Genomic DNA, 144,179 nt, shown 5'->3' with positions numbered 1-144,179 from the left:
CTTTATTCACCATTGATCATTTACTTTGGACCATGGATCATATATTCCTTTACTTCCCCAGCGTATGACCTGTGAGAAATATAAGGGGTATTTATAGATATAGTGTGACTAACCAACGTCAAAAATGAATCCACATGAATTACCAGGACATCATGTAGCTTGGTCTCCAGCTCCTTCACTTGCATAATGGAATCTCTCAAGGCTCTGTAGCAGGTCCTAGAGTTGCTAGGCTGGTGACTCACACCTGTAATCCTACATTCCTAGAAGGTTGAGGATCATGATTCAAAACCAGCCAAGGCAGACAAATCCAAGAGATTCTTATTGCCAGTTAACCAGAAAGAAAAAAGGTTCTGGGGTGGCTCAGGTTTGGGGGGGTGTTGAAGTGTAAATATGGCTCAAGTTATGGAGCTCCAGCCATGAATGAAAAAGTTAAATGAGAGAATGAGGCCCCCTGAGTTAAGCTCTGGTACCAGCACACACACACACACACACACACACACACACACACACACACACACACACACACACACACACACACACACACACATCCTAGAATTATGGTCATATGTTTCTCCTAGCTTTGCACAAGTAAGATAGTTCTATCGAAATCAGTCCAACTTTTGTCATCATTTTCCTCTCGTGACAGTGGAGAGAATAGTAGCAAGTGATGACACATTTTGGGGGGTAGTAGTGACATACCTGTGGTTAGCCATTGACAGTGATCACAAAGTAGGACATATCTGTAACAACACAGCCACATCATGACACATAATACAGGACCAGAGGTTGTGTCACAGCATCAACCTGACACTTTCTTCACTCCTAATTTTATTTTTATATTTACTATTTTTCCTAAAAGAAGGCCTCTAAAATTTGATTTATTCCTGAAAGGAATGAGGTGTAATCAAAATTTAAATTCACGTCTGTTTGATTTCATAACCAGCCTTATTATGGTTTAGATTTAAACAATTAGTTAAAAATTAATCATTAATTTCTATTATATTTTTATTTTCTTTAGGTAGTTACAATGCAACACAGCACTTTAGAAATACAGTGCCATTCCCTGCCCTCCGCCCCCGCTTTTTTGTTGGTCGTAGAGCTTGAACTCTGGGCCTGGGCGTTGTCCCTCAGCTCTTTAGCTCAAGGCTAGCACTCTACCACATGAGCCACAGTGCCACTTCTGATTTTCTGGTGGTTTATTGAAGATAAGAGTTTCACTGACTTTCGTGCCTGAACCACGATCCTCAGATCTCAGCCTCCCGACTAGTTAGGCTTACAGGTGTGAGCCACCAGCGCCTGCAAGTGAAGCATCATTTACTCATAATGACTATGAGCCAGTGACTGCAAGCAGACTCATTAATACCCCCCCTCAAAGAAAACTTGCAGTCCCTAATGCAGCTAGCACAAAGTTTATGAAGGCAAAAGCCACATCGAGGCAGATGTCACATGGATATGGGACTAGCAAAGTGTGTTTTCAGAAGCAAATCAAGTTATCCAGGGGTAACAATCAGGATCGATCAAAGGCCATTTATCTAGGGGGAACAATAAAGGATGAGCAAGGACAAGTATTCTCTGGAACACATTTTTTTTCTGAAGCTAAGCAACCTATAACACATCTACAATTTAACAACCCACAACACAGCTGTAGTTCAAAGAGAGTCCTATGTCACCTCTACAGTTCTCGATGAAAATGTCCTAACACCTATTAACACATCAAGATGGTGGTGAGGAAAAGATAGTATTATTTTGACAAAGTATCCATATTTCACCAGCTGAAGCTGTTTTTCATTTTTCTCTGATTATTCTTGAATTATGGGTAGTGGTTCTAACTGGCAACATCTTTGACATCTTGGTGGATGAGAGACTTTCTAAAAACTCTTACAGTGAATTCTGACCCCTATCCCTAAGTGATAGGCATGCCTGAATTCCTAGAGGCAGGGACACGGACTTGGACAATCGGTTACTAGACCTGCCAGACCTGTACCACGAACTCATGAGACTCTTTGAACTCTCAAGTTCCCCATGACCCTGTCCCTGACCATGAACTTATTTAGGTCCCAGCACCTCAGCCATCATTTTGTGCCATGCCTCATGTCTCTTTGCCCTCCTCAAGTCACCATGGCATCCTTCTCAACTCTGCATTATAGTTGATCTGGTTTTTTAAAATTGTTATTCTGCTCTTTCTTTACTACCTACATGCCTCAGTGTTTTAAAACAGTACTAAGTATATTTGAGGCTGTGAATTTCTTGGGAACATGTGTCTCTCACAGTTGCTTGCTTTTTAATACAGACTCCTGATTGGACCTTTCAGACTGTGACTTCTCTCTATCTTGTGATCAAATTCCTGTATAACATTCTAAGGCTACTATTTACTTTCCTAAGGAAGGACTTTAAGTTGGTTCCTTTTGTTCCTAAGTGGGTTTTGGTTATCTCAAATGTATTAAATTTTAAACCTATTTGGCATTTAAAACTTCACTCACATTTGTTATTTTCTTTTTTAAAAAATACAGATTTTTATTGTAAAGATACTGTACAGAGAGGTTACAGTTACATGAGTAAGGTAATGAGTACATTTCTTATCGAGCATTGTTCCCTCGTCCTTTGTTTTTTCCTTACTGTCCCTCCCCTCCCCAAGTCCCCAACTCTCTCCCCACCATAGTTATAAAGTTCATTTTCAACATAGTGTCTTTTACATCTCATTGTTACAGTTGGTCAACCTGTATCATTTCAGCTTTTTGTTATTTTCCTTCCCCTCCCCAAATTAAAAAAATGTATATACAAGATGCAGGGCACCAGAATCAAATACAGTAAAAACAGGGGTTATACCATGGAGGAAGAAAATTCAAGAGAAATAAAAAAATCACATAGTGTATTATAAGTACATTAAAAACAACAGCAAGAAAGATAAAACCTCTTATATCCCTATCTTGGGATTCATTTTGCTTAGTGTCATCTTATATGGTCATATGCACATAGCTTTTGACATTTGTCGTTTTCTGCAGAACATTTTCTCAATGTTTTGTCCCTGTTCAGAAATTATCTTAATATTACTCACTTCCTGGATGAAACTCTAGTTCCTACTATGGAGAAAAAATAAGGGCAACTGCCATCTAATCTTCTCTCCCCCTCAACAGTTTGACTTCACAAGTTCTCATTTGTCTTCTCTATTAAAAAAAAAGAAAGATAACTTTCCAAGGCATCTCTGATGCCATCTCTCCCTTTCTGACACATTACTATTTAATTTAGTATTTTCCATTGCTCCTACTTCTTGAATTTCTCTCCTCTGCCTAGATTGTACTATATAACACTCACTTGAAATAATTAAGCAACTGTCAATGCCATCCACTAGAATGGAAGGTATAACATGGACATGAAAGATGTCTATCTTTCCATTTCTAAATAGAGATTGAGGATTATATGGAGAACTTCAAAAAATGTTCCAAGTACAAAATTTCAGGTAACCTCCCAGAAATATGTTTTAGTATGCAATGGAAATTTCTTCAAGGTAAGGGTGGTTATCCCTGCCTTTTTTAAGTTTACATTTAAATAACATAAGCTAAATAATTAGAGGAGGATTGGAGCTGGTGTGCAGCTTCTTTGAGGGAGATTGTTGATGACTATTCAGCTAAAGCACAGAAAGCCTTTAGGGGAGGATAGTAGGGGTGACAACGGGAGCAGCACTATCAGATATCCCATTCTTCAAAGGATAAGTTTGTGTCTACATCATTTTTGAGGGAGTTAATAACTGCAAGACTATTCAAGATTCATTTGGTCTAGGGGTGACAACTTGGGCTTGTTTTCTGCTAACACTGATAAGTTTTCTTTGGCTACATCATGGTCTTCATAAAAATTATACCAGCACATAAAAATTCTGAAGATCTATACTAATGTAAGCTGTGAGTCTTAAGAACCATTAGGAGATTTGACAATTCAAATTTCATTATGGAAAATGTTGGCTCAATCTGATAATTTATATTTGTTTGTTTGTTATGCCAGTACTAAGGTTTGAACTCAGAACTTGAGTTTTTTGCTCAAGGCTGGTGCTCTACCATTTGAGCCACAGCTTCACTTCTGTTTTTTTGTGGTTAATTAGAGATAAGAATCTGTGGAGGAGCCGGGCGCTGGTGGCTCACGCCTGTAATCCTAGCTACTCAGGAGGCTGAGATCTGAGGAACGCGGTTCAAAGCCAGCCTGGGCAGGAGAGACCGTGAGACTCCTATCTCCAATAAACCACCAGAAAACCGGAAGTGGCGCTGTAGCACAAGTAGTAGAGCGCTCGCCTTGAGCTGAAGAGCTGAGGGACAGCGCCCAGGCCCAGAGTGCAAGGCCCATGACCGACAAAAAAAAAAAAAAAAAAGAATCTGTGGAGGGGAAGAGGAAAAACAAGTCGTTTAAATAAGGATACAGGTGGACCCATTGCAACAATGAGAAGTACAAGTTATGTCGAAAGCGAACTTTACAACTTTGTTGGGGGGGGGGGCGGGGAGGATTGGGTGGGGGGCGGGGGGAGGATGGGAAGGGATTGGAAGGGGAAAAAAAGGAGGAGGCTAAATGCTTGATAAGAAATGTACTCATTATCTTGCCCATGTAATTGTAACCCCTCTGTACAGTATTTTCACAATAAAAAAATTTAAAAATTTAAAAATTTAAAAAATCGTAAAAAAATTAAAATAAAAAGAATCTCACAGACTTTCCTACTTGGGCTAGATCTTAGACTCTTTATTTTTTTTAATTAATTTACTTTAGTGTTATAGAGTTCAAGTACAGAGGGATTACAATTTCTTAAGTCAGCTATTCAGTACATTTCCCTTTTTTCTATTTTTTTTAAAATTTAATTTTATTGTCAAGGTGATATACAGAGGGGTTATAGTTACATACAAAAGATAGTGAGTACATTTCTTGTGGAGCATTGTTACCCCTCCCTCATTTATCTCCCACTTTCCCTCCTCTGAAAGGTTCCTCCCCACCCAAGTTGTAAAGTTCATTTCCAACATACTGTCTTGTGAGTATCACTGTTGCATTGGCTCGCATTTTGAGTAGCTAGGAATACAGCTGTGATATACCAACACCTAAATGGAGGTATTCAATAGATACTGATATCTAAACTTACAATTTCTCATTTACTTTTTTTTATTAAAATTGTGATCTCCTAACCTCACAAGTGTTGAAATTGATACTCCATATTCATGTAGATAGGCATGACATATTTTCATTTCTAGAGCTCTGTCTACATCACACATTATTTCCAAACAATACTTGAATCTAATCATTTGTAATATGCAGAAGCAATAACCTGAATACTATTAGAGACATAAAATTCAGGTAACACTTTACTATTATTACCTTTTAGCACCTCTTAGTACAATGCAGTTTGCTCAGGAATTCTTGTCATTGGGCCAATCAACAACTCTAACCTACTTGATTACCTAACTTGCAGTTGTGTCCCTACTATAAAACTCATTGTCTATTGCAGCAAGCCCAAAATCTTCATTAGTATTTCTTAGAATCTTGCTCAAACCACATATGCTGAGCGTCAGGCCTTCTTCCTAGAGTTGTAATAACTTTTCTTTTAGTTTTTAATCAGCTAGGGGAAAATAAAAAGCTAAAACTGATTCTATAGTTTATTGTCATACTAAAAATCCCTTTTCTCTGTATCTTTAAACATTTATTGGTTGCACACTCCTTACTATCATTACAGAAGAAAATTCCAAGTGAACAGAGATTGCAAAAGTTCAAAGGCAGATGAATAAGCACATCAATGAGGACACTTACAGTGAGCCACACACACAGAAGTCACTGCCATTGTTCCATCTCTATTCTCTATAGCAGTCTGATTGTCAAAGTAAGCACTGGAATCTTTGTTGGGTTGCCTTCAGCCTTGAAAACTCACTTTGTCTATGAACACTACAAGCAAAATTATATGGTTTGTTAAAGAGTACAGGTACAAGTACAGGAATATACCATAGCTAATGACTAGTGCAGAAATAACCCATAACCAATAGCTAATCAGTAGAGGGATATAAAAGTGTGATTTCATTGGCCTGGGTAATCCTGACAAGTAAGTTTCCACATAGTTTTCCAGAGTTTGGCTGTATCATAGCAGTGATCAATTATCTACGACAATAGTTGACTTGATAACAAATCACTTGTCAGTGGCCCTCCCTCTTCTGAGTGCTTTCTTCCTTACCTACCCATGTTCTTTGCATCTGTCAGAAGTCTATTTGACTCAGAGGTCTTTGGCTCAGAGTTTGATTTGAAGGGTACTTCGACTAAGATAGAATAACTTAAGACTTTCAGAATGTCTCTTCTAATAGAAAACAGATATGAAAATAGTTACAAGAGTAAAGTCACAGAGGAACTTGAGGGAAAACAATTCCATCTGATCAAATTAGACATGGCGTCAAATTACAATGTGTCATTTGAAGTAAGTTGAGAATATTCCTGGTTAGATAAAATAGTAGTAGCAGCTCAACTATTTCTGAATTTGATTCTCATGAAAGTTTTATAAGTGCTTTGAAAAATTTTATACGGTGCTTTCTTATATTCTAATTTTTATAAATGAAAAAATGGGCATTTGGAGAAATAATTCAATCTGTATGAAGTTGTTCTGCCTCCAAATGGAAGGTTTAAGATTTAACCCCAGTAAATACGTCCTGACAATCAAAGTTCTTTATGGCATTAAAAGAAAATAACCTTTTAAGGCAGAGAGAGGTAGGCCTGAATTTTCTCATGAATTAGCTGAACAGAAATTAAAATCTAAGTCTATTATCTCAACTGAAATTCAAATAATTATTCTGAAGGTCTTGGTATAAGGTTTTATTGAAATGTAACCTGTAATATATTTTGTTCAATGCTTGTCATTAAGTATGCATTAAAAATGAGCAACTCTTTTGTGACAATAACAATGATCATTGGGGACATGTGAAAACCTCATGTGTTACATCTAAAAATGTCTTCTCAGCCCCTGATGGGATAGTTTAGTTCTGGAGTATAATTTTAAATGATGGAAAATGAGGTTGCAATAGAAACTTAGAAACCAGTATTTAGACATGTATGTCTGTTTCAAGTGGTTGACTATGTTCTGCAGAAACAAACCATCAAGGATTTTAAGCAAGAATGAAGGCATGTTAGGCATGCATTTTGGGATTAAGTAGAATGGGGTTGACATAAGATGGCAAACTAGAATCACTAAGAGGCCTGCAGAATTTTCAGGAAGCCTTTGGGTTCTGATGTAGAATTTTACCCATACTTATTGTATTCTAACACTTGCAATTATCCACAAAATTATTAAATGTGAGAGAGAGGGGGAGGTAAAGAGGAAGAAAGGCAGAAAGAGAGAGAAAAGGGAATGAAGGAGGGAGAAAGAAAGAAAGAAAGAAAGAAAGAAAGAAAGAAAGAAAGAAAGAAAGAAAGAAAGAAAGAAAGAAAGAAAGAAAGAAAGAAAGAAAGAAAGAAAGAGAACGTGAGAGGGAGGGAAGGAGGGAGAAATGGAGAGAGAATGGGAGGGAGGCAGGAAGGAAGGAAGGAAGGAAGGAAGGAAGGAAGGAAGGAAGGAAGGAAACTGGAAAAAGAGAGGAAGAAAGAAGGAAAGAAAGAAAGACTTGGAAAAAATTATAATCAGTGAAGTAAGTCAGGCCCAAAGAAACTTACGTCCCATGGTTTCCTTTATTTGCAATAACTAGTCTGAGTCAAGCAGAAAAAGACAGATAAGTTGATGTTAGGGAAGTGAACCCTAAGATATGTATTCAAATGTTTTATTTTTTCTTTCAGGTGATTGTTTCTAACACATTTATAAGATTATTTCTCTGTTGCTTTGTATGTCGCTCCCCCATGGTATAACCCCTGTTATACCATGTTTCACTTTATTTGAGGTTGGTATAATTTGTGGAGGGGAAGGAAAAAGAACAAATCGTTTAAATAAGGATACAGGTGGATCCATTGGAACAATGAGATGTACAAGTTGTTATGTGGAAAAACGAACTTTACAACTTTGGTGGGGGGCATATTGAGTGGGGGAGTGGGGGAGGACGAGAAGGGATGGGAAGAGGAAACAAAGGAGGAGGGTAAAATGCTTGATAAGAAATGTACTCATCTTGCCCAAGTAATTGTAACCCCTCTGTACAGTATTTTCATAATAAAAAAGAAAGAAAGCGGGAACAGAAGGAAGAAACCAAAACAGGAAATAATTGGGCTGAATTATCATAAAAAGGAATACATTATCACCAAAAACTTTGAAAGCATTCCAGGAATTCTAGTCAAGTCACATTATTTCCTCTGAGGGAATCAGTGCTATGACAGCCAGTCTCCAAGTTGCAATCTGATGATCTACATCTCCTTGAACTCATAATCTTAGGTAGCCAACCTGCCTCCCACATCAAATCAGTACTGTAGATATCGGACTAAAAAAATACCAATGGATAAGGTAGTCTGTGAATAGCTTTCATCTTGATTTCCTAAATCACTCAACCGTGTGTACACCCAAACAGCTCCATGCAAAAGTCATTATAGAGAGAAAGAGAGGCTTCAAGTAGACAATCAAAGCCAGATTGTCCTTCCTTCAGATGACTAGTCCAGGTTGACTTCAGACTGCACTGCATGAGAGACTGAGCAAGGATAGACCAACCTAGCCCTTTGGACTACTTGATCCACAGAAACTATGAGAAGGAATAAGGTAACTATTGTTGTTTAAAGCTATAAAGTTTGGGCATAAATTATATGCAGCAAAAACTAAAGCACTAATATTTTTCGAGTCTTTCCTATATGCTAGGAATTCTATAGGTAATTTTATACTGTCCTAGAATTCTAAGATTTTCAATTCTAGATATTGAAATCTTGCTCATTTCTATGCCTACTTTTTTGAGAGAGAAAGAAAGAGAGGGAGAAAGAGAGAGATGACCACTTGACAGAATTTTGAAACGTTAAAGACAATCCATTATAAGTGGCAATGGTCTTTAAACCATCTGATTCTAGTCTACTGTTTCTTTAAGCTATGATTAAAGAAACAGATTGGGGAGAATCTGGAATGCAGAAGTGATGGATAAAATGCAATAGCAAAGATGCCACAAAATACTATCCTCTTAGAGTGTGAGCTAGGATGAAAAGAATGGGCTAAGCCTAGGAGAAGAGGAAAAGATTGAGCAAAAAGAAAGAAAGAAAGAAAAGGAGAAATAAGAATTAATGAGAAATGTGAAGCAAAATGGATTTTCGCTGAAAGGCAGTTGAGACAGTGCCAACTAGTAATTCACTAATGATAGTACTCAAATGTCCAGCTCCATTTTGTAAAGCTTTGAAATACTCAGACGTCACTGCTGTGGTGGTACATTAATCAGGAAAGAAAACAAGATACCAATGAATTAGTTAATACCTTGACAAAAACTAAATTTTATGTCTGTTCCAAAGTAAGTTTATCACATTTAGGAGCTGAGCTTTTATTCAAACTTTAGGTAAAAAGATCTTCCCAGCCTTTCTTTACAAAAAATTCTTATTCATGTTACTTATAAACCTCCAGGGATTCATAAATATTCACATATACAAATTGAGTGCTGATAGAGTGATAGAATTACATGCATGAGTCAACACCTTGGAATTTATTTCCATAACCTTCATTTAGTAAACCCAAGAACAGTTTGTTTTCTCATTTTCATAGTCTGACTTTGTAACTGTGATTGATTAATTCCTTATATGAGAATCTTTGTTTACAACCAGTAACAAAAGTATTTGTAGCATTAAAATGGAAATTATAGGATTGAAAAATAAAATTTTCTTATATAGAGAATTATACGGTGACCTATGGTTGTGTCTCTGAATAGAAACTTTGTTTAAAAGTGGGGAGACTGTCTGTCTTTAGTCAGTAAATATATAAGATAAAGCTATCTTCTGTCAATATGGTAATAAGAGGACACCAAGGTGAGGAGATATTTTGTCTTTTTTTGAAGACTGGTCATTATTCATTTTTCAAAAAGCTATCTTTATGCCAACAGAATAAAAATGATAATTTGTGTCCTGATTTCCAAACAATTTATTTGAGAGGTGATTATTTTGGGATACCTTTGGAAAAAATGACTGTGAACCTTGGAATTAACATAATGAATCAACTTTATCTTCGTTTCCCTTTAAATATATGCCCACAGTTCTAAATTTCATTGTTAACTAACTTAAAAAAGTTATCATTACGAAATTCCTGGCTCTGAGAAAACATTCAGTCAGGAAAGTTATGTAAGACATAATACCAGTGGAAGCAAAATTTTCCCAATGGGGACTTATTGTTGAAACTACATATACAGTGAGAAAAATATAAAAATATGAATTTTTAAATTCTTAGCACAATGAAAAGTTGGTAACAGAACTAATAGAAACTTAATTTCTAATTAGTCTAATCTGCATTTGGTAAGATGATGTAGTTAATAAAAGAAACTCCCAGATCTGGGAATGTGGCTTAGAGGTAGGATGCTTGCCTTGCATGCATAAAGCCCTGGGTTTGATTCCTCAGTATCACATAAACAGAAAAATTCAGAAGTGGCACTGTGGCTCAAGTGCTCGCTAGCCTTGAGCAGAAGGAGCACAGATACAGTGCCCAGACCCTAAGTTCAAGCCCAGGTCTGGCAAAAAGTAAAAATTAAAATAAAATAAAAATAAATTCCCATATATCAGAGGCTCCATTTGAGAGAAATTTTCCTTCACTGATGTCAAAGCCTGATTGAAAAATAACTTCCTACCAAATGATTCAAAGATTCATATTTTTTATCCTGTGGCTTTAACAATTTCATTAAGTTGTTTTCAAAAACATTGTTTTCTTTGTAAACATTTGGGTAAATGCCCAAAAGTGGGATTGCTGACCACACTAAAGCTACCAGCACAACTATGTTTATTGCAGCATTATTTACCATAGCTAAGATATGGAACCAACCCAGATGCCCCTCAGTAGATGAATGGATCAAGAAAATGTGGTATATATACACAATGGAATTCTATGCCTCCATCAGAAAGAATGATATTGCACCATTTGTTAGGAAATGGAAAAACTTGGAAAAAATTATATTAAGTGAAGTAAGCCAGGCACAAAGAAACATAAGTCCATGGTTTCCCTTATTTGTAATATCTAGTATATGTGTGAGTCAAGCGGAAAAGGTCACATAATGTGATGTCAAGAAAATGAACCCTTAGATATGTATTTTAATGATTTTTTCTTTCATGCATGTGTTTCTAACGCATTTATAAGATTATCTCTTTGTTGCTTTGTATGTCCCTCCCCCACAGTATAACCCCTGCTTTCACTATATTTGATGTCAGTATAACTTGTGGAGGAGATGGGGAAAAACCAGTTGTTTAAGGATACAGGTGGGCCTGTTGCAACAATGAGAAGTACAAGTTTCATTTCCAAAACGAGCTTTACAACGTCGGTGCGGGGGGGGGGAGGGGAGGGAAGGAGAAGGATTGGGATTGGGGGGGAGAGGGGAGGCTGGGAAGGGATGTGAAGGGTAATCAAAGGAGGAGGCTGCAATGCTTGGTAAGAAATGTATGCATTATCCTGCCCATGTAATTGTAACTCCTCTGTACAGTATGTTCACAAATAAAATTAAATTAAATTAAAAAAAAAAACATTGTTTTCATTTTTGTCAAACCTGAAGGGAAAGGGACAGAGACAACTACACAAGGTACCTGTTATGGACTGGCCCTAAAGGACTATGCATTTTCTTTGCTTTCATTCTATTGACTGGAGTCACTTTGCAGTAACTTTAAGATACTGTCAGCAATAAATACGGTCTAGCTGGATGCCTAGAAAGAACAGAAAAATTTGATGTCAACAGCTAGAATTTTCTACCATCATAGCCAAATATTTTGTACGTTTTTATGTCAATCTGATATCAAAAAGAAAATGTCAATTTTCAATATTTTGTAAGAATAAACAAAAAATATAATTTTTCATTTCTTTTTTTTCAGTACTGCAATTTGCGCTCATGGTTTTGCCCTGCAAGTGTTGTACCATTTGAGCCATTCCCCAAGTTGTTTTTGTTTCAGTTATTTTTCTAAAGAGGTCCTCTGGTCTATGCCTGGACTATTCTAGACCACAGCCCTCTTGTTTATCTTTCCCACTTAAACTTGGAATGAGTCATTACACCCAGTTTTTAATTGATTGAGATGGAGTGTCTCCAACTTTTTACTCAGGCTGACCTTGAACCACAGCCCTCCCAATATTTACCTCCTCAGTAGATTGGATTACAGGCATGAGACACCTGGCTTCTCCTCCATCATTAATTTTTCAAAGATGTCAAATTTGTCCATTTACACTTCAGGGAAACAAACATAACAATGTTGCTAGGCTTTTTGCTATATAAGCAATTCAAAATATATGTGTATTTTTGTTTGTTTGGCATTGACATATGAACCTGAAATCTTTACCTTTAAAAAGTTCACATATTCTATTTTGTCATTATTGACCTAAGTAGAAATAAAAAAGAGGTTTATGTTGCCAAATTATCACACGATGTGGCCTAAAGCTCTCCCCTCAATCATGACAGTGCCAAACTTGACAGGATCATTCTCTTGTCCCTGTCCTTAAAAATATTCTTGTAGCTTCTCTTCCCCTTATATATCTCAAAGTAAATCTCTGTGCTATAATTAAAAGGAGCAGTATACTCTGGTAATGGAAATCATGGGAGTGTTCTTGAGACAATTTGTTTCTCAGCTCATGTTTACCATAAGAGCTGTTTTTAGTACAGGGATTCTCAAGGGAAATCAAGAGAACTTGCTGAGAATTTCCAGGACAAGTGCAAGGTGCAGGTATGACATGGATATGACAACTGCAATTTCCAGAGCAACTTTCGGCCCCTAAACCAGAAACATCTGTCAATTACACCCCCACCCCTTTCATCTAATTTCAACTCAGTCATCAAAGTAGTTAAACTGGGAATGCTCTATTTCATGAAGGTGTCAGTATTGTGGTAATTTATTGAGAGATGAAAGAATATTCAATATATATTATGTTAAATGGTTCTTTGTCTACTAAGTGATTTGAATAACAGAAGGTGGTCTTTGAATTCACCATTGTTATTTGATTTTTTTCCCTTAAGTTTGCTGCTGGGCATTTTATCCCAGCAAACATATAGCAATTTGCTTTACCTTAGGAAATTTTCGTATTTCTTTAACTATCCTGCATTTTATTGGCAATAAAGGAATTTTTTAAACTGAAAACAGAGGAAACTCTTTATTGAATATTTAGCAACCTCCACAAGAAAGAATGTTCTCACCACCAAAAATAGGATCAATGTATGAATTCATAGATATCCTAAAGATTGTATTCCTACTTTCTTCAGAGCGTTTTTTAATCATAAGAGTACACTAAATTTTGTCAAAGGCTTTTTTTTCTGTAACAACTGAAATGATCATGGGATTTGAGCTTTGATTCTGTTTAGATGGTAAATTACAATTAAAATTACAGATGATAAATTACAATTGAAACCACGCTTGCACTCCTGGAATAAAGCCAACTTGATCCAAAAGTGAGAGAATTTTTGTTTTTTTTTTTTTGTATATTTTTTGTTTGCGTTTTGTTTTTGTTTTTTATTTTTCCAGCACTAGAACTTGAACTCGCCTTTTGCTCTCACTCAGCTTTTTCGTTCATGGATGACCTTCCACCACTGGAATCACACTGCTAGTTCAACTTGGTTGCTGGTTAATTGGAGGTAAAATCTTACTCTTCTGCCTAGCTTTAAACTATGATCCTTAGATCTCAGCTTCCTGAGTGACAGGGTTATAGGTGTGAGCCACTGATACTCAACTGATCTATTAATATGTTGATGAGTTCTGTTTGTAAGTATTTGTTTAGAATATTTGGACCTATCTTCAGTACAGAAAGTGGTCTATAAGTTCATTTCTTCTAGTCACCCTATCTGGCTTTGGAATTAGTATAATATGGGTTCCATAGAATGAGTTTGGTAGTTTTTCTTTTTTCATCTATTTCACCAATAGGTACAGGAGTACTAATGGTAATTCTTCTTTAGAAGTCTGGTAGATTTTGGCAGTAAATCCATCAGTTCTTGGGCTTTTCTTTGTTAGACTGCTTATTAAGGCTTTAATCTAATCATTTGTTTTAAGTCTATTTAAGTGGTTACTTCCTATTGGCTCAATTTTGGTAGGTCAATGTATCTAGAAATGTACCCATATTTTAGGTTTTCCAATTTGCTTGAATATCGATTTTTCAAAGAATTTCTTCATGATTGTATTAATTTCATTGGTATTTTTGTGCTGCGTATGTTTTTATCACTACTTTTATTTATTTGGATTTATCTTTCCTTTTAGTCAAATTAGGTAAGGATTTATCTTTTATAGCTTTTCAAACAATTATTTTTTTAAATTGTGAACATACTGTACAGAGGGGTTACAATTACATGGGGAAGATAATGAGTACATTTCTTATCAAGCATTGCAGCCTCCTTCTTTGTTTACCCTTCACATCCCTTTCCAGCCTCACCACTCCCCTCCACCCAATTCTCCCCACCACCAACAAAGTTGTTAAGTTCGTTTATACATGACAACTTGTACTTCTCATTGTTGCAACGGGTCCATCTGTATCCTTAAACAACTTGTTATTTCCCTTCTCCTCCACAAATTATACCGACATCAAATATAGTGAAAGCAGGGATGATACTGTGGGGGAGGGACATACAAAGCAACAAAGAGATAATCTTATAAATGCGTGAGAAACAAACCCATGAAATAAAAACAAAATTGAAATACATATCTAATGGTTCGTTTTCCTAACATCACATTACCTGACCTTTTTTGCTTGACTCATACATATACTAGATATTTCAAATAAGGGAAACCATGGGACCTATGTTTCTTTGGGCTTGGCTTACTTTACTAAGTATAATGTTTTCCAAGCCTTTCCATTTCCTAACAAATGAGGCAATGTCATTCTTTTTGATGGAGGCATAGAATTCCATTGTGTATATATACCACATTTTCTTGATTCATTCATCTACTGAGGGACATCTGGGTTGGTTCCATATCTTAGCTATGGTAAATAATGCTGAAATAAACATAGTTGTGCTGGTAGCTTTAGTGTGGTCTACTTTGTAAACATTTGGGCAAAGGCCCAAAAGTGGGATTGCTGGATCATAGGGGAGCTCTATATAAAGTCTTTTCAGGAACCTCCTTACTGCTTTCCAATGTGGTTGAAAAAGTTGACACTCCCACCAACAATGAAGTAAGGTTCCCATCTGTCAACATCCCCTCCAACATCTGTTGTTATTACAGTTCTTGGTTTTTGCCATTCTAACTGGGGTGAGGTGGTATCTCAATGTTGTTTTGATTTGCATTTCTTTTATGGCTAGGGAGGTTGAGCATTTCTTCATGTGTCCATTGGCCATCCTTCTTTCTTCTTCAGAGAAGTTTCTCTTCAAGTCATTAGCCCACTTATTTATTGGGCAGTTGTTTCTTTGAGGATTTGTTGTTGGGGGATTTAATTTATTGAGTTCCAAGTATATTTTAGATATGAGACCCTTGTCCCTTGTATGGCTAGTGAAGATCTTCTGCCAATCCATGGGCTTTCTATTGATATTGCTAGCTGTCCTTTGCCATGCAGAAGCGCTGCAACTTCATGCAATCCCACTTGTCCAACCATTCTTTGATTTGTTGTGTTTCCGGGTCTCTATTAAGAAAATATTGGCCTACCCCAAGGAGACCTATGGTTTCTCCTATTCCATCTTGTAATGGTTTCATTGTGTCTGCTTTGACTCTGAGGTCTTTGATCCATTTGGAGTTGATTGTGGTGCAGGGTGATATATAAGGTTCTAGCTTTAGTTTTCTACAAGTAGTTAACTAATTTTGCCAGCATCATTTACTGAAGAGGCAGTCTTTCTTCCATTCTATATTTTTAGCTCCCTTATCAAAGATCAGATGGCTATAGGTCTGTAGGTTCATTTCTGGGTTTTCAATTCTATTCCATTGGTCCTGAGGTCTGTTCTTATGCCAATACCAAGCTGTTTTGATTACTATGGCTTTATAGTAGAGTTTGAAATTTGGTATTGATATTCCTCCAGCAGAGTTCTTTCCATTGAAGAGTGTGTTTGCTATTCGGGGTCTTTTATTGTTCCTTATGAATTTTTGGATTGCCTCTTCTATTTCCTTGAAGAATGAGGTTGGAATTTTGATAGGTATCGCGTTGAATTTGTAGATAGCCTTGGGAAGTATTGCCATTTTCACGATGTTAATCTTTCCAATCCAGGAGCATGGGAGATTTTGTCGTTTTCTAAGTTCTGTTTGATTTCCTTTTTCAAATTTTAATAGTTTTCGTCTTAGAAGTCCTTCATTTCTTTCGTTAAGCTAATTCGTAGGTATTTTATTTTTTGTGGGGCTATTAGTAATGGAGTTGCATTCCTAATTTCAGCCACACTTTTCTCATTGTGGGCATACAGAAACGCCATTGATTTTGGGGGCTAATTTTATATCCTGCTAAATTGCCAAAGTTTGCCAAAGTTTTGAATCAGCTTGAGAAATTTGGGAGAAAAGTCTATGGGATCCTTTAAATACAAGATCATGCCATCTGCAAAGAGGGAGAGTTTTACTTCTTCTTTCCCTATTTGGATCTCCTTTATGTTTGCATCTTGTCTTATTGCTGTAGCTAGGCATTCTAATACTAGATTGAAGAGAAGTGGAGAGAGTGGACATCCTTGTCTTTTTCCTGAGTTAAGAGGAAATGACTAGTTTTCACCATTAAGTATAATGCCGGCTGTATGTTTTTCATATACAGACTTTATTGTATTGAGGAATGTTCTATGGATTCCTAATTTTTCCAAAACCTTCATCATAAAGGGGTGTTGGATCTTGTTGAATGTTTTTTGTGCATCTATTGAGATAACCATGTGGTTCTTATCCTTGCTCCTCTTGATGTGATGAATAATATACATTGATTTGCGTATATTGAACCAGCTTTGCATCCCTGATTATCATCCCTCTTTGATCATGGTGTATGATGTTTTGGATGAATTGTTGAAGTCAATTGGCCAAATTTCGTTGAGAAGTTTTACATCAATGTTCATCAAAGAAATAGGTATATAGTGCTCTGTCTTTGATGAGTCCCTACCTGGTTTTGGGATGAGGGTTATGATGGCTTCATAGAATGTGTTCGGTAGTGAGCTTTCTTTTGTGATTTCATTGAAGAGTTGGAGGAATATTGGCGTGAGCTCTGCTTTGAAGGCCTTGTAGAATTGCGCTGTAAAACCAACTGGTTCTGGACATTTCTTAGATGGAAGGGCTCTTACTGCTCTTTCTATTTCAATGCTTGATATGGGCCTATTAAGATGGTTTAACTCATCCAAGTTTGGTTTTGGCATGTCAATATTTCCTAGAAAAAGGGCCAATTCTGCCAAGTTCTCAAACTTATTAGCATAAAGTTTTGAGAAGTATTCCCTTATAATGTTCTGAATCTTGGTTGTTTCCGTGGTGATGTTTCCATTCTCGTATCTGAGTTTATTTATTTGGGTGTGTTCTCTTCTTTTTTTGATAAGATTTGCTAAGGGTCTGTAAATTTTGTTAATTTTTTCGAACAACCAACGCTTTGTTTAGTTAATTCATTCTATAGTATTTTTGGAATCTAATTCATTTAATTCTGATTTAATTTTAATTATTTCTTTCCCTCTACTGGATTTGGGTTTATCTTGCTGCTCTTTTTCAAGGCGGTTTAGATGTGCCATTAAATTGTTGGTTTCAAATCTCTTCAATTTGTTGATGTAGGAGCTCAGAGCTGTAAAATTGCCTGTGAGTACTGCCTTTGCTGTGTCCCAGAGGAGCTGGTAATTTGTGTGTTCATTTTTGTTGAATAGCATGAACATTTGAATTTCCTTTCTAATCTCTTCCATGACTCACTTGTGATTCAGCAGTGTGTTGTTCAGCCTCCATGTGTTACCGGACTTTCTTTGGTGGCTTTTGATGTTGAGTTCTAATTTTATTCCCTTGTGGTAAGAGAGAATGCAAGGTATAACTTCAACATTTCTGTATTTGGACAACCTTCTTTGTGGCCTGAAATGTGGTCTATTTTAGAAAATGTTCCATGTGCTGCTGAGCAGAACGTGTATTCTGATGCTATTGGGTCAAATATTTGGTAGATGTCTGTTAAATCTAGTTGATCTATGCAGCTGTTTAGATCTGCGGTTTCTCTGTTGAGTTTTTGCCGAATTGATCTATCTAGTGGGGAGAGTGGTGTGTTAAAATCCCCAACAATTAATGTCTTTGGATCTGTGAGGGATTTGAAGGAAAATAATGTTTCTTGGATAAATGTTTGTGCTCCGTTGTTTGGCGAATAGATATTTAGAATTGTAATATCCTCCTGAAGGAGAGATCCCTTCATTAGTATGTAAAGACCTTCTTTATCTCTTCTCACAAATTTTAATTTGAAGTCTATTTTATATGTTATTAGGATTGCAACTCCTGCCTGTTTATGGGGGCCCTTTGCTTGGTAGATTTTGTTCCAGCCTTTAACATTGAAAATGTGTTTGTTTTTACGGGCAAGATGTGACTCCTGAAGGCAGCAGATAGAAGGATCCTGTTTTTTAATCCAACTAGACAGTCTATGTCGCTTAATTGGAGAGTTAAGTCCGTTAATGTTAAGAGATGGTACTAAGAGGTATTTGGGAGTTTCTGCCATGTTATACCTTCTTAGGGGCTGTGATAACTGGGTTCTTCCTATGGTTCTTGGATTCACAGTTTGAGTGCAATTTCTTGGCCTACATTGTGGTCTTGTTGGTTTTCTATGTGTAGGACATCTTTAAGAATCTTTTGTAGGGCTGGTTTCGTGGAGATATATTATTTCAATTTTTCTTTGCTATGGAAGATTTTATTTGGCCTCCAGTTATGAAGGAGAGTTTAGCTGGGTACAGTATTCTTGGTTCAGAGTTCTTTGTTTTTAAGGCATGGCATATATCATTCCAGGCTCTTCTTGCTTTGATTGTCTCTGCTGAGAAATCTGAGGTGATTCTAATTGGTTTCCCTTTATAGGTGATTAATCTTTTCTCCTTGACAGCCTTAAGGATCTTTTCCTTGGTCTGAGTTGTTCCTGTGTGGATTATAATGTGATGGTGGGATGTCCTGTTCTGGTCTCGTCTATCTGGAGTTCTAAAACCTTCTTGTATCTGAAAAGGCCTATCTTTTTGCATATTTGGGACATTCTCTGATAGGATGCTGTTACACAAATTTTCTAGACCATTAACTTCTGTTTCTAGGTGTTCCTCTACACGATTATCCTTAGATTAGGCCTTCTGAGTCTTCCAAGTTTTGGACAGATCTATCATATTAATTGAACTAGTCTTGGAAGGTTGTATGTTCTTTCTCTATAATATCTAAAGTGTCTTCAATCCCCGAGATTCTATCTTCTGCATGGATTAACCTGCTGTCAAGACTCTGTACTTTGTTTTTTGTTCTTTTCCTTCTAATTGGTCAGCTTTGATGGCTTCAAATTCTTTGTTGAAGCTTTGTTTTAGATCTTGTATGAACTTCTTTACTTCCTTATTTTGTTGCTCAGTGTTTATTCTCAAGTCACTTAGTTGATTGTTTACGTTTTCCTTGGACTCCCATTCCTTCTCTTGGGTTCCATTCAGCATTCCCTTTGTGGTATCCCTGACTTCCTTCAGCTCTTTGTTAATGGATCCCATGAATGCCTTTAGTGATATTTGTGCATTCTCATCCTGCTCTCTCAATTCCTGTATTACTCTTTGCTTAGCTTCCTCCCATTCACACCATTCCTGTAGTTCTCTTTGAGTGTTCTCAGCCTTTTCATGCCATTCTTGCTTTTCTCTTTGAGTATTCTCAAGCTGCTCATGCAAATCCTGTATCAGTTTTTGAGTAGCTTCCTCTCACTCATGATATTCCTGTATATTCCTGTGGATTGCCTCTTCTCTCTCCCTATCATGCTCATACAGAGTCCTATTTAGGTTTTCAATCTTTTCCTGCATTGACCTTTTGTTTGCCTACTCTCTCTCCCTATCACGCTCATACAGAGTCCTTTGTATGTTTTCAATCTTTTTATTTATCATGTTTTCCAACAGTTTTGTAGAGCTATTTGGAAACTCTCCTCTGGATTATTCATTATGTGTTCTGTCCCCTGATAATCATGAGTGGGAATTGTGACACCTGCAGTTGCCTTTTATCTTGTGGTTTTCCGGCTTACTCTGCCCATTTGGGATGAAAATAACACCAGTTTTTTGCTGGACCACTAAATTAAGGCAAGCATCAACCAAAGTCTGAATTTGCACACTCAATAGTCTGCAGATACAGTCTAGTTCAACAGATATATCTATTCAACATTAAACAACTATATATTAATTAATGGGCTCCGAACCGTAAAGAATTTGGAAAACCATAAATTATTAGGGTTAGGGAGAGATGTGGGTAAAAAATAGGAAGCGAATGATGTGGGAAGGCACAGGGAGAGTTAACTAAGTCCTAATCTCAAAGCAGGAAATAGGTTGGATAGGATGAAAGCAGACAGAGAGAAAAGAAGAAGAAAGAGAAAGGGAAAAAAAGAAACCAGAAAAAATAGAAAAGTAAAAATTAAAAATATATATTTTTTTAATATTATTTTATTTTATTTGAGAACATACTGTACAGAGGGGCTACAATTACATGGGCAGGATAATGCATACATTTCTTACCAAGCATTGCAGCCTCCTCCTTTGTTTACCCTTCACCTCACTTCCCAGCCTCTCCCCTCCCCCCACCCAATTATACCCCCCTCCCCCCCCCACCGACATTGTAAAGCTGATTTTGACATGACATTTTGTACTTCTCATTGTTGCAACAGGTCCACCTGAATCCTTAAACGACTTGTTTGCCCCCATCTCCTCCACATGTTATACTGACATCAAATATAGTGAAAGCGGGGGTTACACTGTGGGGGAGGGACATAGAAAGCAACAAAGAAATAATCTTATAAATGCGTTAGAAACATATGCATGAAAGAAACCAAAACATTAAAATGACAAGGGTCTCATATCTAAAATATATTTGGAACTCAAAAAATTAAACCACCCAACAACAAATCCTCAAAGAAACAACTGCCAAATAAATAAGTGGGCGAAAGACTTAAAGAGAAGCCTCTCTGTAGAAGAAAGAAGGATGGCCAATAGACACATGAAGAAATGTTCAACATCCCTAGCCATAAAAGAAATGCAAATCAAAACAACATGGAGATATCACCTCACTCCTGTTAGAACAGCAAAAAACAAAGAACTCTAACAACAACAGATGCTGGAGGGGATGTGGACAGAAAGGAACCTTACTTCATTGTTGGTGGGAATGTAAACTTGTTCAACCACTTTGGAAAGCAGTATGGAGGTTCCTCAAAAGACTTCACATAGATCTCCCCTATGATCCAGCAATCCCACTTTTGGGCAGTTACCCAAATGTTTACAAACAAGACCACACTAAAGCTACCAGCACAACTATGTTTATTGCAGCATTATTTACCATAGCTAAGATATGGAACCAACCCAGATGCCCCTCAGTAGATAAATGGATCAAGAAAATGTGGTATATATACACAATGGAATTCTATGCCTCCATCAGAAAGAATGACATTTCCCCATTTGTTAGGAAATGGAAAGGCTTGGAAAAAATTATATTAAGTGAAGTAAGCCAGGCCCAAAGAAGCATAGGTCCCATGGTTTCCCTTATTTGCAATATCTAGTATAGGTATGAGTCAAGCAGAAAAGGTCAGATAATGTGATGTTAGGAAAAATTAAAAATATTATGCAGAACGAATGCAAACTATTCAGAGAAGAACGTGAATATAATGAGAGAAGGGAGGGGGATATAAAGGAGATGTGAAAAATTTAAAAATAAAAATCCTTAATATATTATATCGGTATAAAGTGGTAGTACTGCTATTAAGGAATTTGAGTCTCAGAGGTTTTGAATTGAGTAGTAAATTTATGGATTAAGTGTGTACACCATGGTGGATAGGGTCTCATAGTCAACTATGGGTTTATCTGAGGATGTGCGGAACAACAATTAAGTCAAATAAAGAAGAATGAAAGAGAAGAAAAGGTGAAAAGGGTAAGAAAGAAAGAAAAAAGATCAGAAGTTAAGTAGAGCTGAACAAAAAACAAAAAGAATTTTTTTTAAAAAAGAAAGAAAAAAAGGAAAGAAAAACGCACACACATATGTACTCCTAAAATAACAATTATAATAAGAAAAAAGGTTGCTAGAATTTTTTTTCAAAAATGGTAAAAATTTAAAATTAAAAAAAGTTTTAGAAAGGAAAATTTTTTTTTTTTTTATAAAAGGTACAAAAAAAAAGAAGAAAAAAAAAGTTCTTTGATTTTTTTGGAAAGATTGGGAAAAGTCCTGTATCTTCCTTGTGGCTGTAAGCACCCTCTTGTTGGAGTCTGTGGTCTGCTTATGGTCCTGTGGCTTGGTTGGTTTCTTATGTCAGTTTGTTGGAACAGGCAGAAACATGCTCTGCTTTACCCAGGATTTTGCGATCCTCCTCCCAGGTTAGTTCAATGTGAGGGAGATATGCTTTGAGTATCATAAAAGAGGAAGATGGCTTTTTCCTCAAGTTTGGAGATGCTGTGATGAGGTTAGGTTCTGGGTAGAGTTGAGGCCTTTCAGCAAACAGTAGCTTTTCCCGGGGGCTGGTTTGTGAGAAACTCACAGAGCCCAGCCTGGAGCCATTCTCAGGGTTTCTGTTTACTGAATTTCAATTGATTGTCAAGGCTGCTAAAGGGAGGGGCAGCCTCTGGCTCTGATTACCCAGTGAAGAAAGCCAGTCCTAGGGCTGGCACTCGAGCTGGGTGAGTTTTTCCTGGGTGGAGCTGAGTCTGGCAGGTCAGTTTAGGTTCTTGTGACCTGCTAAATGACTCTACTTTTCTTCCAAGGCCTGAGTTGGAGCTAGCAGCTCCGCTGAGCTTTGTCGGTATCCAAGATGGAGATCTCTGGTACTGGGGGGGGGGAGTGGTGGCCTTCTCTCCTTTGCTCCCTGAGAAAGAGTAAGGATGTCAGGCTTCTACTCTTGCCGAGTCTTGGTTCCTGGGTCATCTCTGGTCTGTGAATTGCAGGATGAAGATGTCTGCTCCTTGTCGGTTGTTGCTGGTGTTGAGTAGAATCTGCTCACCCTCTGTGTCTGGCTCCTTGGTCCGGGACTCTGTGTGATTCAGGTATGGCGGGTTCGGCCACCACTGCCACTGCTGCCGCCGGGTGGCAGCGGCTTCTGGCAAGAGCTCAGATCTGTCTCCTTGCCTAGATTTTCCCTCTGTGGCCTAAATCTCTGTCCTGTGATGGCACATTTGGTGTGATTGTCTGGCTTAGGACTGTTCACTGGAACTCTAAAACTGCTTTCTATGTGAGAGCTTGTTTAGCCTCCAGCTTCTCCTCCACCATCTTGACCGCAAACCCAATAAAGGAATTTTCAAAAAAGGAGCAAGGTGGAACTATCATTTTAATCAGTTTTCTAATTCTCCAGGTTAATTTCCTATTCTTACCTATAAAAGATAATTGATGTTTTCCTATTGATATTGATATTACATGAGCAAGGTAATGAGAGTATATTTCTTGTCAAGCATTGTTGCCTCCTCCTTTGTTTCCCCTTAAAATTCCTGTCATCCTATTCCTCCAAAAATTGTAAAGTACGTTTTTGATATAACGTCTCGTACATCTCATTGAGTGCTCATTTTAAACCGTAATCAATAAATATTTATTAACAAATATTTATTGAGGTGCTGCTATATGCTAACTTTGGTCTTAAGATCTAGATGACAATCAAAAGAAGCCATAAATTCTATGTTAAGAAGCTTACATTCTAAGATGGAGAAAGGCAGTAAGATGTAAAAATACAGAGAAGGAGATAATTGTGGGAAATTAAAACTTTGAACTATGGCTGGGCACTTGTGGTTAATGCCTGTAATCCTAGCTATTCAAAAGGCTGAGATCTGAGGATCATGGTTTGAAGCCAACCTAAGCAAGAAAGTCCATGGAACGACTATCTCCAATTGAACACCAAAAAACTGGAAGTGGCACTGTAGCTCAAGTGGTAGCAAGGTAGTTTGGAGTACAAATGCTCCCAGGCCATGAGTTCTAACCCAAAGACCCATAAAAAATAAGATAAACTACTGTAAATTCACAGCTTGGTGAAGACCCAGAGAAAGAGTGGTCCAAGCAGTAAAACTACAATTGCAAAGACTGAGGGTTTTGTTTGTTGGTAGTATGTCACAGAGGTGAATATGACCAAAACAAGGTGAGGGAATGGACAGGTGAAACAATAATGTTAGACAAGTCAATAGAGAACACAGAAAGATAACAAAAAAAGTCCTAGTTGTAAGCATATTGCTCACCTTTCGTCCTCAGCTCCACCCAGACCTGAGCTCCTCTCAGCCCCGGAGTTCCCACCATACAGCTGGCCCCTCCCTTTCTCTCTCTTCCAGGTCCCATGTGATCTCCCACCTACCTCACTTCCTGCCCCAGAACCTCCTGCTACCTGCATTTGGACAGGTGCCATGTGCTCCCTCTTGGGGGAAATATGGCTCATCTAATAAACTTTGTAATAACGTGTCTGCTGTGCCTGCTTGCCTCCACGTGGTCCCCTGCAGCAGATGTGAAGATCTTTCATTGGTGGCCTTTCAATAGTGAGACTAATAAATGCTTTGGCACCTTAAAAGTCAAGAGGAACAAAGTCTAGGTGGACAGATGAGGGGTGGTGTTAAAAGCCACTTGGAATCAAGGTATATTTGAAGGTAGAAGTTAAAGGGTAGAGGTTAAAATGTGAAATCTAGGGCAACTCCAAAGCAGCCAGGGTAGTATGGTATCATTTGCTGTATTAGAAATGATTTGATGATATTTATTCATTCAAACATTTATTAAGTGATTATTTTGTATCAGATACTATAACCCTCCAAAGTATTTTAATATAAGCAAGGCATTCTGAGGGCTGGCATTAGGCAGAAAAAGAAGGATGTAGAGGATATGACAATTTTAAGAAGTATGTGAGAGTCGGAGTTGGTAGGATGTGGTGCCTCATGTTGAAAGTGAGAACGATTCTGGTAGCATTTTAAAATTTCTGATGCAAGTGATAGATGGAATTGCTATTAACAAAGACATGGAATGTGTAAGAGGAAATTAGTTTGTGGGGAGATGTTAGTATAGACCTGTAGATTTGGGTGATGTCAGTGCCATCATTTTACCAACTTTAAAGTTTCCTCATAAACCTCTCTCTTAATGGCATATGCAAATCTCAAAGACGGTGACCAGAGACATTATTTCATTTGGGATTAATAAATAGTGAGTTTCTAATTTTTAAAAAGTAAGAAAAGAAATTGGTTTGTGTCATCAGCATTGACAGATCCTGAGTGAGTATTTACTGCTTCCAGTGTAACAGGCACGCCTCTTACTGCTTAACATAAACAACCTCATTTCATAATTAAAACATTTATATTGATGTCATTGTTATTGTCCCTGTTCTTGCATGAGCATTGCCTGGAACTTGGAGAAGTAATTTATTCAATGGCAACATATTCATGGATTAGGAGTGCTAGGACTTGGATGTTGTCCTTATGCCAATGTTTGTAGCAGTTGGGTTTCAGAAGTTTTGTGAATTTGGACTCTGAAGCTGAGATACAAACTGGAGACAAATAGTTGAAAATCATCAGCATCAGCTTTGACCGCATACCCTCAATGGCTGCCTTCTTCCTATCTCACTGTTGTGCCTCTCCTGTTGTATGACCCAGGATCATTTTCCATGTAAGCTATTTGCATTTGAATCCATGTCCCAGAGTCCGCTTCTGAGGAGCCAGACCGCAGATAGAGACTGATGAAGAATTAATAGAGAACAAGGAATATAGGAAACGAAATGTTTTCTTAGGGACTTAGTTAAGAAAGTAGGGAAATAAACAGGAAAATAATATCCCAAGAGAATTCAGGACAACTTTTTAAGAAGGGAAAGAATTAACAGAAAGGAAAACACTGAAGAGGTCCTGGAAAAGAATTTTCTCAATAGTTAAACAAACCAAAAGCAGCAGCAGAAAAAAAAAATAGCACTAACATAGAGGAGGAAAATCTGAGTCCAGGAAAGGAAAATAGTGACCAGAAAGGCATGAACAGGTCAGACAGTCTTAATTCCTCTAAGGTTTTGCTGACTTGATCAAAGATCACTTGAATAAGATTAGACTTCCTAACTATCTCTGCTTTACCTTTTCAAATTCTCTACACTTAATTTAATCCACCACTGCTTTAATCTTGAGACTTCACCAATAACCTTTTTGTATTCCTTTTCATTAAAATTAAGGAAATTGTGGAGTTCCTCACTTGAAGAATCTTTACAAGTAGAAATGTTTTTTATACAAAGAAACTGAGTCCCTGATAAGATCTCACTTTTCATGTTTGTGAAATCAAGTGGTAGGAAACCAAGAGACGATCTTTTCTACTACATTAGGAATAAGAAAAAGCAAAGAAGTTATGTGTAAAAAGAAAGTGTGTGGAGTTTTCCAGTAAGCAATTTGCATTTCTAATATCATGTAGGTCTGAATTCTTCTCTGCTGATTACATCCTTGTAAAATAGCTATTCAGGAGGCTGAGATCTGAGGATCATGACTCAAAGCCAGCATAGGTAGGAAAGTCCATGAGATTGGTATCTACAGTTAACCACCAAAGAGCCACAAATGGAGCTGTGAATTGCATGGCAAAGCATTATTCTTGAACAAAAACACTAAGGTACAGTGTTCAGGAACTAAGTTCAAACCCCAGTACTGGTACAAAAAATAAAGATTAAAGGGCAGAAAAGTGCTTGAAGCAGAGAAAACATAAGAAAAACCGAGAAGAGACTCCTATGAGCTGGGATTTTCTTTTATTGGGCCCTCCACTGGGATCATGACTGGGAATGGGTCCTTCCATGACCATGGATGGGGAGACAGGTGCTTCACTCCAGCGCATGTCAGGGGAGTGCGCTAAGACATCTGAGACCAGTTACTAATGGAACAAGAGGGACATTCTGCACAGTATCATAGTTCTTGTCGTGTTGTCATTCATTCCAGCTGCCTTTTTATGTCCCTAACTACCTAGCCAGGGCAATTAGCTCTCCCTTATTACTTTTGTCTTCCTTTTTGCAAAGTATTTTATTTTCATATTTTCCTATTTTGCTTTCCATCAGCAACCAAGTATAATTATCTAACCTTCTCTTGGGACCATAATCTCTTTGTCTTTCTTTTTTTTTGTCGGTCGTGGGGCTAGAACTCTGGGCCTGGGCGCTGTCCCTCAGCTCTTCAGCTCAAGGCGAGCACTCTACCACTTGAGCCACAGCGCCACTTCCGGTTTTCTGGTGGTTTTATTGGAGATAGGAGTCTCACGGTCTTTCCTGCCCGGGCTGGCTTTGAACCGCGATCCTCAGATCTCAGCCTCCTGAGTAGCTAGGATTACAGGCATGAGCCACCAGCGCCCGGCTTCTCCTTGTCTTTCAAAGAATGTCCTTCCCTCAGTTTCAACAAGAAGAGAGGAGGTGGATGAGATCATGGGGTCAGATGAAGAGTGTGGCCTCCACAACAGGAGGACCCCTGCCTGCCCCTCAAGGAAGCACCTCTGCATCCAGCTCTTCCCCAAAAGAGGCAGAAATAAAGAGGTCCGCCAGGCCAATTAACTATGATCTCTCCCTTTGGCCATAAAATTCATTAATCATGGAGGCTCCACATGGTCACTGATCTTTTAATGATGATGATAATTTGCACACTAAGCAAGCAGTCTCAAGAATGTTGCTTTTAGTAGAATTTGAGAGCCATGCTTAGGCAGGTTATTCCAAAGTCAATTACATTTTAATACTTTGTTTGAAAAGTTGCTCTTTTCATCTTGACAACTTTATTTTATGAATATCATTATTTGGGGTGTTATTTTCATGGTGCTGGGGAAGTTAATCACAGCCAAGTATTTATTAACTTAATAAAAGAAAAAAAACCCTAGAAAACACACTTTTAAAGTAATTGCTGGGTATTAGTCGCTGCCACCTGTAATCCTAACTACTCAAGAGGCTGATTACATTACAAAGCAATCCCAGACAGAAAAGTCTGTGAGACTCTGATCTGCAGTTAACCACTAAAAAGCAAGAAGTGGAGCTAAGGCTCATATTGTAGAGGCCAGTGCCTAGGCCTTGAGTTAAAGTCCTAGAATCAGCATACAGAACAATTATAATAATTTAAAATAGTCTAGATTTTAAAACTATAATGAAACTTAAATGTTTAAATAATATTTATTCTCAGTGATTCGCAAATAAAATTAAACCCAAAGACATTATGTGACTTTCCAGCAGTCATAAATATCAGAAGTTGTTGAGCTGGATCAAAAGTCTGGTATTTTCCCCTCATCTTCTTTATGAAATTAAATACATTAAGGTAACATAGCATTCCAAAATGAAGTTCTTCCATAATCAATTAAATCATACATAGTTGAATGTTCCTGCACTCCAAATAATACAGATTGCCTCACAAGTGTTCCTGCTGTCAAAAGTTATGTCATGTCTAGATAATTTTCTTAATTTAAAAAGCAAAATCCTTTTATTTGTTTTTCTTAAAGTAATAATACTTTTCATGAGGTGATATGGCCACCAAAAACTGGAATCATGATTAAAAAAACAATTAATTACATGCAGAATGATGTTTAATGAAACAGTCAAATCTCCATGATGTTAGAGGATAACATATAGGAAATAAAGAGTCTGTCTTCATAATAAAAGGCAAGACATTACAAGTGATTAAAGTTTCCCATGCGATTTCACATTTGTCTTCATATCATCCTTATTCAGTGATTGTCACTGTCTGGACTCTGTTATTCAGTACTGAAATCAAGTTCGGGGTCTCAGACAAGATAGGTCAGTGCTCGGCCACTGAACTACAACCCAAGCTCTGTTACTGTCTTTGATTACTTTAGATAGAGGGTTGATATAAGAGTTATAGTACTAGTGTTAAGCAGGAATCATTCCTCAACTCTCCATCTCTTGGCTGTAAATTCTGGATTTCTTCCACATGACATGTTTGTTATGGAGCATGTGTGATATGGTCATTCTGTGCTAGTATTAAGTTTTTAAATGAATGGCTGCTCTGGTGAGAGGAGAGGAGAGCCTAAACTAGGACTGGGTCAGGATGCATTGTCTTCTTCTCATGGATCCTCTGCAGTGTGCATGTACCCTGTGCAGATTCTGGTTTACTCAACCTCCTGGCCTGCCTGCCACAGGACCACATCCAGTAGACAATACGACATCATCTTTAAAAGTGTCCTTCCTTCACATACTGGATAAAATTTTCATAGTTGATAACATGGGTGCTTTAGAGGTGTGGAAGGAGGAATAAACCATTCTGAAAATAGCTACCTAACATTAAAAGATGAGAGAGGGAAAGGAACCACAAAGATGTGCAGACCATGAAAGCCACAACTTGAGAATTTCTTGACTAAGGAAGGAGTGAAGCAAAGCAAGGGTTTACACTCTAGAAGTGGCACAGGCCTGTGGCTTGGGACATTTCCTATCACACTCCTGTATATCACAGCAGGCAACGTCTTCAACATCTGCTCAGATTCTCCATCCCAAGCACTCAGTAGAAGGGAGCTTACTTCAAATCTTTGATGCTCTGGTCAACTGAGGCTAATTCTAACTATCTCAAACTGTGCCACCTACCCTGTAGATCTCTACTCTCTCTATATACTAAAAAAATTCTCTAACTTAAACTTTTCACTCAAAGGGCTGCTTCTGTTATAGCAAAACCAAATCAGCTAATTCAATTAGGGTAATCTTTGCAATACTGAGCTCTATTTTTGTGGAGTTTGCTTCCTCTCAGCCATATACTTCATTGTTTTCCCTTAAAATTATCAGGAAAATCCTCTCTCACCTTCACAGTGTTTCTCTTTGAAACAACAAAATTGTGTGGTTATACTTCGTAAAGTATATTTGCAATGTATGGAGATCTTCCTACCTATAAAAAATATTGTAGAAACTATAAGGTCTGTTAAAGTAAACAAAATCTCATTTCAATTTTGTCAGAATGAAAATAAACAGTGAAAAGAATAAATATATGGCACATGGAAATATCACTTATAAGAGAAATTTCAATACTATGCTATTGTACATGAGGAAGAGAGATAATCTGGGAAGTTTTAATGAAGGCTAAGATTTGAGTAAGCATTATAATTAGTAAGAGAAAATAATAACTGTGACAATAAAATTAGAAGCCAGATGTTGCTGGTGGCTTAAACCTGTAATTCTAGCTACTCAGGAGGTTGAGATCTAATACTCACAGTTTGAAGCCAGTCCAGGCAGACAAGTCTATGAGATGCTTGTCTCCAATTAACCAACAAAAAGCTGAAGTGGAGCTCTGGCATAAGTGGTAAAGCACAGCCTTAAGCAAAAAGCAATGGGACATTTCTGTGGCACTGAATTCAAAGCCCAGAACACACACACACACACACACACACACACACACACACACACACACACACACACACACACACACACACACACACAGAGGCACACATACATCTAGTAGAAGGTAGAGTGCATTAATGAATCTTTCAGAAACTACACAAGATGCTTTCAATTCATATACCTAACAAATTTAATTGAATTTATATTTGTATTGTCAGCTAAATGACTGATGTTAGAATCAAGAAAAGCATATATCTGAAAAGATTTTAAGGTATCTTACTATGAAGATCCAGGAAATGTAGGTAAGTGGTTAAGATTAAGATTTCAATCTTCAGGCAAAAAAATAAGACTTTAAGCTAAGGATAGATGATAACAAGGAGATAGGGCCCTGTTCAGTGGCTATTGTAATGGTCCAGCTGAAACAAGGAATTGAAGCAAAGAAAAAATGTGAGACCAATAAAGTGCCCAATCAAATTAGCCTAACCTATCCATTTGATAATGGATGCCATTCTGTCTGACAAGAAAGCTGTTTTGTAGAAAGTGTCCTGAAAACAAGCAGAGCCCTAAATGTCTCATCAGAGGAAATGTGCACACAGAGAAATACTGAAGCCCAGATGAAATGCAGTGATGATCAAGTGCATGAAATAGGACAGATAAGATGCAGATATAGGAATCCCCCTCTCAAGCTGTTCCCCATGTCCAAAATTTGAACTATGGTCCAAGAAAGAGCCAGTCAATAGGAATACAAATAAGGACCTAGCCATTCAAAGATAACCTAGCCAAAAATACAAACTTCACTTCCAAGATTTATAAAATTTGATTTAAAACTATTGTCTATGTTTAAGAGCTGAAGTTTATGTAAAATTTGTGAAGTTTAGAATCAGAAGCCAACAAGAGGCAAACATTTGCCTTTCAGAAGTTTGTAAGGACAAACCGTGGAAAATATATATACCCTCCTCCTCTACAACCCCAAACATTGCTCACTTTCCTATGAACAAACAAAAAGTATGATTTCAATTTTATATTTATTATAATCTCCAGCCAATTTATTTAATTCTTAACATATAATAGGGTTGCAATGTATATTTTATGTAAGTTATATAATTTTTTCTCACTATAGGCATTTTTATTTTCCAAATTTATTGACTTGCTAAAGTAAGAAAAGTTTGTTCATTAAAGGAATTTTTTATACATTTCTTCATCCAAAAAACTTAGAATATGAGCTGGGTGCAGGTAGCTCACACCTAGCTACTTAGGAGGCTGGTATCTGGTTCAAGGTCAACCCACGCAGGAACATCCTTGAGACACTTATCTCTAATTAATCACCAAAAAGCAGAAGTGGAGCTTTGGCTCAAGTGATAGAGCACTATCCTTGAGCAAAACAGCTCAGAGACAACTTCTAAGCCCTGAGTTCAAGCCCTGAGTCTGAACACAAAACCTGGTAAGATGGTAAGTGCCTTAGGTCAGGCCTAAGCAAAGTCAAAGACAATGGAAAGGGAAAAGGTGGTGTTGTGATTCACTTTTACGCAAACCTGTGAAGAAAATGTTTCTTCTTTACCAGAGAAGACAGGTGACCGACCTGATAAAACAGCTTGAGTACTTGAATTATTTTTGTAAAAGGCTGCACTCCAGCCAGGAACACATACAATGGATGAGTATATAATATTTCATAAACTACTAAGCTTTCAAATTTTGGAATTTATTTGTTAAAGTGCTAGAGTTACCTAACTAGGTATTCATTTGGAAAGAAAAATTAGGAAAAATAACCATGCAAACAACACCCAATGAATTTCTTAAATCTGTGAAAGTACATAAGAAAAATAATTTGATTCAAAACTTAGTGCCTTTTTGGTTTGATCTCAAGTTCTTAAGTTTGCTAAGACTAGCACTCTACCACTTGAGCAGCACCTTCAGTTCTCAAAGTTATGTGTATATTGATCAGTAAGAATGTTACCTCTGCACAGATCTGTACTGTTTGTGAAAGATAATGGTAGACAGGGCATGAATATGTTATTTATTTTTTTTATTGTGAGAATACCGTACAGAGGAGTTACAATTTCATGGGCAAGATAACGAGTACATTTCTTATCAAGCATTGTTGTCTCCTCTGTTTCCCCTTCCCATTGCTTCCGCTTCCCATACTCCTCCCTCCCACCACCCGATGCTCCCCTCCACCAAAGTTGTAAAGTTCATTTTTTGACATAACGACTTGTATATCTCATTGTTTCAATGGGTCCACCAGTAGTTTTTGTCAAAAAGTATTTGCTGTACATCTTTAGGGACATAGATTCAAATTTTAACTTTTAAAAGGCTTGTACTTTAGTCTGATCTCGAGTATCAAGTGCAGATTATTTATTATTTTGATACATGCTAATTAACATACACTATTATGGTGTTGAAATAGTTTTAATTATTTATTTTCCCATCAAGAGTAATTCATTTTTATATTATTTTCTTGCTAGGAAAACTTCAGGACTCTATTGTGAAGCTATGATGTATTACAAAAATCTTCCATGGTGCTTCTTCAAAGACCCAATCACATCCACGTGACAGATGCACAGATACACAGAGACATGATAAATTATACAGGACTGTAGGCATTCACACAGACACCAAAGACAGAAATTCAAAGGCACAGTAGCTGTGTTGGGGTGTTTTTATACATTTCCATAGCTTGTGGCACTCCTCGGCATTTGTCTTTTCTTCTGTTTCTCATACACTCTTTGGTCTGTGAGGTAAGGGATCCCATATTATTATTTATTGAGATTATTAATTATTAAGGGATCCCCTTCTACAGAAATATCAAATGCGTATTCTAAGCCATATTTTAAATATACAATACTCAAAATGTATTTATTGATTGACAAATGATAACATGAAAGGAATTCTGGAAAAACATTTTACAGGTATTTTTTTCTCCCTGAAGTTGTGGGGTTTGAACACAGGGCCTGGGTGCTGTCCCTGAGCATTTTTGCTCAAGGCTAGTGCTTTGAGTGCTTTGAACCACAGCTCCATTTCTGTGTTGTTAAGTGGTTACTTAGAGATAAGAAATTCACTGGGACTTTCCTACCAGGGCTGGCTTTGAACCACAACCCTCAGATGTCAGCTTCCTGAGAAGGTAGGATTATAAGTGTGAGCCATGGACCATTCCTAGGTAAATGTGTGTGTGTGTGTGTGTGTGTGTGTGTGTGTGTGTGTGTGTGTGTGTGTGTGTGTGTGTGTGTGTGTATGTGTGTGTGTGTGGACTTAGGGTTTGAACTCAGGGACTGGGCACTGTCCATGAGCATTTTTGCTCGGGAATAGTTTTCTACCATTTTTGCCACAGCCCCAGTTCTGAAATTTTTGGTAGTGAATTGTAGATACGTAAGTTTCGTAGGTCTGGGCTCTGATGGCTTAAACCTGTTATCCTAGCTATTCAAGAGGCTGAGATCTGAGAATTGTGATTCAAAGCCAGCGAGGTGAGGAAAGGCCATTAGACTTGTATCTCCATTTAACTACCTGAAAATGACAAATGGAACTATGTCTCAAAGTGGTAGAGCACTAGCCTTGTGCAAGAAAGCTCAGGGACAGCCCCCAGGTCCTGAATTCCAGACTTATAATCTACAAAAATGTCTCATAGGCTTTCCTGTCTAGGCTGGCTTCAAATTGTGATCCTCAGATCTAAGACTCCTGAGTTGCTTGGATTACAGGTATAATCCACTAACACCTGGTAAATTTTAAATTCTTTGTAAAGGATAATTTTAATTTTAATGATTTAAAATATCCTCCTTAACATTCTACCCAAACTTCTCTGAAAACACCCTAATAGAAAAGTGACTAAGTTTTATTTTACCATTTTTAGTAGATGAAAGCACATTAAATTCTTTACCACTAATTTCTAATTTTGTGAAAATTTAGACAAGGACTGAACTTGTTTGGCAAATATGTCTTCAAAATTCTTACAATTTAACTTTTAGATGAATATGTTTAAATTTTCAGGGACTAATAATCTCAGTAAAATTATATAGTAATTATCATTCAACTTAATATATACATTAATTTATAAACATAAATAGATAGAATAAGGCCTTCTGTTAATACTTTTTTCAGTTCTTAAGTGGTATCTTTGGAAATAATAGGGCTACTTCAGAATGTTTTATAACATCTCAGACAAGATCACATAACATGGCAATGAATATAACACAAAGAAAGTTCTGCTACTACTTTGCTAAATGACTTAAAAAAACCTTACCCTCTAAGTCTCAATATATTCATTTGAAAATGTAATTGACCTGAAGACTTATTTTAAGAATGCAATTAATGTTATTCCTGGCCAATCATTCAGTGTTGACTAGATATTACTATTATTATTATAATCTGATCTAGAATCATGAGGGCCTTTTATATCTTGTAAGTATCCCTAGTAGTTCGTGATATGATTAAAATTATATTCTTTTTAAGGTAAAGAAATACAAATATAGTTTTCTATTTTTAAGTGTTGGATTCCATTAAGTACAAACTTGCCTTTTGAACAGATTTCTGTTTGTGTACTACTATGTTTTTATCAATAGGTAAGTGCCCTTTCCTTTGGGAAATTTCTCCCTTTCCTTTGGTTTATGTGGGCTCAACTATATTTTTATTCATTGGTTTAGGTGGGCTCAACTTTATTTTTATTCATTGGCATCATGTCAAGATCCAAATTCACTCAAGAAGAATAAAATATTTCCATATTTATTGGTTTGGTGATTGATTCTGAGCTAATCCAGACAGATCCAATCAGATTCTTTCCTTTTATGTGCTACAGGGATATTAAGAATAGAAGTCTTTTCTTCTTGGGTCCAGATGTATGAGGATACCATGAATTAGAGCTGTTAATGGATGGAAAGATTCATCTGAAGAAGGATAAAATGAAGTCAAAACACATATAAGACAGAGATAAGAGACAGATGCATAGAGATAAACCCTGTTTCCATTTATGTGGGTAATATTTTTTAAATTTTTACTGTAAAATGATGTATAGAGGGTTTACAGTTACATGTCTGTCTCAACCACCTCGACCAGCAAGGAAGACAGGACCTGGGATTCTTCTCAAAGCAGTTTATTCAGGAACCTCATCTGCAAGCTTCTCCCTCCCTCCCGTACCCGTGCTCTGGTTATAAGCCTCCTGGATGGCCAATCCCGAAGTGCCATGTGGCATATACTAATAGGGTCGCAAACACGGAAGCAAGCCAGTAGCCAAGCCATAGCCATATAAGGAGTTGTTTTTCACAGAGAGCACTCGCCATCGGGAAGGCGGAAGGCGGAAGCCAGCGCCATCTTTGGTCGCGCCCCATGCAGCTCTCCATAGCTCCCCCTTATTGTTTTATTAAGCAACAGGTAAGAGTAGAGGTTGGGCCTCTGTCTAAAACATTAATGAGAGGACCCTGCACTGGTCTTCGCCTGAGGGGCGCCTTCCCCAGTGATGACCAGGCCCGTCCGATGCCTTTTTTGCAGAGGTGGGATCTTGGGCATCAACCCACTTGCAACCCAACATGCTCTTCTTGGGCTCACGCCGGGAAGTGATTCCCAAGTGCAGTGCGTTTGCCTTACACCCTGTGCTATTCCTTTAACGTGGCAAGCCACGTGTAGGGGGACTGTCCAGCCTCAATGGCAGTGAAGGCCTGGACCACCATAGCCATACTCCTGCGCTGCGAGCTCCTAATCCGGCATATGCACCACAGGCACAGCAAGATCACCAATGCCAGGATACCGATAAGGGAGCCCATTCCCGCCCCCTCCTTCAAATGATCCACAGCTGTCAAAATCCAGGAGGAAACATCTTGTAACAGGGCATCATCCATCCGGCTGGAGTTTACCGCGACAATGGCCGATTGTAGCTGTAACATCAATTGGTCGAATTCCCCTGTCCAGTTGCCTAAAAGATAACTTGACAGTTGTTTAGACAAATTTGCTGCCTGGGTATAGTTATAATACTGAACAGTGGTAATACAAAGCCCTTCATATTTTTGAACATATCCCAGCTGAGCCAACTGCCACAGGATATCAACCTGCTCCTGCACAAGGTCAACCCTTTGATTTAACAGCATCAGTCCTCCTTTTAATTGTGCATTGGCCACTTGTTGTAAATCCAGAGCTCTGGCTGTAGTAGCCGACAAGTTATTTAAAGTCTGAGCCATCTGCACAGTATGTGACATGGAGACAGCGGCAGCCGTCGCACTCGCAGCAGCCACAGCTATAGCAGTTACAATGGCCGCAGTGATGCCAAAATCTCTCTTATGCCTAAACAAGGTTACAGCTTGAGAAGCATCTACTGGCAAAGGCACCCAATGCAGAATGCGTGCAACTATAGCTAACGGATACTGAGAACTCCAGCAGGTAGCAAAATAGCAGGTTTCATTAGTACAAGCACACACATCATCTGAGCATACAGATGTGTTGTTAATTACCAAAAGCACAAAAGGGGAAACCACACACACGGGGGTAGGCTGCTAACTAAATACCGTATAATTCTTACTAAAATGACAATTGGCACCCACAGTATGGGCAGTACTAGTCAAATTGCAAGTCATGTTTGCTATAAAAAAGTGACCCCCTTTTTTATACGGCTCCTTTTCATCTGTTGAATAAGTGCTCTCACTTCTTCCTCCTCTAACTCACTGAAACTTCCTCTTTCCGATTTTAGCTCAGACAGATCTGGGTAAAGTCGCCCCCTTTTGCCCTGTTCATTGTCTCTCTTTTCACTGATCGCCTTCTCTGACCTCTCCTCCTGTAATTGTTCCAGTGCTGACTGTCCATTTTCTATAACCTCACAGCAGCGCTGGTCCTCCAGGCAACCCCTAATCAATTTCCAAATGGGGTGGACTCCTGCCTTTAATGTGCCCTGTTCATAGGCAAAGTCCAAATCCTTCCCTAATTTGTCCCATGAGGCTACTGTAAGGCTCCCGGACACTATAAACCAAGGAGCTACAATGTTGCATTCATCAAGGAACCTCTGTAAGGTACCCTTCTTTAACTTTAGTCCTTTTGAGCGTAGTAGCTCTTCCAGGGCCAGAAAAATTGGATGTGATGTCGCGGCACCCATCTCAGTTATTAAAAATTTTATTTTCTTTTACTTTCACTTTAGGCCTGTATTTTATTTCTTCCCGGGTTCCCGCTCTCTCTTTATCTACAGAGAAGAGCCCCGTATTATGCCCGCTTTAATCTCGGATTCCCACTTAACTGGGAACTTACCGGTGCACCACCCTGACTGCCAGGAGTTCTGAATCCCTTGTGGAGTTAGATCCCTGTACGGGCCACCATTTGTCGTGACCGCCTCGACCAGCAAGGAAGACAGGACCCGGGATTCTTCTCAAAGCAGTTTATCCAGGAACCTCATCTGCAAGCTTCTCCCTCCCCCCTCACCCGCGCTCCGGTTATAAGCCTCCTGGATGGCCAATCCCGAGATGGCATGCAGCATATACTAATAGGGTCGCAAACACGGAAGCAAGCCAGTAGCCAAGCCATAGCCATATAAGGAGTTGTTTTTCACAGAGAGCACTCGCCATCGGCAAGGTGGAAGGTGGAAGCCAGTGCCATCTTTGGTCGTGGCCCCTGCAGCTCTCCACACATGTCAGGTAACAAGTACATTTCCTTTTCAACAATATTACCCCTTCTCTCCCTCTCTTCCAGTTTTTCCCTCCTGTCCCCACTTGCAAGTTATATACTTCATTTTCTAAATAATCTCTAGTGTGAAGAGATGACATTGATCATGATTCATCGTACTCTGAAACATTGAAGCCCAACCATGGGTCATCAAGACCACCTGTTTCTGGGATTGGCCAAGATTATCTTGTAGTTCTTCACCAAATTTCCTAATTTTTCAACTCAAAGCTGTCTTTCTCTGTGACACAAGTAGATGTGCACTCCTCCCTGAAAGTACTTGTCTTTTGGGGGTGAGATTTTGGCAAATATCTGACCTTTACCAATGCTGGCAAAAGGGTAAAAGGTAAATGAATTATTTATCATCCCTCCTCCTCCTCCTCTTCCTCCTTTTCCTCCTCATCCACCTCTCCCTCCTCCTCTTCTCCCTCCTCCACCTTCTTCTTCTTTCTTCTCCTCCTTCTTGCCTTCTCCTTTCCTTATTGTTGTTGTTGTTGTTCTTTTTCTCTTCCGTCTCCTCCAGCCCCTCCTCCTCCAGCCCATTCTCCTCCTCCTCCAGGAAGGAAAGTCTATGAGACTCTTATCTGCAATAATCCACCAGAAAACTGGAAGTGGCACTGTGGCTCAATTGGTAGAGTGCTTGCCTTGAGCTGAATAGTTGAAAGCCAGCACCCAGGCCCAGAGATCAAGGCCCATGACCTACAACAACAAAAACAAAAACAACCTCGGTTAGAGACTAGTGTCTATCAGAATAGACACTTTACTAAAAATGTGCATAGAGTCAATAAAGTATGAAATGATTCTTCACTTAATTAGGATCAGAAAACTGTAAGTTAAAACCAAGTGCTGACCTGAGGAATAATGGAATAGAATTCAAACCCAGAAATGATCCCACAGATCTCTCCTTGATAAGGGAGTCAAAATTTTAAGATGGAAGAAAGACAGCCTCTTTAACAAATGGTGCTGGCAGAATTCACTACATGTGCAGAAAACTGAAGTTAGATCCTTATGTATCACTCTGTACCAGAATCAACTCCAAATAGATCAAAGACCTCAATGAAAGACCAAATACCCTGAAAATATTGCAGGATGGTATAGGGGATATTCCAGGGATCATTGGCACAGGTAGAAACTTCATAAAGATCCAGAAACACAACAAATCAGAAAAAGACTGGATTGATGGGACTACATTTAACTGTAAAGCTTCTGCATGGCAAAGGACATATCTAGGAAGATACATAAAAAGCCCATAGATTGAGAGATCTTCACTAGCTATACAACAGACAAGGGCCTCGTATCAAAAATATACGTAAAGCTCAGGGGCTGGGAATTTTGGCCTAGTGGTAGAGTGCTTGCCTAGCATGTGTGAAGCCTTGACTTCAATTCCTCAGTACCACATACACAGAAAAAGCCTGAAGCAGTGATGTGGCTCAAGTAGTAGAGTTCTAGCCTTGAGCAAATGAATCTCAGGGACAGTGTCAAGGCCTAAAGTCCCAGCCATAGGGTTGGCAAAAAATACTTCAAAATAAAAACTTAGCCCTCCCCCAAACAAATCCTCAAAAAAACCCAATCTCACAGCCAAAGATGAAAACAAACTCCAAGTGAAGGGATAGAGGAAGATCCACCATGCAAATGCTCCCTGCAAGAAGGTAGGAGTTGCCATCCTGATATCTGACAAAATAAACTTTTCATTAAAATCAACACAAAAAGACAAAGAAGTACAATTTATATTAATACAGAGAACAATCCAAGAAGAGGATATCACCATTATCAGTTTAAACTCTCCAAACATTGATGCATCCATATGTTAAGTAAATATTCTCAAAATAGATACTAATACTCTGCTCTTACCAAAGGACAGGTCTACCAACCAGAGGATTAGTAAAGAAGCCTCTGAATTCAATGATACAATATCTCAGTTTTCAACCCAACAACAACCCAGTACACATTCTTTTCAGTAGCCCATGGAACTTTCTCCAAAGTAGCATCATAGTTTGTACAAAGAATTTAAGCAAATACAAGAAGATCGACTAATTCCTTGTATTCTATTCGACCACAGTGAAATCAAGCTAGTTCTCAGTAACAAGGCATACCATAGAAATTACTAAATACATGGAAATTGGACAACACACTTCAGAGAAACACCTGGGTCACAGAAGAAATTAAATAAGAAATTTTAAAGTTCCTACAATTTAATGAATTTAAAGAAATATATGGGTCACTACAAAAGCAGTCCTTAGGGGAAATTTTATCACTGTCAGTGCACACATCAAGAAAATAGAGACAGGGGTTGGGAAGGTGGCTCAGTGGTAAAGCACTTGCCTTGCATGAGGCCCTGGGTTTGATTCCTCAGCACCACATAAGCAAAAGGGAAAAAGCCAGAAATGGCGCTGTGGCTCAAGTGATAGAGTGCTAGCCTTGATCTGAAGGGCTGAGGGACAGCGCCCAAGCCCAGAGTTCAGGCACCACGATCGGACCCCCCCACCTCTCCCCAAAAAAGAAAGAAAGACAATAGAGAAAGACCAAGTAAGTAATCTCATGATGCAAGTAAAACTGCTAGAAAAGCAAGAAAAAATTCAACCTAAAAATAATACATGGAGCAAGTTAACCAAAATAAGAGCTGATATCAATGAGGTAGAGATTAAGAAAACTATAAATAAAATTAACAAGAAACTTTTTTCAATACATTAATAAAATTGCTGGACCTCTGTCCAGCTTAAGGAAAAAGAGAGGAGACCCAAATCAATAAGATCAGGGATGTCACAGGAAAAATTACAACAAACATCCAAGACATCCAAACACTCAGAAAGAACTATTTCCAGAATCTATACTCTCTAAGGTAGGGAAACCTAGCAGAAATGGATGAAGTTTTAGAGTAATACACGTTGCCCAAACTGAACCAAGAAGAAATCAATCAAATAAGCCAAGATCTTACAATGAGAAAGAGGAAGCAATCAGAAGTCTTCAAATAAGGAAAAGCCCAGGTATAGTTTGATTCACTATGGAATTCTATAAGACCTTCAGAAAGGAACTAATACCCATACTCCTCAAGCTCTTCCATGAAATAGAAGCAGAGGGAGAGAACCAAAACTCATTCTAGGAAGCCAATATCACAATTAACCCCAAACCAGGCAAAGATACAGCAAAAAAATAGAACTACAGACCAATTTGTTTGATGAACACAGATGCATAGGTCCTCAATAAAATATTAGCAAACAGAATCCATCAACATATCAAAAAATGAAACACTATGATCAAGTAGGCTTCATCCTAGAGATGCAGGGATAGATTAACATATATAAATCAATAAATACAATCCATTACATCAACAGATACAAAGTAAGAACTACATGATTATCTCCATTGATGCAGAAAAGGCCTTGGATAACATACAACATTCATTCATGCTAAAAGCTATGGAGAAAATAGGAACAGAAGGAACATTCCTTAAAACAATAAAACCCATATACAACAGAACAATGGCCAATATTATACTCAATGGAGAAAACCTACAACCAATTCTTCAAAAATCAGGAACAAGGCAAGGATGCCCATTCTCACCACTCCTCTTCAATATAGTTCTGAAATCCTTAGCCAGAGCAATAAGGCAAGAAAAGAACATTAAAGGGTTCTCCATAGGGATGGAAAAAGTTAAACTATCCCTTTCTGCAGATGATATGATATTATACCGTAGCAACACCAAAAATTCCACTCCCAAACTCCTAGAACTTATGAATCATTTCAGCAAAGTAGCAGGATACAAAATTAACCCAAAAAATCAGTTACCTTTCTGTACACCAACAATGTACTAGCAGAAAGGGAAATCAGGGAAACAACTCCATTCACAATAATCACATAAAATAAAATATTTAGGAATTAATCTAACCAAAGATGTAAAGTACCTATTTAGTGAAAAGTATAAAAGCCTAAAGAAAGAAATCAAAGAGAGCACCAAGAAATGGAAAAACCTTCCGTGTTCTTGGATAGGCAGAATCAATATTGTGAAAATGACCATACTGCCAAAGTTGATATACAAATTCAATGCAGTTACCATCAAAATCCCAATGATGTTCTTTACTGAAAATAGAAAAAAAAATCCAAAACTTCATATGAAACAACAAACGACCTAGAATAACCAAAACAATTCTAGGCAAAAGAGACAACACGGGAGGGACCTCGATGCCAGACTTCAAACTGTACTATAAAGCCGTAATAACAAAAGTAGCTTGCTCTTGGCACAAAATGGACCTGAAGACCAATGAAATAGATTAGAAGATCCCGAAATAAAATCACATACCTATAGTCAGCTGATAATTGAAAAAGGACCCAAAGACACACAGTGATAGGAACATAGCCTCTTCAACTATTGGTGCTGGGAAAACTGGGTGATCACATGCAGAAAACTGAAAATGGATCCCTGCCTGTCACTGTGCACTAACACCAACTCAAAATGGATTAAAGACCTAAACATCAAATCTGAGAAGAGAGACGCATGAACTTATAGGCACAGGCAGGAACTTCCTGAACAAAGTCCCAGGGGCACAATAAAATGGAGAAAGACTCAACAAATTGGAATCCCTTAAAATAAAAAGTTTCTGCACAGCTAAAGACATAGCTACCAAACTAGAAAGACAGCCAACCAATTGGGAAAAGATATTTATTAGCACTATATCAGACAAAGACCTAATATCCAAAATAAAAGAAGTAATTCAATAAACAAATCCATCTCAAATCCAACAAACCAATCATTAAATGGGCAAGAGAACTAAAGAGACACTTCTCAGGAGAGATAAAAATGTCAAAGAAGGGCTGGGAAGTAGCTCAGTGGTAGAGTGCTTGCCTTGGATGCATGAGCTCCTGGATTTGATTCCTCAGAACCACATAAGCAGAAAAACCTGGAAGTGGAGTTGTGGCTAAAGTGGTAGAGTGCTAGACTTGAGCTGCAGAGCTGAGGGACAGTGCCTAGGCCTAGAGTTCAGGCCCCACAACTGACAAATAAGAAAAAAGTGGCAAAGAAACACATGAGGAAATGTTCACCATCCCTGTCCATAAAGGAGATGTAAATAGAAACAATCATGAGATACCACCTTACCTCTGTCAGAATGGCCTATATCCTAAATTCAGCCAACAACAAATGCTGGTGGGGATGCAGAGGAAGAGAAACCCTACTTCATTGCTGATGGGAATGTATACTAATACAACCATTCTGCAAAGCAGTCTGGAGGCACCTCAGAAAGCTAAATATACACCTCCCCTATTACCCAGCCATACCACTCCCAACGCATCTACCCTGAGCAACACGAACTAGGATACAAGGACACATGCACCTCCATGTTCATTGCTGCGCTATTCACAATAGCCAAGATATGAAAACAACCAAGATGCTCCACTACAAATGAATGGATCCAGAAATTGTGGTATCTGTATACAATGGAATATTATGCAGCCATTAGAAAGGACAAAATAATGACATTCACAGGGAAATGGATGGAACTAGAACAAATCATGTTAAGCGAGGTAAACCAAGATCAGAGAGACAAATGACACATGATCTCCCTGATATGTGTATGTTAATCCAAAATGAAAGGAGATATGACAATGTAAACACGACACAAGAATCAAAGGACCACTACTGCATTTGTCATATCATTTCTAAATGACTTCATGTTCTTGACCTCATATATGGTATATACAGGTGCACATCTGAGGGAAGCTAGGAGGAGGACATAGAATTAGTGGAAAATATACAACAGAGGGGCCCATCAGCTGCACTGGACATTGATGAAAATGAGCTAAGCAACTCAAGGGCAGTGATGGGAGGGAGGGAATGAGAGGGAAAGAGGGAACAACTGACACTAAGAAAAAGTAAAGAAATGTACATATCACCCGATTTGGAAGACATAGTTGTATTGCCAAAGCTTATAAAATTCACAAACTTTATAGACCATGATAAAGGCAAGTTGCCTTGTGAAGGTTAAAATGTGTTTGTGATTATAACTATGTATCACAATTCCACAGTACTGTGAAATTTTTGTAATCACAACTTCAATAAAAATTATTTTTAAAAAAAGAAACAACCACCCCATTAAAAATGGGCTAAGGAATAAAAAGGAGATTTCTCTGGAGAGGAAATAAGAATGGCCAATAGACACATGAAGAAATGTTCAACATCTCTGGCCATAAAAGAAACGCAAATCAAAACAACATTGAGATTCCACCTCACCCAGTGAGAATGGCTATAATCAAGTAGTCTAATAACAACAGATGCTGGAGTGGATGTGGCCAAAGGGAACCCTACTGCACTGTTGGTGGAAATGTAAACTTGTTCAACCACTTTGGAAAGCATTATGGAGGTTCCTCAAAAGAAATCACATAGATCCCCTAAGGATCCAGTAATCCCACTCCAGGGCATTTACCCAAACAATTGCAAACAAAGCCACATTAAAGCTACCAGCACAACTATGTTCTTTGTAGCAACCAAACCAGATGCCCTTCAGTAGATGAATGGATGAAGAAAATGTAGCATATATACACAATAGAATTCTATGCTTCCATGAGGAAGAATGCCATCACCTCATTCATAAGGAAATAGAAAGATTGGGGAAAATCATATCAAATGAAGTAAGCCAGGATTAAAGAAATATAGCCTCCATGGTTTCCCTTATTTGTAATAATTAGCATGTGTCTATGATAGTCCTAGCAGAGGATCGCAGTAGCTCAATGTACATATGACCAAACATACATATGACCATATAAGATGATGCTAATTGAAATGAACTCCATGGAAATGAGGGGTTTTGTTTGTTTTTAATTTTTATGTTCTGTGTGAAATTCTTTTTTCTTTCATTTTCCCTCTTGTAGTTTATCCCCTATTGTCACTGTTCTTCATTTTGGTACCCCATGTCTTGTGTATGTATTTATGTGATTTGGGGAGTGGAAAGGGGCTAACAAAATGGTGAGACAAAGGACAAAAGACCAATGCAACAGCAATACTCACAAGACACAATGGTGGAAATGAACTTTACAACTTGGTCGGGGAGGGAAAGTGAGAGAGGAGGTAACAATGTTCGACAAGCAATGTACTCATAGCCTTACTTGTGTAATTGTAACCCCTCTGTACATCACTCTTACAATTAAATTAAATTTTAAAAAAAACAACCAAGTGCTGTACCAGTGTACTTTGAAGAAGGCCAAGAATGGAAAGAAATGTGAATGTGAGCAGAATGCACTGCAGCTGCAGACACTGAAGGTTAAATCCAATTGTGGAACACTACCTTGTAACATTGATGCTTAAGGGTAACCATTAATTCATTATAGGGTCTGGTATCTCACTCGTAGAAATGCTTGTGTGTGTGTGCATGTATGTGTATGTGTCCAACTGAAATACATATGTATACATAAAAAGAAACCATGAAGAAAATAAGTAGCATCATTATTATATAATAGACTAAATCTGAAAACACTGTGGTATGTTGGGTTAGTATGTTGGACTAATTCTACATTGTGGTACATTTACAAAACATCTACATTGTGATGTATTTGCATTACAAAAGAAATAAATTAAACTTGTGTTGTCTGGTATTTTTGAAGATTGGCATTCCATATGATATTTTAGAATGTAGAGAATATTTTTAAACAATCAATGATTATTACTAAGAGACACCAAAGAAACATCTAGACTCCCTTTCCCAGACAACATATACACCAGAGGGGTGTTTAGCTTGAGATTTTGGGGGACAAAAGAAAATATATGTCTTATTCTCAGACAAACCTGCCTCTGGGGACTTGAAGGCTAAATTGTTTGGATGACAATTCCAAGAATATATGAGGTGTTGAAGAAGGAATATTCGTTGTTGTCATTCAATATATTGATAGGGTTTTTTCTTTGACCTTCAAGTTGTAAGTAAAGACCGAAGATTTCCACAGAGTGCAAGTTAATGGTGGGGGGTGGGGCTTGTCATCAGTAGTGTTTACAAGCATTTTCAATTTTCCCTCACTCTGGATACATGGAGTAAGTGGGCTTCTTATGACCCAAAAACTATTAAGTAGTTCAGGCCAGTGAACTTAGAGTGGAAATAGTATGTTACTACTGGAAGGTACCTAATGGCCGGTGGGGGAAAAGTAGACAAATTGGTTGAGAAGCACCAGACATCAAACAATATTATAATTATCCAGAATGGATATAAAGAAGGTAATCTATGGTGATAAAAGTTAGGATAGGGCTGGGAAGATGGCTCAGTGGTAGAGGGCTTGCCTTGCATGCATGAGGCCCTGGGTTCGATTCCTCAGCACCACATAAGCAAAAAAAGAAAAAAGCTGGAAGTTGCACTGTGGCTCAAATAGTAGAGCACTAGCCTTGAGCTGAAGAGCTGAGGGACAGTGCCCAGTCCCAGAGTTCAGGCCCCATGACCGGACACCCTCCAAAAAAAAGTTAGGATAGAAATTGGGGTGAAGGGGCAGATATAAGCGGGTAACTTTTATTTCCAATTTGATTTTGTGACCTGAAAGTTGGGTATAAGGGAAGCTTCATTTGTGATAATTCTTCTAGCTATTTAGTTATTTATATGCTATGTATCATATAAAGGTTTATTTTTTTAAAAAAATCATAGAAATAACTAGATGTCAGTTGTTATTTAAATTAGTCTATGCCATCCAAATCTCCTATACCAAATATAGCTCCAGTTTTTACTAGGACAGAACCAATACAAGAGAGGTATATTTATATAGTTTAGCCTGAGGCTCTTTGGGACTCCTTAACCTCCAAGGGACAAGGTGATGAAATGAGTATCTATAATGGAAATATGGTTTAATTCCATCCCAAATCTAATGATATGCAATGGCTGGATAAAGACATGGATGTTGTATCTATGTAGGATGAAAACTGCTTCACTGATTTGACTGGGACATAAAACAATATCACTGTGTTCCAGAACTAAGTAGATAAATGATGTGTGTGATGCTGGGGGAATAAAATTGGGTCCTACTGGGATTAAGTTATGGATAAGGCAATTATTCTTCGTCCTAAAATAATGCCCGTGTCTCCAAGATAACTAGCACATAATCAGTATTGAGTTTCTTTGAGAATGCCAAATTATTAAATGCCAATTATTAAACAGAGGATTCTGGCCTACAGATGAGACATTCAAAAAACTCAAATTGCCATCTACTTATTTAGCTATGTGGTCATAAATTAGACTTCAGGGGCTACGTATCTCCTTCAGGATCAAGTCAGTGAAGTGTACTACATCCATCACCATTCAGTCCTTTTAAGTTCCATTTTTCCACCTTCATGTCTTCTAATTCCATCTCCTCTTAACCTATTTCATAGTTCAGCAGTTGCTAGCTTTTGTAAATTTCTGTATATTTGTTCTTCCAGGCTTCCAGCCTTTGCTCATATATAGTATTCACTTTCTGCTCTGAACAACTTCTGTTGATTATCTCCCTGGAAAATTCCTACTCATTCTTCAAAAGATTGTCACTCTCAAAGATGAATAACTTTTCTTCAGCCTACCTAGAAGCCATTCCAGGTTCCCATTGCTGATCCTGTGACACTGTACTCTTCTCTTTATATTTAGAGCTACTTGAATACAGAATTCATATTTTATGCATCTCTACATATCAAACTTCTTTTCCAATGAATACATCATAAATTATGTTCAAGAAATATTTTCAGGTACTCAGGAGGCAGGAGGATCATGAGTTGAAAGCCAGCTTGGACAAAGATGGAAGTGGGACCCTGTTTCCAAAACAACAGAACTTGAGGAAAGAAAAAGAAAAAAAAACAGGACTAAGGGCATATGTAGACTCCAGTAGTAAAATATGCTGGGCTAGTATAGCAACTCTAGGTTCAATCCCAGAAAATAAAAGAAAGATTCTTTTCTCCTTCACAAATAGTTTGTCAAAGAAGAAACTCATATTCAAATGGCTACCAAGGCTATTTTTAAAACTCCTTAATCTCACAACACTATGATATTGACTATTCAGGAGGCTGAGACCAGCAGGATTGCACTTTAAACCAGTCAGGTAGAAAAATCAATATGAATCCATTAATATAACTAGCAAATTATGTGTTGGTGGCATGACCCAAGTGGTAGAACACCAGCCAAGAAAGCTGAGTACGGTCAACTGCCTTGAGTTCAAATTCCAATACCAGCAAAAACAAAACAAAACAAAACAAAAAAACCTTCAACACTGGTAAAAATAAATAAAAGCTGATATAATACACATTATTTTATTGATTAGAGATAAATATTTTTAAAGGCTTATATTTTATGCATTTAATTTTGATGCTTAGTGTATAAGGAAACAACCAAGCAGTATAAGCAAATATGAATACACCAAGATAGCTATATTGTTATTTATTGTAAAACGAATGCTATTTTTATCAAAGGGCCCAACAGTGAAGCAATATTTCTATAATTAAGAAATATTATAACATTATGAGCATTGCACCTCTGCATGTTTACTGACATAAGAAAATCCTTAAAATACAAAATTAACCAAAAGGCATGATAGTAATATGCATAGTAAACATAGCACAAATTTAATCTTTATAAATAGCCCATTAACTGTCTAAAGGAAGCCAGATATTGGTGGTCCATGCTTTTAATCCTCACAACTTGGGAGGCTGAGATTTTTGAGATCGTGGCTCAAGGCCAGCACAGATAGAAAGAAATTAATGAAACCTCTTTTTAATGGAGCCCTGGATGTCGTGACATAGATATGCTACACTCACTACCAGCAAGCCTCATGTAAGTGGGTCATGCCCAGGGATGAACACAGGCAGAAAGTGAGAGCCTAACTCAAAAGTAATGATCAAACATAAAGACTCAATGCACAGCTCCACAGTTAAAGAGGGTCTACTCAGCCTCCAGCACAACTTTTATTTCCCGAAAGGGAAAAAAATAAGCACAGAAAAAATATGCCAATAATGTTGCAGTGGTACTATTCAGGAATGAAGCTAAGAAAAATAATTTCTGCTTCCTTACAATATTCTCATAATAATCTGCTCATCAGGAGAAAACAATCTCATTCCATCCGCCGCCCCACACCTCATTGTGATTTTGGAGATAAATATAAGAAACACAAGAAAAATTCCTTTCTAATTCAAGTAAACTCACAACAGGTAACAGAGCATAATTTGTTAAACATAATTTTGTAGGGCGGAGGGCATAGATCAAGTAGCAGTCTACTTGTCTAGTAAGCACAGGTCCTGAGTTCAAACCCCAATATTGAAAAAAAGTACTGTCATCAAATAATTTTTTTATTGTGAAAATATTGTACAGAGGGGTTACAATTACCTGGGCAAAATAATGAGTACATTTCTTTTCAAGCATTGTAGCCTCCTCTTTTATTTCCCCTTCCCATCCCCTCTGCTCCCCACTCCCTCAGCCAACCCTCCTCCCCACCCCCCCCCCACCAAAGTTGTAAAGTTCGTTTTCGACATAACGATTTGTACGTCTCATTGTTGCAATGGATCCACCTGTATTCCTATTTAAACGATTTGTTCTTTTCCCTTCCCCTCCACAAATTATAACAACAAAAAATAGAGTGAAAGCAGGGGTTATACCATGGAGGAGGGACATACAAAACAACAAAGAAATAATCTTATAAATGTGTTAGAAACAATCGCATGAAAGAAAAAAAAAACATTTGAATACATGCCTTAGGGTTCATTTCCCTAACATCAACTTATCTGTCCTTTTCTGCTTGACTCAGACATACATTAGTTATTGCAAATAAAGGAAACCATGGTACGTAAGTTTCTTTGGGCCTGGCTTACTTCACTGATTATAATTTTTTCCAAGTCTTTCCATTTCCTAACAAATGGAGCAATGTCATTCTTTCTGATGGAGGCATAGAATTTCATTGTGTGTATATACCACATTTTCTTGATCCATTTATCTAGTGAGGGGCATCTGGGTTGGTTCCATATGTTAGCTTTGGTAAATAATGCTGCAATAAACATAGTTGTGCTGGTAGCTTTAGTGTGCCAAAAATTCATATGGAACAATAAAAGACCCCGAATAGCAAAAACGATCCTGAACAGAAAGAACAGTGCTGGAGGAATATCAATACCAATTTTCAAACTCTATTATAAAGCCATATTAATCAAAAGAGCTTGGTACTGGCACAAGAACCGACCTCAGGACAAATAGAATATAATTGAAAAACCAGAAATGAACCCACAGACCTATAACCATCTAATATTTGATAAGGGAGCTAAAAAATAGAATGGAAGAAAGACAGCCTCTTCAGTAAATGGTGCTGGCAAAATTGGTTAACTACTTATAGATAATGAACCTAGTTCTTTATATATCACCCTATGCCAGAATCAATTCCAAGTGGAAAAAAGACCTCGGAGTCAAATCAGACACTCTGAAAAAATTACAGGATGGAATAGAAGAAACCCTAGGCCTCCTTGGTGCAGGCCAAAATTTTCTTAATAGAGACCCGGAAACACAACAAATCAAAGAAAAGTTGGACAAATGGGATTGCATGAAGTTGCAGAGCTTTTGCATGGCAAAGGACATAGCTAATTAGATCAATAGAAAGCCTACGGATTGGGATAAGATCTTCACTAGCCACACAACAGACAAGGGTCTCATATCTAAAATATACTTGGAACTCAAAAAATTAAATCCCCCTAAAACAAATCCTCAAAGAAACAACTGCACAATAAACAAGTGGGCTAAAGACTTAATCACCTTCTCTGAAGAGGAAAGAAGGATGGCCAATAGATACATGAAGAAATTTTCAACCTCTCTAGCCATAAAAGAAATGCAAATCAAAACAACATTGAGATACCACGTCACCCCAGTTAGAATAGCTATAATCTAGAACTCTAATAACAACAGCTGCTGGAGAGGATGTGGACAGAAGGGAACCTTATTGCATTGTTGGTTGGAGTGTAAACTTGTTCAACCACTTTGGAAAGCAGTACGGACATTCCTCAAAAGACTCCACATAGAGCTCCCCTATGATCCAGCAATCCCACCTTTGGGCATTTACCCAAATGTTCGTCAAATAATTTTGAAGTGCAGAAAACTTAGAGTAACATTTATTACTCTCCAATAATTGTAACAATAATTTGATGCTCCGAGATGGAGTATGTCCACATGAATTAGTCTCATGTTACTTGTGAATGTAGAACCAGGCAGCAGACCAAACCCTCTTAGGTGATCCTTAGGTACTCACTATGGAAATACAAGAGTCAATATTATTGTCCACAAGCTGGTGATTTTCCCCAAACCATTACGCTAGTAAATGACAAAGTCCTATATTGTTCCAGAACAGCTGTTGAAAATCCTCATTATTTCCATTAAAATTAAATGTCTCTTTAAACAAAGTAAGAGTTTTATGCAGCTAGCTTTAATCAAGTGATATATATATGTATATATATGTATATATATATATATACATATATATAATGTTACATATATAGATATAGATTGAAGTCAGTTGCCAGTGGCTCATCCTGGCCAGGAATTAAGATTTAAGGATCACTATTCAAAGTCAGCCTAGGCAGGAAAGATCATGAAATTCTTATCTCCAGTTAAACACCAAGAAAACTGTTAATAGAGCTCTGGCTCAAGTGGTAGAGCACTAGACTTGAGCATAATAGCTCAGGGACAGTGCTCAAGGTTCTGAGTTCAAGCCCCAGGACCAGCACACACAGAAAAGAATTACAGTGATCCATAAAATTTGCCTATTATTTATTTATTTATTTATTATCAAATCGATTTGTTTCATTTGCTCCCTAAATCACAATTTGCACAAAGAACAAGAAACAAAGTCCTTGAAAGTAGAGACAGTATGAGAGATATGATGAATTTTCACCCTGGGCTCAGCTCTAGGTCATGTGCAGCTGTAGGTGGTGGGCACGAACTGGCTGAGTTTAATTAATTAGATCCTCTTGCAGGAACCTAAATCTTTCCCAGACCAAGTTTTCCTCCTAAATTCAAATTAGGTCAAACTAACTAAGTAACTAACTAAAGTTATATTACCTTTTCTCAGATATATTTTTTCTGAGAACTCTTTTAACCTTGAAAGCAGATTTTACTGTTAAGAAACATACCACTCCGAAAACTTTGGTGCAGCCACTAAAGGCTCTCTATTTGTAGATTTATGAAAACTTATGTTTCTATTACCAGCAAGGATTAGCTGCTACTGACTTGTCTTTCATAACACTTTTTCATTGATCTTTGTGAGCATTCTTATAAGCAGTACCTTATCAGGGACCTCTAGCACAAATGTGAGCTTTAAGTAGTTGCTTCTTTGAGGAAGTTTTAGGTTCTGCTGATGTTTTTGATCAAATAACCAAAATGAAAGCATTGCCAAAAAAGATTTTGTGGAGAAGTTCACTTTAGAATGATTAGCCGCTTCACCTCTCTAGGAAAACCAATGCTTATAAAGGAATAGATCTATGTCCAGACACTATGCCTATATATTATTGCATTTAGAATTATTAAATGTCCCGTTTTTGCATTATAGATGAAAAAGCAGACTCTGTCAGTGCAGTATTTCAAGTATTGTTGATAAGAATTTGAATACGGTGTCTTGAGTGTGTCTTTGCTCTCAGATGTATCCTCTGCCCTCTTCTTGCCCACCCCTTGTCCTGCACACTTTGGCAGGAGCTCTTGCACCCAGCTACTTTTGAATGGCTTCCATGGAGTGGGATGGTTAGGACCAGTAGATACTGGGAGACAAGAGGACTCAAGTTTCAATACCTCCCCTGTTTTGCTTTGCTTGAAATAACCTTTCTAGAAGCAGCTCCAGCTCAAAAACTGTAACTAGACCCACTGGACCTGAAAGTAAGGTATGAATTCCCATGGAACCTTAGTTCCACTGGAGGAATCTAACTAAAGTTTTAACTTCAGTACATGGCCTCCTCTTTGAAGCTCTGGTATCTCAACTGCGACCCTGAGTTGTAGCCTAGTAGTTGTCATTGCTACTGTGCACACTAATCTTTGAATTGCCCACCCTACCTTTTCCTGTCAACTATGTAAGCAATTCCCTGCTCCATAGAACTGCAAATACATAAATAGACAAATAGATAAATGAATAAATAATATTTCTCTGCTGCTGACTGCTCTTGACTAATAAAAGGTCAAATATAAGTCTGAGCCAGGCCCTGATAGCTCTCAACTGTAATCCTCACTATTCAGGAGGCTGAGATCTGAGGATTGTGGTTTGAAGCCAGCCTGGGGAGGAAAATCCGAGAGACTCTTATCTATAGTACACTGTTCAGAAAAGGCCAGAAGTGGCACTGTGGCTCAAGTGTTAGAGTGCTAGCCTTGAGCCAAAGAAGCTCAAGCACAGCGCCCAGGCCCTGAGTTCAACCATAGAACTGGACTAATATATCTATACCTGTAGCTCTATATCTATAGATATAAGTATCTATATCTATAGATATAGAAATATATATATTAATATATGTGTATATATAAAAACATACATAAACAGACATATAAACACACACAAATATGTGTATGTGTGTGTCTCTCTTTGATACATCTCTTTTTTGCAATTTTTAAATTGTGATTAAGTGATTGCATAAATTTCACAAATTTCACTGTATTGTGGGATAGTTAAGTCACAAACACATTCTAAGATTCATGGGGGCAATTGTCTTTATCATGGTCTATAAAGTTTATGAGTTCTATGAGGTTTGACAACACAGTTATTTCTTTCATATCAGGTGATCTGTATATTTCTTTCCTTTTGCTTAGTGTCAGCTGTTCCCTCTTTCCCACTCATTCCTTCCCTCCCATCACTGCCATTGAGTTGCTTATTTCGTTTTGATTAATATCCAGTGCAGCTGATGGGTCCCATTGTTATATGTTTTCCCCTCTTTCCCTCTATTTCTGTGTCCTCCTCCAATGTGCACATATATGCCATATATGTGGTCAGAAGGATGGGGTCATTTAGAAATGATTTGACCAGATGAGTGGAGGTCCTTTGTTTCTCAAGTCTTATTTACTTTGTCTTTTCTCTTTACATTTTGTATTTAACATCCACCTATCAGGGATACCATGTGCCATTTGTCCCTTTGCTCTTGGTTTACCTAACTCAACATGGTTTCTTCTAGTTCCATCCATTTCCCTGTGAATGCCATTATTTTGTCCTTTCTAATGGCTGCATAATATTCCATTGTATATTGGTACCAGAATTTCTGGATCCATTCATCTGTAGTAGAGCATCTGGGTTGTTTGCATTTTCTGGCTATTGTAAACAGTGGTGCAATAAACATGGAGATGCATGTGTCCTTGAATCCTGGTTCCTTTTGCTCAGGATAGATGCCTAGGAATGGTATGGCTAGGTCATAGGGGAGGTTTATATTTAGCTTTCTGAGATGCCTCCAGATGCTTTTCAGAGTGGTTGTATAAGTGTACATTCCCACCAGCAGTGTAATAAGGCTCCTCTTTCTCTGCATCCACACCAGCATTTGTCACTGGCTGAATTTAGATTGTGGGCCATTCTGACTGGGATAAGGTGGTGTCTCTGGGTTGTCTTTATTTGCATTTCCTTTACAAACAGAAAAGGTGAACATTTCCTCATGGGGTTTTTTTTTTTTGCCATTTTTATCTCTTCTTCTGAGAAGTCTCTCTTTAGTTCCCTTGCCCATTTGTAATTGGTTTGTTGGGTTTGGGAGGTATTATTTTCTTCAGTTCCCTGCATATACTGGATATTAGCTCCTTGTCTGATATATTGCTGGAAAGTATTTTTTCCCAGTTGTTGGCTGTCTTTCTAGGGTGATTGCTATGCCTTTAGCTGTGTAGAAGCTTGTTATTTTAAGGTAGTCCCATTTGTCGAGTCTCTCTCCAATTTGTTGGACCTCTGCTCAGGAAGTTCTTGCCTGTGCCTATTATAAGTTCAAGTGTCTCTCCTACTCTGTTCTGCAATAGTTTCAGTTTCAGGTTTGATGTTGGTCTTCAATCCATCTTGAGTTTACGTTACTGCATGGAGACAGGCTGTGGTCCACTTTTAGTTTTCTTCAGGTGGCCACCCAGTTTTCCCAGCACCAGTAGTTGAAGAGACTGTGCTTCTTCCACTGTGTGACTTTGGCCGCTTTGTCAAATATCAGCTGATGTATGTGTGTGGTTTTATTTCTGTATCTTCTATTCTATTCCATTGGTCTTTGGGTCTGTTTTTGTGCCAATACCAAGCTGTCTTTGTTATTATGGCTCTATAGTAGAGTTTGAAGTCTGGCATCAAGATCCCTCCAGTGTTGTCTGTTTTGCCTAGAATTATTTTGGGTATTCTAGTTCCTTTTTTGTTCCAGATGAATTTTTGTATTTGTTTTCTATATTTCAGTAATGAACAGTCATTGGGATTTAAATGGGAACTGCACTAAATTTGTATATCAATTTTGGCAGTATGGTCATTTTCACTATATTAAGTCTACCTATCCAAGAACATGGAAAGTCTTTCGATTTCTTAGTATCCTCTATAATCTCTTTAAGTTTTTATAGGTTTCATTAAATAGTTCTTTTACATCTTTGGTTAAGTTAATTTCTAAATTTTTTTGAGGTTATTGTGAATGGGGTTGTTTCCCTGATTTCCCTTTCTGCTTGTATATTGTTGGTGTACAGAAAGGCAACTGATTTTTGTGAGTTAATTTTGTATCCTGCTACTTTGTAGAAGTGACTTATAAGTTCTAGGAGTTTGGGGTTGGATTTTTTTGGATCATGTAGGTATAGTACCATGTCATCTGCAGAAAGAGGTAATTTAACTACTTCCTTCCCGATGGAGATCCCTTTAATGCCTTTTCCTGCCTTATTGCTCTGGATAAGGATTCCAGAAGTATATTGAGGAGGAGTGGTGAAAGTGGGCATCCTTGCCTTGTTCCTGATTTTTGGAGAATCGGTTGTAGGTTTTCCCCATTGAGTATAATATTGGCTATTGTTCTGTTGTATATGGCTTTTATTGTTTTAAGGAATGTTCCTTCTATTCCTATTTTCTCCATAGCTTTTAGCATGAATGAATGTTGTATGTTATCCAAGGCCTTTTCTGCATCAATGGAGATAATCATGTAGTTCTTGACCTTGGATTTGTTGATGCGATGGATTGCATTTATTGATTTATGCATGTTAAACCATCTCTGCATCTCTGGAATGAAGCCTACTTGGTCGTAATGTACGATTTTTTTTAAATGTGTTTCTGGATTCTGTTGGCTAGAATTCGGTTAAGATCTGTGTTTATCAAGGAGATTGGTCTGTAGTTCTCTTTTTTTGTTGGGTCTTTGCCTGGTTTGGGGATGAGTATGATATTGGAATCATAGAATGAGTTTGGGATATCTCCCTCTGTTTCTCTTTCTCGGAAGCATATGAGGAGTATGAGTATTAGTTCATTTTTAAAGGTCTTATAGAGTTCTGTAGTGAATCCATCTGGTCCTGGGGTTTTCCTTCTTAGGAGACTTCTGAATGATTCCTATTTCTCATTGTAAGATCTTGGCTTATTTAATTGTTCGGTTTGGGCAATTTGTACTTCTCTAAAACTTCATCTATTTCTGCTAGGTTTTCTTTCCTTAGTATAGTTTCTGGAAATACTTCTTTATAATTGTTTGGGTGTCTTTAGTATTTGTTGTAACTTTTCCCGTGGCATCCCTGATCTTATTGATTTGGGTTTCTTCTCTTTTTTTTTTTTTTGTTTATCTTGCTAAAGTTCTATCAATTTTATTATTTTTTTAAAACAGCCTTTTGTTTTATTAATTTTATTTATGGTTTTCTTAGTTTCTCTCTCATTGATCTCAGCTCTTATTTTGATTATCTTGCTCCATCTAGTAACCTTAGGTTCATTTATTTTGACATGATTTTCCAGCAGTTTCAGCCACAACATGAAATTATTTTCTTGGTCTGTGTCTATTTTCTTCATGTGTACACTGAAAGCTATAAATTTACCCCTCAGGATTGCTTTTGTCCTGTCCCACAGGTTTCTTTGTGATGTGTATTCCTTGTCATTAGATTGTAGGAACTTTTAAATTTCTTCTTTAATTTCTTGTTACCCAGGTATTGCTCAAAAGTGTGCTGTTCAATTTCCATGTATTTGAGCAATTTCTACAGTGTCTTTTGTTATTGAGAACTAGCTTGGTTCCATTGTGGTCAGACAGGATTCAAAGGATTATGTCAGTCTCCTTGTATTTGTTTAAATTCCTTGTATGAACTATGATATGATCTATTTTCGAGAAAGTTCCATGAGATGCTTAGAAGAATAGGCACTGTGTCATTTTAGGGTTGCAAACTCAGTAAATGTCAATTAATTCCACTTGAAATATGGCCTCACTTAACTCTGTGGCTTCTCTGCCAATCCTCTGGTTGGTAGACCTGTCTTTTGGTGAGATTGGGGAACTAAACTCTCCTAGTATTGAAAGGTTATGAGGCAGTGACCATTTGTTTCTTGTTTCACCTAGCGGAGCAACACATGGTAGTACACCTGGTTGTGAGACTTTATACGCCCTGCAAATCCTTAGCTCGGGGCTCTCCTCCAAGGCTCTGCTGTGTCAGAGTGTAGGAAGAGGCCTGAGCTACAGTCCACCTAAATAAAACCTTAAAACAGCTGTAATGTCTGACTCTCAGTGGTCTTCTTGGTGGGGGTCCTGCGACCTGGACACAACATATTAGTGGGGACTCATTCAAGATCCCCCCAAAGGCCCCTGAGACCTCAGACTCCAAAGGTAAAACAGCGCTGTCTTTGTTAATTTGTCTTGTCCTGTTGTTGTCTGTTTGCACTTTCATTTTCCTTTGTGAGGACAAACGCTCCGATTCATATTGTGTAAAGGGTTGTTGAAATAGACACGCTGGTCCGACAAACCTGTAGGAACTGGGAGAAGTCCCAGATCCTCTTGTGGGGGGGGTTCTTGGAACCCCGCCGTCAGAATTGTGGGGTATGGGTTTGTTTGGTGTTCGGCCGGAACTGAACAAGAGGGCCTCCTAACCAAGGCCCAACTCACTCACTCTGGATCTGCTACTGCTGCTGTGGGGCATGGGGTGTTGTGGAACCCTGCCGTGACAGGAGTCAGCGGACCAATTTGGGAGATCTCCACTTCGTAACTGTCAGGCCTGCATGTGTTTTGTTTGTATTATTTATTGTTTTTTTGGACTGTATGACTGACGGGACTGGAAACCATGGGCAACCCTCCATCTAGCCCCCTAGACTTACAAAAAGAAACTAAGAAAGAGGAAAAGAAATTGTACCCCCCGCTTTTTCAGGGAGATGATTTGGAAGAAGAAATATTCCTCCCCCATACTCCCCTTCCCAGGTTCCTTCTGTGGAGCCTGAGAATATTCAAGAGGAGAAGGCAGCTATAGAACCAGCAGCCAAACACTCGGAACCTGCCCTTAAAGTTTCTTAGGGGCCAGTCACTCGACGATGCCATCTAATGCAGCTGTTTTTCTCTTATGCACTGTAGATCCTGTGGATGTGGATGGTAGACAGAAATCCCAAAAATGGCCATTTTCTACCAGTGATATATACAATTGGTTTGCCCAAAATGCCCCCTTTTCTGAGAAACCCCAGAATTTAATTCGTTTATTTGAAACTATTCTCTTTACTCATCAGCCCACTTGGGATGATTGTAGTCAGCTTTTGCAGGTACTTTTTACCACTGAAGAGAGAGACCATATCTGAGAGGCATCCTGGCAACATATCCCTGGGCCCACAGGAGTGCCCATCACAGATCCTGCCTTGATCGCTGCCTATTTTCCTGAGATCTGACCAACATGGTACTACAATTCTGTTGAAGTTAGGAAGTGACTCCTCCTCTATCGCCAGGTTCTGTTGGCAGGTCTCAAGTTGGCAGCTCACTGACCTATTAACGTGGCCAAAGTTTATGATGTTAGACAGGGAGGAAGTGAACGTCTGGCAGCATATCTTGAGAGGCTCATGGTAGTTTTTAGTCAAAACCTTGAGACCCAGGAGTCGACTCAGATGATTATGTTTGCCTATATAAATCAAGCTGTACCAGACATAAAGCCAAAGTTGCTGGCTCTACACAGACTTGGTGAAAAGTTCATTAGGGATCTAGTAGCCATGGCGGAAAAGGTTTACAATAAGAGAGAGACAGAGGAGCAAAGACAGGAAAGGAAGGATAGAGAACATGAAATTGAGCGTGAAAAGAGAGACTTGGCCAAAGAAAAGAGGCCAGACTTGTTGGACTTGCCACTATGGCATACCAAACATACCTGGTTCACAGACGGCAGCAGTTTCATTCAAGATGGAAAAAGGTACGCGGGTGCAGCAGTCACCATAGACACTGAGATAGTGTGAGCAGAAGCACTCCCTAAGGGAATGTCTGCACAAAGAGCAGAACTAGTGGTGCTAACAAAATCCCTAGAGATGGGAAAAGAGCAGAGACTAAACATTTACACAGACAGTCAGTATGTTTTTGCCAACATGCATGTGCATGGAGCCATTTACCAAGAGAGGGGGCTGCAGACAGCTGAGGGAAAGGCTATTAAAAACAAACAAGAAATTTTAAGCCTCATCCCTGCCTTATGGGAACCAGCAAATATTGCCATTATGCACTGCCGAGACATCAAAAGGGAACTGATTCTTTTTTTTTTTTTTTTTTGGTCGGCTTGAACTCTGGGCCTGGGCACTGTCCTTCAGCTCTTCACCTCAATGCTCTACCACTTGAGCTACAGCACCACTTCCGGTTTTCTGGTGGTTTATTGGAGATAGGAATCTCACGGTCTCTCCTGCCTGGGCTGGCTTTGAACCGTGATCCTCAGATCTCAGCCTCCTGAGTAGCTAGGATTACAGGCGTGAGCCACTAGCGCCCGGCAAAAGGGAACTGATTCTATAACCAAAGGACATAACTTGGCCGATCAGGCAGCTAAGGAGGCGGCCCTCCAGCCCAGAGCAGAAGTACTGACTCTAGTAGATCCAGGGCCATGAGCTTTGCCTCATGAGCCTCAGTACTCCCAAGAAGATTGGAGTGGATAAAGAAAATTCCCATGGTCTATAAAACCCAGGCTGGTGAAAAACTGGGGAGGGGAAACTTATCTTGCCACAAAGGTTAGGAAAGGGGATACTTAAGAAAATCCATTGGACCTCTCACATGGGAACCCGAAGAATGCAGGACTTGCTCCGACTCAGAAGTAAAAATTAGGCAAGGAAATCAACTCATTGAGGACATTGTTAAAAATTGTAAAGCCTGTCAGCTCACCAATGCCCCCACTCAACCGGTTACAAAAGAAGCTTGCCTCCATGGAGATAGGCCAGGTGTGTATTGGAAAGTAGACTTCACAGAAAATAAAACTGGAAAATTTGGATATAAATATTTGCTAGTTTTTGTTGGGTTGAAGCTTACCCAACAAAGCATGAGACCGTGAACGTCATGGCTAAGAAGATCCTGGAAGAAATCCTACCCAGGTATGGCTTTCCATCCACCATCGGGTAGGATAATGGACTGGCCTTCATCTCAAAAGTAAGTCAGGGAATAGCCACAGCACTGGAGATGGATTGGAAATCGCACTGTGCTTATAGACCCCAGAGTTCAGGGCAGGTAGAAAGAATGAATCAGACTCTAAAAGAGACCTTAACTAAATTGGCTTTGGAGACTGGCGCAGACTGAGTATCGCTCCTTCCTTTTGCCCTGTTTAGAGTAAGAAATTCACCCTATCAGCTTGGCTTTACTCCTTTTGAAATAATGTATGGACACCCTCCACCCATTATCCCTAGCCTTCAGACTGAATTGCTTGCTGATTTGAGTGATACTGAATTTCAATGTAAACTTGACTATCTACAGCTTGTCCACAAAAATGTGTGGCCCCAGTTTAGAGCATTATATGATTCTGCCTCTATTCTTACCCCCTCCATTCGTTTAAACCAGGGGACTGGGTGCTTGTTCAAAGACACAACCTGAGATCTCTGGAACCACGGTGGAAGGGACCTTACATGGTGCTACTGGCTACTCCTCCTGCCCTTAAGGTAGATGGCATTGCTGCTTGGGTCCACTGCTCCCATTCCAGACCAGCTGACCCCTTTGCCCTGGACGACCAGGGCAAACATGGGAAGTCTCCAAGCATCCTAACCAACCATTTTGCATATGCCTCAAGAAAAGAAAAATGGACTGATTGCTATTGTTATTGTTGTTTATGGCTACTGTCAGAGAGGGACTAGAAATATAAGAACTCATTCAAGATCGAGTGCTGTTGGAGTTAATTTTGGGCAGGAGCCACAAGATTGTGTCTCAGGACCATAAGTCAAGCGGGGTGGGGCGGGGCGGGGAATGAATGGTTATGAGGCAGTGACCATTTGTTGCTTGTTTCAGCTAGCAGAGCAACACGTGGTGGTACATAGGGTTGTGAGCCTTTATAAGCCCTGCAAATCCTTATCTCAGGGCTCTCCTAATCTCCGCTGTGTCGGAGTGTAGGAAGAGGCCTGAGATGCAGCCCATCTAAATAAAAACTTAAAACAGTTGTAAAGTCTGATCCTTGTGTTCTTTTTGGTGGGGGTCCTGCGATCTGGGCACAACAGTATTATAGTATTTGGATCTATTTTATTCTTTAATTTTGAGAGTATTTGCTTAACATATTTGTGTGCACCAGTATGTGGGTAATATAAGCTAATAATGGTTATATATTCTTCTTGGATTGTTCCCTGTATAAGTATGTAGTATCCTTCTTTTTCTATTTGTATTGATTTTAATGAAAAATTTATTTTGCCGGATATCATGATAGCTACTCCTGCTTTCTTGCTGGGAATATTTGCATGGTAGATCTTACTCCAACCCTTCACTTGGAGTTTGTTTTTATGTTTGGCTGTGAGGTGGGTCTCCTGAAGTCAACAGGTGGATAGGTCTTGTTTTCTGATCCAATCTGCAGTTCCTTTTCTTTTTATTGATGAATTGAGCCCATTAATATTTATGATTATTATAGAGAGATGCATTGTGTTTCCTGTCAATTTCCTGCTTTCCTAAGTTTTTCTTCTTTCCTTTCTTCCTGAGCTTATTAAGTCAGACTTCTAGTGATATCTGCTGATGTGAATTTCTGTTCATGATTGCTTTTTTCAGGTTGTGTTCCCCATATTAATATTCTTTGTAATGATAGCTTATTGTTTATGAATCCATTTATTTTTTCTTTATTTTTACAAATTTTAGTTTCTCCATTGGATGTGATTGCTAGCTTTCCTGGTTAAATCAGTCTGCGCTGGCAGTTATTGGTTCTCAAGGCTCGGATCATACTTTCCCAGGCCTTTGTTGCATTCAGTGTAGAGAGATCTGTAGTGATTCTGATTTTTTTCCCATTATAGTATAGTGGTACTCTACACAATCAGCAGAGTTTCTCTAGTAACAAACTATAAAAATGATCACTGAAAGTAGTCTTAATGCCATCTCTTTATTTACCTGGAATAGCACACTTCCAACAAATATAATCCAAGCTTCATTATCCATTATACACACGTGAGCATAGAGTAGTTTGATCTTATTTACTCTCCTTTTCCTTCTCCCTTCCCCTTGCCACTAGTACCTATACCCTGGATAAGACCTGTTTTTCCTGATTGTCATTCGCTTGTTTCAGTGTATGGTTATTATTCAAACGGGTTTCACCATGCCCTTTTACATGTGTGTAATTTACTCTATTGCTATCCTCTTTTGCTCTAATTTTCTCCTATCTCCAGTACTATCTATTACTCAAATGCTTTCACTGAATTTCATTCTGCTCTCTTCACAGGTGCACTGTATTTCTATATTGTTCATCAGCTAACATTTGTTTTTCCTTTCCTCTATATCATTCCTCAACAATCCCCTAAATTACAAACATTTTTATGTGTTTATGTATATGTTAACTTTTTAGGTCTAGCATGAACATATGAGAGAAAACATTTGACCTTTGTCCTTCTGAACATGGCTTACTTCAATTAATGTGTTCCCAGTTCCAACCATTTCTTCTTTCTTCTATTTAGAAATAAAATACATTTTCTTTCTTAAAAACTCTATTGTAAAGGTGATGTCCACAGGGGTAGTATGATTCAGGTAATGAGTACATTTTCTTTCGAACGGGGTCACCCCATCCGTCATTTTCTCCCAGTTTTCCACCTTCTGACTTCTCTCCCCCCAAAAGTTGTATAGTTCATATCCAACTGCAGATTGGTTTTCCTATTGTCCCACTATTTCTGTGTTCCCCCTTCCCAAATCAGATGAGCTTATATACAAGATGAAGGTTGCAGAAATCTTATACAACAACGGAAGGGAATGAAAGAAAGAAGATTGGCATCAATATTCATCAAAGAAATGTGTCTATAGTTCTCTTTCTTTGATGAGTCCCCAACTAGTTTTGGGATGAAGGTTATGATGGCTTGACAGAATGTGTTCGGTAGTGAACTTTCTCTTTCAATTTCATTGAAGAGTTGGAGGAGTATTGGTGTGGGCTCTGCAATGCAGGACTTGTAGAATTCTGCTGTAAAACCATCTGGTCCTGGACTTTTCTTAGCTGGGAGGGCTCTTATTGCTGTTTCTATTCCAATGCTTAATATGGGAATGTTGAGATGGTTTAACTCATCTTGGTTTAGTTTTGGCATGTCAATATTTGCTAGGAAAAGGTCCATTTTTGCCAAATTCTGAAACTTATTAGCATAAAGTTTAGAGAAGTATTCCCTTAAAATGTTCTGAATCTTGCTTGTTTCTGTGGTGATGTTTCCATTCTCATCTCTGAGTTTATTTATTTAGGTGTGTTCTCTTCTTTTTCTGATAAGTTTGCTAAGGGTGTGTCAATTTTGTTAATTTTTTCAAAGAACCAACTCTTTGTTTTGTTGATTCTTTCTATAGTTTTTTTGGATTCTAATTCATTTAATTCTAATTTAATTTTAATTATTTCTTTCCATCTACTCGATTGGGGTTTATATTCCTGCTATTTTTCAAGGAGGTTCAGATGTCTCATTAAATTGTTGGTTTCAGGTCTTTCCAATTTGTTGATGTAGGAACTCAGAGCTATAAACTTGCCTCTGAGTACTGCCTTTACTGTGTCACAGAGGAGCTGGTAATTTGTGTGCTCATTTTTGTTAAATAGCATGAACATTTGAATTTCCTTTCTAATCTCTTCCATGAATCACTCGTGATTCAGCAGTGTGTTGTTCAGCCTCCATGTGTTACCGGACTTTATTTGCTGGCTTTTTGTGTTGAGTTCTAACTTTATTCCCTTGTGGTCTGAGAGAATGCAAAGTATAACTTCCTTTGTGGCCTAAAATGTGGTCTATTTTAGAAAATGTTCCATGTGCTGCTGAGAAAAACGTGTATTGTGATGCTGCTGGGTGAAATATTCGGTAGATGTCTGTCAAAACTAGTTGATCTATGCAGTTGTTTAGACCTGCGGGTTCTCTTTTGAGATTTTGCCGAGTTGATCTATCTAGTGGGGAGAGTGGTGTGTTAAAATCCCCAACAATTAATGTCTTTGGATCTATGTGGGATTTGAGGGAAAGTAGTGTTTCTTGGATAAATTTGTGTGCTCCTTTGTTTGGCGAAAAGATACTTAGAATTGTAATATCCTCCTGAAGGAGAGATCCATTAATTAATCTGTAGAGACCTTCTTTATCTCTTCTCACAAATTTTAAGTTGAAGTCTATTTTATCTGGTATTAGGATTGCAATTCCCGCCTGATTATGGAGGCCTTTTGCTTGGTAGATTCTGTTCCAGCCTTTCAGATTGAAAATGTGTTTGTTTTTAGGGGCAAGATGTGACTCCTGAAGGCAGCATATACAAGGATCTTGTTTTTTAATCCAACTAGACAGTCTATGTCGCTTAATTGGAAAGTTAAGTCCGTTAATGTTGATAGAAAGGACTGAGAGGTATTTGGGAGTTCCTGCCATGTTATCCACCTTCTTGGGGGCTGCAAAAACTGGGTTCTTCCTATGGTTCTTGGATTCTCAGTTTGTGTGCAGTTTCTTGGCCTTTATTGTGGTCTCCCTGGTTTTCTATGTGTAGGACATTTTAAAGAATCTTTTGTAGGACTGGTTTGGTGGAGATATATTGTTTCTTTTTTTATTCTTTGCTATGGAAGGTTTTTATTTGGCCTTCAGTTATGAAGGAGAGTTTAGCTGGGTACAGTATTCTTGGTTGATAGTTGTTTGTTTTTAGGGCATGGCATACATCATTTCAGGCTCTTCTTGCTCTCATTCTCTCTGCTGAGAAATCTGAGGTGATTCTAATTGGTTGCCCTTTATAGGTGATTAATCTTTTCTCCTTGATAGCTTTAAGGATCTTTTCCTTGGTCTGAGTTGATCCTGTGTGGATTATAATGTTGCAGTGGGGTGTCCTATTCTCGTCTTGTCTATTTGGGGTTCTAAAAGTTTCTTGTATCTGAATAGACCTATCTTTTTGCATGTTTTGGAACTTCTTTGCTAGGATCCTGTTAAACAAATTTCCTAGACCATTAACTTCTATTTCTAGGTGCTCCTCTACACACATTATCCTCAGATTATTCCTTTTGCTTGTGTTTTCCAAGTGTTGGATAGATCTGTCATATTTCTTGGACTTGTCTTGGATGGTTGTATGTTCTTTCTCTATAATATCTGGGCTGTCTTCAATCCCCGAGATTCGGTCTTCTGCATGGTCTAACCTGCTGTCAAGACTTTCTACTTTGTTTTTTATTTCTTTTCCTTCTAATTGGTCAGCTTTGATGGCTTCAAATTCTTTGTTGAAGCTTTGTTTTAGATCTTGTATGAACTTCTTTACTTCCTTAATTTGGTGCTCAGTGTTTATTCTCAAATCACTTAGTTGATTGGTTATGGTTTCCTTGTACTTCCATTCCTTCTGTTGGTTTCCATTCAGCATTCCGTTTGTGGTCTCCCGACTTCCTTCACCTCTTTGTTAATGGATACCATGAATGCCTTTAGTGATCTTTGTTTATTCTCATCCTGCTCTCTAAATTCCTGTATTACACTTTTTTTAGCTTCCTCACGTTCACACCATTCCTGTAGTTCTTTTTGAGTGTTCTTAGACTTCCTATGCCATTCCTACCTTTCTCTTTGAGAATTCTCAAGCTGCTCATGCAAGTCGTGTATTAGTTTTTGAGTATCTTCCTCACACTCATGCTATTCGTGTATAAATCTTGGTTTGCCTCCTCTCTCTCACTATCACGCTCATACAGAGTCCTTTGTAGGTTTTCAATCTTTTCATTTATCATGTTGGCCAGCAGTGTTTATAGAGCTATTTGGGAACACTACTCTGGATTATTCATTATCTATTTTGTCCCTGATTATCATGAGTGGGAGTGAGATACCCGGACATGCTATTTTTCTTGTGTTTATTTTTCCGGCTTACTCTGCCCATTTGGGATGAAAATAACACCAGTTTTGTGCTAGAACACTATCTTAAGGCAACCATCAACCAAAGTCTGTATTTGCCCAGTCAATAGTCTGCAGATACAATCTAGTTCAACAGATGCATCAACAATTCATAAAAAAATCATACACTCTTATAAAACAGGATTCATTTCAGGGATGCAAAGCTTGTTCAATACACGCAAATCAATTAATATAATTAATCACTTCAACAGGAGCAAGGATAAGAACCACATGGTTATCTCAATAGATGTAGAAAAAGCATTTGACAAGATCAAGCGCCCCTTTATGATGAAGGTTTTTGAAATATTAGGAATCCATGCAACATTCCTCAATACAATAAAAGCTGTATATGACAAACCTACAGCCAGCATTATATTAATGGTGAAAACTAAAGCCATTTCGTCTTAACTCAGGAAAAGGACAAGGATGTCCAGTCTCTTCAATCTATTATTACAATGCCTAGCTACAGCAATAAGACAAGATGCAATCATAAAGATGATCCAAATAAGAAAAGAAGTGAAACTCTCTCTATTTGCAGATGACAGGAAATTGTATTTAAAGAAACCCATAGACTCCACTCCCAAATCACTCAAGCTGATTCAAAACTTTGGCAAAGTAGCAGGGTATAAAATTAAACCCCCAAAATCAATGACTTTTCTGTATGCCAACAAAGAGAAAAGTGTGGCTGTAATTAGGAAAGCAACTCCATTTGTAATAACCCCATAAAAAATAAAATACCTAGAAATAAGCTTAACGAAAGAAGTGAAGGGCTCTATGATGAAAATTTTAAAAACCTGAAGAAAGGATATCAAAGCAGAACTTAGAAAATGGCAAAACCTCCCATGCTCCTGGATTGAAAAGATCAACATCGTCAAAATGGCAATAATTCCCAAGGCTATCTATAAATTCAATGTGATACCTAGCAAAATTCCAACCTCATTCTTCAAGGAAATAGAAGAGGCAATCCAAATATTCATATGGAATAATGAAATATCCCGAATAGCTAAAAGGCTCCTCAACAGAAAGAACAATGCTGGAGAAATATCAATACCAAATTTCAAACTCTACTATAAAGCCATAGTAATCAAAACAGCTTGGTACTGGCACAAGAACAGACCTCAGGACCAATGGAATAGAATTGAAAACCCAGAAATGAACCTACAGACATATAGCCATCTAATGTTCCATAAGGGAGCTAAAAAAAATAGAATGGAAGAAAGACAGCCTCTTCAGTAAATGGTGCTGGCAAAACTGGTTAACTACTCTTAGAAAACTAACGCTTGATCCTTATATATCACCCTGCACCAGAATCAACTCCAAATGGATCAAAGACCTCGGATTCAAAGCAGACACTCTGAAAACATTACAGGATGGAATAGGAGAAATCCTAGTTCTCCTTGGTGCAGGCCGAAATTTTCTTAATAGAGACCCAGAAACACAACAAATCAAAGAAAGGTTGGACAAATGGGATTGTATGAAGTTGCAGAGCTTCTGCATGGCAAAAGATATAGCAAGCAAGATCAATAGAAAGCCCTCAGATTGGGACAAGATCTTCACTAGCCATACAACGGACAATGGTCTCATATCTAAAATATACCTGGAACTCAAAAAATTAAATCCCCCTACAACAAATCCTCAAAGAAAAAAACTGTCCAATAAATAAGGGGGCTAAATTCTTAAAGAGACACTCCTCTGAAGAACAAAGAAGGATTTCCAATAGACACAGGAAGAAATGCTCAAACTCTCTAGCCATAAAAGAAATGCAAATCAAAACAACATTGAGATACCACCTCACCCCAGTTAGAATGTCTATAACCAAGCACTCTAATAACAACAGATGCTGGAGGGGATTTGGACAGAAGGGAATCTTACTGCATTGTTGGTGGGAGTGTAAACTTGTTTAACCACTTTGGGAAGTAGTATGGAGGTTACTTAAATGTATCCACATAGAGCTCCCCTATGACCCAGCAATCCCACTTTGGGCATTTACCCAAATGTTTATGAACAACACCACACTAAAGCTACCAGCACAACTATGTTTATTGCAGCATTACTTACCATAGTAAGATGTGGAACCAACCCAATAACCCTCAGTTGATGAATGGATCAAGAAAATGTGGTACGTATACACAATGGAATTCTATGCCTCCATCAGAAAGAATGACATTGCCCCATTTGTTAGGAAATGGAAAGACTCGGAAAAAATTATATTAAGTGAAGTAAGCCAAGCCCAAAGAAACATAAATCCCAAGGTTTCCCTGATTTGCAATATCTAGTATATATATGAGTTAAGCAAAAAAGTTCAGATAAGGTGATGTTAGGGAAATGAACCCTAAGATATGTATTCAGTTTTTTTTCTTTCATGCGATTGTTTCCAACACATTTATAAGATAATTTCTTTGTTGCTTTGTATGTCCCTCCCCCACAGTATAACCCCTGCTTTCACTGTATTTGATGTCAGTTTAATTTGTGGAGAGTAATGGGAAAAACAAGTCGTTTAAATATAGATACAGGTGGACCCATTGCAACAATGAGGTGTACAAGTCGTTATGTCGAAAATGAACTTTACAGCTTTGGTGGGGGGGGCTTGAAGGCTGGGGTGGGGTGGGAGGAGGTTGGGAAGGGACGGGAAGGAGAAACAAAGGAGGAGGCTACAATGCTTGATAATAAATGTACTCATTTTCTTGTCCATGTAATTGTAACCCCTCTGTACAGTATATTCACAGTAAAAAATAAATAAAAATTAAAAAAAAATAAAAGAAAAAGAAAGAAGAGAAGAGAAGAAAGATTTTAAAAAACTGAAACAGTACAATAAAAAACTTTTTACTTCCATTTTTTGGAGTTCATTTCTATAAATATCATTTTATATGCTCATATGTACATACCTATTGAGCCCTCTATTAAGGATATCCTCTTTTGGTCTCACTGTATGAATGTTTAGACTTCTGTTTAATTCATTATGTCCAAGTGTACTTATTTGTCTTTTACTATCCATTGGAATTTTTTGTAGATTTATAGGCACATTTTAATTATTACAAATGAGGGAAATTATGCAGCTTGTATTTCTTTGGGTCTGTCTTACTTCACTTACTATAATTTTTTTTCCAAGTTTTTCGTTTCCTTATGAACAAGGGAATGTCATGCTCTCCAAAAGAAGCATAGAATTACACTGTGTATACATATCACATTTTCTTTCTTTTGGAAAAACAGTTTTGTTCTATTCTAAAGATGCTATACAGAGTGGTTACAGTTACATGAGTAAGGCAATGAGTATATTTCTTGTTGAGCATTGTTACATACAATATTTTCTTTTTGTTTTCTCATCGTGGGGCTTGAACTCTGGGCTTGGGCCATGTCCTGGTGCTCTTCAGCTCAAGGCGAATGCACTACGGCTTGAGCCACAACACCACTTCCATTTTTTTCCTAGTGGTTTATTGGACTTGCCTGCCCAGGCTGGCTTTGAACCACGATCCTCAGATCTCAGCCTCCTGAGTAGCTAGGATTACAGGCATGAGCCACCAGTGCCTGGCCACATTTTCTTGATCCATTCATTCATTGAGGGACATCTGAACTGATTCCATGTCTTGTGTATGGTAATCAATGATGCATTGAACATGGTCATGCTGGTGGCATTTTGTATAGCCTGATTTTAGACAATTAGATACATACCCAGGAGTGAAATTGCTGGGTCATAGGGAAGTTATATGTTTAGTCTATTAAAGAACCTCCATATTGCTTTCCAGAGTAGTTAAACCAGTTTGCATTCCTAACCACAGTGTAGTAATGTTCCCTTTTGGCCACATCCCCAATTGTTAAAGCATGTCTTTGGCCAGGCAGAAACTCTTCAGTTGTATGCAATCCCATTTACCTAGTTTTTGATTTGTTCTGATTCTGGATCATTACTTAGTAAGTTTTGAACTGTACTACCCCCTAACGTGTCCCCTATATCTTCCTGAAATATTATCAGGGTATCTGATCTTACATTAAAGTCTTTCATCCATTTGGAGTTGATTCTGGTGCAGGTTGATATATAAAGATCTAAATTCAGTTTTCTGCACAAGTACTGGGTAGCCAATTCTGCCAGCATCAATTTTGAAGAGGCTGTCCTTTTTGCCATCCTTTGGCTCCCTTATCAAATATAAGGTGGCTATGGGTCTGTAAATTCATTTCTGGTTCTTCTATTTTAGTCCATTGGTCCTCTGTCCTATTTTGTGCCTGTACCAAGTTGTTTTGGTTTGTTTTAATTTCTATAGCTTTTTAATTGAGATTAAAGCTTGGTACTGATATTCCTCCTGGTACTGATATTCCTCCAGCACTGATCTTCCTACTAAGGATTGGTTGTGCTATTCAGGGTCTTCCAATATTCCAGATTAGTTTGTGGATTGTTTGTTCTATATCACTGAAGAATTTTGTTGGATATTGATGGGTATTGAATTGAATTTGTAGATAGCTTTGGGCAATATTGCTATTTTCATGGTTAAACCTTCCAATCCAGGAGCATGGGAGGTTTTTCTACTTCCTTAAACCTGTTTCTAACGTTTTAATCACAGAGGTCCTTCATCTCTTTGGTAATTCCAAAGTGTTTTTTGAGGCTACTACAAAAGGACTTTCTTTCCTGATTTCAGATTCACTCTTCTCCTTATTGGCATACAGAAAAGCTACTGATTTTGGGGGGTTTCTTTCTTTCTTCCTTCCTTTCTCTTTTTCTTCCTTTCTCTTTTTCTTCCTTTCTCTTTTTCTTCCTTTCTCTCTCTCTTCCTTCCTTCCTTTCTTCCTTCCTTTCTTCCTTCCTTCCTTTCTTTCTTTCTTTCTTTCTTTCTTTCTTTCTTTCTTTCTTTCTTTCTTTCTTTCTTTCTTTCTTTCTTTCTTTCTTTCTTTCTGTCTTTCTTTCTGTCTTTCTCTCTCTCTTTCTCTCTCTCTTTCTTTCTCTCTGTCTGTCTTTCTTTCTTTCTTTCTTTCTTTCTTTCTTTCTTTCTTTCTTTCTTTCTTTCTTTCTGTCTGTCTTTCTCTCTCTTTCTCTCTCTTTCTCTCTCTTTCTCTCTCTCTTTCTCTCCCTCTTTCTCTCTCTTTCTCTCTCTCTCTTTCTCTCTCTCTTTCTCTCTCTCTTTCTCTCTCTCTTTCTCTCTCTCTTTCTCTCTCTTCTCTCTCTCTTTCTCTCTCTCTTTCTCTCTCTCTTTCTCTCTCTCTTTCTCTCTCTCTTTCTCTCTCTCTCTCTTCTCTCTTTCTCTCTCTCTCTTTCTCTCTCTCTTTCTCTCTCTCTTTTCTCTCTCTCCTTTCTTTCCTTCTTTCTTTCTTTCTTTCTTTCTTTCTTTCTTTCTTTCTTTCTTTCTTTCTTTCTTTCTTTCTTTCTTTCTTTCTTTCTTTCTTTCTTTCTTCCTTTCTTACTTTCTTCCTTTCTTCCTTTGTTGGCGATGTGGCTTGAACTCTGTGCTTGGGCTCTGTCCCAGCACTCTTCAGCTCAAGGTAAGTGCTCTATCTTTTGAGCAACAATGACACTTTGGGTTTTCTGGTGCTTAATTGGAGATAAGAGCCTCACGGACTTTCCTGCCTATGCTGGCTTTGAACCACAATCCTCAGATATCAGCCTTCTGAGTGGTTAGGATGCCGGGCATAAGCCACCAGTGCCCAGCTTGGGGTTAATTTTATACCCTGCTAACTCAGCCAAAGTAACTTAGGAAAGGAATCCATGGAGCTCTTTAAATACAGGATCATGTTATCTGCAAAATGGGAGAGTTTTATTCCTTCTTTCCCTATATGGATCCCCTTTATGTTTGTCTCCTGCCTTATTGCTCTAACTAGAAATTCCAGTACTATATTGCAGAGAAGTGGAGAGAGTGAACATCCTTCTCTCATTCTTGATTTTAGAGGGAATGGTTTCAACTTTTCACCATTAAATACATGCTGGCTGTAGGTCTGTCTATATTATATATGCCTATATTATATTGACGAATGTCCCATATATTCCTGGACTCTCCAGAGCTTTCATCATAAAGCGGTGTTGGATCTTGTCAAATGTTTTCCCCCATATATTGTGATGACCATGTGGTTCTTTTCCTTGCCTATTTTATATATAGAGCACATATTTGGAGTCACTCATCAGTTATAGGGCATCTGGGTTTTTCTCAGGTTTGGCTATTAAGAAAAGTATTGTAATGAACATGGATATATAAGTACATTTATTGTTTTATGACTTTCATTCCTTCAGATAGATTCCTAAGTGTGAGCCAAATGATGATAACTTATACATGTAATCTTACTCAGGAGGCTAAGATATGGAGGATCACAGTTCAAAGACAACCTGCCTAAGAAAGTTTGCTAGACTCCATCTTGAAAATGACCAGCATAAAGCAGAGCTGGAGGTGTGGCCCAGCATAAAGCAGAGCTGGATGTGTGGCTCCAGTGGGAGAGCACCAGCCTAGCAAGTTCAAGGCTCTAAATTCAATACCTACTCCCACTAACAATATTCAATAAATAAAATACCCAATCATGACATGGTTGCAGCATACAGTACTATTTTTTTTTGAGGAAATCAATTTAGGCTTATTTACATAGTAGTTGCACTAATTTGCATTCCTACAAACAGGACTCTTTTCTCTTGGCATCCTCATATGCTATGTGATGTTGTTTCTGCTCTAGCCATATTGGCTGGAGTGGGATGAAATCTCTGTCATTTTGATTTGCATTTCTTTATGGCCAGGGACGTTATGCATTTCTTTATGTATTTATTGGCCGTTTGTTCTTCTTACCCCAAGAATGATCTGTTCAGCACTTTTGCCCATTTTTGTAATTGAAGAGTTCAGTGTTTTGAGTTTTATGTATATACTGCATATTCTGTATAATGTATATTCTTCGTCAGATGAATAATTGCTTTAGATTTTCTCCCATACAGTAGGTGGTCCCTTTAGCCTCTAGAGACATTGTTGTGTAAAAGCTTTTTAGTTTAATACAATTTTATTTGTCAATACTTGCCCTTATTTGTTGAGCTATTGAATTTCTAATCAGGAAATCACTACCTATGCCAATGCATTCCAGTATTTTGACTACGACTAGTAGTTTCAAAGTTTCAGGTCTTACATTAAAATTCTTGATTCACTTTTAATTGACGATAGGAGAGAGAGAGAAAGAGAGAGAGGAGGGGAGAGAGAGAGGGAAAGAGATCTGTTTTCAGTCTGCTGCATGAAGAAAGCAAGTTTTTCCAGCACCATTTCTTGAAAAGTCTGTCTTTTCTCTGATACATGCTTTGAGATCCTTTGTCAGAAATCAGATTGTGGTAGCAGCATTTCTGGGCATTCTATTCAGTAATCTTCATGTCTATTTTGGGGCCAGTTGCTTGCTATTTTTGTTCCTATGGCTTTGTAATATAATTTGAAGTGAGGTATCATGATACCTTCAACTTTGTTTTAGTTTTGTTCAGGATTGCATTGGATATTTGCTATATTTGTAGTATTGATTTTTTTTCTGTTTCTGTGAGTAATGATATTGAGATTTTGGTAGGAATTTCATTATCTGCAAACATTGCTTTCCTTAATATAGCCATTTTCTTTATATTAATTCTGTATATTCAGCAACAAGGGATGTCTTTCTATCTTCTAGTGTCTTTTTAAAATTTCTTCTTCAATGTTTCATGCTTTTAAGTATAGAAATCTTTCACCTTTGTTAAATTTATTCATAGAAAAAATTGAAACTATTGGGAAATGGAATTATTCTCCTATTTTTCTGTTGATGTACAGAATAGTTATTGGTTTTTTAATGCTGACTTTATATTCTGCTATATTACAAAAGAGGTAGAACTTTAAGGTGCTTTAAGTATAGAATCGTATCATCTGAAAATAACAATACTTTATTTCTTCCTTCCCTATTTGAATCCCTTTTGTTTCTTCTTGTGCATTGTTGCTCTGGCTAGGATTCCAGTGCTATCGTGAATAGAAATAAAGGGAATAGACTGAATGTCTTGTATTGTTCTTGACTTTAGAAAAAATTATTTCAGTTCTGCCTTCATTTACTATGACGTTGACAATATAGGCTTGTCAAATATAGCATTTATTATATTGAGGAACATTGCCTAAACTCATAGTTTCTCCAGAGCTTTTGTCATGAAAAGATGTTGAATTTTTGTCAAAGTATATTTCTGCCTGAATTAAGATGATTATAGGATTCCTTGAGTCTGTTCATATGTGATATTGCATTTATTGATGTAATTATGTTGATTCACTAACCTTGAGTACCTAGAATATAGCAATTTGGTCATAGGATATAATCTTTTTGATGTATTGCATTTGGCATGCAACAATTTTTTTGGGAATTTCTACATCTATGTTCATCATAGAGATTGGTCTATAAATCTCTTTTTGTTGTATCCTGTCTAGTTTTAGAATAAGTGGAATACTGGCTTCATATGATGAGTTTGTGCCGCGGACTGGCTCTGTCGGGACGACAGAGGATACCTAGTGGAGGTAACTGGAACAGGTGGGGAGATGGCAAACACAACTCACACACAAGAGGAGTGAATGCTGAGTGCGATTTATTGCAGAGGATAACAAGCTTTTATAGCAAAAGTCTCCATGAGAAAGGGCAAAAGGTTACACAATCTTGCTGCAAGGCTTCATTCTTGGGTGGTCACCAGCTGGTCACCTGATCTTTTTGGATGAGGAGCTATGACGATAGGCTTTAGCTCTACTTTTAAGAAATACAATTGGTTTCGATGTTTATCATCTATTAACCATTAACCAGAGCATATGGGCAAGGTGCTGGACAGAAAGGCATGAACTCTAGTACTTTATTGTTACTTTTGTTTAGTTTTGTACTTTATGCGTTTCAAATATTTTCTAAGCAATTGTGATCCTTTGTCATTCTTTAGAGGGTCCCCAATTTGTGGCCAAAATCATGATATTCAGTATACTTAGTTAAATCTGGCCATATATCAAATTTAAGTTTATAGTGTCTTTTCTGTAACCCTTTCACATAATCATTTACTCTTTTCCATAGTGGCCTTAACTGTCTCATAAGATCTTTCTTATTCCTTCTTTGATAGTAAGCACCAAGGAGGCCTAGATCTAGCAAGTCTCTCAGTAAATGAAAGAGAGTAATAGGAATTTCTTTCTCCTAAGTAGTTTTCCCAACGGTTGCCATCCTTATCATACACACCTGTAAAAGGCTATGGATCTGGGGGAAGTCTTTGGGGTCCTCTAGATAATGGAGGATCCCACCATTTTCCTCTGATAAGCCATTGTCACCTTTCATCTATCAACCTTTTAGGGATCTTTTTTATCTTTTGGTCCAAATATCCCTCTGCATCTTTTTTATCTACAGGGTATCTATATGAGTCTATTGTATATGCTTTAGGATTAAAAGGAAGTCTCCAATAGCCATACATTCTTTTTGCTCTAGCCGTGCCTACAGCTTCTTGTAAATTTCTTACAAACAATTCCTTCTGCTGAAGTGACGTCATGAAACCCCCAATACTTTTATATTTACTTATGACTTGTCTAATACCCTCCATAAGAGGGGTTTTTAGGGTAGCACTTAAGTCTGGTGAGTTAGTCATAATCTCAGGACACTCATCAGATGTTGGAATCATCAACACTTCCAAGAAAGAGCCTTGAATAAGGGAACGTTGAGCATGAGTAAGTAGAACAAGCAGCAAGAACAGTAAAAGATTAATAGGCACTCCTATACAGCGAAGAAAAGAAAAACAGAAACAGAAAGACATCTTTCCCAGGGGCTTGCCAGCCTTTCCAGGAGGTAGGCCTCTTTGAAGCCCCATTCTTTGAGGTAGACTTCGGTGAAGTCCCATTCTCAGAGGTAGGCCTCTTTGAAGCCCCATTCTCTGAGGTAGACTTTGGTGAAGTCCCATTCTCAGAGGTAGGCTTCTGTGAAGCCCCATTCTCAGGTCTGAAAGCAGGTGTTCCATGCTAAGCAGACTCCACCGGAGTAGGCGTGGCAAGTTTGAAAGTATTTTTTCCCCTCTACTCATGGAAAATTTTGAGTATTTATGCTTGTTTTTCTTTAAAGGTCTGGTCAAATTCAGCACTGAATTATATGATCCTAGAAGTTTTGTGGTCAGGAGAATTTTATTACTGCTTCATTCTCATTCCTTATAGATCTATTTAAGTGATTTATATTTTCTTGTTTGAATTTGGTAGTTCAAGTACCTCTAGAAATGTGTGTCTTCCTTTGGGATTGTCCAGTTTACTTGAATATAAGCTTTCAAATATTCCCTCACTATCCTCATTATTTCTTTTCTTTATTATTTTTGGGTTTTTTTGGGTCCAGTTAGGAGGCCTGAACTCTAGGCCTGTGCACTGTCCCTCAGCCCTTCAGCTCAAGGCTAGCGCCCTACCACTTGAGCCACAGTGCCACTTCCGGCTTTTTTCCTTTTGCTTATGTGGTGCTAAGGAATCGAACCCAGGGTCTCAGGTATGCAAGGCAAGACGCTCTACCACTGAGCCACCTTCCCAGCCCATTTTGCCCATTATTTCATTGATGTGTGTGTTATCCCTTTTTGGTTTTTTGTTCTTTTTTATTGTGAAAATACTGTTGAGAGGGGTTACAATTACATGGGCAAGATAATGAGAACATTTCCTTTTCCTTTCTTTTTTTTTGGGGGGGGGTCCGGTCATGGGGCCTGAACTCTGGGCCTGGGCGCTGTCCGTCAGCTCTTCAGCTCAAGGCTAACGCTCTACCACTTGAGCCACAGCGCCACTTCCGGATTTTTTCTTTTTGTTTATGTGGTGCTGAGGAATCAAATCCAGGGCCTCAGGCATGCAAGGCAAGTGCTCTACCACTGAGCCACCTTCGCAGCCCCAATGAGTACATTTCTTATCAAGCATCATAGCCTTCTCCTTTGTTTCCCCTTCCCATCCTTTCCCATACTCCCCTCACCCCCCTCACCCAATCCTCCCCACTCTCCCCGCTCCCACCCACCAAAGTTGTAAAGTTCATTTTCGACATAACAACTTGTATGTCTCATTGTTGCAATGGGTCCACCTGTATCCCTATTTAAATGATTTGTTTTTTCCCTTCCCCTCCACAAATTATAACAATATCAAATACAGTGAAAGCAGATGTTATACCGTGGGGAAGGGACATACAAAACAACAAAGAAATCATCTTATAAATGTGTTAGAAACAATTGCATGAAAGAAAAAAATACATTTGAATACCTATCTTAGAGTTCATTTCCCTAACAGCAACCTATCTGATCTTTTCTGTTTGACTCAGACATACACTAGGAATTGAAAATAGAGAAAACCATGGGACCTATGTTTCTTTGGGTCTGGCTTACTTCACTTAATATAATTTTTTCCAAGTCTTTCTATTTCCTAACAAATGAGACAATGTCATTCTTTCTTATGGAGGCATAGTATTCCATTGTGTATACATACCACATTTTCTGGATCCATTCATCTACTGAGGGGCATAGGGTTGGTTCCATATCTTAGCTATGGTAAATAAGGCTGCAATAAACATAGTCGTGCTGGTAGATTTAGTGTGGTCTGGTTTGTGAGCATTTGGGTAAATGCCCAAAAGTAGGATTGCTGCGTCATAGGGGAGCTCTATGTGGAGTTTTTTGAGGAACGTGCATATTACTTTCCAAAATGGTTGAACAAGTTTACACTCCCACCAACAATTTTATTCATTTGAGCCTGTTCCCGAATTCCTTTAGTTAGCTTAGCTGAAGGTTTATGTATCGTTTTTTATCTTTTAAATCTCCAACTTCTTATATAAATTGTTCTATTTTTATTCAAGTAGCCATGTGTGGGTGTGGTGGCATGTGTGCACACAATCGTACATGTGTGCACATGTACTAGTCCCAAAGGTTGAACTCAGGACCTGGGTGTTGTCCTTTACCTTTTTCATTCAAGGCTTGTGTTCTACCACTTGATCCACAGCTTCAATTCTGGCTTTTGGTGGTTAACTGGATATAAAAATCTCACAGATTTTCCTGCCTAGGGTGGCTTTGAACCATGATTCTCAGATCTCAGCCTCCTGAGTAGCTAAGATTACAGATGTGAGCTACAGGTACCCAGTTCATAGGCTTATATAAATTTCTTTAAGACATGAGAAAAAGAAAATTACCTCCCAAAGTTTTCAGTTCCTCACTTCCAGATCATGACCTTGGTTTGCATTTCTTTTACTTTTTTGGGTCTGGTCTTGGGCCTTTAACTCTGGGCCTGGGCGCTGTCCCTCAGTTCTTCAGCTCAAGGCTAGCACTCTACCACTTGAGCCACAGCACCACTTCAGGCTTTTTTCTTTTGGCTTATGTGGTGCTGAGGAATCGAACCCAGGGCCTTATGCATGCAAAGCAAGTGCTATACCACTGAGTCACCTTCATTTCTCAGTGAGAAATGCATCAACAGGAAGAAAACTTCACAAGCTCTCATCACATCTCATCTGTCCACCTCTGAGCTATGCACTCGGCCTCCTCTTCTGTGCATTCAGGAAATCTCCATGATCTTAGATAAATCCAGTCCTTCCACTCATGTATCAGATCCAATCCCCTCTTGCTTATTCAAGAACATTACTCTGCTCCCTCTCTTCTTCCTTTCCTGTGCCATCAATTTTCTCTTGCTCAGTAGCATGAAACACCTCTCATCTCAAAAACCCTTTTAGAGTGTACTTCTCTTTTTAGAAAACCATCCCAATTCTCTGCTCACTTATATACTCTTCCTTATACACCTCACTTATACTCTTCCTTCTCAATGTATTATCTAATTCTTTTTAGACACTGTTCATAATTGATTTTTGCCCCAATGTTTTAGTAGAATTGGAAAGTCACCAATAAGCTTCAAGTTGCTAATAGTTCTCATCTATTTCCCCTTCACCATCAGTTCACAGAGCCTATCACTTGGTTTCCAACACCACACATCTCTGGAAGCTCCTGCTTAATCACCTCAATTATTCTTTTTTTAATAATTTTTTATTGTGAAAATATTGTACAGAGGGGTTACAGTGACATGAGCCAGGTAATGAGTACATTTCTTATCAAGCATTGTTGCCTCCTCCTTTGTTTTTCCCCTACCATCCCTTCCCTCCCACATCTACAACTACACTTCCCTGTAGCTGACCTTCACCTACATTATACTTCCCTTGTCCCCTTTATCTCATCCCCTAAATAATTGGAAATTTCTACTTATTAGTCTACAGACAGCTACCTTTTCTACTTAGACTCAGTTACTTTTGACCTTATCCAACCTTTTGGCTTTTTGATACCACTACTAACCAGGTGACTTCCAAAATCTGTATCCTTAAATCCAATTTATGGGTCAGTCATCAATTCAACATCTCCACCCAGGTGCTCAGCCTAACATATCAATAGAACTCCAGTTCTATAGCTCCAGTTAGTTTTCCTCAATAGAAGACTCCTCTAGGATTAGCAGCATAGGGAAACAAGATTTACCTTGACCTTTTTATGTCTCTTGCTCTATACTCTAAGCATCTGTTACAACATTTCATGATATATTTTCAAAATGAAAAATACAAAATAAGAAACAGGAATCAGACAAGAATAGTTGCCTAAACTAATGCTGCTGTTTATATATAGGAGAACAGGAAAAAATGAGCATAGGATAATGAAGTTTCTGGCAGTAAATTATCTGGAACATGGTGGCTAAATGGACTTATGAAGAAGTGGGAAAAATCATAATGATTGCAGATTCTGACTTAAAAATCACCGTGGACACTGATGACATTGAGATAGGAAATATATGAAAGAATATAATTTTAAGGAAAAGGAAATAAATAAGAGGTCTAATTTTAGTGTATTGCAAGCTCATGTCTACTAAATAGTAAGAAGCAAATGGAATAAATGTTCACATAATATAAATACAGATGATACGTTCATAAATGTGAAAGATAGCCTATAGTTGTGAGAAAATTAGTACTACAATATGGCCAAAACACCTGAATTTTGAAGTGAATCAAATTAAGGAGCATCAAGTATAGATTGCCTTTATTTTCCACATTTGACAGAAGAAACACAAACAAACAATACAAACTAAAATCAGTGCATATCTTTCATATATTATCTTTATATAGCAGTGGGGAAAAGGCAGTGGCCAAGCTGGTGCAAGTGAAAATGTGAGGTGGTCATCATGAAGCTATAACCTTTGAAACCCTACATGAGGTCCTCATGTTCTTGTGTAATCCAAATATTTACCTCAACCTGACACTTATGAATTCCACCCATTCTAACCCTCATACCTCAAAAATAACTTCCAAAGAAACCAGTATGCACTCAGGTTCTCTGTGATCAATAACATAAATGCCAGTGCATCTTTCTGACAACAGTCATTCTGGAAGCTTTAATTGCCATGGAAAACACAGGGAAACTGGGACAGAAGTGGATTTGCATCATATTTCATTACTCAAATTATGATTGTGATTGTGAAACCTTTACTATTGTGATTTACAATAATCCAAGAGAACATAGCTGGATTCTTAGATGGTAGGTGGAGAAAACAACTTCTGGCTGGAGACAAATCAGTTTTGCAGTTCTGTATTGTGTTAATTTGATAAGGACGTCACAATGAGAGAATATGTGTGGAATACTGCAATATCCTTATTACAGGTGCTTTTTCTAACAGTAAGGTTTTGATTAGAATTTAGCAGCATACAGAGATCCCTATAGGGAATTGTCTTCATACAGAAACTTTCAGAAATCTGATTAACTGAAATTTACTGAAAGTGTATCTGTTGGTCTCATGGAAAACAACAGAAAAATCAAAAACCTCTTCAACTTGGCCCCAATCTACATTGTTAGGACTAACTTTTTACTTACCTCATAGTCACATTTCAACTCATTTCTTCTCATTACACTGTTGTCTGGATTGCAGCTTTCAAGCATTGCTCTATTCTCTCCTGAGCTCTGTAAGATTAGGTTAAAACTCATACCCTTATGCACAAAGCTTTTAAGACTTCTACAGATTAAAACGATGCTGGATTCTTTGTCTTTAGAGAAAACAGAGGAAAGGATATTCATTCAAAATTGCCTAACAAATACTTGAAATATTATTATGATACTTGGTCTCATAATTTGTTTAGAAAATAGTTTATTTATGAACTTTTAGTCACTTTGAGCTTTAAAGGACTTAAGAACTCCCTCCTTTTTAGTAATTCAGTGGAAAAACTTGAAGACCTGGGTAAAGCAGTGCCATTTATTGCAGTGAAAACTGAAGCAAAGGCATTAAAAACAAACCCGACAGCAAAGTCCATGAGCAAACTTTGAGTTATTCTCGACTAACATAATAGAAGCAGACAGAAGTTAATTCCCCCAGCAACAGTATGAGACAAGGTTTGGTACCAACCAGAGAAACTCACAAGAGTGTTAACATCAGGGTTTTTACTGGGGGCTGCTCATGGAGGCATGAATCAGCTATGAGACTCAGTCCCTATAACCTCCTGTCTTCATTGAAGTAAACTTACATACTATGGTCAGCATCCTAGGATAACAAATACATTCAAACGTGTCATCCTTAGTATAAAGCCTCTGGTTTGTCCCAAATTCTCTGTACAAAGATAGAGCTTTCCAAAGCTCCCAGAGGCTATGAGCCAGGCCTTTGATATGGGCACATGGCTGCAGAGTAAAATCTTCATGGCACAACTTGTTTGGTGATATTAAATTGTTCTACCATATTTTATTGTCCTTTGGTGTCAGTGTAGAGTGAGGTTTACATATTTTATTAAAATATTACTTAATTTTAGAATTTTTGCATCATTATATATTATATGAATATGATAAATATGAAGTGTGTGTCTCTCATTTATATACCATGGCTTTTGTTCAGAGTACTATAAAAACATCATTTCTTGGCTTAATTTTCCTCTGTTTTACAATGATATTTTTTGTAGCTATTTCACCTAAGAAAATGTAGTTGGAGCTATAGAATGACATTTTTCAAGAGAAAGTAGGGATATGAAATGTTCAGAGTGCCCATTTTCACTATAAAACCTGAAGAAATAAATCTGAAACCTAAATTCTTTCTTGAAGCCTAATGAGTTTCTCCATCAATTTTGAATAAGGGTTTATTGTTGTCTAATATTGAGTATGATAAAGAAAATATCCCAAATCCCATCCATTATAAGAATATTAATATTTTTTAATATTTAAGTTAATATTTTTAAAGCAAGGAAAGCTAAGAATAAACAGTTCTTAGGGATACAAATTTTCTTTGAATAACATCAGACCAGATTCAAAGTTCACAGTATCTAAGTTGAGACACAGGTAAGTGTCACGATAAGAGTAAGTGGCTGAGTATAAGGACTCATTCTGACAGGGACATCTGTAAGAAGACTACATTCCTGCACACATTCTGAAAGTGAGGTTGAGATCATTTGTTTTCATTCTTTGTAAAGGAATTTAATGTGTCACTTCCAGTCTAAGACAGTAAGGGAAGTAGAATACATTTCTCAGGGTGTTCTGAATACCTAGTAGCCATTATGAAAGAATAAATCACAGTTTTCTATATTAAATCCACTGAGATTCAAGTTTGCTACAACCTTGCTTAACGTAGCCTTGCTATTGTACCTTATAATTCCAGCTCTGTAGTTCACAATATAGTCAAAGGCAAGATACTTCAGCTCTTTGGCTTTTAGTATACTGAAATAAAAAAAACATATAGTTCCCACTAGTTCTATAATATTACCTTCAATTGCAATTGGTTAACAGGAGCCACCTAGATCCAATTCCTAGATAATATCACTGACTATCTGTGATGTTAGCCTCCATATTTCTTCCTCATAAAATTTAGATATGAATGTCTGATATATAGCATCATTTCAAACAATTTTACACATAAAAGGACTTGATAATTCAATAACTCATAAATATATCCAGTATAAACCATTCATGTGAAAAACAAATTGGCAAACTACCAATTTGTTTCCTACAGATCCTTAATTTAAAAATAGTATTGTTGGGCTGGAAATGTGGCCTAGTGGTAGAGTGTTTATCTAGCATGTATGAAGCGCTGGGTTTGATTCCTCAGTAGCACATAAACAGAAAAAGCCAGAAGTAGTGCTGTGCCTCAGGTGGTATACTGCTAGCCTTGAGCAAAAGCAGCTCAGGGACAGTGCCCATACAGAGTTCAAGCCCAGGACTCGTGAAGGAGGAGAAGGAGGAGGATGAAGAGGAGGACAAGGAGGAGGAGGAAGACGAGGAAGAGGAGGAGGAGGACGACGAGGAGGAGGAAGAGGAATATTATTAGCCCCTTCCATATGGTTCCCTGGAATGATTTCAAATAAATATTAAACATTTAAAAATAGTATTGTTAACTGAAGTAAATACATACTTATATGTTGATTCTTAAAACCTTTTTTCTAATGAAGAAAAGATCACAAATTTATCCCAACCATTATTGTCTTCTAGTCATGCTTGTGACACTGAAGAATGATAAACCACAGTTCTTGCTTATCAAAGCACAAAGCAAAATTCAGAGTATTCTGCAACATTTGTGACTAAAATGATAAATATAAGTATCAAAAGATTATGTCTTCTCGACATGATTACTTTCAACTATGAGACAAATCCATTTTGAATTTCCTTCAGTCTATACTTTAAAGTGGCTAATTTTTATATAAAGAAGATATAATTCATATCTTTGAGGTAAATACATGAATGTTAACATACAAAGATTGCGTACAGATGCTTTAAATAAAATTTCAATGTACCAGATAGTGAGATAGTAAGCTATGGTATCCATCCTTGGCCTGTGGTAACCCTCTTTCTATGCCCAGTGTGTTTCACAGGCAAGAAGTGATGTTTCTTAGAATCCCTCATCTGCTGGACTTGAAAGGCAGAAGGTTGGCAGCCAGTACTCTGATGGCAGTAGGCACATCTTTAGGAGGCCAGCAGAGGCTCCTCTACAAACTCCTGAGTACCATCCACATTGAGATTCAATTGTACTTCAAGCAAAAGCTGTTTCCACATTGAGATGTTACTAATACGGGTAGAACATAAGATTTTCTTAGAGCTATTTTCAATAATAGATTAGACAATAATAAATAAATAAAAGCTCATTAAGATTGGCAAATTAGTAGTTTCAAACTTTTTTCTTAAAATCTATATCATCTATATTCAAGGACGTGGATTTGATTATAATTTAATTGCTTTTCAAAAACATATAATAGTCTATCCTGTATATCTTTCTCTTTAAGCCTATAGTTACATTTGAACTGTCATGAAATCTCCAAAACAGAGGTGGCTTAATAGAGTTGGCTTATGCCTATAAGCTTAGCTACTCAGGAGGCTCAGATTCAGAGGAACACTGTTCAAAGCCAGCCCAGGCAGAAAAGTACTTGGGAATCTATCTCCGAAATAGACAGCAAAAAACAGGACTGGAGACATGTTCAAGTAGTAAAATGCCAGCAAAGAAAACAAGCTAAGCAAGCACAAGACCTTGAGTTTAAACCATGGTATCAGCAATAAATATATAAATATTATGATATAATAAATACACTATAAATATAAATAAATATGAAATAAAAATAGATTTATATGGTATGTACCATTGCTCACATATTTTGTCAAAAGTCTCAGAGAAGCTGTATGCTCCTACCATGTGTAATTTCTCTGCACTGATGTTATAGCTCTAAATGCCCATGGATTCTTTTTTAAAAAGTAAATTTTCATAGTAGTTACAGTGTATCAAAGCCCATCAAGTGGAAGACACAAAGCCAACAGACTCATAGTCCTAATATTGCTTAGTTTTCTTTTCTTTTGTATTATTTATATGCAAGATATCTAATTCTTGTTTATTCATTAACTATGAGCAAAAACTAAACTGGAAGGAAATCTACTGACATTTAGTTTGATATGAAACTGTTCATGAGAAGCTATGGTTGAGATATAACAATTTCTTTACAAAATATTTCCAGGTGGTATGAGATGTTGCTAAGAGAGATTTCTGAATTTGATAATGGGTCATGAATTTATTAATGATAAATTAAGTTGATCCCATTCAAGAGAGAATATATATCATTAAAGGATATTTACTAACATTAGTAAATATTACTTACTCTACTACTTTTACTTACGCTTACTCTATTTATTCTATTTACTAACATTAGTAAATGTGACTTACTCTATTACGTTTACTCCTATTTTGCATTTTGGGTGAGTATGCTTTGATTTTATAAGACAGGATATCATCCCCTAGCATAATGCATCCTTATTATATCACACTGAGAGAATAAGTTAAATTCAAAGAGGAAAGGTCACAAAAACTGCCCAGATTATATCAATTTGTCCCATCTCTCTTATGCCAGATAGTAAAGAGCACGTTTTTAAGTATCATGTGTAAGTTTTTTCTTTCCTTACTTTTTCCTTCCTTCCTTCCTTCCTTCCTTTCCTTTCCTTCTTCTTCTTTATGTATGTGTGACTCATGGTGATTGAACTCAGGATCTGAGTACTGTCCCTGAACTCTTTTGCTCAAGGCCAGTGCTTTCCTTTCCTTTCCTTTCCTTTCCTTTCCTTTCCTTTCCTTTCCTTTCCTTTCCTTTCCTTTCCTTTCCTTTCCTTTCCTTTCCTTTCCTTTCCTTTCCTTTCCTTTCCTTTCCTTCCCTTTCCTTTCCTTTCCTTTCCTTTCCTTTCCTTTCCTTTCCTTTCCTTTCCTTTCCTTTCCTTTCCTTTCCTTTCTTTTCCTTTCCTTTCCTTTCCTTTCCTTCCTTTCCTTTCCTTTCCTTTCCTTTCCTTCCCTTCCCTTCCCTTCCCTTCCCTTCCCTTCCCTTTTTCCTTCCCACTTTCGTTCCCTCTTTCGTTCCTCTTTTCTTTCCTTTCCTTTTTTTGTGTGAGTCGTGGTGCTCGAACTCAGGGTCTGAGCACTGTCCCTGAGCTCTTTTGCTCAAGGCTAGTGCTCTACCACTTTGGGCCATGGAGCCACTTGTGATTTTCTAGAGTTTGATTAGAGGTAAGAGTCTCATGGACTTTTGTGTCCTGGCTGGCTTCAAACCATGATCCTCAGACCTCAGCTTCTTAAATAGCTAGGATTACAGGCATGAGCCACCAATGCTTGAACTGTTTTACCTATTAAAATTTGATGTGAGATACATTTACTAGGTAAATGAATATGAGACAAACAAAATTCCTTAAAGTTTATCTGATTCTGTTCTTAAGTAATTACAAAATGAATTCAGATTTCAGAAAGGAAGAACTTGGCTGGATTTCAACCCACTGGATTTTGCCATCTGGGAAATAAACAAAAGGTTTCCAATTCATTCGTTTCCATTGTAAGAGGATACTTCTATGGAAGAGAAAAGATGACTAGTTAAATATCCTTATAAACAAATATTCTAAGGATAATATCCTTTAACCAAAAACCCAGGGTATTGCTAACAAGAAAGTTGTCATTCACAGCGGGGTATACCTGGCATAAGATTGTTTATTGTAAACATAACAGGAATCCAATCGTATATATTCCCACATAGACATGCTTCATATAAGGTGTTATTTGTATGAAGTAACACTTGTTTGAAATGGATATATTTTATGGCCAAAGTATTAAAGCCTCTGTAAGTAACCTAATTAACATCTAATCATTAGAGACCTTGTATGTTAACCTAAACCCAGGATACATTGAGATTTAATTCTTAGGAATTGGCCCTTACTCTGTATTAGCAATTCTGTTACCTAGCTCTTGTCTGCCTTCTGTTATCTGAAAACCTCCCTTAACAAGATTGTTGAGTATATCAGTTGTTTTTGTTTGTTTGATTGATTTTTTTTTTTTGGTATGTTACAGCTTGAACTCTGAGCCAGCTTGCTGTTCCTGAGGTTTTTGCTCAAGGTTAATGTTCTACCACTTGAGTCACACCTCCTTTTCCAGGTCTTTGGTGCTTAATTTGAGATGAGTCTACGGAATTGCCTGCCCAGTCTGGCTTTGAACCTCAATCCTCAGATCTAAGCCTCCTGAGTAGCGAGGTTTCAGGCATGAGCCACCAGCCACCTAACACCTGAATGTTTTATGACAATATTTGGCCAACATTTTGAATCTTGCTACAAGGCCAGGCATGGTCACTTTTGACTTCGTGTGCATTAAAAACTATGATTGATAACTCTTAGAACCAACTCCTGGAATTTGTGGGCACTGTTTTTGTTGTCTCGTGTCAGAAAAATCCTCTAAAAGAAAAAAAAACATTAGAGGGGGTAACACTGTTCAACAAGAAATGTACTCATTGCACTACTTATATAACTGCAACTCCTCTGTATAACACCTTTATAATAAAATTAAAATTTAAAAAATCCTCCAGTGCATGCTGCTGAGTGTATAAGTGCTGTGTCTGCAGTGACTGGCTTTATTCTCGCTTCACTATTAAGAATAATATCAGGTTTATCCCTCTTACTGTTCCCCTTTCCACCCAATCATACATAACAGAAATTGTATCTGAGCATTAATTTATATTTGTCCACAGAACAGACCTGTGCACAGAGAAAGAAAGAGAACCCACATAAGGCCTACAAATTGCTTATGATCACTAACCATCAGTCAAAGTATGAGGAACATCATATAATTTTAAATCTTCAAAAAATATATCCTCAAAATGTTCCATTATTTAGTAATAAACACTGGCTTTATCCAAGGCTTTCCTTTCAGAAGAGGAGAGATACAGGGAAAGGATTTTCTGGATTCTAGCATAAACTTGCTCATAAGTCCATGGGAGTTCCTTGTGCATTCTCTAGTTCATTACTATACTCTTTTCTCCAGCAATTAAGGCAGAAGAAGGAAATCTTATCAACTGCATCATAGGAATTTAACAGAAATAAGCAATAATCTGTTTAGACTATAGAGAAAGATGGTGCACACCTCATAGAATCTAGGGAGAAAATGAGACAAAAAACACTTCATGTTAATATTTTTTCTACTTAATTTAAATTTTGTGTGAAGAGGTTTTCCCCTATTGTTGAAGATACATTGTCTTGTGTCTTCTTTTTATCATTTGTAAATACATATGAAAAAATTAATTTTGAACACATAATTTTCATTTGGAGGGTCCAAATTAGGTTACATAGATTTGACCCATCTTAAAAATTATTTACAATGATTTATAGTATAGTGATGTCAGTAATGGATCTTCACACTCTTACACATACTTGATACATAGGACTCCAAGTGAGAAATTTAGTTTTGCCATTTAATCACTAGAGGGAAAGCAAACCAGGCAAAAATATACTTTAAAATAAACAGAAATGTGCTTATTATTAGTCAAATAAAAACATGTACTTTTTTGATATATCATGTAGAAAAAGCTTATAATGTTCTCAGTGGATGCCTCATGTCACAGGACAATTTCATTTTGACACTAGATGCTAATCCTCAGATAGATCTAGTTGTTTCAGTGCCTAGAATATACCCAACATCTTAAGAAATGTTTTTCAACAAACTTCAAATAGTATCTCTTCTGCCTGTGAAATCAGAAAGAAAAGAGGTGGAATAGAGCAGAAAGATAGGTAACAACTTACCTCTTCCAATTCCTACTTTAAAAAAAATCCTCTAGCAATTATTACATAAAATTCAATTTTTTCAGTAAAAGTGTGTTGAAACTCACCACTTGTTCAGAGGTTAACAGAGCTGAAATGAGAGACCAGATCACTGCTATTTTGAAACACGATTCAAAGGGAAATTTCTTCACAGAAAAACAAAGATACTGAAATCACCTAACAGAACTTAATTCAGAGCATTAGAAAGTTTTATTTAAGCTAATAAGTGGAGTAGAAATTATCCATACCTCACATTTGATAATGAACCAGAAATAGTATTAAATAAATCCAACTTATCCCAGTTATTTTGGCATATAATAGCTTTACGTTATATCTTTAATCTAAAGAAGATAAAGAGTTAACATATAGCTAGTGGCAAAAAGCTTGCCTAGCAAAGGCAATGTTAGAGGTGGTGGTCAAACAGACTTGTATACTTATTACTTGGGAGATTGAGGCAGAAGGATCATGCTTTTGAGGCTACCCTAGGTTATTCAGCAAGCTCTTACTAAATAAAAACGTGGAAAAATTATAAACTCTTTTTTGCTGTCCTTTTTAGGAGTGTAAGAATTTAGTTATTCTGAAACTTTGTGCATATTGTAGAACTACATAAATTGAACAAGTAAGGAAATGTATTTATAGTGGGAACAAAATTTCTCATTATAGATGGGCATTACAAATGGAATATTGATAGTAAAGGAAAAATTCTATGAAGTCTGGATTAGAATGTAAAGCTTAGTAGAAGTTTGAATGCATGGACATATTTTGTGTTTTCTAGCTTTCTTTACTAAAGAAAATTAATTAAACACATTATCAAGCACTCAAATCTTTTTTACTTAGTACCTTTCCACACTAATAAGATCTAGAGTTCTTATAAATATCTGGGGACACCACAAAAGAATATGGCAATTGATCAATTCTAAAAAAGTCCCATTTGGCCATATCTATGAAAATGTAAGTAGACAAAAATCCATTGGATAGAATAAGAATCCAAGGCTACACATTGGTTCTTCCAAAAGTGCAAAACACCAGTGATGATAGACAGACAGACAGACAGATAGATAGATAAATAGATAGATAGATAGATAGATGGCTATGTGGGTAGATGTATGGATAATTATATAAATTAGATAGTAAATAGATGTGAAGAAAAGGCTTCTTTTTACAGTAGAAGTGTGACACATCAGAGAGAACAATGTAGTTAGAAATTTACCATTTTATATTTATAATAAATGCTAAGAGATAAGTCAGACAAAATTACTGGTTGCTAAGTGAAAAGCCTTTGGAGGAAAGGGACTACTGGAAAGAGGATGGATCTTCTGTGATCTTGCCCCTGGTAAAATGCCTATGTGTGTGTGTGTGTGTGTGTGTGTGTGTGTGTGTGTGTGTGTGTGTGTGTGTGTGTGTGTGTGTGTTTGTATTTGTAGAATTTGAACTTCTGTTTCAAAACCCTCTATGAGAATGACTGGAGTTTTCCCTCATAGGTTGATGCAGGAGAAAGTGTGCCTGTCTTCATGCCACACCAGTGCATACTCAATGTAACATGTGGTGCATGACCATTGGTTCTGTTATACAATATAGGACCTAAGCCTTGCACTTGCTAGCTTTTCAAGGACTTACATAAGTGCTGGAAGCATAAAAATACTTTGAAATTAGTTTCGAAATATGAAACTGACTAAAGTCAAAGTCCAGAAATAACTAATGAAATATTTAAATTAGTTATGTCAACTTCATTCTTAGTATTTATAATCATTAATTTTATATGTAAAAAGCAATTTTTAAGCTAAGATTTACAGGGGTGAGCCACTAGTGCCCAACAGAACATACACCTTTAATAGTCAAAAACTTTGAGACACACAAGTTTCAAGCTAACCAGAACTTAACACTTCAACTCTTGGCTGCCTAATCCCTCTATAAAATCCCAATGTCTTCCCTCTGCTTTAGAGTTGGGGGTTGAAATACTCATAGTTTTATGTCTGTATATTTACTTGATATTTTCATGGGGGTCATTCCTCTCTATAATGTTATGATATAAAGTTTAATTACCAAAGCAATCAGAAGGGATACTTTCCACCAAACCCTTAAGCCCTATCACACTCTCAGTTTCCATATCTATGTGCAGTGTGTGTGTGTGTGTGTGTGTGTGTGTGTGTGTGTGTGTGTGTGTGTGTGTGTGTGTGTGTGTGTGTGTGTGTGTGTGTGTGTGTGTGTGTGTGTTCCTGTCTGGCTAAGCTCCAAATCAGGATCCTCAGATTTAGTCTCCTTAGTAGCTGTGATAGCAGGCATGAGCGCTTACATATATTTTATCTATTGTTCTAGTTCCCATTGCATATAAATCTTCCTCTTATACCCCTTCTCTTGTCCATTGTATAGAGATCTCTACTTTCATTTTGCTTATCTTTCTTTTTTTTAGAATTAATTGAGAAAATGTTTTGAAATCAGTTCTAAATTTTACACATTTTTTCTATTCCTTATGGTTATAATTATAGTCCTATTCCTTATGGCTATAATTATGGGATATAATTCTGTTAATTGTGTATCATTCTTATCTTTTATGAAGATTTAAAGAAAGTTATTTAGGTCCTAAAAAGCTTTGTTCAATGCATTGTTTGACATATTTCATGTATTTTGGAGCCAGTTATTTATTGAAAATTGAGTATCACATGCAGATCTAGAGAACAAAGAGATTTATGTCGTAATTGAAGACATGAGTTTCTAGGTAACATTCATGTGAGTCTTAAAACCCTCATAAATGTGAGGCTTAAAATCCTCACATTGTAAGTAATTAACACATTCAATGTGAGTGTTTTGGATGAATTATTTAAGCCTTAGTTTTGAACATTCCTAACCTGAACATTTAAAGTCCAAAATACTTGAATCCAGAGCTTTCAGAGTATTGACACGACCTCACAAGAGGAAAATTCCCAATTGCCTCTGATGTAATTCAGTGAAAATGAAGGTACACACACACACACACACACACACACACACACACACACACACACACACTGTATATATATATATATATATATATATATATATATATATAATCACCTCAGAATATGTACATTGTATATGAAACAGTAAATTTCATATTTTTATTTCAATCTTGTCCTAAAAGATACATGCAAACACACACACATGTACAAATATTCCAAAATCCAATCACAAATCTGAAATCTAAAACACTTCTGATGCCTAACATTTCAAAGAAAGGATAGTTAATCTATATAATTGAAATAATAGAAATGAAACACTTGACCATTGAGTTGAAACCACTTATACAATAATAAAAAAATGTTAATTAGAAATAAAATTAATTTAAAAATGAAACATTCAATTCACAATAAGCACTTAATGAACAGTAGTTACCCATATCATTAATGCCATCGTCATAATTAACATTTTCAGTGTATCTAAAATTTTTGAAAGTACTGCTCAAGAGGAACAGAGTATGTATATACCTAGTTCTGTAGCTCTATAACAGAGAGTTCTCACATACCAGAGGAATATCACTTCTTTTAATTTCATGACTATTGTTATACCCAACCCTTTACAAGTACTCTGTATTCTTAGAACCAATCAATCAAGTTGAAATAATTTGTTTTTACAATCAGTTCAATTTCTTTCAAGTCTGTAATTTTCCAGAATACTTTTGTAACTTATCTATTGTGTTATCTTTGGAGACAGAGTGATTTCAAGTGAAGTATTACAATGGAATGACATTTTTATCATTATCTTTGTTTTAGTAGATAATAAATATAGTAGGCATAGATAGATTAATATTAGAAATTACTTAAAGTGCCTAACAAAAATTATATCAATCACTTGCTCTATTATGGCTAGAAATTTTTAGGAAAATGTACTATTGACTGAATACTCCTTAAAAGTTTCAGTTATGACAATGTATTGTTTTCTTCCTTTTTTATAGTCTATCCTTTATCTGACATCTTAGTGATCTTTTAAAAGGCAAATTTTTAAACCTATTTTATTTTATTTTTATTGTGAAAATACCGTACAGAGGAGTTACAATTACATAAGCAAGGTAATGAGTACATTTCTTATCAAGCATTGTTGCCTCCTCCTTTGTTTACCCTTCCAATCCCTTCCCATCTCCCCTTCTTCCCCGCACCTCCCCGTCTTCCTCCCCCCTCCCCCGCACCAAAGTTATAAAGTTCGTTTTTCGACATAACGTCTTGTACTTCTCATTGTTGCAATGGGTCAAACTGTATCCCTATTTAAACACTTTGCTTTTTCCCTTCCCTTCCCCAAATGATACCAACATCAAATACAGTGACAGGGGTTATACCGTGGGGGAGGGACATCCAAAGCAACAAAGAAATCATCTCATAAATATATTAGAAACAATAGCAAGTAAGAAAAAAAAAAAACATTTGAGTCCCTATCTTGGGGTTCATTTCACCTAACATCAACTTATCTGACCGTTTCTACTTCTGAACCAGGTACCAGAGGCTCGTATCTATAATCACAGATGCTCAGAAGGCTGAGATTTGAGGACTGAGGTTAGAAGCCAGCTAGAGGGAAAAAAAGTCCAAAGTCTCATCTTCAATTAACCAGCAGAATGCCTTGAGGATAATACCTAGCCTCTGAATTCAAGCTCCAGGCCCAGTGCACACATGCTCTGCACATATGCGTACATATGCATACACACACATGCACACACAGTGCAAATCTGACCTCATTTCCGTTGTTTACCTTTTTCTAAACTCTCATATAACAAAGCCCCCATGAGGTGTTTTCTACGATGCAATTCATCCGTATTCACCCCATGTCTCAACCAGATAGAACTATTTTCAGTTGTCAGAACATATGATATTTTACTCAGAATATCCTCCTTGCCTTGAAGGCCCTTTCACATTGTTTACTAAATTTCTCCGTGGATTGTAGGACTCAATTCTTTTCTTTTTGAATTATTTCTGTATATTTTATCAAATGAAATTGAGCTCACTGACTTGTACCCACCTACCTGCTGTTATCCTTTATTGTATAGACTTTGTATCTGTCCCATCAGCTGGAGTATTGGCTCTATGAATGCAAGGCAGAGATTTCTGCAGTGAGAGTGATTTCTCCTGTATCTTCTGATCTATATCTATATAGATTACACTTCTGGCTTGTCATACATAAAATGGCATGTCTAGGGGAAGAGATGTGGTACTTAAGGACATGTCCTTGAACTTTGCCAACCTCAGCATCCTATACTTTTTACTTTCTCATAAGCAAACTGGAGATGGTAATAAAATGAGTTTATTGCTTGGCACTCAGAAAACTATATGATGTCATTATTATCCTTTGTCTGTACAATGTATTTTTTAAAATAAGATAATACATAGTCTCACTACATGAGCTATTTATTTTTAATAAAGGAATTAATGAAGATTATCAGAATAAACTAGTATAGCCAAAAGTAAATACATGAATAATATTTTTTAAAGTGATCAGAAAAAGGTGGGCATTGTGGTATATATCTGTAAGTTCAGCACTTGAGAGGCAGAAGTGGGAATTCTGATAAAGAGTTCCAGGCCAACCTAAGCAACAGGGAGACCTTATCTCAAGAAAGAAAACAGTAATCACAAACCAAATGCCTATTGAAAGCATGGTAGTCAATTCCTATATGGCATCCTCTATAGAAATGTTTCTCAAGATACGATCCCCATTCCAGCATCACATATGGGCATTGTTAGTAAAACCAGTCCTTAAAACTTACCCTAGAGTAGCTAAAACAGAAGTTCTGAAAGTGGATCTAGAGATCTGCTTTAATAAACACTCCAGATTTTTTCTAAACATACAAAGTCTTGAAAACAGTGCTATGCAGTGTGAGTATAAATAATCTACCAATAAATACATGAATATGGAAGGATCTCACAAATACAGTGTTGAATGAAAGAAACCAAACAAAAGAAAAACACATAGTACATAAATCTATTTACATATATCTCAAAAACAGTCAAAATTAATCAGAATTGTTAGAATCCAAGTAATTATTATTGGTCACTCTGGCTACATAATTTGAAGGGCCCAATAGAAAACTAAGAGGCAGATACTCTTGTTAAAATCTAGTCCTTTTAAGTATTTAGCATTCATCTCGGGTTCTAGGATTTCTACTCTGTCAGATTCCATTTTATAATGGGTTGATTTTTAACATCAGACTTAGTTCTTCTGCAATGTCAATGTCTGGCTGTCACTCAAAATTTTCTTCAAATATTTTTATTCTCAATAAAATATTTCATGTGACATGGTTAAACTCTCATTGGTACTTCAAATCATAACAAGAAAGCATTCCTCCACTCTACCTCTCCCACCATGTCCACTTCCTGTATGACAGTTACCTTCAACTCTAAACATCACTCCTAATATTTTCTACTCTTCTTTGTATAGGATAGTATTAAAAAAAACTACTACTTCATTTTCAATAAATATCTGTGCTATGTGTAGGACAGTTGTTTTTGGTTGGTCGTGGGGCTAGAACTCTGGGCTTGGGCGCTGTCCCTCAGCTCTTCAGCTCAAGGCAAGTACTCTACCGCTTGAGCCACAACTCCACTTCCGGTTTTCTAGTGGTTTATTGGCGATAAGAGTCTCCCGGACTTTCCTGCCCGGACTGGCTTTGAACTGTGATCCTCAGATATAATCCTCCTGAGCAGCTAGGATTACAGGTTTGAGCCACTGGCACCTAGCTTTGCTATGTTTAGAATATTATTGTCTTCTCAGAACTAGCACTGAAACTTCATCATCAAAGGCCTATTAGAAAGAGGCATTACCTTTAGGAGGTACTTGACAGGTAAGTAGATTACAAGTCCTTGTATGTGTTTGATGAAGAGAATTCTCCCCTCCTTGCCCTTAGATCTCCTATAGTGAAGATAGAGCACCCCTCTTAGAAGAGTGCAGTGACAAGATATCATCTTGGAAACAGAGAGCCCGGGTCCTAACCAAAAGAGACCTTGAGCTTGGATTTCCTAGCCTTCAGAAAAAATGCTATTATTTCATAAAAAGCAACAAAAAAGGCATTCAAAGTTCATAAATGATAGGATATTTTTATCAGTAGGGATTGTATTTTATTTCTAAGAACAAGTTCCTGCTGTGGTGTCATATCTAAACTCCTAGACTATAGTTCCAAGTCTGGAAACCTAGCACTATGTTTATTTTCAATGAGTCACTTGTTCCCTTCATTGCATTTATCAATGGTAACAACAGGAAAACTCTGGAACATTATGGGATAGATGGTGGAACTAGTTTTGTTGCATTTTTGAGGTAGGAGTCACATAAAAATGATTCAGAACAAGTCCACAAACAGTCATAAAGTCTTGAGAAATAACATTGTCTGCTTTTTTTCTTTTTTTTATATTGAGTTTGTTAAAGCTGACAACACTGCCTTGTATTTTTCAATTAACACTTACATGGAAGAAAACCTTGCAAGTGAAAATTTACAAAAAGCCTTCCCCCCAAATGGTTGAAATATTCTAATAGCAGCAGAGGAAGACTCTGAATCATAGAAGGCATCTGATCCTTGAGACAAGAAAAAAAAATTGGCAGACAAGAGCTAAATAATATGACGAATCTTGTTTACCTTGAAACAGCAGAGAATGAAGTAATTTATCTAGAAATACATGAAGTACTTGCAGACCCAGTTTACTACTCTTATTAGAGACCATAATGTAATATACTACCATAAAAAATCTAATAGACATAGTCTTGTTATTCTAAGGCTAGACGTCTAGGACAAACAGAAGTTCCAAGAATCTGAAGCCTATTTAAAATGCAGTCCAAATGACAGCCATGTTCTATAGAAAGTGGGTTCAAAGCCAAAGGAGGAAGAGCACTGTGACTGTGAGCATTACAGGCAGGTAATGGAAGAGAATGCCAAAAGAAAATGCCAAAAAAAGCAGGAACCTGAATACGTTTCGTTCATGGACTGTCTAAAATGCAACAGGCTCAAACTTAATTTTGGAAGCCATAAACATCAATTGCTGGTTGCATTTGCAAGAATTCTGTCCCGGCAATCTGAGGATGACATTTTTTGTTGAAAGTGACATTCTTTCAGAAGAATAAACAGATGTTATAGACTATTAAGAATGTTAACAGATGTTATAGATGTTAAGGATTAAGAAGACAATGATCTCGTTTTCTTATTGTGAAAATACTGTACAGAGGGGTTACAATTACATGGGCAAGATAATGAGTACATTTCTTACTAAGCATTGTAGCTTCCTCCTTTGTTTCCCTTTCCTATCCCTTCACATCCTCTCCCCACCACCCCGCCACCTCCACCGAATTCACCGCTCCCTATACCCCCATCACCAAAGTTGTAAAGTTAATTTTTCGATATAATGACTTGTACATTTCATTGTTGCAATGGGTCAAACTGTATCTCTATTTAAACGATTTGTTTGTTCCCTTCCCTTCCACAAATTATACCAACATCAAATACAGTGAAAGCAGGGGTTATAGTATGGGGGAGTGACATACAAAGCAACAAAGAAATCATCTTACAAATATGTTAGAAACAATCACATGAAAGAAAAAAATTGAATATATATCTTAGGTTTCATTGCCCTAACATCAACATAACTGACCTTTTCTGCTTCACTCAGACATATACTAGTTATTGCAAATAAGGGAAACTATGGGACCTTTGTTTCTTTGTGCCTAGATTACTTCACTTAATGTAATTTTTTCCAAGTCTTTCCATTTCCTAACAAATGAGGCAATGTCATTCTTTCTGATGGAGGCAGAGAATTCAATTGTGTATATATATGGCATTTTCTTGATCCATTCAGCTACTGAGGGGCATCTGGGTTGGTTCCATATCTTAGCAATGGTAAATAATGCTGAAATAAACATAGTCGTGCTGATAGCTTTAGTGTGGTCTTGTTGGTGATCATTTGGGTAAATGCCCAAAAGTGGGACTGCTGGGTCATAGGGGAGCTCTATGTGGAGTCTTTTGAGGAATATCCATACTGCTTTCCAAAGTGGTTGAACAAGTTTACACTCCAATCAACAATGCAGTAAGGTTCCCATCTGTCCACATCCCCTCCAGCATCTGTTGTTATTAGAGTTCTTGGTTATAGCCATTCTAACTGGGGTGCGGTGATATCTCAATGTTGTTTTGATTTGCATTTCTTTTATGGCTAGAGAGGTTGAACTTTTCTTCCTGTGTCTATTGGAAATCCTCTTTCCTCTTCAGAGCAGTTTCTCTTTAAGTCTTCAGCCCACTTATTTATTAGGCAGTTGTTTCTTTGAAGATTTGTTGTTGGGGGATTTAATTTTTTGATTTCAAGCTATATTTTAGATATGAGACCCTTGTCTGTTGTGTGGCTAGTGAAGGTCTTCTCCCAAACCGGGGGTTTCTATTGATCTTGCTAGCTATGTCCTTTGCCATACAGAAGCTCTGCAATTTCATACAACCCCATTTGTCCAATCTTTCTTTTATTTGTTGAGTTTCTGGGTTTCTATTAAGAAAATTTCTGCCTGTGCCAAGGAGACCTAGGGTTTGTCCTCTATTCCATCCAGAAATGTTTTCAGAGTGTCTGCTTTAACTCTGAGGTCTTTGATCCATTTGGAATTGATTCTCGGGCCGGGTGATATATAAGTATCTAGCTTTAGTTTTCTACAAGTAGTTAACCATTTTTTTTCCAGCACCATTTACTGAAGTGGCTGTCTTTCTTCCATTCTATTTTTTTTAGCTCCCTTATCGAAGATTAGATGGCTATAGGTCTGTAGGTTCATTTCTGGGTTTTCAATTCTATTCCATTGATCCTGAGGTCTGTTCTTGTGCCAATACCAAGCTGTTTGTACTACTATGGCTTTGTAGTAGAGTTTGAAATTTGGTATTGATATTCCTCCAGCAGTGTTCTTTCCGTTGAGGAGCGTTTTTGCTATTCGGGGTCTTTTATTGTTCCATATGAATTTTTGGATTGCCTCTTCTATTTCCTTGAAGAGTGAGGTTGGAATTTTGATAGGTATTGCATTGAATTTGTAGATAGCCTTGGGAAGTATTGCCATTTTCATGATGTTGATCTTTCCAATCCAGGGGCATGGGAGTTTTTTTTAGCACTTTCTAGGTTCTGTTTTGATTTCCTTTTTCAGGTTTTTAAAGTTCTCATCATAGAGGTCCTTAATTTCTTTGGTTAAGTTAATTCCTAGGTAATTTATTTTTTGTGGGGCTTTTACTAATGGAGTTGCATTCCTAATTTCAGCCACACTTTTCTCATTGTTGGCATACAGAAAAGCCATTGATTTTTGAGGGTTAGTTTTATACCCTGCTATTTTGCCAAACTTTTGAATAAGTTTGAGTAATTTGGTAGTGGAATCTGTGTGATTCTTTAAATACAAGATCATGTCACCTGCAAAAAGGGAGAGTTTAACTTATTCTTTCTCTATTTAGATCCCATTTATATTTGCTCTTGTCTTATTGCTGTATCTAGGCATTCTAATAGTAGTTTGAAGAGACGTGGAGCGAGTGGAATTCCTTGTTTTGTTCCAGAGTTAAGACGAAATTGCTTTAGTTTTTCACCATTAAGTATAATGCTGGCTGTAGGTTTGTCATATACAGCCTTTACTGTATTGAGGAATGTTCCATGGATTCCTAATTTTTCCAGAACCTTCATCATAAAGGGGTGTTGGCTCTTGTCAAATGGTTTTTCTGCATCTATTGAGGTAACGTTGTGGTTGTTATGCTTTCTTTTGTTTATGTGATGAATTATATTAATTGATGTGCCTATATTGAACCAGCTTTGCATCCCTGAAATGAATCCTGTTTCATAGTATGATTTTTTGGATGAATTGTTGATGTCGATTGGCCAAAATATTGTTGAGAAGTTTTGCATCAATGTTCATCAAAGAAAACTGCCTATAGTTCTCTTTTTTTGATGAGTCCCTGCCTGGTATGGGGATGAGGGTATGATGGCATCATAGAATGAGTTTGGTAGTGAGCTTTCTTTTTCAATTTCATTGAAGTGTTGGGGCAGTATTGGTGTGAGCTCTGCTTGGTGTGAATTCTGCTGAAAACCATCTGGTTATGGGTTTTTCTTAGCTGGGAAGTTTCTTATTGTTGTTTCTATTTCAATGCTTGATATGGGCCTGTTAAGATGGTTTAAATCTTCTTGGCTTTCTTTTGGCATGTCAATATTCGCTAGAAAAAGGTCCATTTCTGACAAGTTGTCGCACTTATTAGCATAAAGTTTTGAGAAGTATTCCCTTATAATATTCTGAATCTTGGTTGTTTCTGTGGTGATGTTTCTGGGTGGGTTCTCTTCTTTTTCTGATAAGATTTGATAAGGATCTGTAAATTTTGTTAATTTTTTCGAAGAACCACCTCTTTGTTATGTTGATCCCATATATGTTTTTTTTCTAATCCTAATTTATTTTATTCTGATTTAATTTTAATTATTTCTTTCCATCTACTGGATTGGGGTTTATCTTGCTGCTCTTTTTCAAGGAGGTTCAGATGTGTCATTAAACTGTTAGTTTCAGATCTCTCCAATTTGTTGATGTAGGAACGAAGAGCTATAAACTTGCCTCTGAGTACTGCCTTTGCTGTGTCCCATAGGTGCTGTTAATTTTTGTGTTCATTTTTGTTCAATATCTTGAACCTTTGAATTTCGTTTCTAATCTCTTCCATGACCCACTCGTGATTCAGCAGTGTGTTGTTCTGCCTCCATGTGTTACAGGACTTTGGTGGTTTTTGGTGTTGAGTTCTAATTTTATACCCTTGTGGTCTGAGAGAATCCAAGGTATAATTTCAAGGTTTCTGAATTTGGACAAGTTTTCTTTCTGACCCAAAAAGTGGTCTATTTTAGAAAATATTCCATATGCTGCTGAGACAAATGTGTATTTGGATGCTGCCTGAATGAAATATAAGGTAGATGTCTGTTAAATCTAGTTGACATATGCAGTTATTTAGATTTGTGGTTTCTCTGTTGAGTTTTTGCCGAGTTAATCTATCTAGTGGGGAGCGTGGTGTGTTAAAATCCCCAATTAATATCTTTGGATCTATGTGGGATTTGAGGGAAAGTAGTGGCTAACTATTGGTGCTCCGTTGTTCGGTGAATAGAGATTTAGAATTGTAATATCCTCCTGAAAGAGAGATCCATTAATTTGTATGTAGTGACATATTTTATCCCTTCTCAATAATTTTAATTTGAAGTCTATTTTATCTGATATTAGGATTGCAACTCCCGCCTGTTTATGGGGGCCGTTTGCTTGGTAGAATTTGTTCCAGCCTTTCTTCTTGAAAATGTGTTTGTTTTTATGGGCAAGGTGTGACTCCTGAAGGCAGCTGATAGAAGGATCTTGATTTTTAATCCAACTAGACAGTCTAGGTCGCTTAATTGGAGAGTTAAGTCCTTCAACGTTGAGAGATAGGAATGAGAGGAATTTGGGAGTTTGTGCCATGTTATCCACCTTCTTGTGTGTTGCAGCAACTGGGTTCTTCCTATGATTCTTGGATTCTCAGTTTAGGGGCGATTTCTTGGCCTTTATTGCGGAGTTGCTGGTTTTCTATGTGTAGGACATCTTTAAGAATTTTTGTAGGACTGGTTTGTTGGATATTTATTGTTTCAATTTTTCTTTGCTATGGAAGGTTTTTGTTTGACCTTTGGTTATGAAGGAAAGTTTAGCTGGATACAGTATTCTTGGTTGATAATTGTTTGTCTTTAGGCCATGGCATACATCATTCCAGGCTCTTCTTGCTTTAATTGTGTCTGCTGAGAAATCTCAGGTGATTCTGACTGATTTCCGTTTATATATGATTAATATTTTCTCCTTGACAGCTTTAAGGATCTTTTCCTTGGTCTGAATTGATCCTGTGTGGATTATACTGTGATGGTGGGATGTCCTATTCTGGTCTTGTCTATTTGGAGTTCTAAAAGCTAATTGTATCTGAATAGGCCTATTTTTTTGCATGTTTGGGAAGTTCTCTGCTAAGATTTTGTTAAAAAATTTCCTAGACCATTAACTTCTGTCTCTAAGTGCTCCTCTACACCCATTATTCTCAGATTAGGCCTTCTGATGGTGTCTGCCAAGTTTTTGATAGATCTATCATATTTCATGGATTTGTCTTGTACGGTTGTATGTTCTTTCTCTATAATATCTAGGCTGTCTTCAATCCCTGATATTCGATCTTCTGCATGGTCTAGCCTACTATCAAGACTTTCAACTTTGTTTTTATATTTCTTTTCCTTCTATTTGGTCGGCTTTGATGGCTTCAAATTCTTTGTTGGGGCTTTGTTTTACATCTTGTATGAACTTTACTTCCTTAATTTGGTGTTCAGTGTTTATTCCCAAATCACTTAGTTGATTGGTTATGGTTTCCTTGACTCCCATTCCTTCTGTTGTTTTCCATTCAGCATTCCCTTTGTGGACTCCCTGACTTCTTTCAGCTCTCTATTCATGGATTCCATGAATGTCTTTAGTGATCTTTGTGTATTCTCATCCTGCTCTCTCTATTCCTTTATTACTCTTTGATTAGCTTCCTCAGTTCATGCAATTCCTGTAGTTCTCTTTCAGTGTTCTGAGTATTCTCACAGCATTCCTGACTTTCTCTTTGTCTGTCCTCAGCCAGCTGATGCAATTCCTGTCTCTTTGACTGATCTCAGCCTGTTCACGCCATTCCTTTATTTCTCTTTGAGTGTTCTCAAGCTGCTCATGCAATTCCTGTATCAATCTTTGAGTAGCTTCCTCAAGCTCATGATATTCCAGTATTTATCTTTGGTTTGCCTCCTCTCTCCTTATCACGCTCACACTGTGTCTTTTGCAGGTTTTAATCTTTTCATTTACCATGTTTACCAGTAGTGTATGTAGAGCTTTATGGGAGCTCTCCTCTGGATAATTCATTGTCTGTTCTGTCCCCTGATTTTCATGAGTGGGACTTGAGATACCAGGACTTGCCATTTTTCTTTTGTTTTTCCGTCTTCTTCTGCCCATTTGGGATGAAAGTAACACCAGTTTTGTGCTAGAATACCATCTTAATGCAAGCATCAACCAAAGTGTGTAGTTGAACAGTCAAAAGTCTGCAGATACAATCTAGTTCAACAGATATATTTATTCAACATTAAACAACTGTGTATTAATGGACTACGAACAGCAAAGAAGAATTTGGCAAACCAGAAATTATTAGGTTTAGGGTAAGATGTGGGTAAAAATAGGAATAGAGGGCTGTGGAAAGATAAAGGGAGTGTTGAATTAACTAAGTCCTACTCTCAAAGAGGGAAATAGATTGGATAGAATGATAGTAGAGAAAGAGAAAAAAAGAAGAAAAAGAAAAAAGAGAGAAGAAAAACAAGAATTATAATTAAAAAGTGAAACACTTTAAAATTCTGCAAAATTAGAAATGTAATATACCGAGAAGAACGGGGATAGGATGAGAAAGGTGGAGGGATAGGAAGAAGACCTGAAAACCTAAAAAATAAAAATGCTTAAAATAGTATATAGGTATAAAGAGGTAGTACTGCTATTAAGGAATTTAAGTCTAATCAACCAAGGGTATATTTGAGGGTGAGCAGAACAGCAATTAAATCACGCAAAAATGAACAAAAGAGAAGAGAATGTGAAAAGAATGAGAAAGAAAGAAAATAAAGGATCAAAACATTAGTAAACCTATATGAACAAAAACACCCACACACATATTCCCCTAAAATAAAAATTATGAGGAAGAAAAAAAAGTTTAATAGAAAACAATTTTTAAGTTAAAAATTAAAAATTAAGAAAAGTTAAAAAAGTTTTTTTTTTTAAAACAGGTACAATAAAAGAGTTCTTTGATATTTTTGAGGGGCATGGGAAGATCCTGTATGTCCCTTGTGTCCATAACCAGTCTCTTGTTGGAGTCTCTGATCTGATTATGGTGTTTGATTTTCCTGTGGATTGATTGGTTTCTTAAGTCAGTTTGTTTGGGTAAGCAGAAAATTGCTCTGCTTTATCCAAGATTTTGTGATCCTCCTCCTAGGGTAGTTCTCTGGGAGGAGATCTGCTTTGAGTATCACAAAAGAGGGAGATGGCTGTTTCCTCTATTTTGGAGATGCTTTGATGAGGCTAGGTTCTGGGTAGAGTTGAGGCCTTTCAGCAAACTGTAGCTTTTCCCTGAGGGGCTAGCTTCTGAGACACTCACAGAGCCCATCCTGGAGCCATTCTCATGCTTTATGTTTACTGAATTTCCATTGATTGTCAAGGCTGCTGTAGGAAGGGGCTGTCTCTGGCTCTATTTACCCAGTGAACAAAACCACTCCTGTATGGGTGGAGCTTTTTCTGCCTGGGCTGGGTGAATTTTCCCTGGGTGTTGCTGAGCCTGCCAAGTCAGGTTAGGTTCCTGTGACCTGCTAAATCAATCTTTTGTTTTCTTCCAAGTCCTGAGTTGGAGCTAGCTGCCCAGCCAGCCTTTTGTCAGTATCAAAGATGGAGATCTCTGGTAGTGGGGATGGGGAGGGGTGGCCTTCCCTCCTCTGCTCCCTGAGAAGGAGTGAGGATGTCATGCTTCTACTCACGCCAGAGTCTTGGTTCCTGGGTTGTCTCTCTTCTGAGATCTGCAGGATGAAGATGTCTTCTCCTTGTCAGTTCTTGCTGGTGTTGAGTAGAATCTGCATGCCCACTGCGTCTGGCACCTAGGTCCCATACTCGCTGTGTTGCAAGTATGGTGGCTACGGACGCTGCCACCTCTGCCGTCACTGCAGCTGCGGCTTCTGGCATTTGCTCAGGTCTGTTTCCTTCCTTGGATTTTCCCTCTCTGGCCAAAGTCTCTGTACTGTAGTGGCACACTTGGTGTGATTCCTTGGCTTAAGACTGTTCACTGGAACACTAAACCTGCTTTACATGCGAGAGCTTGTTTAGCCTCCAGCTTCTCCTCTGCCATCTACCCAGAACCACTGAAGACAATGATCTCTTTCTGAACAGACATCTCCTGGTTGATATATTATTGAGAAAAATAAATGAAATCTTCATATTCAATTTGTAGAATACCTGAAATGTCAAATGCACAGAACTTCAGACTGCAGTTATATAACAGAATTCTTTCAAAAAAAAAAAGATGTGACTAGCTATGTAAAAATAATTTTTAAATTAAAATTAATTAATTAAAATATGAACATTTAGTCCTGTAATCATTATCTTTATTGTCTCAGGAGATACATTGCTCTAGGGCATATCTCAATGACGTCTGTCTTAAGTAGTGTCCTGATCAGATTTATTCACCAAGAGGTATGTATTGCAAATACAATTGTTTCATTACGAAAATGATTATGTGAATGTACATTACACAAACACACAACCTCCTCTATTTTAAACAGCAAATAATCAAATCAACTTATATCAGTCATGACAAATGTGAAGTGTCATGATTCCTTTTCAATATGCAAATGAAAGATCCTAGAATTCTAAAAAGTTCATAAAATCCTGAACAAAGAAAGCATCTTAAAATAAACATAGTGTGTTTCAATTTTCATAGGATGGATTTTTTTCTTCTTTAATAAAAAATATAACATAAAGCTTTAAATTTCTGAATACTAATTTTGACAGGATTTTTAAATGCCAAGTAAGTGCTAAATAATTCAAAAATTCACTAAGGTCCTTTTGTTCATCTAATGAAAATCTTATGAATCTTTTGAAAGTTTAGAAACAAATATTTTTCTGAGCATCTAACCATTGATTACAGATGTGAGTATATCGTTATTTATTTAGTTTATTTTTTAATTTTTATTTTTGTCAGTCATGGGGCTTGAATTCTGGGCTTGGGATGCTGTCCCTCAGCTCTTCAGCTCAAGGAGAGTGCTCTACCACATGAGCCACAACGCCACTTCCAGTTTTCTAGTGGTTAATTGGAGATGAGTCTCATAGACTTTCCTGCCCGGGCTGGCTTTGAACTGTGATCCTCAGATCGCAGCCAGCTCATTTGCTAGGATTACAGGCGTGAGCCACTGGCGCCCAGCAGATTTGAGTATTTCTATACAACATTGCAATTATAATTTAACATAACTGATTCTTTTAATACATCAAATCTTTGCACAGCAAAGGTCCCACAAATTCAATGACTTACAAAATGTGTTACGAAGTATACAATTAAATTTATTAAAACATATCAGCACCATGTGTTAACATTTTATGATTTTACACCAGACTAAGACCAGAGCTACACTATAAGACTTACTCTCTTCATCATGTTTGGACTTATTTTGACATCTTCCAAGGTTTGTGATAGTCTCACCACATCAGTAAAGGATACCAGTTTGTGGCAGATTGTTTATTGTTTAAACCAAATGACTTAATTTCTTCTTTAAACTTGGATTCAACTATAAACTTTAGCAATCCATATTTTTAAATATGTTTCTCTTCTATGTAACTTGATGGCGCAACTTACCAAAAAGTGAAACTTTTAAGAATTATTGTAACATTTTCCAGACAAAAGTATAGCGAAGTATAACATTTCTAACACCCATTCACTACCTGAAACCCCCATCAACATGTTTCCAAAATTATTTTATTTCTTCCTACTCTCTTTCTCCTTGAATATTTTAAAGCAATAGCAAAATCATGTTATTCCATGTTTTAACATTTCAAGATGTCTCTGACAAAGGAGTATTATCACAGCTACCCAAATTAGTGAGTCTTTGTTATATTTCAATTAGGAGCCCATTTCCAAATTATCATTACCATTGTTTTATTTCATTTTGTTTTGGGAAATAAGCATAAAAATCAATCTGCTGATATTTATTGGTCTTTCTTTTTTGTTTGTTTGCTTATACTGGAATTTGAATCCAGGGTTTTATAGTTGCTCGGCAGGTGATCTCCTACTTGAGACATGTCCCAAGCCCTTCTTTTGCCTTCGTTATTTTTTGGAGAGAGTCACCCGTTTCCATTTTCTCTCGGGGCCTGCCTTGGACCATCATTTTTGTATCTATGCTTCTTGTATATCTGAGTTTATCTTGTATTGCTCCTATTTGTTGGTCTTTTAAGTTGTCTTAAAATCTCATGCTCTTTCTTTCACTCTCTTCCTTTATGTTTTTAGCTTATTATAGAAATTAGTCAATTATTTTCTTGAATATCTGCAAATGCACGTGGTTATTTCCTCCTATGGCAATTGACTTGTACTAAAGTATTTCCCATTGATTGGAAATGAGCACTAAATACTGAAGTGAATCAGATTCATTATTTGAAGGAGAAAGTGCTCTTAAGGATAAATAATAGGAGGTGCTATTGCTTTAGTAATATATTATGCCAGAAGTTACTGGTGCTGAGACCATCAGTGAATTCAAGGATTTGCCAACTTGATTCCTTTCATTGTAAAGCTCTACATCAAGATTTTAGCTAAAAGTTCTGGCATATATTGATCATCATTACTTAGTGTTTAAATATGACTTTTTTTTATCCTTCACAATTAACTAACTGGAATCTTTCTGTATTCCTTTATAATTTATTTCTTTATAGTTATCTGAAATAACATTTGTAAGTAAATATAGGATAATTGCTTAACTTTTTTTAAAGTTACTAATAGTTAAAATAATGAGTTGATGTTTTAACAATGACATACATATTTCAATGAGTTTGGTATGTGATTTTCATTTTTGTTCCTCTGCCTCCTTTTAAGTACCAACAGAAGCAACTTATATTACATTGCAATTTTATTCTTTTTAGTTTTACTTTATTTTCCTTTTGTGCACTTTTATTATTATTATAAAGTGATGTATGGAGATGTTACAGTTAAGTCAGCTAAACATGTTTTGAACAATATCATTACCTTCTGGTTTTCTGGTGGTTGGCCAGAGATCAGAGTCCTACCCTGGCTGACTTCAAACCTGAGATCTCAACCTCCTGAATAGCTAGGATTATAGGCATGAGCCACTGGCACCTAGATTTTTGCATCCTATTTTTGACATAACCTCATTAGTTTTTGTTTCTTGCTTTCTGATACAAAAATACATCAGATGTTCATACTGAAAGAATACTTCCTGTCCTACACAAAGAACCAACCATTTTCCCAAGGAGCTCTGGTTCCATTTAGGAGCACATTTTTATATGACAATTTGGAATTCTCCATGTTCATTGCATCTGATTTGTCATACTCCCAAGCCTTAAAAACAGCTGCATTTTTCCTTAGAGGGGAAAATAGCAATCATGAATTCTGCCTAATATTTCTAACTTAAGTTTAAATACACAAGGTTTTTACTTCAACATCTTTGAATTTCTCTCCTCAGCTTTCTCCTCTTCTTTCATCTCTGTCTCTGAAAATATTTCTTACTAATAGTATTAAAACATTTATTTGCCTTTTATGTATCCAGAATAACATCACAAATATTACAAACATGACTACAAAAGTGACCACAATTCAAAATATCTTTGTGGTCTACAACTAAAATGATGCATTCCACAGTCAGTTACACTAATCATTTTATCTGCATAGTTATGTTGTAAGTTGTACTTTTAAATGATGACAAGGTTAACCATAATCCATTGTGCATCTTAAGATATCGACCTGTATTGTTAATATTGTTACACTTCTATATGTTTATTATTATTTTTTAATATTATTAAGATCTTCTAGAGTTGTCTCCAAGGTGGTAGAGAAAAACTGAGTTATCATCATTAATACTTTCTTGGGTCATTTGAGTCCTTTTTCATCTTGAACACAACCTGTCATCCTTCGTTATGATGTGCAATTGCTGATGCTCAATTCTCCTGAACTGTTGTGACCACCTGGTGTAAACACTAGGCTTTGGTGTAATTTTGGTTTAAGTGCTATTTTTACTGAGACCATCTTAGTATTTTCATATGTTCGGATAAAAATAAGTAACCATATATACTTCCTAAATGGGCAGCATTATACTGAAATCAATTAATATTCTACAGTAATTTTTTCCTTCTTTCTACTCTATCTTACTCTTCTATCCCCCTCCTTAGACATGAACTCCTTCTCAATCCTAGTTTTGAAAGAGCAGAGATAAAGGATCGAAGATAAAAGATAGAAGATAAAGGATAGAGATCAAAACAAGCAGAAATCCAGTTGCTACTATAGTGACAGAGATGAAAATATAATGTTTTTCACTGATTAATACTGATTTCATTTCCCAAGTTAAAATTTTTCATGGCAAGCCTTGCCTTTGTTATAAAACATCGTTACTTTGACAAGATTTTCTCCTACATTGACAAAAGTTGTTAATGAATACCTTATGGTGACAAGGTAACAATACTGACAGAGGCTATATCTTTGATCAAAAGGACTGAATTTTTCTAAGAATACCTTCCCTCTCATCTAACAATTATTAGACACTTACATGTCAAGCACTGGGCTTAGAGATAAGAGTACAAAATTAAGAAAGCTGACGGTAAATAATTTAGATATTTTCCTGTCAGAAATTTGGACAATTAAAAAGGGCATGTTCTGATATTTATAATTCTATAAAGGTCATAAAAGAAGGTATCTTGGGTATTGAAAATTGATTCTTATTCAGGACAGGGAAATGAATGTATCTTTGCAATGTTTAGGAACATTCTTACTTTGCCTCATCTTTTTATAAACCTCATTAACTCTAGAAGAAATATAATGCCACCTGACAAACTAAATTCCCAATCAAAAAAGCAGTATATGACTCCAATTAGCATTTTAAATATAAAATTCTTTCAAAAGTTTTCTCTCTACTTGAGAATTTTGTGAGTGGTTTTCAGAAATTGATGAGAAATATGTTTGAGAGTGTGTAATTTGCAGGACCACTATATGTTTTAGAGTATATTTGTGTGGATTAATTTCACCTATTTCTCCTCACTTGTTTGTAATCAGTATGGAAATTTCCAGGAACTGAGAACTTCAAAAGCCATAAACATTCACTTTCCCACTCTAGATTTCTACTCAACATTACTGATTCAATGTCTAGTAGAAATGATTACCACTGTCACCTGCTAAATGCAGACAAAGCTTTTGGGCTTTTAGGTCATGATCCTTTGGAGATAATATAAACAGATTAAAGAATAATTTGCTCCTTTTTCCCTCCTGGTAATAGACATATCCAACCCAAAATTTCTTCATATTCCCTTGTTTTTCTTTTGTAGCAAAAACTCTTGCTATGAAATCTAAACATCTTAAATTTTGGCATATGCAATATTTAATTGTTAACTACAAGCACCATATTGTAAACCAATCTCCAGAACATACTTATCCAACATAAAGTTTTTTTGTTACTGGGCACCAGTGGCTCATGCCTGTAATATTTGCTACTCAGGAGGCTGAGATCTAAAGATCTTCGTACGAAGTGAGCCCTGGCAAGAAAGCCCATAGAACTCATCTCTAATTAAGTACTAAGAAATTTGGAATTGGAGATGTGGCTCAAATGGTAGAGCATTAAACTTGAGCAAAATAGCATCCAGGCCTTGAGTTAAAGTCCCAGGATAGTCACAAGAAAAAAAATCCCAATCATTATTCTCATCAAGCAACTTTCCACTTTCCCCTTCCCCTCAGTTGTTGGAAACCACCACTATGTTCCCTGTCTCTGTAGGTTTGATCATTATAGATACCTCAAAGAAGCCAAATCTCGTAGGCATTCTTCTGTGACTGGCTTATTTCACTTAACATAAAGTCCTCCAGTTCACACCTTTTGGGGAAAGTAGCAGAACTTATTTTTTTATTGTAAAGATACTCTACAGAGGGGCTATGGTTACATGAATAAGGTAATGAATACATTTCCTATGGAGCATTGTTACTTATTCTTTGTTTTTCCCCTACTATTCCTTCCTTCCCCATCTCCCGAACTCCTCCCTCTCCCCGACACCGAAGTTGTACAGAGTTGTAAAGTTCATTTTCAACAAAGTGTCTTGTACATCTCATTGTTACAATGGGTCAAACTGTATCCTTGTTTCAGCACTTTGTTATTTCCCTTCCACTCCCCACATTAGAAGATGCAGAGCACTGAAATCAAATAGAGTTTCAACAGGGGTTATACCATGATGGGAAGAACATACAAAAAAATCACCTAGTAAATTAAAAACAACAGTGAGAAAGAAAAAACCACTTTTGTCCCCATCTTGGGGTTAATTTCACTTAGGGTCATCTTCTATGGCCACATGTGCATAGCTTTTGACCTTTTCTGTAGCAGAATTTTTTAGGGCTCATTTATATCCCTTTGTATGTACATACTGTACTTTCTGCATTCATCTATTGGGGAATGCTTGGTTTGGTTCATTATATTGGCTATTGTGAATAATTTTGCAAAAAATATGAAATATTGATGTCTATTTGGGATCCTGATTTTATTTTATTTATTTATGTATTTATTTATTTATATATTTTTATTGTGAAAATACTGTACAGAGGGTTACAATTACATGGGAAAGATAATGAGTACATTTCTTTTCTTTTCTTTTCTTTTGGGGGGGTGTCCAGTCAAGCTCAAGGCTAGAACTCTACCACTTGAACCAGAGCACCACTTCCATTTTTTTTTCTTTTTGCTTATGTGGTGCTGAGGAATCGAACCCAGGGCCTCATGCTTGGAAGGTAAGCGCTCTACCACTGAGCCACCTTCCCAGCCCATGAGTACATTTTTTATCAAGCATTGTAGCCTCTTGTAGCCTCCTCCTTTGTTTCCCCTTCCCATCCCTTCACATCCTACCCCTTCCCTCGCACCCAATCCTCCTCCCACTCCCCCGCACCAAGTTTGTAAAGTTCGTTTTAGACATAACGATTTGTACATCTCATTGTTGCAATGGGTCCACCTGTATCCCTATTTAAACAATTTGTTTTCCCCTTCCCCTACACAAATTATACCGACATCAAGTACAGTGAAAGCAGGGTTATACTGTAGTGGAGGGACATACATAGCAACAAAGAAATAATCTTATAAATGTGTTAGAAAAAATCGCATGAAAGAAAAAAAACATTTGAATACATATCTTAGTGTTCATTTCCCTAACATCACCTTATCTGACCTTTTCTGCTTGACTCAGACATATACTAGATATTGCAAATAAGGGAATCCATGGGACCTATGTTTCTTTGGGCCGGCATTACTTCTCTTAATATAATTTGTTCCAATATTTCCATTTCCTAACAAATGGGGCAATGCCATTCTTTCTGATGGAGGCAGAGAATTCCATTGTGTATATATACCACATTTTCTTGAACCATTCATCTACTGAGGGGCATCTGGGTTGGTTCCATATCTTAGCTATAGTAAATAATGCTGCAATAAACATAGTCGTGCTGGTAGCTTTAGTGTGGTGTTGTTCATAAACATTTGGGTAAATGCCCAAAAGTGGGATTGCTGGGTCATAGGGGAGTTCTCTGTGGAGTCTTTTGAGGAATCTCCATACTGCTTTCCAAAGTGGTTGAACAAGTTTACACTCCCACCAACAATGACTTAAGGTTCCCTTCTGTCTACATCCCCTCCAGCATCTGTTATTATTAGACTTCTTGATTTTAGCCATTCTAACTGTAGTGTGGTGGTATCTCAATGTTGTTTTGATTTGCATTTCTTTTTGGGGGGGTCTGGTCGTGGGGCCTGAACTCTGAGCCTGGGCGCTGTCCCTCAGCTCTTCAGCTCAAGGCTTGCGTTCTACCACTTGAACCACAGCACCACCTCCGGCTTTTTTTTCTTTTTGCTTATGTGGTGCTGAGGAATCGAACTCCGGGCCTCATACATGCAAGGCAAGCGCTCTACCACTGAGCAACCTTCCCAGCTCCTGCATTTCTTTATGGCTAGGGAGGTTAAGCATTTCTTCATGTGTCTATTGGCCATCCTTCTTTCCTCTTCAGAGAAGTTTCTCTTTAAGTCTTTAGCCCACTTGTTTCTTTGAAGATTTGTTGTTGGGGGATTTAATTTTTTTGAGTTCAAGGTATGTTTTAGATATGAGACCCTTGACCGATGTATGGCTAGTGAAGATTTCTCCCAATACGTCGGTATTCTATTGATCTTGCTAGCTATGTCCTTTGCCATGGAGAAGCTCTTCAATTTCATGCAATCCCATTTGTCCAACCTTTCTTTGATTTGTTGTGTTTCTGGATCTCTATTAAAAAAATTTCGGCCTGTGCAACGGAGACCTAGGGTTTATTTCTACTCCATCCTGTAATGTTTTCAGAGTGTCTGCTTTGACTCCAAGGTCTTTGATGGGATCCTGATTTTAATCTATTAGATATATATCCAAATGTAGAATTACTAATCATATAGAAGTTTTATTTTTAGTTTTATGAGGCATCTTCATACTGGTTTCCATAGTTATTGCACTATTTTGAATTACCCTCAAGAGAGCACAAAGGTTCTGAGATCTAGGTTCTGAATTCTCTATCTGATTGAAAATAGTTGTTTTTACTCCTCTCATCTGTTTTCTTATCTTTTTTTATAATAGCCATCTTAACAGCAATAATATCTTAAGATAATTTTACTTGCCTTCCCTGATAATGATGGCGAACATACTCTCAAAGACTAATGATGATGATTTGTATGACTTGTTTGGATAAACATCTGTTTAAACTGACATTAAAAATAGTTCACACATATAGATTGCTTCTTTTTATTTCTCATACAGGGAATATTTAAAGCAGAATAATTTGAGACTCAGGAGAGTCATAAAAGTTTACATTGCCTTCCTGGACTCTGAAATGGGGGAAATACTACAAATTTTGCATAAAAATCCCTTGAGTTTTTCTTTGTTCCCAAAATAGTAAGTGAAAAGAATTTCAACAGCATGCTGGTAAGAGCTATGAGTCAATTATGAATGGTATACATAATGGATAATAGCTTTTCCTGAAAACCCATGTAATGGTCATGGACAATATTAGCACAAAGCAAGTGAAAACTTTTGGATACTGTAAATCATTCGGAGCAAAGCCTCAGTGATGTTCTCATTTATTTATTTTATTTTTCTTAGGTTTCTATGGGAAACTTTACCAAAAGAGAATATTTTGTTTTATTTTAAAATAGAATGTTAACCATTTGTTTATTTATGCAAACCAAAAATGTTTGATAGATTTCTGAACCCTGAATAAAATATAATTTCATCATTATTCATCTCCTAAAAAAGTCAAAATCACTAGAGACAACATTCCAAAATCTTTTGCAAATGTGCATTTGAGAAGAAAATTATTTCTCATCTCTCAAATAAAAAGGCTTAAATTATTTATTTTAGAAGTGAAATCCCAGGCAATACACATCTTATGGCATTTAATATTTCACAAAGTCTGGCTAAATTTTTAATTCAACTAAGTTTTATTTTCATATGTTTCATGGTTTTTCTTAAAAGAGAATATTTAAAAACATACAAAACACAAAAACATGCATAGACTTATCAGGTAGCCACTGACTCATGTCTCATGCTTGTAATTGTAATTATTCAAGAGGCTGAGATCTGAGGATCACAATTTGAAGACAGCCAGGACAGAGAAGACTTTATCTCCAGCTAATTAGGAGAAGTTATATTTGGAACTTCTAGAGCACCAGCCTTGAGCAATAAGCCTATGGGGTAGTACCCTGGCCTTGAGTTCAAGTCCCAGTGCCCAGTGACAACAGCGCGCACGCACGTACACACACACACACACACACACACACACACACACACACACACACACACACACACACACACACACACACACAGAGATCATCTATGAATCATCCACCTATAAAAAACAATTAGTTTTCCAGAAAACAGCTTTTATTTCTATTTCATTTATGCAAATCTTTGTTGCCCATTCCTATTCCTATGATAATTTGTTTTCCATATATCCCATATTCCTCTTCAGAGAACTACAATGAACTACAGTTCGTCTTTATGGCTATATACACTTGTTTATTTCAACTTATTAAATATATATGCAACAATAGTGGCTGCCTTTAGTTAAATATTTTATCCTCACTGTTAACCCGACCATCTTGCTCCACGAGGCCCATCTGTCTTTCTTTCATCATTTTATTTGATAGGAAATGGCTGTAGCCACTTTTTCACTCATTTGTTTTTATCATATCACGTCATTTTAGTTTGCTTTCTTGGCAGGCGGATCTTGTCTGGACCAATTCTGTAGTCAGACTTCCAGCTACCATGGCAGTGCTTCATGAGCTGTACCTCTGAATAATGTAAATTGTCACCATCTTTTGTAACCTCACAGCATATAATAATAAAGAATCAAATTACAATATAACCTCCTCCTCTATGTTCTGCAATATATAGCCTCGAAATTGTTTCTAATTCTTTCTTTTCATAAAATTTAAAGACAACATGTCATCAGGCAGAGCTAACTATTGTTCCCATAGCTAAAAATATGTTCTTCAAATTAGATTGAAAATTGAGAAAATGGATTTCCTTTTTCACTTGGATAGTTGACTTTTTAAAGACATAACTAGTTCTAAAAGTTGTAGGCTTAAAACCTAAAATCGGAGATTAAAATTCTTTATACAATCATTTTATTATGAGCACCCAACAGCCCAATAGCTTACCTTGCAGTATATGAAAAAGCTGAACCTTCAAAATAAATTATTGTTTTGTAATACCACACTTTCATCATTTGAAATTCTTTACTTCAAAATGGTTCTAGAAAACCAGTTGCCTGTAAATTTAAGATATTCCTGTATACACATCGGCCACTCTAACTAGGATGATAAAGGATGACAAATTTTAAGCCTATTTTATTTGATTTGGAAGCATTGTTAATTGAAAGCACTGAGAAACAATGACAATTACCAAACAACAAATTAGCATAACTCTTTTAGATCTAGACGTTACTTTATAAAGCAAAGGTCATACATTTGTTCAAAACCTGAAAAGAACCAATCATTTTTTTTCTATTTTCTTCCTTTTCCCTTGCTTGAGACATTTAAAACTACAGTGCTATCAAATGAAAATCTTGCTTCTGGCTTCTTCTCAGGAAAACAAAACCAAACGAAACAAAAGAACAACACCCAGAAGATCTGGCAGGTCATATTTCCATGGGCAACAAGCAGCTTGGGATTGAGTAGCTGAGTCTTTCGGGTAAATTATGATCTGTGCCGTACTGCACAACAACCCAAACAAATCCAATCCCTGAAATTACCTTATCATTGGGTTTAGGGTCTACTCTAAATTCACATGTTGTCTCACTAAGATCCTTTATTGACTACATTTGCAAAGAGCCTATGTTTAAATGAGATCATACTCCCAGGTACGCAAAGGTAATAGAAGGGTCAGACTTTGTACCTATTTTTGAAGGTCACAATTTAAACTATTAAATATTTATTTATCTTTTTGACAGATTAAAGTAAATCTGTGCCCTATTTGTGTTTTAACTATTTAAGCTTATTTTCTAATTTAAAAGCAAGTACTGAATAAACTCTGTCTGTAACTGTGAAGTTTTACTTTGATTCTGAATCTAGGATCAGTGCTGGATTATCAACAGTTGAAGCCAATAAGCCACCTGTTAACCATAGAGTAAACTGCACTGAAGGAAGTCTTACCATCTAAGCCACATATTTTAGTTCTGAAATGACAGAGTAACTGTTATTTTTCTATCTTGGCCAATGTTTTTGAAGAGGAGTTTCATAGTATAATAGTCAGCTGGAAGGCGAATGCATCTTTGACTTTACAAAAATCCGTGACAAAGTACTTAGAAATATAAAAGGGCTTAACTTTTGATTAGCTTAAAATAGCCCATTATGGGACTACTTACAGCACAAAATTTGGCAAATGCTGCAAATCAAGGTCCTTCCTCCCCAGAGTCACCACTAACTTCAGGTTATCAAATAATCTGTTGGTAGTTTGGAAATTTCAGAGAAAAGGTAATTAAAAACTTAATTTTTCTCACATACATTTCATTAATGTAAAATGCAAGAGCAGTTATTATAGTCCCCAAACTAGTACTTCCTATTATTATTCCTTAAGTGATCCTTAAGATCACTGAAGATAGGTACAAATTTAAAAAGATGAATTGATCTCAGAGAATAAATTTTTAAATCATTTGCCAGAGACTGGACTTGTTATCACAATGTTATTGACTACAGAAATAATGACCCAATTTCAGAAATTATTCATACTTTTCTGATGAACATTGCAATAGAAATATCACTATTCATCAAACATATAAACAATATTCCAGTGTAAAGTTTGAAATTCAATGTGCATAGGTTTATTTGCAAGCAAAAATAAAACAAACAGAATTAGATTTCCAACGCCTGTAATTCTAGCTACTCAGGAGGATGAGATCTGAGGATCATGGTTTGAAGCCAGCCTGAACAAGAAAGTTGGTGTGATTGTTATTTCCAATTAGTCACCAAAACCCTGGAGTGGAGCTATCAAGTGATAGAGCAGTAGCCTTGAGTACAAAAGTTCAGGGATAGTGTTCAGGCCCTGAGTTCAAGCCCAGAACCAATACACACACACACACACACACACACACACACACACACACACACACACACACACACACACACACACACACACACACACACAAAACCCATAGTCTGGGAATGTGGCTTAGTGGTAGAGTGCTTGCATCATTCCCCATTGCACCTTTCACAGGAAAAAGATGTAGAGGTTTGGTTGTCACTGAGATGCTTGTTAAATTTGCTACAAAGTTAACAAGTACCATGCTCACAGGGAAACACAAAAAACTCCATTATGTAATGACACTATTAAATGGAATTTATATTACAATCCCATGACAGAGCAATGGCTGTGGCATGCTCACAACGTGTGCTTGAATCAGGGTTGATGTGTGTGTGTATTGAAAGGTGTATCATTAGACATGTAGAGAAATCACACCCAAAGGCCTTCTCTGTGGAAGTGCTGTCAATTATCATCCTGATTTTTTTTTATCTTAACTCAGTATTGAAGGAAATGATTGAGATTGAAAAGATGGTTTATATCTTATTATATCTGCCAGGTACTGGATTTAGGGAAGTAGGGATAGGTGACTGATGAAGCAGATAAAATGTCTTGTTTTAATGTTGGACCATGTGGAAGTAAACATAGAAACCAAACAAGAGCTTCTACCCTAAGTGAATCACAATTTCTTATAGTTCAACTTGTTATTTTAGAAGACAGTAAGTAGTGTGGAGAAAATGAAGACAGTGTGAGCAGAGAGACAGAAATTGGGGTTAGAGAAGTGTCTAGGGACAGGGTAGTAGGAGGTAAGGGAAGATTTCTCTGGGACGATTGCTTAGGTGCTGTGGAGGAAAATTGGTATAGAACAGAGTACTGCTACCTGTTCCAAGGGCAGGTGATCACAGAGGTTTTGAAAAGTTAAAAATATTTGTTATAGGAGGGTGCCAGCGGCTCAGGCCTGTATTCTAAGCTGCTCAGGAAGCTGCGATCTGAGGATCACAGTTCAAAGTGAGCCTAGGTAGGCAAATCCAAGAGACTCTTATCTCCAATTAACCCACAAGAAGTCAGAAGTGGAGCTGTGGTTCAAGTGGGAGATCACCAGACTTGAGAGAAGAATCCAAGCAAGAGTGCAAGGCTCTGAGTTCAAGTCTGAAAGCTAGCAAAAAATGTTGTCATAAATTCAAAATGCCAAATAGATGGCTTATGAATATAAGCATCAAAGATACGTCCATTAACTTTGATAGATGAAACCCATTGTTACAGGGTCCAGGAATATACTCCTGGTTCCATAGGTCCAGACTAAGCATATATTTTCTTCTTTTTTATGTTTTTTATTATAAAAATAGAATACAGAGGGACAGTTACATGAGTAAGGTAATGAATACATTTCCTATCGAACATTGTTTCCTCCTCCTTTGTTTTTCCTCTACCATACCTTCCCTCCCCACCTCCCCAGCTACTTCCTTCCCCCTCCCAAGTTGAGTACACATTTTCTTTAGCTTTATATAGGAGGAAAAGGCAGTGGCAGGAGAGAAATGCATATTTTTTTGTTTTTGTAGTTTGGTTTTTTGTTCTACTCTTAGGTCTTGAACTCAGGGCCTGGATGCACTCCTTTAGCTTTTATAGTCAAGCTAGCACTGTACCACTTGTGCCACAGCTCCACTTTGGGCTTTTCAGGGCTACCTATTTGGAGATACATATCACTGACTTTCCTGCCTTGGCTGGCTTTGAATCAGGATCTTCAGATCTCAGCCTGCTGAGTAGCTAGGATTACAGGTGTGAGACACCAGCATCCAATAACAAATGCATAATTTTAAAGTCCCAGTCACACACGTGTTCATGTGGTGAGAGTTGGAAGGCAGTACTCATAGAGAGCCAGGCAGTTCATCATCTCAGGATTTCTCAGCTGGAACCTGGATACAGTAAGTCATTGGTCTGGTAGGTGGATATAAAGTGGAAGCTGAGATGCCAAGCTTTTATACTGCTTTTGGTTAATCTCTGAGCCCAAATGATAGTGCCCCTCAGTCAAAGGGCCTTCGGACCTGTTACAATATTATGCTCAAAATGGCACAAAATATTAAGATTGGGGAACTCCAGGTTTCTTCTTGGTAGACGAAGAAGTGAGACAAGTATTTGACTTGCTAAGGTTTTGGATAATCTACAATGCTTATTAGAGAATCTCAGAAATTGGACTTTATTTTAAGCAAAATGCAAATCCTACAAACAGAATATGGTTTATCCTTTCAAAATTGATTATTACATAAAAATAGATTGGAAAGTAATTGGACATATCTCCCAATTGAAGCTTTCAGAGTTTGCAGTGTGTGCTAAATTATCTAGACCAGTGGAAAATTGCTTTATAATGCTGGGTCCATATATAGTCTAAAATCTGAAACAATAGGACAGAGTAAAAAAATAATCACTGCCCTTTCTAAGACCTAAAATTACAACAGAGGAAATAAAAACAAAGCTATGGAACCCATAGCAAATGCTATAGAATTCAAAGTGAAATAGAAATCCAGGTATGGAATTATAAATGCATCCTATCTCACAGAAGTGGCACAGAGAGGAGTACACTGCACTAAGGCACAAACACCAAATTCTGGTTTGAGCCCCCGGTGTGCCATTTAAACCGCCTCATAGAATTGAACAATTTATTTTGCATCAATTTCTTTCTGGAAAATTTGTAGTTACACCAACCTCAAAGCATAATGTAACTATCACACAGGTTAATAATACATGGAAAAAAACCTAGAATAGCACCTAGTATAAAAAGGGATAAATAAGTAATAAGATTTCACAGTCTTTGTGATAACTTGATAGACTTGAAGTCATTAAAAATACATTAAGATGGACAGGTTCTGGTTCTCACACCTGTAATCCTAGCTATTCAATTTTTTTCAATTGATTCAGACTTATCCTGCTTGATTTCTTCTTGTGTAAGTTTTGACAGATATTTTGGAAGAAATTGGTCTATTACATTTAGATTATCAAATTTGTGGCATAGGTTTGTTCACAATATTCCTTTGTTATCTTTATTATACTTTAACATCATTGAAATTATCAGATATCTCTTTTATTTCTCATATTGTTAATTTATCTTATCCTCATCTTAAGTAGTATCTTACTGATTTTCTTGATCTTTTCAAAGAATTACTTTTGAATTTATCATTGCAGGTTTCGATGTATGGATTTTCTACAAGTTTCATTTATTTTTTCTGGGTGGTGGTAGTGGTATTAGAGATTGAACTCAGGAATTTTTCTAGTTAACTAAAATAGAAACTTGGTTTAATAACTTGAGGTCTACCTCCTACTGTATGCATTCAGTGCTAGAAGTTTCTTTCAAAGCACTGCTTCTGATGCATTTCACAGTTTGAGATATATTTGTTCGTTTCTTTGTTTAGGTGACACTGGAGTTTGACTCAGGCCCTCACATTTGCTAGTCAGGTGTCATACTGCTGATCCATATCTCCAGTCTTTTTAGCATTGGTTATATACTTCTGAGATGTGTCTCACCTCCTTCCCATATGGATTTTCATCATTGCTGAGATGACTGGTGTATACCATCTTCATTCCATTAAATGAAGTTTTGAAGACTTTTGTTTTCCACCCTGGCTGGCCTGGAACATCAATCTGCCTAGTCTCAGCCTTTCACATAGCTAAGACAACAGATATGTACCCTGGACACCTAGCAGTGTTTAATCTTTAAGTATCTTTCTATTATTAATTTATATTATGGAATTCAAGTTTAATTCTATTTGGTCCAAGAGCAGGTATTATATTATTTCTATTGTTTTCATTTATCTTCTTACCTGGAATTTTCTCTGTCTCGATGAAAGCTCATGTGTGACCTTTTTTTTTTTCCATGTGTGAACTTGAATACAATCCCTTCTAATGTAGATGTCAATTATATTTATCTGACTGATGAAGGATAATTTCATGGGTTCAGAATTCCAGGTTAGTGATTTTTGTTTTTAGTAGAGTTTAAGTATTTCACTTCATATTCTTACTTGTTTGGCTTCTAAAAATGAAATTCTTGTCTTTGTTCGTCCATAGAAAAATATATTATAATCTCTCTGTACAGTATTTTCACAATAAAAAAGTAAAAAAAGGAAAAACATATTATATAATCTATATCATGATTGGACTCTCTTACATGTATAAATTGATTATATATTTTAAATTATAGCTGTACGTATTATATGCGTATATAATATAAAGTTATAAATCTTGAGCCCCTTCTAATACTCAAAAACTTTCCTTTAGCAGTATTCTTTTTTATTTTTTATATTTTTGATGCTCCCCTCCCCCCATAACAGTATTCTTTTAGTTTGTTTTTCTGTGTGCCGGAATTGAGACTTGAACTCAGGGCCTTGGATTCTCTCTCTATTTATTTGAGATTTGAGGCTAGCATGCTACCATTTGAGTCATACCTCTGGCTATTTGCTGGTTAATTGGAGATAAGATTTTCTGGTATTTTTCTGCCCAGTCTGACTTCTTTGACCTGCCATCCTAGGATCTCAGCCTCTTGAGTAGCTATAATTACAGGTATGAACCACTAGCAGTGTTACAATGTAGAAAATAGAAGCAGGTCCAGGGCATGTATATGGTCAGTAGTCAGCTGACTAACTTTGAGAATTCCATTTTCAGAGTTTAGGAATGCTTCCCATTTTCTTATTCTTATATTGAGCTATCAGTTCTTTCTTTCATAAATGCACTTTAAGCAGATTTTGCAGGAGTAAGCTTCATTTTAAGATTCATATAGCTTATAAGTAGTGTAATGACTTTGTCCACAGGGAAAATAAGGTATTTCAGACTCATTGTCATAGGAACCTCGTAATCCTCTAGAAAGTTCTGCTCTCATGGGGTCAAGGAAGGTTTCCCTCTGATTGTCATAGACATCAGGAAAGTGTCCAGGGACTTGTCATCACCTGTACTACAGTTCTGCAAGATGCTTAGACCTTTTGGCTATTTTTAATTTATAACCATGAACTATTACAGCATGCCACATATACCTGTTTGTGTGAGGATTTTTTTCTTCTTTTAGGGGCCTTTATTGTTGTTTGCAGAATTCATTCTGGTAACTTGCTGTTACCAGAGTTTCTCCTGAAAGTGTAGCTCATACCTGACATTAATTTGGGGAAAGTTCTGTCATTATTATTTCAAATACTTTTTCTATTTCTTTTCCTTTACTCCTTATGATATTCCCATTATCCATATGTAACGTCTTTTGCAGTTATCCCATATTCCTTTGGTATCTTTTTTTTCATTCTTTGAAATGAAAAGGTATTTTACTATTTTAGGTTATACTATAAATCTTTTGTAAAATGATAATTGTTTATTAATATATTTTATAAAAAATAATTCATACTTTCATACAATATAATTGACTATATTTTCATTCTTCCATATTTTCAGTTTTGAATTGTCTTGTTTGTGAAATCCTTTCTCTGAAGTTTTTTCTAGGTGAGTTCTATATTCTCAGATCCTTTTATTTTTTTCCTGTCCAGAGACTAACCTTAAATCATTTTCAACTTACTTAGACACTCATTAACCTGTGTGTCTAACAATTATGTTGCTTTCATCAATTTTAAGTGTATATATATCAATCAGCAAGAGAACCAAAATATTCTCTCAATCTATGTGATGAATTCCTCTTCATTAACAAATGATTAAACAATTAAACAGCTTTGCTCAATGTTTCTATTAAAAATGTGCCATAAAAATTATTGCTACAGTACAATCACTATCAGTAAATAAATTATTCAATATGTGATTATCAGAGACTTCTGTAAAATCAAACTAAATGAATTCCAACTCACATTCTCCTTAGTTAATCTCAAAATAGTCCTAGCCACTCTAGAAAGTATGACAGACCTGAAGTGGAACAGACTAGAAGGCGAAGAAATGAATACAAGAACCCACAGCTATCTGATAAAATGTATGGTGGAAAAAGACAGCCTCTTCAACAAATGGTGCTGGGAAAACCAAATGTCCATATATATGACCTCTCTCACACCTTAAATTAATATCAATTCAGAGTGGATCAAAAACCTCAATATAAGATTTAAAACTTTACTACAGGAAAGAGTAAACATTAGAATGTATTGACATAGGCAGAAACTCCCTAAATATAACTCCAGGAACTTAGAAAATAGAAAAGAGACTTGGCAAACAGGATTGTATCAAGCTAAAAAGCTTCTGCACAGCAAAGGACATGGTTATTAACCTAAAAATACAACCTGTAGAAGATCTCTAGCCAAAAAAGAAATGCAAATCAAAACAGAATCAAGATTCCATCTCATTCTAGACATAATGGCCATCATCAAGAATACAAACAGCAACAAATGCTGACAAGAATGGAGTAGGAGGGGAGAAGGAACCTTAATTGGTGGAAATATAAATTAGTACAACTTTGAACAACAGTTTAACAAAAAGAATACTAAGGAGCTCAAATATGAGTGAGAGGGATGGGAAATAAGGAGAAGTGAGTAGACAAATAGAGGGATGAATGGTGGGCAAATATAGTAATAATATTCAATTTGCACATGTGGAAATGGAACTCAGACATATTAGAAAATAGGCAAGGAAATGGATATGTGGAGGGGAGAATGATGGAAGCATTAACTGATCAAAATGCACTGTACATGTAAAGGGACACATTTAGTTGAAACTCCTACAACTATCTAAAAATAATTAAAAAGGGAAGAAAGCATGCCAAACGACACAGGAATATTGGGTTAGAAAGATATACTATTTCTATCCATTTGAATTTATATGTCTCAAAATGTATCAAAATTTTTGACTGGGTGACCACAGCTTGTTCCTCTTCCAAGATCTTGAAGGGCTCCCAAGAGGATAAGCTTAAACTTCATTAGCTTCATACAAACCTATCTCTGCAGATTTTTACTTGACCCTCAAAATTATCTCTTAGCTTAGTGTTTTCAGAAGCCTGGGCAGCTCTGGGAAAATGTTTAGTGAATTAATGAAAGTGGTCAAATTTTAATCAACACAATGAGCAGGAAGTCCATCAGAGGTGTGGTAAAAATAATGTACAGAGGGGATTTTTAATACACTAAATCAAGCAGTATTATAGTGTCAATGGTGTGTTAAGTCCTGTAGGTTCTAAAACAGAATTCCTGGCTTCCTCTTCTAAAATATCCTCTGATCTTTCCCATGACTCAGTTTCCTCATCTGGAAAATAAAATAGTATATATAATTCTAGTGACTTTTCGTGTGTTAACTATAGGTATTAGTTAACACAATCATTTTTGTGAGAAGTAAAATTATTAATACCTGTAAAGCTTAAAATTTCATGCCAAGTGTTGTTGTTATTGTTGTGTGTGTGTGTGTGTGTGTGTGTGTGTGTGTGTGTGTGTGTGTGTGTGTGTGTGTGTGTGTGCGGTAAAATTGGGCTTGTTCACATGCTTGCTTGGTTTTTACTCAAGAATGGTGCTCTGCCACTTGAGCCATACCTTGCCTTCTAAGAGTTTCAATACAGAGTAAATATTTTAAAGGGTAACTATCTTTATTTTTCAAACAGAACATTCCTTCCTTTGCACAAATATTTTAAGGAAAACAAAAATAAACTATAATTCTTAAAATTAAAATGAAATTGATACTTGGAGTGAATTAAGTGATCCATAAACTAAAGATAAAAAACTTGATAAGAGCTGGTGTATGGACAAAGTGGTAGAATGCCACCCTGAGTTGAAACCTCAGTCAAACAAAAAAATGAGTTAATTTTACATTGAACACGGTGGCATATATATAATCCTAGCTATTCTGGAGGTGGAGATAGGGAAGATTGCATTTTTTAATTGTGAAAGTACCATATAGAGAGGTTACAATTACATGAGCAAGGTAATGTACATTTCTTATCAAGCATTGTTGCCTCCTTCTTTGTTCCCATCCCTTCCCCCATATGCGCCCCCCCACCAAAGTTGTAAAGTTCGTTTTTTGACATAACGTCTTGTACATCTCATTGTTGAAATGGATCCACCTGTATCCTTATTTAAACAATTTGTTTATTCCCTTCCCCTCCACAAATTATACCAACATCAACTACAGTGAAAACAGTGGTTATACTGTGGGGGAGGGACATACAAAGCAAGAAAGAAATCATCTTATAAATATGTTAGAAATAATCACAAGAAAGGGGCAGGGAAAGTGGCTCAGTGGTATATCACTTGCTTGCATGCATGAGGCCCTAGGTTCAATTCCCCAGCACCACATAAACAAAAAGAAAAAAGCCAGAAATGGTGCTGTGGTTCAAGTGATAGAGCACTAACCTTGAGCTGAAGAGCTGAGGGACAGTACCAAGGCCCAGAGTTCAGGCCCCACAACCGGACCCCCCCCCCTCAAAAAAAGAAAAAATCACAAGAAAGAAAAAAAAACATGAGTCCTTATCTTAGGGTTCATTTTGCCTAACATCAACTTATCTGACCGTTTCTGCTTGTCTCAGACATATACTAGTTATTGCAAATAAGGGAAACCATGGGACCTATGTTTCTTTGGGCCTGACTTACTTCACTTAATATAATTTGTACCAATCTTTCCATTTCCTAACAAATGGGGCAATGCCATTCTTTCTGATGGAAGCAGAGAATTTCATTGTGTATATATACCACATTTTCTTGATCCATTCATCTATGAAGGGGCATTTGGGTTGGTTCCATATCTTATCTATGGTAAATAATGCTGCAATAAACGTAGTCGTGCTGGTAGCTTTAGTGTGGCCTTGTTTGTGATCATTTGGGTAAACGCCCAAAAGTGGTATTGCTGGGTCATAGGGGAGCTCTATATGGAGTCTTCTGAGGAACCTCCATACTATTTTTCAAAGTAGCTGATATGGAATAATAAAATACCCCGAATAGCAAACACGATCCTTAACAGAAAAAATAGTGCTGGAGGAATATCAATACCAAATTTCAAACTTTACTACAAAGCCATAGTAATGATACCAGCTTGGTACTGGCACAAGAACAGACTTCAGGACTAATGGGATAGAATTGAGAACCCAGAAATGAACCCACAGACCTATAGCCATCTAATCTTCGATAAGGGAGCTAAAATAATAGAATGGAAGAAAGACAGCCTCTTCAGTAAATGGTGCTGGCAAAATTCGTTAATCACTTGTAGAAAACTAAAGCTAGATCCTTATATATCACCCTGTACTAGAATCAACTCCAAATGGATCAAAGACCTGGGTGTCAAAGCAGACACCCTGAAAAAATTACAAGATAAAATAGGAGAAACCCTAGGTCTCCTTGGCACAGGCAGAAATTTTTGTAAAAGAGATCCAGAAACACAGCAAATCAAGGAAAGGTTGGACAATTGGGAGTGCATGAAATTGCAGAATTTCTGCAAGACAAAGGTCATAGCTGGCAAGATCAATAGGAAGTCCACTGATTGGGAGAAGATCTTCAATAGCCATACAATGGACAAGTGTCTCATATCTACAATATACCTGGAACTCAATTAAATCCCCCAACAACAAATCCTCAAAGAAACAACTGCCCAATAAATAAGTGGGCTAAAGAATGAAAGAGAAATTTCTCTGAAGAGGAAAGAAGGATGGCCAATGAAGAAATAAATGCTCAACCTCCCTAGCCATAAAAGAAATACAAATCAAAACAACATTGAGATTCCACCTCACCCCAGTAGATTGGCTATAATTAAGAACTCTATTAACAACAGATGCTGAATGGGATGTGGACAGAAGGGAACCTTACTGCATTGTTGGTCGGAGTATAAACTTGCTCAACCACCTTGGAAAGTAGTATTGAAGATTGCATTTTGAAGCCAGCTTGGGTAAAATGTGAGTTTCAAGATCAACCAACAAGCAGGGATAATGGTACACATTATAATTTGAGCTATGAAGGATGAGTATGTAGAGGATTGTGATCCGAGGCTGGCCCCTGGCAACAACAGAAATGGATACCTAAACCTACATGCTCAACGTTATCTTTTGCAAAATGTGGAAGAGAAGCCCTTGAAGGCATATGTGTGTGTGTGTTCTATCTGAATGTCAAGGGTTGAAGTGTTGAAGTAGCATGGAAAATAAAAACATGGACCTCTTCTTGTTGAACTGAGGAGCATAACGTAAATTCTTTTTTTTTTTTTTTTTTTTTTTTTTTTTTTGTCGGTCGTGGGGCTTGAACTCTGGGCCTGGGCGTTGTCCCTTAGCTCTTCAGCTCAAGGCGAGCGCTCTACCACTTGAGCTACAGCGCCACTTCCTAACGTAAATTCTTCTATGAACTCAGGAATGCAGCTCGGCTGAATCCCAGCTTTGAGATATTGCAATAACAGACTTTCATCAATTTTTCCTGCTACTGGAAAAAAGATACTAAACGAAATATTAGTGCTTAAGTCTCAAACACTTCCCTTTCTCATCCACTTCAGAGTTTACATGATGGAGAATGATCAAGTTTTCCTGGGGGCACAATGCTCACCAATATGGGGCAGGATTTATCAGGCATGTGCTCACTAATATCTGAGAAAGCAAGATTGGAATAAAGGGGATATTTGGGGGTTTTCTCTTGGGTGGTATTTTTTGTTTGGTTTCGTTTGGTTTTTGCTAATCCTGGGGCATGAACTCAGGACTAGGGTCCTGTACTTGAACATTTCTGCTCAAGGCTAGTACATTACCACTTAAGCCACAGCCCTATTTCTGGCTTTCTTTGGTGGTTAATTGGAAATAAATTTCTCAGGAAGTTTTCTTCCTGGCCTTTCAACTGCAATCCTCAGATCTCATCCTCAGCTAAGATAACATGTATGAGCCACCAGCAACCAGCTGGAATACTTGGATTTTCTTGCTTTTTTTTGATCCTCTGGGGCAAGCCAGACAAAATGTAACATTTTCTTTTACCAAATAAGAAAGAGAAACTTTTAAATCCAACTGTATGTGATCTGTTAGAATGAAGAGTTTTAAATTTTATAAAAACTTCATATTTTCATTGTGCTAATACGCAGAATCTTCAAAATCCAGAAAATATTCATTCTGATTATTATTATTATTTTGTTGTCTCAAAAAGAAATTGAGGCATTCCTAAATGGTCGTGTTATTCTTTCCCATATTTTCTTTTAAAAGGTCTTTGATGTGCCTCTAAATGTTACTGGTTTCTGCAAGATAAAAGAAATTCCCTAGTACCACTTGAAATATAATGCTCTCCGTTAGAGTTTATGAGAAATTTCTACCTTCCACATAAATTATCACTTCAGTTAACTCTGTTAGTGTAAATTGTGTCTCTCTTAGGAGCCACAGATTTGCTAAACATTAGTCAAAGAAATAATAGAAGCCATTCTTATAGGAAATGATCAGTTAAAACAATACTTTTGTTTATGAGTATGTGTGTTGTGATTTGGAGTTTTTTCATAGAAGTCGTGGGGATGGAGCACAGGGTCTTGTGCACACTTCACAAGAAGACTACCACTGAGCTGCATCCCTAGCCCCTTGTGTGTGGTTTTGAAATCATGATGTCACAAGCCTGTAATAGAAATCAGTATAGCAATTCTGGGATTTGCCATGCATTTATGGAAACGCTGAGGAAAGATGAATTTTTAAAAGTTCCTGGATGTGGTTTTCATATCCTAACATTAGGGAAACATTGAGAAAGAACAAAAATTAGTAGGTTTCTTGAGTGCTGAGAACAACCATTATCATTTGGGTTTTTTTTTTTGTTCTTTTGTGCTAGTACTGGGGCTTGAGCTCAAGTCCCTTAGCCCTTTTCACACAAGGCTGGCTCTCTACCATGTGAGTCACAGCCACAATTCTAGTTTATTTTGTATATAATTGGAGATAAAAGTCCTGACTGGATTAGCTGCAAACTGTAATCCTCAGGTCACAGCCTCCTGAGTAGCTAGGATTACAAGCATGAGCCACTCATGTTGAGCTGTCATTTTGGTTTTTATCAGCCCATGAAACACATCTTTAATACTAATTTTCATGTTTTGACATTTTAAACTGTGGTGAATTATAAATAACCAAATTTCCAATATATAAGTGTTTAAGTTACATTGCTCATATTCATAGTGTTGTGCAACCATCACCAGTATTTAAATTTTTTATTGCTTCAAACAGAAACTGTAGAGCACATGGGCAGCAAAGATGGCGCTGGGAGGGAGTAGAGTGGGCAGAGCCCAATTTACCTTCTGATCAGTTCCTAACCAGTCCGTGAAGGCTTAGGTGCATGATAGGGTATGACCTTGACAGTGATTGGTTCCTCTTCCTCCTTTGCCTTTTTGTCTTTAAAAAGGGCTGCTCTCTGTTAATAAATGAGTTTTCTACCTGCTGGATTTGGCTCCCTCCTGGGTCTGATTGTCTCCCGGGCTGAGGGAGGCTGGGGAACGGGCGAGCGCCGCACTTACCTTTCCTCAGACCCCGTCCATCTTTCGTGGGACGGACAAAGACCCGACAGAAACTGTATCATCATTAATCAATAAATTGTCACTCATCTCTTCCTCCCTCTAACTGTGGACAATCTCTAATCTGCTATCAGTTTCTGTTGTCTATTCTAGATATTTCTTATAAGTACAATCATACATGAGCTATGCTTTTGTGTCTGGTTTGAAATACTTAGTTTTATAATGTTTTTCAAGGTTGGTGCAATCCATGTTACAGCATGGACAGAGTGTAATTTATTTCTTGTGGCACATTAATTTCCACACTATGAGATGCCATATTTTGTTTATTCATTCATCTATAAATGAACATTCGGAAGGTTTCTCTCCAGTATTTATAAATAAGGCTACAATGAACACTGGCATCCATGTAAGTTCTATTGTCCATTGTTTGTTTGTATCTTTACAAATAGAATTGTTGAGTCATATTGTAATTCTATGTTAGACTCTTTGAAGATTCACCAACTTGTTTTCTATGTGGTTGTAACATTCTACATTCTCATTACCTTAGCTGTGCCAAGTCTTTTTTTCCTAGTCCTGGGGCTTGAACTCAGGGTCTGGGCACTCTTCCTGAGCTTCTTTTTCTCTACCACTTGAGCAACACCATCAGTTCCAGCTCTCTCAATTTATGTGGTACTGAGGAATTGAACCCAGGGCTTCATGCATGCTAGGCAAGCACTCTACAACTAAGCCACATTCCCAGACCATTTTCTGTATTTTTTTTAAGTCACAGTCATTGTAGAAGGCATGAAGCAGTATCTTCCTGTGATTTTGATGGCATTTTCCTAGCAACTTTGGGGTTGCTTAGTGGTGCTTTATCTCTCTGCTTTGAAGAAATGTTTGTTGAAGTTCCACAACTATTTTAAAGTGAATTTCCTTTTGTGTTACTTGATTGAGGAGTTCTTCATATATTCTCTGAGGTTAAAATCTATAATATATAGTTATTTTCTCACATTATTTAGGTTTTCTTTTACCTTTCTTGGTAATGAAACTTGGTCTGTTTAAGAATCGTATCTAATTTTTTTCTTTGGATAAAAAGGGATACAAAAGTTCTTAAAATAATAATAACAGCCATAATTAAAAATGCCATGGGTTTTTCTGTCAGAGGTTCATTGTTCTTAGTGTATAATAGATTAATTAACCTCTTTTCTTGTGTGTGTAAATGAAAGCTGCTTTTAGTTAGGACCTCTAGAGTTTTTCAGAGGTTAAAAATGATAAAATTTGATAAAACTAAGTATTTATTTCACTTATAGAACAACTTTCTCTCCTCAACCTGAGTAATTATTGATACTATACTATTGGAGTTAGCTAATATTAATTAGAGGAAGGACTTTTTATCAAAGGAAGGGATTGTATAAGTTGTGGGAATACATGATGTATTGAGGAATACTTACAGGTTTCTGATATATTTTAGAAAAAAATTAAATTTAAGAGAATCTTCATCAGGCTGGGAAGTTGGCTCAGAGGTAGAGTGCTTGCCTGGCATGCCTGAGGCCCTAGGTTCAATTCCTCAGCATCACATAAGCAAAAAGAAAAAAGCCAGAAGTGGCATTGTGGCTCAAGTAGTAGAACGCTAGCCTTGAGCTGAAGAGCTGAGGGACAGTGCCCAGGCCGAGTTCAGGCCCCACAACCAGACCCCGCCCCACAAAAAAAGAGTATCTTCATCATAGAATCTACAGAAGTTAAATGAGTCGTGAACAAAGTTGAAGTTTGCCCAAACGCACAGAGTACAGAGATGAGACCAAAGTGGGTAAGTACTACCTGGATCTCCTTACTGTGAAATATCCTCCACATATTAATGGGATAAATGGAACTTTTCCCAAGCACACACAATTCATACCCTCAAGATAGAAGCGATTCCATTCAAGTATAGGCTTTGGAGGAATTTAACATTCAACAATAATTTTAAGAGATTCTTGATTATAGTAGACAAAAAGGATTATATTGACCTTTCAGTCTCAAAGCTTTATCCCTATTAGAAAATCTTCAAAAAATGATTTTGTGACTTTGGAGAAAATAATTAACTATAAAGCTTCATAAATTATATTAGGAAAATAAGTTCATAAAATGAAGAGTTGATGCGGAGTTATGAAAGACTTCATACTATTTTTCAAAGTCTCTTGGAATCAAAATCTCTTCTCAGTGTTTTGAGAAAGTAGAAATGTATCTAGTGTTAGAATCATGGATACCTAAAACATTGAGTCATCCCAAAATTCATTGTATCCCTGAAAAGTACGTAGAGTTCTAGTATCTTAATGGCACTCTCATGTGGAACCCAACTATTTGTCTTGGCATTTAAAACTGGGGAAGTGTTTTCCAGGGAATGAACCTTTAAAATATTCTTTTCTAAATAAAACAAAGGAAAAATCTTTCTTAAATAATTCTTTAAAAGGATTCATCAGCTGCAGAAATCTGACCTTATGGGTATCCGGGATGTGCAGGTACAGCAATGCCCTTGTGGAAGGGCTCTGGGAATATGGAACTACACTGAGCTCCTGGCTAGAATATGCTGCCAACTACAGGCAGAGCCCTGTGCAGTTAAGTGACCTATTGAAGTCCTCATTTATTTCTTTGTCATTGAAGGCAATTTTTTTTGGGGGGGAGGTCCGGTCGTGGGGCCCTTCTGGGCCTGGGCACTGTCCCTCAGCTCTTCAGCTCAAGGTTAGCGCTCTACCACTTGAGCCACAGCGCCACTTTCGGCTTTTTTCCTTTTGCTTATGTGGTGCTGAGGAATCGAACTCAGGGCCTCAGGCATGCAAGGCAAGTGCTCTACCACCGAGCCACCTTCCCAGCCCATTGAAGGCAACTTTGAGATAGTGGTGCAGGCCCTGGAATCAGCAGGTATGGCTGCTCTGCAAATGCACTGCCCCTCATTCAGGGAAGACAGCTTGAGCCCTGGGTAGCTTCTGCAGGTGTTAGGCCTAGCCAGGACAGGTTAGCTGTGCAAGCTGGAAGTGGCCCACAATGTGCGGCTACATGCTGGCATGTGCAGCAGTTGTTAGCCCAGGTGGGATTCCCTCGTCTGACTTCACTCATCCTCCACATTAAGGCCTTTGACACACCCTTCACTTCTGTCCCAACTTCTAAGCATGAAGACTGCCTCCTTGGCTCCATCTCCTGAGAGCTCAGTCACATGACTTACCTGATAGAGCTGAGTGTGGCCCTCTCCATGCTGACAGGGAAGATCCAGATTCTCCTAGGGTGAATCTCAGAGACTGAAAGGAGGAGGGATGGGTCAAGCACTCTGGTCATTGGCTTCACAGGCTGTAGGGGCACTGAGTGATAGGTAGAAGAACAGCTTATTCACAAAGCCCCAAGCTCAATGCTCTCTGGAGCTGCACATAAGAGAGCACAAAAGAGAAATAAAGAAGTTGGAGGACCAGGAGTGATCCAGAATAGTGAGGGACCTCAGGGGACTGCTTCTAGTTAGAAAGAGACAATGTGTAAGGTAGGCATCAAAACCAGGCTTGCAATCCCAACACTCAGAAGCCTGATGATATCAAGAGGGGCATGCACAGACAGTGAGGGACTCAGTCAGAGACAGGGCCCAGCTGCCCCTTTGCTGATGCTTGCTGCCAACACTATCTAAATCAGAATTAATGGATTGTGGATATGGTGCCTCAGTTGGGGATGTCTGGCTTTCCCTTCCTGGCTCTACAGTAATGGATTCTTCTATTGTTAGAGTAATGGCTCTTTTTTCTTACTAATGCCTCATTTCCTCTGTAGCAAGCTCTCAGAGTGGATGTTCTCTCCAGGATCATGTACATAACTCCTTTCATATGAAAATGGTTGTTGATAAAATCTGCCATTTAGGTGAGATGAAGACAAAGGTTTCATTGGTTCAGGTTAATTCTGAACCACACAGCAAGCCCAGCAGCTGTAGACTGTCTGAAAGCAAGGGAGCCAGCCTGCATCCCAGTGAACCATATTTATGGACACAGACATTTGCATTTCATGTAGCATCATGTGTCACAAACTATTTTCATAGACTGCATGCAGTCAGGTAAGAACAAGACTTGCCCTGCAAGGTGTAGTCTTTGTTCTCTGTGGCAGACAAGCAGATGGATTGCTCACATCCATTGTTGCTCACATGGAACTCCTCTGATTAGTGCTGATTATTCCATGTTCTACAGCCCGTTCAGGACATGATTGAGAATGCTGGACCTGGCCAATTGTGCTCTGAACCATGTGGACATGAACTTCTTGGCAGACTGTATCCATGCTGCCCAGCTGGATGTGTTGCACCTCAGTAGACACAATCTGCTTCATTTATATCCCTCTACTTTCCTCAAGCTCCGGCAACAGGTTGCCCAGATAGTGCGGGTGTGGACCCCAGTGGAGTGTGCTATTACCCATAGCTATGTGGTCATGATGATCCTGGGCCTGTGTTCCTGCCTCTATCTCTAGGAGCTCAAGTTCCTTGCTAACCTGCTGTCAGCCTGCACCCTCAAGCGCCTCTTCTCTGCACTGTGTAAACTCCCTGAACTTCATTACATGGAGTTCCTGGTGCCTAAGAAATACTACCTGGAGAGTACCAGGATGAGCTGGCCATGTCCACATATGATCAGTAGAAATATGCTTGATTGCAGAAGAGCTGCATGCCGTGCTACTATGGGCCAAGCAGGAAGACATCCCCACCTCCCACCACTTTTCTGGAGTTTTCACCCAATAGTTAATGAGACCAGCCATGAGCTTGGTGCTTTCTTGCTTCAAACTTTCAAAACTGCTTTAGAAAACTTTCCCAGGGGCTGGGAAGGTGGCTCAGTGGTAGAGTGCTTGCCTTGCATGCTCGAGGGCCTGGGTTTGATTCTTCAGCACCACATAAGCAAAAAGAAAACCCCGGAAGGGGCGCTGTGGCTTAAGTGGTAGAGTGCTAGCCTTGAGCTGAAGAGCTGAGGGACAGTGCCCAGGCCCAGAGTTCAGGCCCCACGACTGGACCCCCCCCCCAAAAAAAAGAAAACTTTCCCAGAACATTAAAACAAGTAGAGTAGGCCCTTGAATTGTGCTAAGGAAATGTCTTGCATTTCAACCAGCCCTGTTTCCCAGAGATCAATCCCTATATCAGATCCTAAGGCTAAGATGTAAGCAACTGTAGTTTCAATGAAAAACCTTTGTTAGAGAAAGCTGTAGATACACATGACAGGCAATGTAGGAAGAAAACATGCCTTCTAAATGTGACATCGGAAGCCCTGGGGTTCAATTCTTTTTCCTTTTTTGTGCCAGTCCTGGGGCTTGAACTCAGGGCCTTTGCACTGCCCCTGAACTTCTTTTACTCAAGGCTAGCACTGTACCACTTGAGCCACAGCACCACTTCTGGTGTTTTCTGCTTATGTGTTGCTGAGGAATCGAACCCATGAATTCATGCATGCTAGGGAAGCATTCTATCACTGAGCCATATTCCCAGCCTCCTGGGATTCAATTATAGGACTAGGTGAAGCTGTTACAGCAGAGGTCCAGGCGTTGTGGTAGAGTTTTCAATTGGACCTAGGGCAGCATGTGCTGGAAGCAGTAACAGGGAAAAATCAGATCACTTGTCACAGAATACAAATAAAAGGTAATGGGTACATTTCTTATCAAGCATTGTTGCCTCCCACTTTGTTTCCTCTTACCCTCCCTAATAAGAAATGTACTCATTACCTTGCTCATGTACTCATGTAATTGTAACTTCTCTGTAAGGTATTTTCACAAATGTGTGTGTGTGTGTGTGTGTGTGTGTGTGTGTGTGTGTGTGTGTGTGTGTGTGTGTGTGTGTATAAATACAAATAAAAGAAGATCTCATAGAAAAACAAACAAGAGAAAAAGACTGAAAATGAAAAGTAAAATGGAAAGGGAACCCGACTTTTGGGCCTAGCAGAAACTCAGCAGATCTGGTAGGAATTGTTCTGCATGGTGTGCAATATTTCCTGGAGAATGTTTGCAGGGAATAGAAGCAGGGCTGGTTTTTGGTTGTTACCAGTGGCTTTGTGCTTGTTTTGCTCTGCATCCAGCTCAGTGAAAGCCTGATTTGAGGGTATCTCATGACTAAGAGATGCTCCAGTATTTCTTAGTAAAATTCATATTCCATTTTCTGCTGAGCAGCTAGATTCATTTGACCACCAGCCTCTACCACTCCCAAGCCTCGTCCTTTGGTTCTACTAATCAGAGCCAGCCCTAGCTCTGGGAACAGGCATTAGAACTCTATTCTGTTACAGTAACATTCTTACCTGCCAGTGGCAGTCAACAGAGAGACCCAGTTCTCCTTTAGAGATGCCAGAGACCTTCTGCAGCTAGCTGAATCACAACTAGCTACCAACACTTTTCTGTTCAAGAGTTCCTATGACTCTAACAGAAGTCACATACTGGGGACTCTTTTCATTGCTCTCACTAAAACGCCACAGCACTGTATAACCTGATGTCCCCACATTCTGCTGCAGGAAAGGTAACAGGCTGGAATCTGTGCAATTTGGCTTGAAAAATTTGTTACAGTGAGTGAAAGATTGATTCCTGCCTAATTCCTCCAGCTCAAGCAAGACACCAGGTACAAGAAAACAAGCGTGGCCACATGCCTGTCAGCAGGCAGGTTCCAATCTGTGCCTGGCCAAGGATATAACACTTGGTCCCCAGGGGACAATAGCCCTTCATCCAGTGTAGAACATTCAACTTGTGGGCCTGGTCAAGGAAGTCTCCTTGTGGCCTAAGAGAGCATAAGCCACTTTTTATTTTCTGCTTCTTTGTGAAAACAAGCCCTATATAAGTCCATCCAAAATATAGTCCCTCAAACAACCTCCAAACCTGAAAGGTCTATGTACATTGCTGGCAATAAACAGTCCCCACCTGTTGATCATTGGGTCTGGCCTATTCCTTTTCTGTTTTCCTCCATTTTCTTAACAGTGAGAATGCTGAAACAGGTATGTGGGTTCAGGAGACAATCATTCCCAGGTTGCCAATGGATGTTCATGGCTACTTCTAGATTTTAGGTCTGATCCTACTCTATTCTTACTTTGAGGTTACCTGAGATATCCTTAAAACAAATTCCCCTCATTAGTGTCTAAGACAACTTAATCACTGTTATTTCAATTCTTACAGGGTCTGAGAATGAGTCCATCAAAGTGGGCTTAGAGATTAAAGAAGTTTGTTAGGTGTTACAGAAGTTGTCCTGCCAGGGACAGTGTAGACTTGGGAGCAAACACTATGACCCTAAACATGAACACAGCCTAGGCTATTGAAGGCAAAAAACACAAGCAGGTACAAGCTGCAAAGTTGTATTAATATGATAACATCAACTTTTTTTTTCAAACAAGGGACTTTTACAATGGCAATTTCCTGTTATTTCATTCCTCAGTTTCAAGCAAGAGATTATTGCATTCCTCAGTTCCCCATAAGAGGTTAATATTCTGACTCAGTGTCCTTGCTTGGTCTTGGGGTCTTTTATCCTAAGAGATCCTTACATTCCCCTTTCTTTTTGTAACTGAGTCAAATTCTTGACTCTTTTTCCTGACTCAGGAGGCTGTACTGGGCCTGAAGGGCCATCAGCTTGACAGTCCCAATTATTTTTTCTATAAGTGATATCAAAGACTTAACCACACAGGAACCAGTAATAACAAGTAGAAGAAATAGTATAATTGCTGGTGGCTAGAGATACTAGCCACCAGGCCAAAAGGCTTTGAACCCATACTAGATCTAGTTTAGCAGATGGTTGCTGGTGGAGTCCTTCACACAGTTTACCTAGAACCTTTATGTTTTCTTCTCCAGCCGTGATTCATTTACACAGTATCAGCACTCTTCCCTTAGAAAAACATAGGTTCCCTCTTTGGAAGCTGTGAGAAGGTCTAGTGCCCTATGATTCTGCAAGGCCACCCCCGCTAGAGAGTTCAGTTGTCTTTGTATGCATGCCAGAGACACTGAAGAGGCATGAGTATCCTCATCTACCCTCTCCTCAAATTCTTGAGCAAGTTTTAAACTATGTCTTACAGCACCTCCAGCAAAAGCTGCTCCTCCAACAGAGGTAACCAGACTCACCCCTAACATTATAGGAATAAAATCTGTCCTCTTGGTTAAGAGGTGGGATAACAATCTCTGAAAATTTTCACTTTTGGTATAAAGATTTAATTGGGGAACTGCTAATATCAAAATCCAAGAGGCCAAGGTTGGATTAATGTATGACCATAGGCTTCCATTGCACCAGAACATAGTAGGAGAAGGGGTGTGACATCAAGATACCTGAAGCAGTTTGTCATATTCCACAAGTTGAGTTGGTTGGTAAAATTAAATTGCTACAATCAGGGACATTACAATAGCAGAAGTAAGAAAACTGTCCCCTTGTCTCTTTGATTTTAAACTGCCAGTGGTAGTTAACATCATTTAGAGCACAGAAGCATAAATGAAAAATTATGATGAGATAAGTCTTAGCTTGAGAGGCTTTTCAGGGTCCTTATACACCATCCATTTGTCTCTTCTGGTAGCAGGGCCACCTTAAGTGGTGAAGTGTGCATCCAGGACCAGATCCCATTCACCTTGACAGTGGTTGGAGCTGTTAGGATAGCAGTATAAGGTCCTTTCCACTGAGGATAGTTAGTTTTTTTTAATGTCATATGACCCACACAGTGTCTCATGATCAGTAATTAGGGCCAACTACAGGGGCTGCCTGCAGGAGTGCCTAAAATTGGGAATGGAGTTCCTGTTGAACAGTCTGCAGTGCCTGTAAAGACTGGAGCAGTCATCTATGTCAACATTGCAGTTTTTAAGCGAGGACACAAGAAGGATGGTCTGCCAAACATCATTTCACAGGGCATAAACCCTTTGGAATAGACAATGCAATGGGAGCGCAAAAGGGCAAAGGGAAGGAGTCATTCAGTCATGGTAAATTTAAGAGAATCCCCTCTCACAACGAGTCTACCTGGCTGCTCTAATAGGCTAAACCAGCATCTAGATTGAAGTGGGCATATCCTTCCTCCCTACCATACAGATAAACATAAAGAATAGTTCCACATCAATTCACCCATCCTGACTCTATGTATATGAAAGCTAGTTTAATTTCATACCAACTTACTCATAAGCTTCATTTTTAAGACATACTCCTACCATTTGTTACATACTTAAACTTTCTGGGGTTTGTCTTCTTCCCCTTTTCACTGTGACAAACATTTTAAGACAATCCTTATTTTTATATCCTTTTTTTTTTAAAATCCAGATGAGATTTTTTTTTCAATTACTTTCTAAGGCTTTCTTTACTACACTCTTTCTTTCCCTGAGTTTCTTTGTGGCTTTTGGGCCCATTTTGCTTCTTTGGCTTGAGGAACCAGGTTATTAGAACTGCCTCAAGGCATCCCTTGGGTGGAGAATTTTGTTAAATTTTTAATTCTAATAGCAGGGGTGAGTTTCATTCCTCTTACTACCTCCATTGATAAAGATCTCTCCTTTATAGCTATTGTTGGAAGCGGCCTTTTACCACACCCAAACCAAGCAAGGCTTTGATTGTAGAGTGGATTTCTAGTTTCCTAATCCTTGAAGTGCCTGAGGCAAGCCAGTGATATCATCCTTGCCCTCAATATCTACTGTGGGAATAGAGAGAGTTACTGGATATCACTGAAATAATATACCACAGACTCAGTTTCAGCAGATCCAAAGCAGCTTTCCACTGGGAAGCAGTCAGAGGTGATGGAGTCAGGCAGGAGTCCAGTCCACTGTCACTATGGTCAACATGGTCAGGATGACAACATAGATTTCCTTCCAGATGACTATAAGGCCGTCCTTGAACTTTATCCAGAAGGGTGGGTAGAAGCAGCAGCAGGGTCCCACACCGACTCAAAAGGGTTATCACACATTTTTCTGGGCTGCAAATTTCTACTAAGACTGGTTAAGGATATGTGGCATAGGCTTGATAGGCGGGTGTCCAGCTGGTTTTTAAGGCAACATTTGAGGCAGTGGCCCAGGACAATTGACCAGGGTGACAACTTTTATTAGCTAGATAGTTCTTTTAATAAGGCTTGTAACCATTTCCAAAATGTGCAGTCTCCACACTTACACACTGTTAGCACTATGTCCCATGCCTCTTCCTTTTCAGATAAGGAAAAAATTATTTCTGACCCCTTTTTGTGGCCATCAGTACTTTAATACAAGAACACATACACAAAGACATTAGAGAGGGATATGATACAATTCAAATAACATCTGGAGCTTGAAAATATTGTGCAAATGTGAATGTCTTAGAATCAGTAAATGAGAGTGGTTATATAAGATGTTAATAGTATGTTCGTAGTAAAAAAGCAGTGAAGAAGTATGTGGGAACTCTCACTACTCTTTGCAACTCTTCTTTGAGTTTAAAATAATTTCAAAACAAGAAGGCTTTCAAGACAAGATATGGCTTAAGTATATCCATCCCATATTTTTTGGTTTTGTTTTTGAGAAAAGTGTTAAATCTTTGAAGAGGAAGCATTCACCCAAAGGGAGACAAAACATTCAAATCCAACTTTGACTCCCTAACCTGTGGCATATATCTCTGAATTTTTTATTTCCCTATAACTTCTCAAAGTACAAGATAGTTCTCAATTTGACACTTCGAGATTTGACTCATGGAGGTCGTTGGCACCAAAGGTGAGCAAGTAAGAAGCAACATTAGCCAGGCACCAGTGGTTCACACCTGTAAACCTAGCTACTGAGGAGGCTGATCTGAGGATCACGATTCAAAACCAACATGGGCAGGAAACTCCCTGCAATTCTTTTTTATTTTGGAGTGGGGGTCGGATGGTGGGGTCTGAACTCTGGGCCTGGGTGCTGTCCCTCAGCTATTCAGCTCAAGGCTAGCACTCTACCACTTGAGCCACAGCGCCATTTCTTGCTTTTTTTTCTGCTTATGTGGTGCTGAAGAATCGAACCCAGGGCCTCAAGCATGCAAGGAGAGCTCTCTAGCACTGAGCCACCTTCCCAGCCCTCCCTGCGATTCTTATCTCCAAATAATCACCAGAAAACCAAATAGAGTTCTCAACCTCAGCTGAAGAGCACAAGGACAATGCCCAATCCCAAAGTTCAAGCCCTACTACCACCAAAAAAAAAAAAAGAGAAACAACATTAAAGCTGTTTGTTTTTTGGGCTTTGTGTATAAGCTACACAACCCTCAATTGTGAAATCATACAGTTTGGCTTTCCTTACCATGACTTTTTCTCATAATATTCTGCATAATCTCCACTTATTTATGATGCATTAGGCTTTGCAGCAATAAATAAGCCCCATGATGAAAGTACCTCATTCTGTTCACAGCTTTGTACCCAGTATTCAGGACAACACTTGATATTCACTGAAAAGAAAAGAGACCATTATAATAAGAGATAATGCCTCGATAAAAGACATAAGGTCTGGGGATATCAACTTCCCACCCCCGCCTCTACCTCGAGAGCCCTCAAACAAGCCCAGATGAGCTGGTTTCTAAGATGATGTCCAGGTCCAATAGGCACTTTGGGCAGGTGACGTCTCTCCTGGGGACAGAGCAGCCAAAGCTTTTGCAAAACTATTGCTGGAAACTTATTTTGGAACTCTTGTGACAAAAGAACACTGAGAATTGCTTTGATGTGCTGATGTTTTCATCATTTTCTTGGTACTTCAAAGACATAATAGTCGAGAAGCCAGCAGCAACAGCTAGCTCTGCTCAAAGCTTCAGGGTAATCCGTTTGTATGACTCTTCTAGCTCCACTAGGATTAAGGTGCACTCCCATCCATAGATGGTGAATTTGCCAACACAATGCTACAAATGTCCAGACTTCATTTCTTTAGACAGCCTAAGTAGTTTGTGTGTAAGTAATAGGTAGCTACCTCTTACTGTCCCCTCCAATGTCCCTGGGAACATCAGCTTTTGATGTTACATTGGCAATATAGGAATTGTCTACATGAACAAGGGTGGAGCCACAAAGAGGCACTCCAGCCCAGGAATGCTAGCTAGTAAATGGAGAGGCCTCATGGAGGGAAGACCATATTCCAAGCAATTTCCAATCTATGACTCTTTCTCTAAGCTCTTTTGGGAGGTCTTCTATTTCACTGTTGTCTTTTTCATTCATTCCATATTAGCTGCAGCTCTGAGTGCCCAGTCAAAATCCTGGCAGATGGGATTGGGCAGAAACCTGAGTTACTGCCCAAAGAGGTATTATGTCTCATTCTCCCTGGAGACAGAATGCATCTTCTAAGAAAGCTTGCTCAGCCTTTTGGAGAGGAGCACACATGAGCTGAATCCTGACAACAGGAGGAAGAAAACTTCAGAGGAGGTTTCAGGAGCCAGGGGGCAGAAAAGTCTTTTTTGTTTGTTTGTTTTATTATTAGTAAGTTTTATTGTGAAAACATTGTACAGAGGGGTTACAATTACATGAACAAGGTAATGAGTACATTTCTTATTAAGCATTGTTGCCTCCTTTTTTTCCCCTTACCATCCCTACCAGCCCAACACCCTCCCCCCCCCCAGCTGAAAAGTCTTTACGTTACAAGGGACAGTCACTTCCATAGGAAGTGTCTAAAGACTAGAAGTACCCTGTGGACAGTGTCAGCTGGCAAAGGCAGACTCAACCATCAGTTGATTTCATTCAGGCATAACATCCCAGTACTTGTAATATTCAGTTGTTGAAACTCAGGGGTTTGAGGACAACACAGGACTTACATCCAAGTTCACTGTAGAAAAAGCAACTGAAATGTGCTCTTTCCTAAGGTTGTAAACAAGTAGCCTTATTCAAACACCAAATGATAAAACCAGATTACATTATGTGTTTTCATGCGTATTTGTGTACATGCACAACAGACCTGGACCTGTACATGGTCCCTGAACTTTATTACTTAATGCTAGCGTGTTCTGTCACTTGAACCACAGCTCAACTTCTAGTAGTTAAGTGAAGGTAAGGTTCTCGTGGGCTTCACTCTTACTAAGCTGACTTTGATCCACAATCCTCAGATCTCAGACTCCTGAGTTGCTAGGAATACAGGCTTGAGCTATTGGAATCCAGGGGTTCTTTAAATGCCAGGAATGAGATGGATAGATGACTAGTTCCAAGTTAATGATGAGATTATGCATGTCTGGGTAGAAGGTGAGAAAAGGGAGAAAGGATATAAAAAGATTGGAGCTAGAACATGGCAGGGAGATGCCTCATGTGGTGAAGGCTTCGGTAGGGTCTAGTGGGATGAAATCACAGGCTTTGAGACTGTCAGTTTTGGCTGCCTCCATCTTGAAACCATGGACAGAATGGGTAAGCTTTCTATGGCTAGAAGCCCTTTGGGTGATGACACAAACCATAGGAGGTGTATGAAGATAAGAAGTCACCCAGGGGTGGCTCACATTTGTAATCCTAGCTACTTGGAAGGATGAGATCTGAGGATTGTGTTTCAAAGCCACCCTGGGCAGGAAAGTCCATAGCCTCTTATATTTAATTAACCAGCAAAAAATTGGAAGCAGAAGTGTGGCTAAAATGGGAGGCTGACAACCTTGAACAAAAACAGCTAAGGAAGAGCATGAGGCTTTCTATTCAAACTCCAGTACTGGCACACAAAATAGAGCATAGATAGACAGACAGACAGACAGACAGACAGACAGACAGACAGACAGACAGACAGACAGACAGACAGACAGATAGATAGATAGATAGATAGATAGATAGATAGATAGATAGATAGATAGATAGATAGATAGATAGATAGATAGATAGATAGATAGATAGATAGATAGATAGATAGATAGATGGATGGATGGATGGATGGATGGATGGATGGATAGATAGATAGATAGGTAGATAGATAGATAGATAGATAGATAGATAGATAGATAGATAGATAGATAGATAGATAGATAGATAGATAGATAGATAGATAGATAGATAGATAGATAGATAGATAGATAGATAATGGACTAATGGACTAATGGACTTCAGGTACTGTAAGAAATATACTATCTCAAGTTGGGAGACATGGACTGGAGATTGGGGTGGTCAGTCTTCAGTGTGCAACCATAAAGCTTCCCTATCTGATAGAAACCTGGTGGGAAGAAAAAGCCATGCCAGTGTGTCAGGGTGATGTCAGGGCCAGCTCTAAAGCAAGAAGGCTATCAGAATCTGTGTTCTGCCTATGAAGAAGAGAACTCATTGCTCTAGAAAGTGAGGGAATTGATACCTAAATTACCCATCTTGAATAGAAATGGAAGTGGAGTTGTTTTTACGATAACTTAATATTCTGTCTAAGAGCTATTTCTGTACATACTTCCTCCTAAATAAAAGCAGGTTTATTGACAAAAATACCAGTTACGTATGATTATACATTTCAATAAAACAATTGTAGTACTTAATACTTTAGGGAATATACTACAGTATTTGTTCTGAAAATGTTTATTCCCTATTTTTACCTGATACATAATGTACTATGTACTACCACATGTTCAGATGCATGTATAACATGGCATATTTTTTAAATCAGAGTAATTCTAGTGTGAGTTAGTGCAAAGTAGTCAATCAGAACATGTGGTCTATAGAACAGGCAGATGGCATGATCAGCTGCTAAACCAAAGCTAGCTGACATGGATATGGGCGAAGAGGGCTACAGAAGAATAAAGAGTATGCTCAAAATGTTGAGTACATAAGGATGGGGCAATAAATCTTTGAAGTCATAACATTACAAGAAACAGAAAGGATAGCCACCAATCGGAAAGCCATCTTCAAGGTCTACAATTCTCCCTATTTAACCCAAGACCAATCTCTGTAATGAGGAAGATGGCCAAGATGGCTGACCTGGGCCGAATTGCCCTTTTCTCTGTGGTGTGTCTATAATATG

General features: G+C 37.7%; 1 pseudogene; it reads left to right on the top strand.

The window, feature by feature from the left end:
- Positions 1-60,338: 60,338 nt before the first annotated feature.
- LOC138818543 (leucine-rich repeat-containing protein 14B-like) lies at positions 60,339-138,200 on the top strand (annotated as a pseudogene).
- Positions 138,201-144,179: the final 5,979 nt, after the last annotated feature.

The sequence above is a fragment of the Dipodomys merriami genome, unplaced genomic scaffold (genome assembly GCF_024711535.1).
Source record: "Dipodomys merriami isolate MVZ:Mamm:240054 unplaced genomic scaffold, mDipMer1.0.p SCAF_775, whole genome shotgun sequence".
NCBI lineage: Eukaryota > Metazoa > Chordata > Mammalia > Rodentia > Heteromyidae > Dipodomys > Dipodomys merriami.
Note: the sequence above shows the minus strand (reverse complement) of the source record. Positions and strands in the feature narration are given on the sequence as shown.